Source organism: Balaenoptera ricei, chromosome 6 (genome assembly GCF_028023285.1).
Source record: "Balaenoptera ricei isolate mBalRic1 chromosome 6, mBalRic1.hap2, whole genome shotgun sequence".
NCBI classification, from domain to species: Eukaryota; Metazoa; Chordata; class Mammalia; order Artiodactyla; family Balaenopteridae; genus Balaenoptera; species Balaenoptera ricei.
The window spans coordinates 26,050,970-26,195,148 of record NC_082644.1 but is presented as its reverse complement, the minus strand read 5'-3'; the positions used below and the strand labels follow the sequence as shown (position 1 = coordinate 26,195,148).

At 39.8% G+C, this 144,179-nt stretch overlaps 1 protein-coding gene across 5 annotated transcripts; it reads right to left on the bottom strand.

The window, feature by feature from the left end:
• Nucleotides 1–55,077: 55,077 nt before the first annotated feature.
• Nucleotides 55,078–141,058, bottom strand: PTPDC1 (protein tyrosine phosphatase domain containing 1). 5 transcript variants are annotated; one of them, XM_059926288.1, is made up of 11 exons: nt 141,042–141,058; nt 140,747–140,845; nt 103,167–103,254; nt 70,243–70,414; nt 68,076–68,156; nt 67,723–67,841; nt 66,654–66,791; nt 63,675–64,933; nt 60,532–60,717; nt 57,961–58,071; nt 55,078–55,413 (listed from the first exon to the last, which is right to left on the bottom strand). In XM_059926288.1, the coding sequence occupies exons 3-11, from the start codon at nt 103,246–103,248 to the stop codon at nt 55,297–55,299; spliced, it is 2,265 nt and encodes a 754-aa protein (XP_059782271.1). In that variant the 5' UTR covers nt 103,249–103,254; nt 140,747–140,845; nt 141,042–141,058; the 3' UTR covers nt 55,078–55,296. The 5 variants fall into 5 exon arrangements, with proteins under 5 accessions (XP_059782271.1, XP_059782270.1, XP_059782269.1 ...); XM_059926287.1 differs by lacking the exon at nt 141,042–141,058 and having other exon boundaries at nt 140,747–140,885; XM_059926286.1 differs by lacking the exons at nt 140,747–140,845; nt 141,042–141,058 and adding an exon at nt 106,140–106,192.
• Nucleotides 141,059–144,179: the final 3,121 nt, after the last annotated feature.

The following is a 144,179-nucleotide window of genomic DNA, read 5'->3' as shown; positions in this document are numbered from 1 at the left end:
ACTAAATTTGTTATCCTACCAAATACTGCACTAAGCCTGAGACTCACATTAAGTTTTAAATAGCTAAGTACTAGGTATGTTTTCCAAAAGGACCATTTCCTTTCATCCACTCTTAGACATACAGCAGGTACGTAAGACGTTCTGGATCAGATGAAATTATCTAAATTTTGAAATTTTTTAAAAAGTTAACTAATGTCAAGTCGACTCCCAGTATTCCTTTGTAGATTTCCCAATGCAAAATATTAATTTGGGGCCAACTTCCCTACAAGTGCATTCTATCCTACTTCCCTGTATTCGTAAGAGAAGTAAATTCTGCTACAAACCCTATAATGCACACAAATACTTACGGTGAGGCAGGGTATTCCACTTGGGTGACTTGTTCTGCTTAATGGTCCTTCTATAAACACCATTACTTCTCAATCCGCCCATCCTATTCTGCCTTCTGATCTTTCATTATACTGATATGTTCCCAGGTTGAAAAGCCACTGTATAATCTACACATCCCCCAAAGCCACGAAAAGGTGGGCTCCTGTCATTAAATCCATATTCCCCAGTTTACAATAATTGACCATACCCTTAGTTTACAATGTACAAGAAAAATGTTCCCTTCTATGTATTAAGCAATCATATAATTGACCAAATAAAAACTGGGGGGAAGGGAAGAAACTGCCAAGTGAACAAATAGCATAACTTCATGATAATGAATACTAACACAAAGCAAAAAAGGATGACTACTTAACAGAACAAAAAGCTCCTAAATCATACGCATCATTACAGTTATTTTAAAACAGATCATCTCAAATCTCTTAACACATTCCTAGAGAAGCAAAAGTAACAATTAAAGTGTAGTTGTCAGCTGCCTCAGAATACTTAAGTCTTAGACCTAGAAAGAGCCTAAGAAATCACCTGATGCAATTTCCTCACATTTGAGATGAGGCTATAGAAAAAGGGGGAATTTTTGGCTGATAATCTGAAACAGCAAATACTTAGCTAGACAAAGCTAATTTTTGAAAAGCAGCTAAGCAACCCATAATGACTACTATCCATTTGGTAGTCATTAGCCACATGTCACTACTGACTACTGGAAATGGGACTAGCCCCAAATGAGATGTGCTGTAACTGTAAAATACACTCTAGATTTCAAAGACTTAGTATAAATAAAAAAAAAAGTAGTGGCTCTCATTTTATCTTAAGTGATTGTGCAATGCTTAGAATACCCATACAGTCAAAGAGCATGCAGTGACCAGGCCTCCTTTACTCCAGTCCTGAGGTCACATGAGGGCAATGCTGACAACTCATTACTGGGGATCCAGATTCTTCTATTCTCATCTAGACATGGAAAAATCATTGGCAGTTAATATTCTAGGATGGAGAAGAGTCTTTACTGTCTAAATAAAAGCTTCTCAGACTATTAAAAATATTAAGTGATTAAACTGCATGCTGGTCACTGATGGCAAATTTACTTCCCCAACTCCTGAAAACAAGTGAGGGAACATGTTCCACCAAATATAAATAAGCTGGGCTACTTTTAATACTCCTTGGAGAAGACCAGTGCTATAAATGAGAAAAATACCTATTAAAAGGATTGTTCTTCAAACTTTTTTGACACCCTCAGAAAAGGTATTTTTGAAGGAATAAACATGGATATAGCTGAATCAACAGTTTCATGTAACAAACTAATATTTTCTATTTTTTTTAAATTCTGATCACCACCCACTAAAGTGATTTCATGACCCAATAAGCCAGGACCTACAATTTGAAACACTGGTCTAGAAATCTTAATAATGAGCAATTCCCACTATTAACAAAGCTACCATTATATTAGCTATCGAAAGAAAAGGTACACAAATACCTAGTGTGCTGTACTCTAAACCAAGAAATTCTAGTTAATGCTAACTATTCTCAAAAAGTTCACAAGTTTCAAAACAATACTTTAACAGCTGTACATTAAATCAAACACCCCCCAAAAACCCAAAGTAACTTACAAAACTTTACTGCCTTTACTACATATACTCCCTGAATATACTGTAAACGAATCAGACTGCCATACAGCAGATAAACTTGGATAAAAACAATTATTCTACTTTCTCAACTACGTTTAAATTTAGAATTTAACATTAAATTTTCTTAAACTATTGCATGATTTTCAGGCCAACAGATATAAACAAGGACTGCTAAGTGAGGTTTTAACTAGCAACTAAGTGCCAAGAAAGCAATAATTATCAGCAAAGTTAAAAAAAAAAACTCATCCCGTCTTCTGATTTACTTCAAGAATTTAACACTCATTATCCCCAATGCCTTTTTCCCATCTGCCAAGCCTCTCAAATGCGAGAAGTCTATTTTAAAAAGCCGGAGAGTTGAAAACTGAGAAACACACACCCTCACCTCTGACACAGAAGGCAGGGGGCCAGGCCCTACTGTAAAAGTTGGAAAGACCGAAGGCTATTGCTAGCCAAGGACATAAAGGTTACGCGTTCCTCACACCGGAGTCCTCCGGGAACGTGTATCAGCCAGCCTGCTTCCAGGGTGGGCAACCCCGAGTATGGGCTGGGGCCGCTGGCGGTGGCCCAGGTCGCCATGCACGTGCCCGTCCCCCGGGATCCCACTTCCTCCTGCCCGCCCCCTCCCCTGCCAAGGACGGCCGCCGGGGTGGACCCGGCCGCACAACTGCTGCGGGACCCGAGGCTGCACTCGGCCGGCGGATTAGGGTAAGAGATCCAGCCCAAGGCCTGCCCGCCCGCGAGGCCTGGCCCTCCCCCGCACTTCCTACCTTCCCAGCCCCCAAGGCCAAGGTCTCCCAGGCCCACAAACCTGATAGCGGAAGTGACGTCAGGGGGACCTGGCGGCGTCCACAACCAGTCACGCCACCGCGGGAGGCGACGCCGGCCAATGGGCATAGCGCGGGGGCGGGATTTCCCCGCCCAAGTTTGATTGAAGTGGGGGGAAGGGCGGGGTGAAGAATGTGAAGAATGACCCCTCCCCCCAGTCCGTGAGGCGCTGGGCGGGAAGCGGAGGGGGTTGGGGCCGGCCGCGCCACGCGGCGCCCATCCCCCGCCCGCGCTGCCGCCTCTCGCGACCTCTGCTCGCAACCCGCCCGCCCGGCTCACTCCGGCCCCCAGGCTTCCACCAACCTGCCGGCAGCGCTCCCCTTCTCCCAGCGCCTCCGGGGGTCCGAGAGAAGGAAAATGGCGGCGGGCCCGCGCTCGCCGTCCCGCCTCTGTACCCACCTCAGGCCCGCGGAGGAGGCCGCCGCCCACCGCCGCCGCCGCCCTCCGTGGAGATGGCCCAGCCCTCGCACCCGCCGCCACCCGAGAGCCGCACACGAGGACCCGGATGGCGCGGGCTGGCGGGCCGCGGCGGCTTGAGGGAAGGCAGCGCGGGCGCCGGGAGGCCGACGCAGGGGCGGGCTCGAGAGCAGCGCGCGAACTCATTGGCGGGGCCGTTTGACTGACTTTTGCATCTCCCTTTTGCCTCGGCCGAGCCGGGCTGGCCGGGACCCCACTGGAGGGCGGCAGCTGGGCCCGCCCCGCGCTGGGCGGCCTGCGGAGGAGGGGCGGGTGGGGCCCGCCCACCTTGCCTGCTCCCTGTTTCTTATTGGACGACTGGAAGAGTGGCGGTGCGGAGTCCTGACCTGTGCTCGTGATGGACCGGCGCCGTCACGTGGCCGCCGAAATCGTGCCTGGTTGCTGTGCGCCGCGCTCTGGTTTTGGGAGCGCGTACCTTTTGCCCCATAAAGCACGGTCCCATCAGCCGCCCCCTGAGGTCTTAGTCCCGCCCGCTTTGCCTCAGTTTACCCAGCTGTAGGTGAGGGAGTAGTGTCAGCCGGCTGCCCCAGGTTTTGAAGATACTTGTCTTTTCAAAGCAATCCGTAATTTTTCTACTTTAATATTAACCTAAAACATCGTTCCTCCATGCTTATTATGACTTTACCAAACTAGGACCCGGGAAAGCACTGGTTGGGTACCCTTTCAGGTCTCCTTATGGATGGGAGCCCCACCATCTGGGCCTCACTGTTTCTCATAACTCGCTGTTACTTTGTGCACAAGATTTTAAAAACAAACAGAAAAAGACAAAACAAAAAACGCTTTCTCATGGATAATAGAACTGTTTTTAACAGCACTTACAGTTTACTTGGTGCGTTTACATTTATGATCTCAGGTGGCACTATCCTAGCAGTCGTATTAGTACATGCAATCAATGCCAAAGGAGTTAATTGGAGAGTTTATTTTGTGGGCTAAAGTGAACAAGAAACTAGAGGAGGGAAAACTTAAGCTTGGGCTTGAAAGATTAGCATGATTTAGGACTTCTGGAAGGAAGATGTAGTTAGAAAGGAGAGCGCAGGCCCACTGGGCTGTCTGGAGTTGTGCTGTAGAGGAGTGGGATTCTCAACCATCTCTGTCCACAGTACCTCGCACAGTAGAAGGTGGTAGTCTGGGAATGTAAAAAATTCTGTTAAATGGAACCAGTACAATGATGTAGGCCGAGGTGGGAGGAAAGTGCAGCAAGGAGACCAGTTAGAATGTTGTTCAGTATTTGAGTTGAGATGTGCTATGGGCTTCTGCTACACAACAGAGCCCCCATAGCACTATGAACTTTTCTGACATTTTCTTCACATATTCACCTGAAAGTTCTTAGTAAGTTTGAAAAAGTATATATGAAATATATTACCCTCTACTTTCCAATTCGTGCTTCATATTCTACCCTTGAAAGCCAACCAAACAACCCTGAAGTCTATAAAGAAAAAGATTAATAGATTTGACCGAATAAGTGAAAACCCAATTTAAAAAAAAAACTTTAAAGTTAAAAGACAAATGACAAATTGGAAAAACAACTTTGTAAAATACACAACAAAAAAAACGTTAGCTGGAATGTCTAGTGGTCAAGAGCAAGGACCTGAAACCAGGCTGCTCAGTTTGAACCCCAGTTCTACCTCTTCCCAACTACACAGCTACACATCCCACAAATCGCTTATTCTCTCTGTGCCTCAGGTTCTCATCTGTAAAATGGGGATGATAACAGCATGTACCTTATAGAATTGTTGTAAGGATGAAATGAGTAAATATTGCAAGTTCTTAGAACAGTGCTTGGTAATAAAAGCACTTATATAAGTGTTTGCTAATATGTTATCCTTAGTATATAAAGTGGATTTTTTTTTCAAATCAATAGTTAAAAAGTGAATGACCCCTTTAAAAAAAAAAAAGTGAATGGCCCATTAAAATATAAACGAAAGATATAAACTGTCAATTCACAAAAGAAATAAAAATGGCCAATAGATGCGAAAAGGTGTTCGCCCTCATTAGCAATCAAATAAATAAAAATCACAGCAATCTCCCAGGTCATCATAGGTCATCACTTAAACATGCCATGAAAAACTATGATGGTGATGTAGACCTAAATTTATCAATATAGGAAGATTATCAGGGTTATACTGTTAAGAGAGAAATAAAGTTACAAAATAACGTGTATGACATGACCCCATAAATCTTAAACAATGGTTTGCTCTGGAATTACTCATGACCTTTATTGTCTTTACACACTTCTTAGCAGTAAGTGTGTATTGCTTTCATAACCAGGAAAAAAAAAAGTGTAAAAGTTATCCAGAGACGGTTAGCTGTTCCCTAGTATCCATTGTCTCCTTTTTCTGTAGTAAACAGAAACCAGGTTTTTAGGTGAAAGCAGAAGTAGAGTGCCCTAGGATGTAACCATGTGACTAAGTGCTGGCTGTTGAGATGTGAGCAGGAGCATGGGCGAGCTTTCTGGGTTCTGCCCTCCAAGGGAGGGGCTTGCTCTTTCTCTCCCCCTTTATGATATCCAGCTTCCTGGGTGGAATGGAGTGTAGGGGAAAACCACATGGAGAGAATCCTGGTCCCCTGCTGGCAACATAGGGTGCTCTCCAGTGAAGCCTGAACTTGAAAGAGATGTGACTTATTTAAGCCCCTAAAATTTGGGGAAACTTCCATAGGAAGCTAGCTTGACCAAGTGGGCATGCTCATGCAGTGTGCTCTCATTCTGCGAGTGGATTCTTAGGAGATGCAGGGCACATATTGTGGAAAGAACACACAGCTTTTGGAATAGGGCAAACATGGGTGAAAGTCCCAGCTCCTGTGTCCCAGGGGGACACCCTTGGACAGAGACAACGTGCTCAATTAAATCATAGTAGGGTGTGGTTTGGAACTGCTGAGTAATAAACAGAACCTGGTTGTCTTTACAATCATTATTTGAAAAGGTGGCAAGAGCTGCATTTGAATCCTCACTCGGGACCAAGAGGACGACCTTGCTGGCAATGCAGACCAGCCCACAGTAATCCTTAGGTTCAAGTTCGAGCTTGTCCCCATACTTCAATCCACCCCCAGCCTGGCCTCAACCTCCCTTTCCACTCCCCATGCTTGTGGGAGTTCAGTGCCTGCCACTGTTCAGGCCACCTGGAATGCTCATCCCCATCTTCGCTTGGCCAGTTCTGGTCATTCAGATAGCACTTAAACCTGGCCTGCTCAGACAGACCACCCAGTCTAACTCCCCACCATCACTATTTCACCACTCTATTTTTATAACACCTTCAGCATTTTGGCACTCTCTGAACCCACCTTGCTTGTTTTCTTGTTCTCCCTCCAAGAGAGCAAGAACCTGTCTGAATAGTCACAGCTGTGTCCCCATCTTCTAGAACAGTGCCCTGTGCACATAGTAGGTGCTCTAATATCTCTTGAAGTGTAGAATTAAAAGCAAAGAGAATAGGGCAGTTCACAGTGGAGGCTGAGCTCAGAGGATAAGAACTCCTGCAGCAGGAGTCCGGGTAGTGAGGGCCTCGACCAGCAGACAGCGTGAAAAGCAGAGGGAGCACAGCCGGCTGGGCCAGGAAGAGGAGGAGGTTCAGAGACCTGAGAAGACCCACAGACTTCCTGGGCTGGGGTTCCCGAAGTAGCCAAGCCCCAAAGGACCAGAGGTCCAATGTCCCTGAGGCCTTGCCGTGTCAGATCCCACTCCTCGTCCACACCTCTCTGCAGGCAGCCCCAGGACAGAACCCGCCCTCCACCTTTGTTTACCTGCAACAAAAACTACCCAAGTAAAGCAAGCACACTCCTGCGAACTCCCTCTGACCCCGCCCTCCATCACTGCCCCTCCCCAGGTGAGACTGGGGCTCTTTGTGCAGCTGCTCCCTCTGGCCCCTCACTCAGCACGCTGGGTCCAGATAATCAATTTGCCTTTTAGTTTCCCTGCTTTACACAGCAGACACCCTTATCTTTAATCTTTCCCTTAATCCTGGGGCCCTGCCTCAGTGCACCCAGGTTTTAGCTCGGAGCATGAGGAGCGCGTTGATCTTGGAGGTTGATGTCTGGCCAGTGCCTCCCCAGATCTCACCCACTCTGAGTGCCCGTGAGTCCAGGGGCCTCCTGCTTTCCTGTGTAAGTGCCAGGAAGTGCTGCTGCCTAAGGAGTCACAGCAGAAGGAGGGAGGCCCCAGGTTTGGCAAACACCCCAGCACCCCTGGGGTGAAGTGGGCTGTTATTACATTGTCCACCTCGGCCAGAGCTTGCAAACTGGTGATGGCCTGGGGGTCACATCTGGTTCACAGAAGTGCTTTGTGATGCCCATGCAATGTTTTAAATCTATTTTTAATTAGCTGACAGCATTCAAAAGAATCAAGATATTTAACATTAAAAAGTCTGGATTTCTTGCTTTTCTTAAAAAAACTGGAACACTCAGCTTACATTCCAACAGGACAATGTTTTCTTTATGCCCAGCATGAGCTCTGCTATTTGTCACAGCCCCCACCTTCCCCCCACCTCTCGCCTTCTTCAATTTTATTACAAGCCTGGCTCCTGTGGTCATCTGTGTTTGTGTCCTCACTGCCTCTGCTCTGGGGCACTGTTCCTGCCCCACTTGGACCATGGGATTTTGGTCTAGGCCAAGCAGAGTCCTTTCCTTGAGGATGTCTTAAACAGGCACTGGGAGAAGAGAACCCCTTAGCCCAGCCCTCAAGCTGTGATGACAGGGGAGAAGGGGGTCATTCCACAGGAAAGAAGCAAAGCAAGCATTGAGAAGCAGAGACAAAGGTGGGGGGGTGGGGGCGGCGGGCTCCTGACAGCAACTGAGTCTAGGTCCTATCATCCCTGAGGCTACTCCACGCTTTCCCCAGTGCGCAGTCACGACTAACAGTGAGGCAGAAGGAAGGAGAATGGGCTTGAGAATGATACATTTCTGCCCGCTGCGATTTTGGACAAATTGCTGATACCCTTCTCAGTTTCTTCATCTGTATAACGGGGACTCTACAGCCTACCTCCTAAGGTGGAGTGAGTTCCAACAATGTCATTTATGTGAAGCATTAAGGGCAATGTTTGTGCATAACAGGTGCTACTAAGGATTCCATAAACAGTGAATTTTATGGTAGATGTTTACTAAAAACTGGTCGGCTAGAATTGAGTGAGCTCCTTCCTGAAGAATGGTAGCAGTGTTCTTTAAGGAGATATATCTAGATCAGTACCGCCTACAGAGACTCTGGGGTAGGTTGGAAGAAGCTAGGCCTCCACCAGGAGGAGTTTGATTTGCATTACGATCCACCCTCTCAATGACTGTGTCATCTTGGGCTCTTTACTTAAATTCTCTGACCCTGAGGTTCCTCCTGTAAAGTGGAGGTGATAACTCTCATCTCTTTCAGTTATTCTGAGAATGGAATTAACTCATTAACATAACAATGCCTAGTAGTGTTTGTATCCTAAGCACTCAACAAATTGTAGTTATTGTGATGGGAAAGGAACAAAAGCCACAGTCCAGAGCTAGCCAAAGGTTTCATTTCTGCGGAATCATTGCTATTGCGCTTTCTACTATCTGAGGCTCAACTGAGCTAAAAGTGCACCGTTAAGTCATCAGAGCACAAAGCTGTCTGTTCGGTTGTGCCAAGAGCTCACTTCCTGCACCACCCACCCTGACAGCCAAGCCAGCGGCCCCCAGGATTCAAAGCCTCCTACGTGAGCTTCAAGCTTTTAAAGCAGGTTTCCATTAAAAAAATAAAGAAAAAGCTTTGGATGATCAATTAGCAACACAAGACCCCAAATTAAGAGAAACCACCATATAGAATCTTTTTTTTTTTTTCAAGAAGCAAAATCTAGCAACCTTCGAGTTACAGCCAAAATGATAAAAGTTGCTGACATTTTGAGACCAAAATACTACGTTATACGGTTGATTCCCTAGACCCAACCTCACTTCCCTGTGCCAAGGACATGCTAGTGGAAGAAGGAGAGGAAGAATGAGATGGGTTCCCAGGAAGCTTTGCCTCTTCATTTGGTTTTGGCACTGAGCCCGACGCTGCCTTGCACAAAATATCCTCAAGCACTTGTTGGGACAGACGGCCCTGAGTGGCACAGCCTGCCTGCCAGGCCTCTCGGAGCCCAGCTGCGTTGGCCAGCACTTGGTCAGTCTCAGGGGGGACAAAGGCAGTGATGTCTATTCCTCTAATGAGTTCTTCAAAATAGCGCCTGATGGAAATAGTGTCCTTGATGGGGATCTGGGGGGACATGCTGCCCTCCATGAGTCTCACCATCTCCCTCTTGAGCCTTTTATGCTCGTGGAGAAACTGTACTGTGTTGGCATGATGCTGCAGGAGCATCTTCATCTGCTGGTAAAGCTGTCGGGGGGCTTCAAGTTCCCGGGCAACCAGCTGTAACTTCTCCAACTTGGAGGAGTGCTCGCTCTCCAGCTGCCTTTTCAAGGTGGCAATCCGGCATTTGATGGCCCTGAGCAGGCTGTCTCCAATGGTGGCGATCATGGCCAGCGTGTCCGCGGCACTGGTGGAGAGTTCCCGGATGAGCTTCTTCGTGTCCTGTGGAGGCAGCGTGAACATTTCTTAGGAAAGACCCCCAGAGTCCAGGCCTGGGCACCTGGTTCATGGCGTTGCCTCCTCTCCTCCCTGAACCAGGAACTCCTTAGGGGTGGCGGGCACTTCTGGCTGCCTGTCCAGTACCAACTTTTCAACTCTTTCCTACCAAAGAACCCTGATTCTTCCAGCCAGCAACGTGTGGGCAGCTAAAAATACTTACTCACTTCCTGCTTCCCTTGCAGTTAAGGGGTGACCAGGTGTGCAACAGAAGCAGAAGTCTGCGTTGTTGGGTGCAGCTTCTGGGAAAGTTGCCTGAAAGTGGGCAGATGCCTCTGAGACAAGGCTTGACCCTTCCCCTTTCTCCTGATGGGACCCGGGGTCGATGCCCACATGGAGCAGGCTCCTCGTGACCTTGCGCTGACAAGAGCACACACTGCAGGGCTGAGAGAAGAGGGCGCAGCATCATGGGGTCACCAAGCTGGTGGCCTCGACTCCCTACCTGTGGGCATTTCATTAAGTAAAAAGAAAACAGAACCCCTCAGTTTTTAAAGAGCCATTGCTCATGAGTTTCTATTACAATCAAATATAGACCCTTACTGAAAGAATACCCAAATGGAAGGAGTTACCTGAATAATTTTTAGGGGAATGAAATCACAAACCCACCCATTGTGATATTGTTAGAATAAGTCAAGATCTCTCACTCTGGACTCTCCATGACCTACAGTGCCCTTTCCCTGTCTGGCAGGCCTGTCCTCCAGCTCATCCTGTCAACTTCAGCTCTGCATCACCTTTGTGATCAGGTCTTCCCTCAGGGGAGGCACAAAGTGTAGGGGAAAGCACTCAGATGGTGAGGTCAGGCCAACCCTAGGTGTAACTTTGGCTCTTACAGCTGAATAGTTCTGTATCTTAGATCCCGTATCTTGTGAAAAGGGGATCATGGGTGCTGAAGAGAACTAAATGAGATGATGGATATATAGTGCCTAGCACCAGACCAGCACGCAGTAGGCACTTAACAAATTGATCTTCCATAGAATGGAGAGGTTCTTCCATTCTATATGCTTCTACAGGTCTCATATATGTCACCATGGTTCACAATAGCACAATACAAAAACATTCTAACATTACGAGCGGACTTTGAAATAATGTGACTCTCCGCCAGCTGAAGATTCATCATGAATCACCATTTCCAAAACCATGTTTTTAAATTGCCAATTTAGCTGGTAAATAGATTTGCCTGCCATCCTTCATCATCATGAGTTGCCTGCCTAGTATGTGTTTAGGTGTGTTGTTTGACCCATTAGACTAGTCTCAAGGGCAACAAAAACAGACGTAATAAATATACAATGGAATCTCATGGTACTGACAAGTGCTCTGAGGAAAGATAAGGAAAATAGAGCAGGATCAGGGGTAGGGCAGAGGGCTGAGGGAGGAGGTGGTTCTCGACTTTGGGTGGTTGGGAAGACATCTTGGAGATGTCCGAACTCTGGATGATGGTCAAGCAATGGTCATATCTGAGGGAAAGATTTTTCCAGGCAGAAGGGCCATGGGGACAAAGCTTGAGATGGAAACAAGGATGTCTGAGGAGCAGTCAGGAGCCTGGCTTAGAGTGGGATCAAGCAGGGCGGAGAGGCAGGTGGGGCCTGGCAATGGATTTATTCACAGTATAATGCACCCCTCACCAGCTGGGGATTTTGAACAAAAGAATGCATGATCTAAAATATTGAAGGATGATTCTGGCTACTAGGGGGGACAGAGTGGGCACAAGGAGCCCATGTGAGAACCACTAGAGAGTCCAGGCCAGTGGTGATGAGAGTGGGCAGGAGAGATGGGAGAGGTAGGTGAATTGGATTGTAAGTGTGGGCCTGGAGCTCAGGACAGACGTCTGGGTTGGAGAAAAAACTCTGGGAGAGGTGGGAAAACATTGAGCAGGAGTTAGTGGCAGAACTTGGGGCAGCCAGGAAAGGCTGGGGTCCCAGAGGTCAAGTGGCCATTTTAATTTACTCCAATCAAGAAAGTGTTACTGGCCATGGAAACAAATGTTTTCTGAGATGTTAGCTCAGGCAAGAGAGAAAGAAATGAATAAAGAGCAGGCCAATGATCTCATTTGTATCCTTCACCCACTTGGGTCTTTTAAAATTTTAAATATTTCTTTGTATTTCCTTTGAGTTTTGAACATTAGTTTGGTTGTTCTTTAGCTTCCAAGAAACTTTATACTTCCATAACATACAGGGAATATTAAAATGCTACAAACTGTGGATTGTTTTATACTTGTAAAATGATCTATTTTCTGATAGATAAATGTAAAATTATGTATTTTCTGATAAGTATTTTAGGCTTTATTTAGAGAACAGAGCCACAAATACTAAACAAATAAATTAATAACAGATTTCAACACCTTATTCATTAGGTTGAATGAGTCATTTGAATTTTTGTCTTTATAAAAAGGAATAGGTGATGCAGTAAAATTATTTTTTGTAAAGGGACAGCAAGTCCCACAAAGTTCACAAAAGAACAAGTTTGCTTAACTCTGAATATCATTTAAAATACACTTGGATTCTCCAATCCATGGTGAGGTGGCTTTCTCAAGTGAATATAGGAGTGAGATCAGGAGGGTGTCCTGTAGCAGAGCCTTCCCACTCGGCATCTACCATGGGGGTATCTCACAAAACTATTTGTGTTCGTTCTTCACCACCATTGAACTTCAGCGTAACTCAATCCTTTCCCTTTGACAGAACCTAGATACTAATGACTGACAAATCTACTGGTCAAACCAAAGCATTTGTGAGCAGCAGGGGCATAAATTCATTGCACAGAGCCTCTGTCCTGCTCACCGTTTGACACCTGGTGTCTAGCACCCAAATGGCACCCGAAAGAATGAATGAATGAGAAAAGTGTATGCTTTCTTTACTGATAATGCCATATGCATACTAGCTTTCAATAAACCCAATTTTTCAAAATATCTTTAAGTTCTTAAAACAGCTTTATTGAACATAATTGACATGGGAAAAGTATACAATTTGATAACTTTCAAGATAGTGAACTTATCCATCACCCCCAAAAGTTTCCTTGTGTTCCTTTTTAATTTCCTCCCTCACGACCATCCTTGACCTCCCCTACCCAAGCAATCACTGACCTTCTTTCTGTAAATGTATATTAGTTTGCATTTTTCTAGAATCTTATATAAATGGAATCATACTCTTTTTGAGGGAGAGGGTTTGGCTTCTTTAACACAGCAATTTTCAGATTCATTCATGGATTATTGTATGTATCAATGTGTTCATCCTTTCATCTGGACATTTGGGTTGTTTCCAGTTGTTGTCTATTACAACTGTAGCTGCTATGAACATTTGTGTACAAGTTTTTGTATGCATATATATTTTCTTTTCTCTTGGGATTTGAAACCTAGGTGGAGTGAATGGATCATTTATTTAACTTTTAAAAAAATTACTAAACTGTTCTCCAAACGGTTTGTACCATTTACATTCCCAGCAGCAGTGTATGAGAGTTCCAGTTCCTCCACATCCTCACCAACACTTGATATGGTCTAGCATTTCTAATATGTGTGTAGTGGTATCTCATTGTGGTTTTCATTTGCATTTCCCTAATGACTAGTGGTGCTGAGAATCCTTTCATGTGCTGTTTGCCATCTGTATAGCTCATCTGTGAAGAGTCTGTGCAAATACTTTGCCTATTTTTATTGAGTTGTTTTCTTATTGTTGAGTTTTGAGAATTCTTTATTCTTTATCTTTTATCAGATATGTATTTACAAAGATTCTTTTTCTCCTATGTTTTCTTCTACAGATTGTATAGTTTTAGGTGTTATATATAGGTCTACTATCTATATAGGGTTAATTTTTGCACATGTTGTGAGGGATGGATGCAGTTTTCTTTCCTTTTCTTTTCCTTCCTTCCTTTCTGCCTTTTGTTGTTGTTGTTGCTGCATATGGATTTTCAATTGTTCCAGCACCATTTGTTGAAGAGGCTATTCTTTCTCCACTGCATTGCCTTTGCAGCTTTGTCAAAAGTCAGGTATCTATGTGTATGGGTTTATTTCTGTTCCATTGTTTTATTTGTCTATCTTTATGCCAATGCCATGCTCCTTTGATTAACAAAGATTTAGAACAATTCTTGAATTCAGGTAGTGTTAACTTTGTTTTCAAACCCTAACCTTAACCCTTCCCTTTCCACATGAGCTTTAGGATCACCTAGTCAATTAAAAAAAAAAAAAAAAAGCCTGCTGGGATGTTAATTGTGATTGCAATAAATCTGTAGAAATACTTGGGGAGAACTGACATCTCAACCACGATGAGTCTTCCCATGCATGAATAGTATATATTTCTCCATTTATTTAGATCCTCTTAATTTCTCTCAGCAACATTTAATAGTTGTCCAGGTACAGATATCGCACATCTCTGGTAAGATTTAGATATCCACAAAGCATTTTATATCTCTGATGCAATTGTAAGTGATATTTAAATTTTAAAAATTGTCAATGGTTTGTTGCTAATATTTAGGAAAAACAATTGATTTTTGTATATTGATCTCATATCTTTCAACAATGCTAAACTCATATGTTAGTTCTGGTAGCTTGTAAAGCTCATCAGAATTTTTATAGAGACAGTGATGTCATCTATGGATAAACACAGTTTTGGTCTTCCTTTCCTATCTGGATGCTTTTATATTAGTTTCTCTTGCCTAATTGCACTGGTTAGAACCTCCATAATCTGCTCTGTTAAATAGCAGTGATGAGAACGACATTTCTCGGTGTTCCTGATCTTGGAGGGAAAACATTCAGTGTTTCAGGATTAAGCATGATGTTGGTTGTAGGTTTTCATAGATGCCTTTTATTATGTTCTATTCTGTGGTATAATGGGAAATATATCGTCTTTGTCCCTGGCTCCTGGTATAGAGCTCCTAAAACTCTTGGAATTTTCTGAGTGATAGGAACAGCTCTTATAATTCACAATAAACCCCTTTCAAACATATCTGAGATTATGCTAGTTAGGTGACTCTTGGTGGGTCCCTAGATAGTTTCAGAATGGGGCCTAGTTGCCAGAAAGACTAAACCTTGATTAGAGGATTAGAAATTTCAGCCCCATCCTCAACCTCTGGGGAGAGGAGAGGGACTGGAGATTGAGTTCAATCGCCAATGGCTAATGATTTGATCAATCATGCCCTAAATAATGGAACCTCAATTTAAAAAAAAACCAACCAGCTAACCAAACAAACAAACAAAAAACCTTTAAAAAAGGTTCAGGGAACTTCCAGATTGGTAAACACGTTGATATGCTGGGAAGATGGGGCACCCAGAGATGTCATGGGAGCTACCCCTCTAACCACGCCCCAGCCCTTACCTTGTCCTGTGCATCTTTTCCATTTGACTATTCCTGAGTTGTATCCTTATAATAAAGAGATGGACATAATAAAGTGTTTTCCTGAGGTCTTTGGGTCATTCTAGTGAATTATCAAACCTGAGGAGGGGGTTTTAGGAACCCCCCAGTTTATAGCCAGTGAGTCAGAAGTACACGTGGCAACTTCAGACTTGTGACTGGTGTCTGAAGTGGGACAGCCCTTAACCTGCAGGGTCTGCACTAACTAGAGATAGTGTCAGAATTGAATTAAGTTTTTGGACACCCAGTGAGTGTCTGAGAACCAGAGAATCTAAGATATTACTAGACTGGTGAGTTTTATAAAATTGATGTTAAATTTTTTTCAAAATTATTTTCTCTGTCTATTGAGATCATATGATTTTTCATTTTTCTTCTGTTATTATAGTGAATTATATTGATTGTTTTTTGAATGTTAAACCAACGGTGTATTCTGGGAATAAGCCCCTTTTTGTTATGATGTATTAGTCTTTTCATATATTTTTGGATTTGATTTGCAAAATTTTAAAAAGATTCTTGTATCAATGTTCATAAGGGATATTGTAATTTTCTTTGCCTGGTTTTGGTTTCAGGGTAATCCTGGTCCTATAGAATGAGTTGGGACAAATTCCCATTTCTTCAATTTTCTGGAAGTTTGTGTATATTTGGTATTGCTTCCTTAAATGTTTGGTAAAATTCATCAATGAACCTATTCAGGCTTAGAGTTTTTACTGTAGAAAAGTTTTTAACTAGAAATTTAACTTCTTTAATAGAAAATGGCTATTCTTGTAACTTATTTCTTCTGGGAGAACTTTGATAGTTTGTGTCATTCACAATTTAATCTAAGTTGTCAAATTTAATGGCATACACTTTTTCACAATAGTCCCTTATTATCTGTTGGAGCCACTCCTCAGACACCGAAAGACTGATGATGACACCGCACAAACCAAGAGGTGATGAAAAGGGGCTATTACTCACATAATGAGGCTTTCTGGAGGAGAGCAGGGCAGCTTCCAACAAGGTCTGAAAATAGCTTGAGAGGGCAAGGAACACAGATTAGATTGGTTTGGAGTTTTTATGGTGGGTTATGAGGTGTTGAAGGTTCCCACAGCCAGGCTGGGCTTAACGTGGTTTAAACTCCTGCAGGTGCCAAAGAAGGGAGCACCTAGGCTTGCTTATCAGCTTTTCCGGATGTGGAACAGAAGGCAAGGAGGGAAAATGGAGACTTAAAAGCTGTGAGCAGTCAAACATCAAACACGGAGTCTGACTCTTTATTATATTATCTTTTAAATATCTATAGCATTTGTAGTGATGTTACCTCTGTCATTCCTGGTTTTGGTAAATTGTGTTCTCTCTCTCTCTCTCTCCTCTCACCACTCCCCTTTCTCCCTTTTCCCCTCTCTCCCTATCTCTCTCCCTCTCTCTTTCTGTCCTTGAGAAGTCTGGCTAGAAGTTTAATTCAAATGATCTTCTCAAAGAACAAGTTTTTAGTTTTATTGATTTTTCTCTATTGTTTTTTGTTTTCTATCTCATTATTTTCTGCTTTTGTCTTTATTATTTCCTTTATTCTGCTTACTTGGGTTACTTTGCTCTTATTTTTTGCACTTTCTTAAGGTGGAAGGTGAGGTCAGTAATTTCAAATCTTTATTCTTTTCTAATTAAAATTTCCCACTGAATGCTGCTTTAGTGGCACCCCGTAACTCTGATATGTTTTGTTTTCATTTTCATCCAGTGCAAAATACCTTCTAATTTCCCTTTTTGTTTCTTTTTGATCTATGAGGTATTTAGAATATGCTTTTTAGTTTCCAAATAATTGGAGAGTTTCCAAAAATATTTATGTTATTGATTTCTAATTTAATTCCACTGTGGTCAGAACCCATACTTTGTATGATTTGAATCCTTTTTTTTAAAACTTATTTATTTTTCTGGCCACGCTGTATGGCTTGAAGGATCTTACTTCCTCAACCAGGGCTTGAATCCATGTGCCCTGCAATGGAAGCACGGAGTCCTAACCACTGGACAGCCAGGGAAGTCCCTGAATCCTTTTAAATTTATTGAGTCTTGTTTTATGGTCTAGCTTGGTGAGCTGTGTGCACTTGAGAATGTGTTCTGCTGTCGTTGGGTGGAATGTTCCATAAATGTCAGTCAGGTCTGATTAATAATGTTCAAGACTACTATTTATTGCTGAATTCCTGCCTACTTGTTCTATCAATTATTGAGAGAATGGTATTGAAAATTACAGATTTGTCTATTTCTCCTGGTAGTTCTATCAGTTTTTGCTTTATATGTTTTGAAGCCTCCTTATTAGATGCATAAACATTTCAGACTGTTATTATTCTCTTGATTAACTGATCCCTTTATCAAAATGAAATGAACTTCTTTCCCCTTGGTAATACTATTGGAGTGAAATCTTCTTTGCCTGATGTTAATAGAGCCACTCTAGCTTCTTTTGATTCATGTAAGCATGACATGTCTCTTTCCATTCTTTTACTTTTAACCTATTTGTGTCTTTATACTTAAAGTGCATTTATCATAGGCAGCATAGAGTTGGGTCTTGATTTTGTTTCATTCTGACAAAAGCCTTCTTAATTGGAGTGTTTAGACCATTTTCATTTAATGTGATTGATTATTGATATGACTGGATTTGAGTTTTATCATCTTGCTATTTATTTATATTTGCCCAATCTATTTTTTGTTCCCTTCCTCCTCTTTTTCTGCCTTCTTTAAGATTGTGTATCTTTTATAATCACATTTTATCTCTGTTGCTAGCTTATTAACTACAATTCTTTATTATTTTAGTGGTTGTTTGAGGGCTTATAGCACACATCTTTAACTTATCACAGTCTAACTTCAAGTAATGTTATGCCACTTCACATATAGTATAAAACCCTTATAATAGGGGCTTCCCTGGTGGCACAGTGGTTAAGAATCCACCTGCCAGTGCAGGGGACACGGGTTCGAGCCCTGCTCCAGATAGATCCCACATGCTGCGGAGCAACCAATCCCGTGCGCCACAACTACTGAGCCTGTGCTCTAGAGCCCACAAACCACAACTACTGAAGCCTGAGCGCCTAGAGCCCGTGCTCTACAACATGAGAAGCCACCGCAATGAGAAGCCCGCGCACTGCACTGAAGAGTGGCCCCCGCTTGCCGCAACTAGACAAAGCCCACAAACAGCAACAAAGACCCAATGCAGCCAAAAATAAATAAATAAAATAAATAAATTTTTTTTAAAAACCCTTATAATAGTGTACTTCTATTTTGCCTCTCATAGGCTTCATGGTATTCTTGTCATGTATTTTACTTTTATATGTTGCAAACCTCACAATATATTATTATTTTAAAAACAGTGAGTTATCTTTTGAAAGATTTAAATAATATGAAAACAATCTTACATAGTTACGTTTTTCATTGCCATTTCTGGTGCTCTTTATTCTTTTGTGTAGATCCAGATTTTCCTTCTGCCTGAAGGACTTCCTTTAACATTTCTTATAGTGTGAGTCTGCTGGTTATGAATTCTTTCAGCTTTGTATGTCTGAAACAGTTTTTATTTTGCCTTCATTTTTGAAGATATTTTCACTAGATATAGAATTCTAGGTTGACTGCTTTTAAATTCATTTTTTTAAAAATAAATTTATTTATTTATTTATTTATTTTTGGCTGTGTTGGGTCTTCGTTTCTGTGCGAGGGCTTTCTCTAGTTGCAGTGAGCGGGGGCCACTTTTCATCGCAGTGCATGGACCTCTCACTATCGCGGCCTCTCTTGTTGCGGAGCGCAGGCTCAGTAGTTGGGGCTCACGGGCCCAGTTGCTCCACGGCATGTGGGATCTTCCCAGACCAGGGCTCGAACCCGTGTCCCCTGCATTGGCAGGCATATTCTCAACCACTGCGCCACCAGGGAAGCCCTTAAATTCATATTTTAAAGATTTTTCTCCACTGTCTCCCTGGATGTTTTGTTTCCAGCAAGAAGTCAGATGTCATCTTTATTTTTGTTCTTCTGTATGTAACATGCCTTTTTTTCCCCTCTGGCTGCTTAATATATTCTCTTTATCACTGGTTTCAGCAATTTGACTATTATGTGCTTTGGTATAGTTTTAGTCATATTTATTGTGCTTGGTGTTTGTCAAATTTCTTGGATGTGGGTTTATAATATTCATCAAGTTTGGATAATTTTTGGCCATTATTTTTAAAATACTTTTCCTGCCCCTTCCTCACTCTGTCATTTCCTTCAGGGACTCCAATTACCCATATATTGGGACACTTGAAGTTGTTCCACAGCTAACTAATTCTTTTTGTTTGTTTTTTTTTTTTGGCCATGCCACATGGCTTGCATGATCTTAGTTCCCTGACCAGGAATTGAACCTGGCCTTGGCAGTGAAAACACTGAGTCCTAACCACTGGACTGCCAGGGAATTCCCCACAGCTAACTAATTCTGTTTTTAAAAAATTCTCATTCCTCTCTGTGTTTCATTTTGAGTAGTTTCTTTTCCTTTTTTTAAATAAATTTATTTCTTTTAGGCTGCACTGGGTCTGCATTGCTGTGCATGGGCTTTCTCTAGTTGCGGCGAACAGGGGCTACTCTTCGTTGTGGTGTGCAGGCTTCTCATTGTGGTGGCTTCTCTTGTTGTGGAGCACAGGCTCTAGGCACGCGGGCTTCGGTAGTTGTGGTGCACGGGCTTAGTTGCTCTGCGGCATGTGGGATCTTCCCTGACCAGGGCTCGAACCTGTGTCCCCTGCATTGGCAGGCGGATTCTCAACCACTGCACCACCAGGGAAACCCTTGAGTAGTTTCTATTGCTATGTCTTCAAGTTCACAAAGCTTTTCTTCTCAGTGTCTAACCTGCTGTTAATCCCTCCAGTATATTTTTTATGACGTTGTAGTTTTCATCTCTAGAAATTCAATTTGAATCTTTTTTTATATCTTCCATGTCTGTAACTTTTTGAAATATGGAATACAATTGTGTTAATTTTTAATATATATTTGTCTGCTAATTCTAATGTCTGTCTCAGTTCTGGTTTGATTTTGATTGATTTATTATTGTTTTCATCATGGGTCATATTTTCCTGCGTCTTTGCCTGCCTGGTAATCTTTGGATGCCAGACATTGTGAATCTTACCTTGTTTGATGTTGGATTTTTTTTATTCCTGTGAATCTTAATATTTGTTTTGAAGTACTGTTAAGTTACTTGGAAAGAATGATCTTTTAGTGCTTGCTTTCATTATTTGTTGGGTGAGTCTGGAGCAGTGCCCAGTCTGGGACTAAGACTTCTTGAGTTCTCATCCCAGTGTCTCATGATTTATGAGATTTTCCAGTCTCATTCGTGGGAACAGGCATTGTTCTGATCCTGGATGAGCTCCAGGCACTGTTCCCTCAGTCCTTTCCTATGGCTCCTTCCCTGGCCTGAGGTAACGTCCTCACAGACAAGTGCTGACCTATTCAAGTCTGTTGAATACTCACAAGGGACTCTTAACCCAGATCTCTGGATTCTCTCTCTGTGCAGTCCTGTCTTCTCTAGACTCTGTCATGTGCACTTGAAATGCCTTGACCTCCCCAGAATCTCAGCTCCATCTCCCAAACACAAGAAATCCGCCAGGCTTTGCTTGGGTTCCCTCTTTCTGCCCCTCAGACTTGAAACTCTCTCAAGGCAATAAGCTGGGGCAATTGTAGAGCTAACCTTGTTTATATCTTGTCTCTCAGAGATTAGTATCTTTTATTGCCTGAGGTCCAGTGTCTTGAAAACAGTTGTTTCATATATTTTTGTTTTATTTTTCCAGAAGGGAGGGTAAATTCAGACTTTGTTACTCTACCTTGGACAAATAAGGAAATAATAAATGAAATTTTAACAAATATTTGGTATTTAGAAGAAGATCTACAAAAGTCAGTTGTGGTAGACACAGATATTCTGCCCAGATCCCCCTTTCCAGAGAGGACTTGCTGCCTGCCAAGGTATGACCAGCCACCAGCTGTCAGATCCTTCTGGGTTGCTGTGCCCTTCCCACAGCAGCCCACATTTGGTGGCTGAGCAAGAGGACCTATAATAGCCTGGCCATTTCAGCCCAACTTGGGGTACACTGATGGGCAAATCTGGCTCCAGATTCCTCACTGGATCAGGAACTGCTTGTCAGGCCTGTGGTGTAGTTTGTCTTCCCTTCTGTTTCATCTATTTCTTCCTCCTTCCTCTTACAGATGTCAATCTTGGATATCTTTTACCCCAAACTCTGTCTCAGCTTCTGCTTCCAGAGAACACAACCTGTGATACCAACTGTTAGGCGGCTAGTGTGGCCCAGAGATCAGTCCCTACGGGCCTCTGCCCTGGCCATTCTGCAGATGTTCCTTCTCTACAAGAGCTGAAATCTTACCACTAGAACTAGAATTTGTTTCTGAAAGACTATCTAGTCTTGTGTGTGTGTGTGTGTGTGTGTGTGTGTTGGTGACTTAAAACATTTTGTTCTCTTGAAAAATGTATCCAGAGATTAATTCCTAAAACCTATATTTTGGGGGGAAAAAGTCATGAAATAAGGAAAATAAGCCATAGAAGCTAGTATACATCTTACTTAGTCATCTTAAAAGAGGGTAAAATAGCCATTAAATTATCATCTTGGAGGCCCTTAAAGCAATCAGAATTCAACCATTTCTCAAGGTGCGCATTTCAAAACTTGACACACATTTCAGAACACACTTAAGGAGAGTCAGTCTCTAGAGAATTTCCCCTTCATATTTAAACACCCCCTTTGTCAGCCTAGTGCCCTCAAGAGAACAGCAACTGTTTGAACTGAAACCAAACATTGCCCTGCTGTTTACTTGGAGAAAGGACACGAGCCATATGAGCCATACCTGCACTGCCTGTGCTGCGCTCTCAGATTTCTGCAGTACCAGCTGAATATCCTTAGCAAAGCTCACTTTCCTCTCTGCATAGGCATCAGAAATCTTGGCTACTGGGTGAGACTTGTGGTCCCCAAAGAGCTTGCATAGTCCACATATTGGTTCTTCATCACTTAGGCACATCTGATTGACAAAAGAAAAGTCAATGATACTTATTTCCCTTCTTGTTCCAGCCCTACACACTCAGGACCTGCCATACTTCAGGCTGGTGACATTCTGAATGTATTCTTAAGCAGGTATCAAGAGTCAGTTACACAGGAGGCCCTGGCACCTGGAGGAGAGAGATGAGGGTAGTACTAGGATGCTTGAATTGTAATTTAGTAAGCACATACCGCATCTGGTATTACATGGACTCCTCACAATGACCTTTTGACTTGGATAGTATTGCGTACATTTTATACCTGAGAAAGCTGAGAAGGCTCCAAGTTGTTAAGTGACTTGTCCAAGGACACACTACAAGGAAGGGATAGCACTGGGATTAGAAGACGAGGGCTTTCTGGGAATTCCCTGGCAGTCTAGTGGTTAGGACTCAGCACTTTCACTGCTGGACCCCGGACTTGATCCCTGGTCAGGGAACTAAGATCTTGCAAGCCACGCGGCACACCCCCCCAAAAAGATGAGGGCTTTCTGACTCCAGGAGCAAAGCCTTTTCCACCTGGCCAAGCCACTGCCTTGTGAGGATTAAATACCATGATGCATGTAACATGCTGCCCAGCATGCGGGATCTTAGTTCCATGACCAGGGATAGAACTCGTGCCCCCTGCAGTCGAAGCGTGGAGTCCTAACCACTGGACCGCCAGTGAATTCCCCAAACTGGGCCTATTTTAGATGAAAGGGATTGAGGAGGACCCTCACTGCCTTGCTGACCCCTCTGCCTCTTCACTCGGCTAAAGGGAGCCTTGGAATGAAAACTCTTTCTTGGAATTTTGGAAGGGGAGGTAACTACTGAGGATGAGACAGAACCATTGAGAATTTGTGATAAGTGGAACAGATTTTTAAAGCCAGAGTCCAACAGGAATACCAAATCACATCTTTTCTCTTGAGTCCTCTTAGTGGCTTGAGCTAGCCTGCCCCAAGCATGCCACTTATGTCCTTGCAGGAGGAGGGGCGGGTAGAAGGAACAGAGCAGAGTCTGGTGGAGCTCGGAGCAGCCCAGTAGATTGGCTGAGGGTGAAGACTTGCAGAGAAACCCTACCCTGTGAGGACAGACCATTGATATTCTGCACTGAAGTGCTGGGGGCCCCTGGAGCTACGAAGCCCTCTTTTGGAGCCACACCTATGCTTTAGGATTTGGCTGCAGATCTTCAAGCTAGAGCCAGTTTATGAAGACTTGGGGATACTTTTGACCTTCTCTAAGGAAATCACCGATTTAGTTCATCCCTGACCATTACCAAAGTAACCTAAACCTGGTGGCTGGTGCTACACAGTCTGTGAAACATGGAAACTCTGCCTCCTCCTGCACCTCCAGGTTTGTTGGGAGAATCAAATGGGCTCAAGGTTGTGAAAGGGCTTTGTCAACAGTGAAGAATGAAAGCTGAAGTGGTGTTATCTCTGATTCATATCTGAGTTATATCTGACATGGGGATCATCCTAAAGTCAGTACCAAAGGGGAAGATTACATGTGTCAAATTACCCGTGAAAATCCCTTAGCTAGGGAATATGGAATTAGAGTACAGTACACATGGTTTTGTATAAATCACACTGTAGATGTGTGTATAAATGTACAATGTGTACAGCATAATGCAGAGTACAATAAAGAGTTCATATGATGTATTGTATGAAAAACTCATGCTGAAGATTAAACATCGGAATCATACTCAGCTCTCCAAATAGACATGTGTAACCAACAGGAGGAATGGCAGAATCACTGGTCCCATCTTACCCCACCCTCTCTCTCTGGGGTAATCAAAGGTAGCTAAATTCTCATAAATCTGAATATAATGCAACTTATTTGTAACTATTTGAGCCTATCTGTGGTCCCTTAAATCTTGCCATGGTTTGTATGGCTGAACACCACACACCCCCCCAAAACCTGCACTCCAGAACTAAGAATGAAGAATGAAGTCAGCGTTGGTATGTGCATTTATTTGGAAAGTAATCCTCTACTATACTCCTGAGCAAATATTCAATTTCAACCATAAGGTTACCGAGTAATCTGGCAGATTGGGTAGCTAAGCAAGAATAAAATAAAACTAAAAGTGTAATTGAATACCAGATTCACGCTTTCTCCATGCTTTTCACACGTCTGAGCAAGCTGATTTTGCTCCTTGGTGTGAAGCATCTCAAGTTCTTCCTTAAACTTCTCCAGTATGTTTTCAGCCAGGATGTTCCTCTGCAATCCATTTGTTCCCCTTCCCCTCAAATAAATGACCTAAAACACAGAGCTGGCATGAGCTTGTGGCAAATTCCCATCATCAACTGTGACATCATCATGGGGAAGGATGAGACACCTCCCTTCCTGCACGTAAACAGCAGTGAGCGGCAAGAGAGAACAGGCCACTGGCCTGAGTGAGCGTTGACCAGTCTTTCAGAAGGAAATGACTGTGAAGACTCCTCACCCCTGCAGAATAACTCTTCCTGCTCCAAAACCCTCTCACCTGGGCTAGTATGTGCACCATCTGCAGAGACAGTCGCCACAAACTCCATCAGATGAAAGAGGAACCTGCCTTCTTTCACCCCGTGAGTCTTGGTTAGTACCTGCTCTGTCTCCTGGAGAAGCCCAGCCCAGTGGGAAGACAGACCCTCACAGAGGACTGTGTGGTTAGGTGTGCAGGGGAGCACAAAAAAGGAAGGACTAAGTCTCCCTGGGGTGATGGAGGAGAGCAGGACTGGAGTCTCAAGAAGATGCCTAAATTAGACATTGAAGACCAAAGTGTATTAAACATGTATTTTATTTACTGTGTTCTGATGTTCTGGCCCCTGGGGCCTGGGATGGCCCCTCCCATTGGCTAGCCAATTCTTAGAGACAGTAAAGGATTCACCCGGGAGCATACCTTTCACATGCAAACCAATAAATCTGGGGTCCACACCCAACCACCTCCTTTATATTTGCTATTCCCCTATCCACCTGCCCTAATCATCCAGGGCTGGGTACTAGACATCTAGGGGCAGCCCTACCTATCCCAGAGGCCACTGAAATTATTCAAACTGTCCAATCCTAAGCCTTCTCACCCTACTTCACCCATTCCTTCCTGCAGAAACCACAACAAAGGTCTTTCTTGTCCACATTTCCCCCATCTCCCTGTTTCCTGACCCACCCTGATTTCCACATGTGGCCACCTGTGATGTGGCATGGCCCCCCTTGGGATCTATGAGTTACAAACTATTTTTCAATGGCAGTCATCCCCTGATCTGTTGGTCTCATCATACCTGAATAATTATAAAACCTACATTTAAAAACACAAGGAAAAAAGACAAGGCCATATGCTACCCTGAGTTAACATAGCAGTCCACCCATCTGGCAACAACCTTAAATTCCATTTGCTTAATAAACTTTTACTAAGCACCTACCATGCTGGGAATGTGATAGTGAACAGGACAGACACACCTGGCCCTACCCTCAGGGGTTCATATGCTAGAGAGGGGAATAGATGCCAAACAACCAATATGCTAGCTCCGTCCACTGATTTCCAACCAGGCAATTTAAATCCTTCTGGGACCCAGTTGTCTTTTCTGCAAAATCCAAGCTCAACAAAAGCTGCCAGCACACTTCCTGTGCTCTTTGCAATTCTCTCAGAGTGTGAGGGTCTCGTGTCTGCACCTGGAAGGGGGGCAGCTGGAGAGCAGCCTCACCCACAGAGTGGGTAGTCAGAGGGTTCTGCTGTCTCTAGTCGCTGGGACAAGAAGCAGACGTTTAAGTGTGTTACTTAAAAATCACACTCTAGACACTAAAGGTAGTGATGAAGCCCCCTGGGGGTAGGGGAGGAGCTGTGGTCTAAATACTCAGCCATCAGAGTAAATGAATGCCAGTAGTGGCCACAACTGATGGTAAAGAAACAAGCTGAATTAGCACAGTATTTTGAGGTATGAAGGTAACCATGGGAAGAACTATCTAGAAAAAGTTAGAAGAGGCTGCTTCTGGGGAGTGGGACTGGGGTGGGCAGATAGTGTGGCTTTTCATTATAAACTCTTTTCTAGGGTTTGCCCTCTTAACCTTGTCTGTGTGTTATTTTGATATGATTTTTAAATAAATGCACAAATAAGTGAAAATTCCAGGTTGAAAAATGAAAAGCGTAAATAAATCTAAGCATTTGCTGCTTTTGAACTGCTGTCCCCCAACCCTACACACACACACACACACACACTGCCTCCTCATTGGCACCCCTGCCTCCATATTCAGTTGGTTACCACTGGAGAGCCAGCACCTGTCTCTCCAATCGGCCCACCCTCTGTCCCTACTGACAGAGATTCCTACATAATTTCCCTCTTCCTGAAATCTATTTGTTTTATATTTTCTTCCTTGCTCCCTCCCTCCCTCCCTTCTTCCCTTCCTTCCTTCCTTCCTTCCTTTCTTCCTTTCTTGCTTCCTTCCTTCCACAAATACCCAAAGGACCTGGAGAAACACCAATCACAGTTCTTATGTCCCAGGTGGGGAGAGAGACTCTACACAAGTCATTGTACAAAAAGTTTTCATGAGCGTACGTAATGTAGACAATGGTGCACTTTCAACGCCAATGCTGTATGACCCTTTCCAGGTTAGACATTTCTCCTGGCCCCCATTGCTTACAGGACAGAATGCAAAGCCTTTTGCATGACTTGTAATGGCCTCAATATGTCCCAACCTGCCCTCCTGGTGGATGCCCTAAGTGCCCTGACATCTCCCACAATCCCACACTGAAGCCTTCTTATCTACTAACCAGCTCTAAGCATCTCGGCTGCAGGCCCCTTTCTTGGCCCTTGGCATCTGCTATCCTCTCTTTGTCTGCCCTGCTCTGTAGACTCTCCCCAGCTGTCACCTCCTCTGCAGCCTTTTGTGTCTCCACTGTGGGACCTCTCACTGTACACAGGGCCGCTGGCTCCTGCAAGGATGCTCTTCACTCATCTCTGCGTCCCTGGGGTCCTGGCACAGTGACAAGGCCTCTGGCAGGTGCTGATAAATGTCCCCCTACCCCAGCACATACTGAGTAAGTGAAAACTGGCATATTTTATCTCTTGGTGGTTCTGTTAGAACCTTCTCTCTAACATTAAACCACAATGCATGTCTTCCTGTAGCTCCTGCCCTGGGTCCCACCATGTCTTCTAAGCCTGCTCCCCACCCACCCCCTGATAACCCACCAGAGATGTGAGTTCTGGCCAGCCAGTCTTCATTTTGCAGGCCAAATATCCCTAGTTCTGTTATGGAATGGATCCAAGAAGTGATGACCAGAAAGAAATCTGCTATCTCAGTAGCAGAAGGGCCCCAAACCTCTCTTACTTTCCTACACACTGGGCAGCAGAACTGTCCGCTGCCGTGGGTACAGTTCTGGCCCACCAAGATCAGCTCCAGGCACTGTTTGCAGAAGTTGTGGGAGCAGGAGAGGAGCAGCACCGGGGGTGAAAACAGCTCCATGCACACGGGACAGGACAGCACTGCGCCCAGCGCCTCCATGGCATCTGCAGCCGCCTGCCTCTCCCCGCCCCCACCAGGCTTCTAGAACAGGTGCGGAATACAGCCATGTGAGACAAGTCACAATAGACACCGCCAGGCTTTCCTCAGAGGATGGAAGAAGCAAGGGAAGCTCCACAGACCCCTGGGGCACCAGGACGTGTTTGTGTGGAGGTGGCAAACCATGCCTGCCGGCCAAATCCAGCCCACAGCTTTTTTTTGTACAACTTACAAGCCACAAATGTTTTTTTCACATTTTAAGGTGTTGCAAAAAACAAAGAACAAACAAATCAAAAAAAAGCAAGAATATATAATAGAGGCCACATTAGACCTACAACATCTAAATCATTTACTTTTTCCTTACTGAAAGGGTTGGCTGACCCTGTCTAATTTAGAGGATAAATATAACTGGAATCCAGTCTACCTAATATGCACACTCAACCTCAGGAGTCGGTGGGATTGAGTGAGGAGCAGGAGGCCTGTCTCCAGCCCACAGTCTACGAGCTGGGTGATCATAGGCCAGTGACTGCTATCCTCTCTCCTATTCCTTCTTCCACAATATGTTGAACTGGGTCATCTCTAATCCCTACCAGCTCTGTAACTCTGCGCATCTAGTCTCTGGCTTTCCTAACCTCCACCCCCTCTCACAAAGGGGACAATTGTACAGGTCTTACCTGGCCCATGGGTTCTTCAGAAGATGAACCAGTCTTAAAAAGAAGCATTGATTTGGCACCAGGCTGGGCCAGGCAGTTGTCACATTATCTGTCATTTAATCTCCACAACTGGAAGAGGCTCAAGTCATTAGCTTTCACCTGCATCAGGGAATCTGAAGCCTGGAGAAGTAGAATAACCTGCCCAAGCCTTCAGTTCATGAGGGTGGCAGAGCTGGTAATGCACCCGTACTCTTCCTTTGCTTCTGATGGGCTGTTGCCTCACAAATGAGGTCCTCCTGCAGATGTGAAGGTTCCCGGTGAAATGTAGTTTCCTTACACTCTTAGATGTGCTTATGAGACCGTGGAGAGCAGGGAGAAAGGAGTGAAAACCCACCTCATGTGCTCTCAGCATCCATTAGACAAACACAGATTGAGTATTGAACATGTTTAAGACACATGATGGGTCATGTGGGGGCTTAAGATGCTCATTATTCATGACAGTGACAGCCACTCTGCAGGCTCATTAGGACTGGTGCTCAGCATATACCATCCTGTCTACTTACCACGTCACTCCTGTGTAAGCGGCTCTAATTCACGAACAGACAAGGCAAATCCCTGCTCTCAGAGAGCTGTCAGTCCAAAGGAGACGGAAGGTACAGAAGGAGAGGTGTGGATGCCCTGGCTGGCCCACCAGCCTTTCCTTCTCTGGCTGTCTTCAGGACAGTGGCCAGAAATACCAACTCTGTCCCATCAAAAGGTCTGACATTGGGCGGCGGTCATGTCAGAGGCTTTTGGCCAATGTGACTTGTATTGAAGTCTGCCGAGAGGATTTGGGGGAAAATTTCTTGCTTCCCTGATGAAAGAGATTGATGCGGATTTCAGCACACTTCCCTTCATCTTCCTGCCTTGTATGAAGATGTAGAACTTGGAGTTGTAGCAGCTACTTTGCAACCATGAGGATCACAGATATGGAGCCCAACATCAGTGAACAGCTGCAATGATGCCAGTACTCACCTTCCTCCAGTTCACTGTATGTGAGTAAACAAAGCCACCATGAACTGGATTTGCAATCCTAACTGATAAAACAAGGCAGGAAGTATTAAGACATGGAGATAAGCTGGAAGCATTTTGAGAATTATTCACAGCAGAAAGGATTGTAGACAATGTAGCAGCGCTATTGCTTACTCTATAGAGCCATCGCCTTCTGTCTTCCTAACAGCTCCCAGCTACACTCAAGACTCCAAAGTGCTTCATCCTGAGATGTGCCCTGACTGAAACGAGACCCTAACAGCAATGTCAACCCCCTGGCCGGTCACCCAGACATTTAGAGCTAGCTTGGCTACGTGGCCCACTTCTCTCCAATGAGAAATTAGGGGGATTTTGCTAGAAGGTTACTGGGAAACTTTTCTACCATAATAAAAGGGGAAATCTCCCACTCCTTTTTTCCTGGCCTTGTGTACAGTTGTGTGAAGACGTGATGGCTACAGCAGCCATCTATGATCAAGAGGGAAATCCCTGAAGATCAGCAGAGACGCTGACCCAGACTATTGATACCGACATCAGTGAGCTCCTGAAAGAACCCTGGGACCACCTGGCTCCAGACTTCTTGTAAGTAAAGAGTAGACATCCTTGTTGCTTAAGCCCTGTCAGCTGGGCATGCTATAGATCTTTCTTGGCTTGTGCACAGGCTCTCTGGAGGACTGGGCATTTGGTTCTGCATGTCCAAGCCTCCCTAAGGCCGCATGGTCAGTCAAGACTGCGAGCAGCAGGCTGGGCAGGTAAGCGCTGGCCTCTGGCCACTCCCCCAGCCCCTCCCTGTTTTGGGGACTTCCAGCACCAAGCAGGCTTTTGTTCATTAAGCCATTGCTTTTTTTTTTTTTTCATTTTTTTATTGTGTTAAAATATACGTAACATAAAATTTACTTTTTTAACCATTTTTAAGTGCACAATTCAGTGGCATTAAATACATTCAAATTGTTGAGCCACCATTTAAAAAAAAAAAAAAAACCAAATTGTTGAGCGACCATCACTACCATCCATCTCCAGACCTTTTTCATCTTGCAAAATGAAAACTGTCCCTGTTAAATAACTACCCCCTTCTCTCTTCCCCAAGCCCTTGGCACCCTCCTTCGCCACTCAAACTGACAGAGAGGAGGTGTGGAGGTCACAGGAGGGTGGCTGGACCCGGGCAGGACAGCCTCCAGGGCCAAGTTCTCTCTGGTGGTGCCACAGGAGCTGGAGAGGGTGGGCATAGCGGAGTGAACCCTCCTCCCACCCAGGCAGGACTGGGGTGGGAAGAACCCAGAAAGAGTTTGGAGCAGCCAGAGGGGCCAGGGGAGACAGAGCGCCAAGGAGAGAGGGTGTGTCCATGTTGCCTCTGAGCAGGTGGAGGAGGACCCGGAGCATCAGTCCTCACCTGTGGCTTCAGGAGAGCAGGGAGTGGAACCAGCGTGGAGGCCAGATGGTTGGATTCAGGACCTGGGAACCCGGGAGAGAGGAGTGGGAGCAGCAAACCCACGCACACCCTGTGCTTCTGCCAGGCACCCTGAGCTCCTCCCAGCGAACTCCAGACTGAATGAGGGTGGACACCTTTCTGCCTCTTTGTCTTCCCTCCCTGTCCCCACCGTGCTCCTGCTGAGAGTGGCGTTTTCCCGCTTTTCTGTTTTTTCTACTTGCCCCCTTTCTGGGGCAGAGTCTTCCCTGCCTGTGTCCCCCTCGGACACCAACTCTGTGCCAGGTGTCTGCTGGGTTGGGGGGGCCAGACTTCAATGAGAAACCACCCCCACCTTCCAGGACCCGGCAGTCAGGCAGAAGAGAGCACTCTCACATGGCCTGGGCCCTGGCAAGTTGCGCAGAGAAAGGCTCCCCTCCAGTGGGGCCCAGGAGGACGGATGTCACTGGCAAAGGGGTAAAAACAGAGCAGGAGGGCTCAGGGATGTGCGGGTCCTGAGACCTGCGTGGTGCAGATGCCAGTTTGGTGCCCATCAGGCAGACCCCAGAGAGACTGAGGGGGACAGATGTGATGAGATGCGTCTTTAGAAAGGCATGGGAAGTGTGGAGGGAGACCCAGAGACTGGAGGGGGGATGGAAACCAGGGAATGGATCTGAAAGACAATTACCCATGAATCTGTGGACAAAGTGAAAGCTCGGGCATGTAGGAGGGAGCAGGCAGAGGCAGAGGCAGAGTCGAGGAGAGAGTGGAGCCGGGTTCTCTGGAGGAAACAATAAAAAAGAGGTGCTTCTTATAAAGTTGCTCACCACCTGGCCCAGCCATCCCTCTCCTAGGCTTTTCACCAAGAGAAACCAAAACCGAGTTTTGGGGGGAGAACTTACCCACGCACGTGTATCGTCCCATCCTTTACTCACAGTTGGCAAAAGCTAGAACCAGCCCAAGTGTCCTTGGGTGAATGGATAAACATGCCGTGGTCCATCCATACGATGGAAACTTCCTCAACTCGAAAATGAGCAAACGACGGATAGAGCCAGCATTGGCAAATGGCAAATGCATTTTGTGAAGTGAGAAAAGCCAGACCCCAAAGGCTGCATATTGTATGACATTCTGGAAATGTAAAACCAGAGGGACAGAAAGCAGATGAGTGGGTGCAGGGCCGGGGATGAGGGCTGCCAAGGGATACCAGGGGGCTTTCTGCGTGGATGGAGCAGTCCTATATCTGTACTGCAGTGGTGATTATGTAACTGTGTGTTTGTCAAAACTCACAACATGAAAAACAGAGGACTTGACTGTATATTAATTATATCTAATGTACCTGAATTTAAAATAAGCAGCCACTGGGGTGACAGGCTTCTTGAGGGAGGTGGCTGAGACAGGGTGGCTGATGCTGCTGTGACGGGCTGAGGAGGGGCTGGAACGTGGGTTCAGGCACTGGGGGAGGATTTGGGAAGGGGCTTCTCCAGACAAGCCTGGTCCTTGGAGCTGGGGGAAGGACAGATCCTGGAGGTCCCTGTTTCTTCCTCGTCATCCCATCAGTGTTCTGTGCCAGAGACAGCCTCAGCAAAGATGAATGACCCCCCACCCCATCAGACAGCCCCCCATGGGTGCACTGGAGAGGATCATAGTTCTTTTTTCACTTTCTCCTAAGAGTTACGAGAGCTCCTACACAAGCCATCTCCTCAGCCAGACTCAGACAAAGGGACAGAGAAAAGTGATTTCCTTGGGTCAAGAGTGGATCCCAAATTAGAAGACAGGTCTCTGAACTCCTGGAGCCCTGTTTATCAGGATGTTTATGGGAGCAGACAGCATACACAGCCCTCTACCCACTCACCTCGGAGTGGGTGCTCACCCTCTGGCTGCTTGGGAGGGGTCAGCCTCCAGGACACAGTTCTATATTTTAAGGAGAAAATATGTATGTGTTCCAGCCTTGCTGAAGGCACCTAGGCTGCAAGCCCACTGTAGCAGCTGGGAGGGGGAGTAGAGGACCCAGGCCTGAGGGCAATATTCAACATCTCAGCTCCAAATGACCCCTGAACCTCGGCACAATCTTGGGGACCAGAAAGACCTAGATCAGATATTTCACCAGCCCTGGGGGAAAATGGGGGTTTGTAGTCAACACTGAGTTGATCTAAAGAAAGTAAAGAAATGTGGATTTAAAAGAGTGGAAGAGGAGGGAGCTCTTTGAAATGTATCACCAAAACAATCCCCAGCTTTATTTCTCCCCCAACCCTCTCCTACAGTCCAGGGACAGAATGATTTGGTCTCAGAACAAAAGACAAGAAGCATTTCCATGTACTGGGTCTTCGTCCAGAATTCTCATCCCCCTATTTTCCGTAGGCCACGTGCAAGTGTCCCCCGGGCCTGGGAGCCTCTCCTTCTTCCCAAAGGAACTGGGCTCCAGGGCCTGTCCTGCCTGGGCTCCCTGGGCTCCCTGGGCTCCCAGGACCACCTGCCTCCTTAGAGGGGAGCCAGCTGTGCATCCTGTGTTCCTAAGGAGGGATGGGGGACCTGAAGGTGCTTGAGTGAGGACTGAATGAATGACGCCAGAGAGAAAGAACTTAGATGGTCCCATATTTAATTCAACTTTCTACTCCATGGCTCAGACACAGTACTTTCTGAAGGACCATTTCTCATTTGCCTGAAGGTTTATTTTACACATGGGGTTTCTTCATGGCTCACAGTCCCTGGGCTGCAGCCAGGAGGCTGTGTCTATCAGAATTCCTGGGGTAATGATTTCTGGGCACACCATCAGCACCATCATGGGAGGCAACAGGCTGAACCTTTTCTGAAGCTCTTTAATTAAATTGAGCTTTCTATGCCTCAATTTAATTAGTCTGTGGACACTGTGGTGGTCAAAATTTTTAATTGTTGAAAAAAATAACTATGTGGCTATAACGGCGAAATCTCCTCTGAATCCTTTAAATACAAAAAGCAGGAAGACAAACATCTGGTAACAGAGGTTGTGTTCCGAGGGTGGTGGCCAAAAAAATTCATGCATTAGTCAGAGTCTAGAAAAATATTGAGGAAGGAACGTAAGACATCTGTTAAAAAGCAGATTTTTCCAAACTCAGTTCTTCAGAAATTCTCAGGAAAAAACATTTAAAATAAGAAATAAATTTCAATTCATTTAAAGATATTTTAGATTGTAAAATCAAAGTTCCCACTGTAAAAATATTACAACTCATAGAGGTTCTCTGAAGATTCAGAGTCAACAAACATCAGAACCCACTTGGTGCCAGCCATTTCTTTTTAACTTTAAAAAATAACACAGTTAGTATGTGGGCCTGTTTGTGTTATAAAAATTCAAATAATGCAGTTAAAGCTCCAGTCCCCCTCGAAAGTAACCACCCATTTCAATCCCCTTCCTGAGAAAACCACTGTGACCATTTAACATTCCTCCTTCCAAAATGTTTTCTTTCCTCATTTACAAATTTTTATTTTTTTATTTTAACAAGTTTATTGAGGTACAATTGACATACAATATTTAAAGTGTACAATTTGATATGTTCTGACATGAAACCAATACCACAATCAATACAGTGACCATAACCATCTCCCCCAAAGTTGCCTTGTGCTCCTTTGTGATTCCTCCCTTCTCTCCATCCCCCACCCCAAGGCAACCACAGATTTGCTTCCTGTCACTACAGATTACTTTGCATTTTTACAGAGTTTTATACAAAGGGAATTGTACAATGTGCACTTTGGTGGGGGGGGGGGCTGACTTCTTCCACTCAGCACAATTAGGCTGAGAGTCATTCCTGTTGTTGTATGTCTCAATAGTCCATTCCTTTTTATTGCCGCATGGTATTCCATGTGTGCATATACCACGATGTAGTTATCCATTTACCCACTCATGGACATTTGTGCTCTTTCCAGTTTGGGGCTATTCCAAATACAGCTGATATGAGTACTTGTGTACAAGTCTTTGTAGGGACATGCACATGTAGGGGCATTTACTCTTGGGTAAATGCCGGGAAGTGGAATGGGTGGATCACAAACTGGGTGCATGTTTAACTGTGTTTTCGAAAGTGTGTACCGTTTTATATCCCCACTAGCAGTGCACGAGAGTTCCCGTTTCTTTGCATCCTCACCAACACTTGGTATGGTGGGTCTTTTTCATTTTAACCATTTTGAAAGGTGTGAAGTGATATCTCGTTGTGGTTTTCATTTGCATTTCTCTGACTAATAATGCTTAGCATCTTTTCTTGTGCTTATTTGCCAACTCTATATCTTTGGTGGTGTATTCAAATCTTTTGCACTTTTAAAAGTTTGGGCTGATTTTTCTTTTGTCATATTGTTGAGTTTTGAGAGGTTTTATATAGTCTGGATTCAAGCCCTTTATCAGGTATATGCTTTGCAAAATTCCCTCCTAGTCTATGGCTTGTCTTCTCATTTTCTTAACAGTGTCTTTTGAAGAGCAGAAGTTTTTTGGTTTTTTAAAAAATTTATGTATTTTATTTATTTTTGGCTGCATTGGGTCTTCGTTGCTGCACGCGGGCGTTCTCTAGTTGCAGTGAGCAGGGGCTACTCTTTGTAGCGGTGCGTGGGCTTCTCATTGTGGTGGCTTCTCTTGTTGCGGAGCACGGGCTCTAGGCACATGGGCTTCAGTAGTTGCAGTATGCGGGCTCAGTAGTTGTGGCGTGCAGGCTCTAGGGCGCAGGCTCAGTAGTTGTGGCACACAGGCTTAGTTGCTTCCGCAGCATGTGGGATCTTCCCCGACCAGGGCTCGAACCCATGTCCCCTGCATTGACACGTGGATTCTTAACCACAGCACCACCAGGGAAGTCCAAGAGCAGAAGTTTTAAATTTTGATGTAATCCTTTTTTATCAACATGTTCTTTTATGGATTGTACTTTGGAAACAGCACGTGAAACACTGACCAGTTTAAACTGGTTTTGCTTCCTTAAAACAAGTTGATTAATCAAACCTGGAGCTATTTTACAGAGACAGCACTGCGCATATGCAAGACGGGAACCCATGTCTCCTGAATGACCCCAGGACCAAGAATCTTCAGTCTACAAAACTCAAATAATAGAAATGTTGCCACTGGAGCCCTTTGTAAAGTGAGAAGTCCTTCAGTAAGGAAAATCCAGCTTCCAGCAGCTGATTACCATATGTGGACTGATCTAAGACTCGCCAATCAGCTTATTCCCCTCACCCCTTAAATTTCACCTTGAACTCTGGAGGGGGAGACAGATTTGAGCCCTGCCTCCTGTCTCCTTACCTGCTGACCTTGCAATAAAGCTCTTTCTTTTTCTCAAAAGCCTGTACCATTGTACTGGTTTCTATGCAGGTCGGGCAGTCAGCCCTTGCTCGGTAACACTTTTTGTGTCATATCTAACAAATCTCTGGCTAACCTAAGGTCACATGTACTTTCTCCTAGAAATTTTATAGTTTTAGATTTTACATTTAAAAGTTGATTTTTGTAGATGATGCAAGGTGTGGATCCAAGTACTTTTTTTTTTTCATACAAATATCCAAATTGTCCCAGCACAATTTGTGGGCAGACTATCCTTTCTCCATTGCATTGCCTTTCCACCTTTGTAAAAAAGCAGGTGTTCATGTACGTGTGGGTCTATTTCTGTACTCTTTTTCTGTTCCATTGATCTATTTGTAAAAAATACCACTGTTTTGATTAGCGTAGCTTTATAATAATCTTGAAATCAGATAGCGTTAGCCTGCCAATTTAGTTCTTTTTCAAAGTTGTTTTGTCTGTTGGAGGTCCTTTGCCTTTCCATATAAATTTTGGTTTTGGCCGTGCTGCATGGCATGCGGGATCTTAGTTCCCTGACCAGGCATTGAACCCATGCCCCCTGCAGTAGAAGCACCTAGTCCTAACCACTGGAGTGCCAGGGAGTTCCCCTAAATTTTAGAATCATTTGTCAATTTCTACAAGAAGAGCCTACTTGGATTTTGGGTAGGATTGTGTAGAATCTGGAGGGAAATGACATTTTAACAATATTGAGTCCTTTGACTCATGGACAGGTGTAACTTGTCTTAATTGGGTGTAAGTTTCTCTTGGCAATATTTTGTAGTTTTCAGTGTATAGGTGTAGTGAGCTGAATCATTGCCCTTCCATCCCATTCCTCAAGATATGTCCACATCCTAATCTCCAGAACCTGAGAGTGTGACTTTATTTAGAAAAAAGTTCTTTGTAGATGTAGGTAAGGGTCTTGAGATGAGGAGGTTATCCTGGATTATCTAGATGGGCCCTAAGTTTAATGACAGGTGTCCTTATAAGAGACATGTAGAAGACAGAGAGAGAGGAGGAGAAGGCAACGTGAAGATGGAGTGATATGGCTACAAGCCAAGACACACCAAGGGATGCCTGAAGCCAGCAGAAGCTGAAAGAGGCAGGAAGGATCCTCCCCTAGTGCTTTTGGAAGGAGCACAGCTCTGCTGACACCTTGATTTCAGGCTCCTGGCCTCCAGAACAGGGAGAGAACAAATTTCTGTTGTTGTAAGCCACCAAGTTTGTGATAATTCATTTTGGCAGCCTTAAGAAACTAATACAACAGTTTGTTCACATCTTCTGTCAGATTTATACCTTAGTATTTCTTCTTTTTTGATGCTATGGCATTGTTTTCCAATTTCAGTTTCAGGTTGTTCATTGCTAATACATAGAAATGGAATTGATTTTTATATATTGATATTGTACCCTCTCACTTATTAGTTCTCACAACTTTTTCTGCAGATTCCATCAGATTTTCTATATAGATGATCATGTCTAAGGATAAAAACCATTTTACTTTTATACATGCACCTCAATGTTCATTGTAGCACTATTTACAATAGCCAGGACATGGAAGCAACCTAGATGTCCATCAGCAGAAGAATGGATAAGGAAGATGTGGTACAGATTGGTTCACGATGGTGGAATAGAAGGACGTGCTCTCACTCCCTCTTGTGAGAGCACCAGAATCACAACTAACTGCTAAACAATCATCGACAGGAAGACACTGGAACTCACCAAAAAAGATACCCCACATCCAAAGACAAAGGAGAAGCCACAGTGAGATGGTAGGAGGGGCGCAATCACAAGAAAATCAAATCCCATAACTGCTGGGTGGGTGACTCACAAACTGGGGAACACTTATACCACAGAAGTCCACCCACTGAAGTGAAGGTTCTGAGCCCCACGTCAGACTTCCCAACCTGGGGTCTGGCAATGGGAGGAGGAATTCCTAGAGAATCAGACTTTGAAGGTTGGTGGGATTTGATTGCAGGACTTCGACAGGACTGGGGGAAACAGAGACTCCACTCTTGGAGTGCACACACAAAATAGTGTGAGCATCAGGACACAGGGGAAGGAGTAGTGACCCCACAGGAGACTGAACCAGACCTACCTGCTGGTGTTGGAGGGTCTCCTGCAGAGGCAGGGGGTGGCTGTGTCTCACCGTGAGGACAAGGACACTGACAGCAGAAGTTCTGGGAAGTACTCCTTGGCGAGAGCCCTCCCAGAGTCTGCCATTAGCCCCACCAAAGAACCCAGGTAGGCTCCAGTATTGGGTCACCTCAGACCAAACAACCAACAGGGAGGGAATCCAGCCCCACCCATCAGCAGACAAGCAGATTAAAGTTTTACTGAGCTCTGCCCACCAGAGCAACAGCCAGCTCTACCCACCACCAGTCCCTTCCATCAGGAAACTTGCACAAGCCTCTTAGACAGCCTCATGCACCAGAGGGCAGAAAGCAGAAGCAAGAACTACAATGCTGCAGCCTGTGGAACAAAAACCACATTCACAGAAAGATAGAAAAGATGAAAAGACAGAGGGCTATGTACCAGATGAAAGAACAAGAAAAAACCCCAGAAAAACAACTAAATGAAGTGGAGATAAGCAAACTTCCAGAAAAAGAATTCAGAATAACGATAGTGAAGATGATCAAGGACCTCGGAAAAAGAATGGAGGCAAAGATCAAGAAGATGCAAGAAATGTTTAACAAAGACCTAGAAGAACTAAAGAACAAACAGAGAGGAACAGTACAATAACTGAAATGAAAAATACACTAGAAGGAATCAATAGCAGAATAACTGAGGCAGAAGAACGAATAAGTGACCTGGAAGACAGAATGGTGGAATTCACGGCTGCAGAACAGAATAAAGAAAAAAGAATGAAAAGAAATGAAGACAGCCTAAGAGACCTCTGGGACAACATTAAATGCAACAAAATTCACATTATAGGGGTCCCAGAAGGAGAAGAAAGAGAGAAAGGACCCAAGTAAATATTTGAAGAGATTATAGTTTAAAACTTCCCTAACATGGGAAAGGAAATAGCCACCCAAATCCAGGAAGTGCAGAGAGTCCCATAAAGGATAAACCCAAGGAAAACACGTCGAGACACAGTAATCAAATTGGCAAAAATTAAAATCAAAGAAAAACTACTGAAAGCAGCAAGGGAAAAATGACAAATAACATACAAGGGAACTCCCATAAGGTTAACAGCTGATTTCTCAGCAGAAACTCTACAAGCCACAAGGGAGTGGCATGACATATTTAAAGGGATGAAAGGGAAGAACCTACAACCAAGATTACTCTACCAGGCAAGGATCTCATTCAGATTCGATGGAGACAGCGAAAGTTTTACAGACAAGCAAAAGCTAAGAGAATTCAGCACCACCAAACCAGCTCTACAACAAATGCTAAAGGAACTTCTTTAAGTGGGAAACACAAGAGAAGAAAAGGACCTACTAAAACAAACCCACAACAATTAAGAAAATGGTCATAGGAACATACATATCGATAATTACCTTAAACGTGAATGGATTAAATGCTCCAACCAAAAGACACAGGCTCGCTAAATGGATACAAAAACAAGACCCATATATATGCTGTCTACAAGAGACCCACTTCAGACCTAGGGACACATACAGACTAAAAGTGAGGGGATGGAAAAAGATATTCCATGCAAATGGAAATCAAAAGAAAGCTGGAGTAGCAATACTCATATCAGATAAAGTAGACTTTAAAATAAAGCATGTTACAAGAGACAAGGAAGGACTCTCCATGATGATCAAGGGGTCAATCCAAGAGAAGATATAACAATTATAAAGATATATGCACCCAACATAGGAGCACTTCAACACATAAGGCAACTACTAACAGCTATAAAAGAGGAAATTGGCAGTAACACAATAATAGTGGGGGACTTTAACACCTCACTTACACCAACAGACAGATCATCAAAAAAGAAAATTAGTAAGGAAACACAAGCTTTAAATGACACAATACACCAGATAGATTTAATTGATATTTATAGGACATTCCATCCAAAAACAGCAGAATACACATTCTTCTCAAGTGCTCATGGAACATTCTCCAGGATAGATCACATCTTGGGTCACAAATCAAGCCTCACTAAATTTAAGAAAATTGAAATCATATCAAGCATCTTTTCTGACCACAACACTATGAGATTAGAAATCAATTACAGGGAAAAAAACGTTAAAAACACAAACACATGGAGGCTAAACACTACGTTACTAAATAACCAAGAGATCACTGAAGAAATCAAAGAGGAAATCACAAAGTACCTACAGACAAATGACAATGAAAACATGATGATCCAAAACCTATGGGATGCAGCAAAAGCAGTTCTAAAAGGGAAGTTTATAGCAATACAAGCCTACCTCAAGAAACAAGAAAAATCTTAAATAAACAACCTAACCTTACACCTAAAGAAACTAGAGAAAGAAGAACAAACAAAACCCAAAGTTAGTAGAAGGAAAGAAATCATAAAGATCAGAGCAGAAATAAATGAAAAAGAAACAAAGAAAACAATAGTGAAGGTCAATAAAACTTAAAGCTAGTTCTTTGAGAAGATAAACAAAATTGATAAACCATTAGCCAGACTCATCAAGAAAAAGAAGGAGAGGACTCAAATCAATAAAATTAGAAATGAAAAAGGAGAAGTTACAACAGACACTGCAGAAATACAAAGCATCCTAAGAGACGACTACAAGCAACTCTATGCCAATAAAATGGACAACCTGGAAGAAATGGACAAATTCTTAGAAAGGTATAACCTTCCAAGACTGAACCAGGAAGAAAGAGAAAATATGAACAGACCAATCACAAGTCATGGATTGAAACTGTGATTAAAAATCTTCCAACAAACAAAAGCCAAGGACCAGAGGCTTCACAAGTGAATTCTATCAAACATTTAGAGAAGAGCTAACACCCAACCTTCTCAAACTCTTCCAAAAAATTGTGGGGACGGAACACTCCCAAACTCATTCTATGAGGCCACCATCACCCTGATACCAAAACCAGACAAAGATACTAAAAAAAAAGAAAAGTACAGACCAATATCACTGATGAATATAGATGCAAAAATCCCCCCGAAAATGCTAGCAAACAGAATCCAACAGCACATTAAAAGGATCATACTCATTGATCAAGTGGGATTTATCCCAGGGATGCAAGGATTCTTCAATATATGCAAATCAATCAATGTGATACACCATATTAATAAATTGAAGAATAAAAACCATATGATCATCTCAATAGATGCAGAAAAAGCTTTTGACAAAATTCAACACCCATTTATGATAAAAACTCTCCAAAAAGTGGGCAGGGAGGGAACCTACCTCAACATAATAAAGGCCATATACAACAAACCCACATCAAACATCATTCTCAATGGTGAAAAACTGAAAGCATTTCCTCTAAGATCAGGACCAAGACAAGGATGTCCACTCTCACCACTATTATTCAACAGAGTTTTGAAAGTCCTAGCCATGGCAATCAGAGAAGAAAAAGAAATAAAAGGAATACAAATTGGAAAAGAAGAAGTAAAACTATCACTGTTTGCAGATGACATGATACTCTACATAGAGAATCCTAAAGATGCTACCAGAAAACTACTAGAGCTAATCAATGAATTTGGTAAAGTAGCAGGATACAAAATTAATGCACAGAAATCTCTTGCATTCCTATACACTAATGATGAAAAATCTGAAAGAGAAATTAAGAAATCGCTCCCATTTACCATTGCAACAAAAAGAATAAAATACCTAGGAATAAAACTACCTAGGGAGACAAAAGACCTGTATGCAGAAAACTATAAGACACTGATGAAATAAATTAAAGATGATACAAACAGATGGAGAGATATACCACGTTCTTGCATTGGAAGAATCATTATTGTGAAAATGACTCTACTACCCAAAGCAATCTACAGATTCAATGCAATCCCTATCAAATTACCAATGGCATTTTTTACAGAACTAGAACAAAAAATTTCACAATTTGTGTGGCAACACAAAAGACCCTGAATAGCCAAAGCAGTTTTGAGGGAAAAAAACAGAGCTGGAGGAGTCAGACTCCCTGACTTCAGACTTTACTACAAAGCTACAGTAATCAAGACAATATCGTACTGGCACAAAAACAGAAATAGAGATCAATGCAACAGGATAGAAGGCCCAGAGATAAACCCACACACGTATGGTCAACTAATCTATGACAAAGGAGGCAAGGATATACAATGGAGAAAAGACAGTCTCTTCAAGAAGTGGTGCTGGGAAAACTGGACAGCCACATGTAAAAGAATGAAATTAGAACACTCCCTAACACCATACACAAAAATAAACTCAAAATGGATTAGAGACCTAAATGTAAGACTGGACACTATAAAACTCTTAGAGGAAAACATAGGAAGAACACTCTGACATAAGTCACAGCAAGGTCTTTTTTGATCCACCTCCTAGAGTAATCAAAATAAAAACAAAAAGAAACAAATGGGACCTAATGAAACTTAAAAGCTTTTGCCAAGCAAAGGAAACCACAAACAAGATGAAAAGACAACCCTCAGAATGAGAGAAAATATTTACAAACAAATCGACGGACAAAGCATTAATCTCCAAAATATATAAACAGCTCATGCAGCTCAATATTAAAGAAACAAACAATCCAATTCAAAAATGGGCAGAAAACCTAAATAGACATTTCTCCAAAGAAGACATACAGATGGCCAAGAGGCACATGAAAAGCTGCTCAACATCACTAATCATTAGAGAAACACAAATCAAAACTACAATGAGATATCACCTCACACCAGTTAGAATGGGCATCATCAGAAAACCTACAAACAACAAATGCTGGAGAGGGTGTGGAGAAAAGGGAACCCTCTTGCACTGTTGGTGGGAGTGTAAATTGATACAGCCACTATGGAGAACAATATGGAGGTGTCTTAAAAAACTAAAAATAGAATTACCATATGACCCAGCAATCCCACTACTGGGCATATACCCAGAGAAAACCATAATTTAAAAAGACACATGCACCCCAATGTTCATTGAAGCACTATTTACAATAACCAGGTCATGGAAGCAACCTAAATGCCCATTGACAGATGAATGGATAAGGAAAATATGGTACATATATACAATGAAATATTACTCAGCCATAAAAAGGAACAAAATTGGGTCATTTGTAGAGACGTGGATGGATCTAGAGACTGTTATACAGAGTGAAGTAAGTCAGAAAGAGAAAAACAAATATCGTATATTAACGCATATATGTGGAACCTAGAAAAATGGTACAGATGAACTGGTTTGCAGGGCAGAAATAGAGACACAGATGTAGAGAACCAATGTATGGACACCAAGGGGGGAAAGTGGCCAGGGGTGGTGGTGGTGGCGTGATGAATTCGGAGATTGGGATTGCCATATATACACTAACATGTATAAAATGGATAACTAATATGAACCTGCTGTATAAAAAAATAAAATAAAATTCAAGAAAAACCCAGAGGATATGGTACATATATACAATGGAATATTACTCAGCCATAAAATGGAACAAAATTGTGCAATTTGCAGAGATTTGGATGGACCTAGAGACTGTCATACAGAGTGAATAAGTCAGAAAGAGAAAAACAAATATTGTATAATATTCACTTACATGTGGAATCTAGAAAAATGATACAGATGAACTTATTTGCAAAGCAGAAATAGAGACACAGACGTAGAGAACGGACATATGGATACCAGGGAAGGAAGGGAGAGGGGATGAATTGCGAGATTGGGATTGACATATATACACTACTATGTATAAAATAGATAACTAAGGAGAACCTACTGTATAGCACAGGGAACTCTACTCAGTGCTCTGTGGTGAACTAAATGGGAAGGAAATCCAAAAAAGAGGGGACATATGTATATGTATAGCTGACTCACTTTGCTGTACAGCAGAAACTAACACAACATTGTAAAGCAACTATACTCCAATAAAAATTAATAAAAAATTTGTTTTTACTTTTTACTCTCGATGCCTTTTATTTCTTTTCTTGTCTGACTGTACTAACTAGAACCTCCAGTACAATGTTGAATAGGACTGGTAAGAGCAGCCCTCTCTGATTTGTTCCTAATCTTATGGGGACAGCACTGAGACTTTCATCCTTATACATGCTGTAGGCTTTTTGTAGATGCCCTTCAGCAGGTTGAGGAAGTTCCTTTCTATTATTTGATGAGAATTTTTATCAGAAATGGATGTTGGATTTTGTCAAATGCTTTTTCTGTGTCTCTTGAAGATGATGATCTGTTTTTTTCTTTTCTGTTTGTTTATATGGTAATTTCCTCATGTATGAAATGATCAGTACTCAGCTGAGCACCCAAGGGGGCCCTCTGCAGATCTCTGGGCTCCTGCCTGTGCAGCTCTCTCCTGGGTGGCACTCTGTCCAGCAGCTCTAGCCATCTGGTCTCTCCTGACTCTCATCTCCATTTCCTCCAGTAGGAAACTGTCAGGCTGTTCTCAGTCTCCTTTTCTCTGCCACAGTCTGGAAACTTTCTCAGGGCAGTAAGTTGTGGCAATATTGCGGCTCACAACATTTGTTTCCCATCTCCCAAAGATCACTGTCTTTTGTTGTCTGAGGTCCAGTTTCTTAAATATTGTAATTGTTGTTGTTGTTGGTGGTGGTGCTGGTGTGTGTGTGTGTGTGTGTGTATTCTTGTTTCAGGAGTGAGGTAAATACGGTCTCTGTTTTTCCGTCTTGGCTAGCAGGGGAGGTCATATACAGAAATTTATGTAAGTTGAAAAATAATACATTGTACATATTGCTTTTCTTTTTTAAACTTTGCATCATGGAAAATTTCAAAGGTATACAAAAACAGAGAAAATGAATCCCTATATACCCAACAACCAGCTTTAACAATGATTAATTTATGACCAATCTTGTTTCATCTGTAACTCTGCCCTGATCTTAGGAGACCCTTTCTCCCATTAGGTAATTTTGAAACAAATTACAGACATTGCATCATTTTATTTGTAAGTACTTCAGCTTATATCTTTAAAATACGACTTTTTAAAAAAGGAAATGACAATTCCATTATATCATCAACTATATAGATGTTGTTGTCATTGCTGTTTTATAATAGTTTGTTCATATCAGGATCCTGCCCAGGTCTATACGTTGCATTTGGCAGATAGGTCTTTTTAAACCTACAGATTCCCTCCCTTGTGATTTATTTACTGAAGAAATCTGGTCATTTGTCCTATATAGTTTCCCAGAGAATGGAGATTCTGGTTGCATCCCCAAGTTGTCTTTAACAACTGATAAACTTAGATGTGATTCCATTTCTAGTTTTTGGCAAATATTTCACAAGTTATTGTGTATAGTAGCATCATGAATTCATAATCTGATTGTCCCTCTTTGTAGTGTTCTACTAGCCTCCTGTGCATATATACAATGAAATATTACTAGCCTCCTGTGCATATATACAATGAAATACAATATATACAATATATTGCCAAATACGATATATACAATATATTGCCAAATATACTACCATAGTATAATCATACACCTCATATTAGTCTGCTGAGGCTGCCATGACAAAATTCCATAGACTGGGTGAGTTAAACAACAGAAATTTATTTTCTCACAGTTCTAGAGGCTGTAAATCTGAGATTAAGGTCTGGCAGGTTGGTTCCTGGTGAGGACTCACTTCCTGGTTTGTAGACAGCCAACTTCTCCCTGTGTCCCCACAGGGCAGAGAGAAAACTCTGGTGTCTCTTCCTCTTCTTATAAGGGTACCAGCCCTCTCATATTAGGGTCCCACCTTTATGGCCTCATTTAACCTATATCATCTCCTCACAGGCCCTATGTCCAAATAGACACAGTGGGAATTAAGGTTTCAATATATGAGTTTTGGGGAGACACAAAGATTTAGTCCATAATACACCTTAAGATTGTCTTTTTAAAACAATAAACTTTTTTTTTCATAAATTTATTTATTTTTGGCTGCATTGAGTCTTTGTTGCTGCGCGCGGGCTTTCTCTAGTTGCAGCGAGCAGGGGCTACTCTTCGTTGTGGTGCATGGGCTTCTCATTGTGGTGGCTTCTCTTGTTGCGGAGCATGGGCTCTAGGCGCACAGGCTTCAGTAGTTGTGGCACCCGGCCTCAGTAGTTGTGATGCACGGGCTTAGTTGCTCTGCGGCATGTGGGATCTCCCCAGACCAGGGCTCAAACGCGTGTCTCCTGCATTGGCAGGTGGATTCTTAAACACTGCGCCACCAGGGAAGCCCCTAAAACAATAAACTTTTAAAGATAGTTTTGCTTAACACAAAAATTTCAAAGAAAGAGTAGAATTCTTGTATATTCCTGACTCAATTTCCCTACTGTTAACATTCTATATCACCATGGTATGTTTGTCACAAGTAAGAAACCAACATTGGTACATTGCTCTTAACTAAACTCGACACTTCACTTGGATTTCACCAATTTTCTCCCAATGTCCTTTTTCTGTTCCAGAATTCAATCTTGGATATCACAGTTAGTCATCATGTCTCCTTAGCCTCCCCTGGGCTGTGAGAGTTTCTCAGCTTTTCCTGGTCCTTGATTAACTTGATAGTTTTGAGGAGGACTTCCCAGGTTTTTTGATGAATGTCCCACAGTTTGGATTTGCCTGATGTTTTCCTCATGGTTAGACTGGACTTATGGGTTTTGGGGAGGATGACCACAGATGTAAAGTGCCTTTCTCCCCATGTCATGCCATGGAAAAATGCTATCAACATGACTTACCACTGATGATATTGACCTTGATTCCCAGGCCAGGACCTGTTTCCCAGTTTTCTCCACTGTAAACTGATACACCTTCCTGTCCCCTTCCATATTATACTTTCTGGAAGCAACTTACTAAGTGCATCCCACATTTTAGTGGGGAAGAGAAGAGTATCTACCTAAATTAATCTGGAATTCTTCAGAGATTTGTCTCATCTCCTCCACTTATCTATTGCTCACTTACTTATATAATTATGGACTCACAGATATTTTATACTTTTTGTATGGCTCATGCATTGTACAAAAACAAGTGGTGGGTTGGATTCGGCCTGATCCCAAGTCTAGGAGACTCCTTAGGAAAGACTCATGTGAATAATATTCTCTGAGTTATTTTATGTTCATACAAATGTGTGGCCTTTATATATAACGGTTGCATTGCTTGGAAACAAAATCCTTTTTTCCATTTCTTCAAAAAAAAAAAGGGGGGGGGGCTGTTGGAATTGCATTGAATCTGTAAATAGCTTAGGTAATAGCTTGACATTTTAACAAGATACTCATGTATCATTTATCTTCTGGCATGGTGTTGTTTTTGAAAAGTCTGACGTCAGTCTGATTTTACTTCCCTTTTAAATGACTTGGTCTTTTTGTCTGATTGTCCAAAGAGGCTTTTCTTTTTCCTTTAAAATCCAATAATTTTACTAGAATATGTGTCATTGTTGGCCAGTCTGGGTCAATTTTCCCATGTAATGATAAATGGAGTGAACTTTTAGTATATCCTTTTAAGTCTTCTTTTACTGAACAATTTTTTTGGTATTACAGTTTATAATTTGTTTTTTCCATTATTTTGGCTTTCTTTTTTTGAAATTCCTATTATACTTATGTTGAATCTTCTTTGACTGTCTTCTGTATCTATCACTTTTCTCAAATCTTTTTAATCTTACTTTGTAAATTTGTTTTCCTCCTTCCCACCTTTGTTTCTCTTGGATTTACTTGCTCTTGTGTTCCATCTAGTTTAATTTTCAGTTTCTCAAAGTTTTCCTTTTTATTTCTAATTCTTTCTTGAGTTCATCTGTTTTTTCAGGACTTCTTTTTATCCAATCATCTCATTTCTGAGTTTTTCATATTCTAATTTTTTGCTATTCTATCATAGCTTCTATAATCTTAATTTTTAAAGCTCATTTAAATATTAGGTAAGTATTTGCAAGCGTATTTTTCTGGCATCCTTTCTTTATTCATAGGGATGTTATTCTGCACCTAATCCATTAATCTTTTTTGTTCTTTTAATAATTTTATATGGGATTGTTGCTCATGCTATGTGAGATGGGGCAGAACGGCTTCCCTACCTTCATGGTTTCAGGGCTTCTTTCTCTGTGGTTTTTGAAAAGTGATGAGAAAAAACAACAACAACAACTCATACTTTCTGTTCCTCTCCCAACTTTTAAAAAGATCTTCTTTTCCTTTGCCCTCATTTCTCCCTCCTTGTCAAATTGAATTCTACTTCCAGCAGCATCTCCTTAGTGGGAGGCTTTCTTGGAAAGGAGATTTGGGTTGTTAATTTTGAGTTGATAGAGGTCATACACTGTCAGGGCTACCTGTGGGGGACTTGAGACTCTTTCAGGGTGTCTTCAAGCTTCAAACTTTTTCATTATAGCATTAAGATGTTAGGGCTTCCCTGGTGGCGCAGTGGTTGAGAGTCTGCCTGCCAATGCAGGGAACACGGGTTCGAGCCCTGGTCTGGGAAGATCCCACATGCCGCGGAGCAACTAAGCCCGTGAGCCGCAACTACTGAGCCTGCGTGTCTGGAGCCTGTGCTCCGCAACAAGAGAGGCCGCGATAGTGAGAGGCCCGCGCACCGCGATGAAGAGTGGCCCCCACTTGCCGCAACTAGAGAAAGCTCCCACACAGAAATGAAGACCCAACACAGCCATAAATAAACAAATTAAAAAAAAAAAAAGATATTACATGCATTTCTCACTTTCATGAATGTAGAGTGGAGTTTTCCAGTGATTACAAGATGTGTGATAGTATAACAAAATGAATGCAGAGGCAGATATGAGAGTCCAGTTGTCTTCTCTTTTTAGACCTTAAAGAGATTTTCAAAAATTAAAAACAATGCCACTCATTTAAAAATATAGTTATTTTTCACAAAGACATTTATGTTAAGAAGTACAGAACAGGTTTTTGTTCTTTTAAATGAATTATTTTAGAAATTTGTCAATTACTAATATATATAAATATCAATAAATACAATACAAATAAGCAAAACCTCTTTGAGGAACTTAATGATTCTTAGGAGAGCAAAGGGGTCCTGAGATAAACCAGTCAGAACTGCTGCAGAGGAGCCAGTGTTTGTTGTGTGCATTTGTGTATGCAGAATCCACTGTCATATGCATGTATGTGTGTATCAGTGACGCTACAGTTTTGCTTTCTGTCACGTAGTCTCTCAGTTGCTGAGAGTGGGATGCTTAAGTCCCAACCCTAATTGTGGCTTTGTCTATTTCTCCTTTCAGCTCTATCAGGTTTTGCTTCATGTAACTGGATGCTCTGATGGTTGGTGTGTACGTATTCAGGATTGTGTGTCCCTGGTGGGTTGATCCTTTTATCATTGTGTAATGTTTCTGTAATTTTCTTTGCTCTAAAGTCTACTTTATCAGATACTAATATAACCATTCTGCTTTTTAAAAAATAATGTATGCTATAACCTATCTATAACATTGTATTTTAATGTTTCTGGCAGACAGGACTTATTAATCATTTTTTATCCACTTGGCCAATCTGTCTTTTAATTGGTGCATTTAGACCATCTGAATTTAGGTAATTGTTAGAACTTAAGTCAGTCATTTTATTGTTTGCTTGCTTTGTGTTCCTCATTCTTGTTTCTTTTCTTTCCTGTTGTAGTTATTTGAACATTAAAAAAAAGTCCATCTTGATTATAGTTTGTGAGAGTATCACTTTGCATAGTTTTCCTAGTGCTTACTGTAGGTATTACATACGTAACTTGGCACCGTCTACTGGCACGGATATTTTACTACTTTGAATGAAGTGGAGAAATATTACTTCCATTATGCCCCTATACACTCCACTCTCTTGTTTTTAAATATAATTGCCCTAGGTATTTTTTCTATATACACTGACATCAGGGATCTCCCCTCCTTTCCTCTACCCCCTTCCCTTTCTTTTACCCACATTTGTTGAATCCCTTCTATGCACCCAGTGTTACACTAGGAGTAGCAGTTCCATGGATGAAAAGAAAGAATATCAACAAATCCAGCATCCTATGTTTAAGTCCTGTGAGAGACAGAGATGCATGTGAACACACACTTGAGAGAAGAGGAAACACAAATGTCCCCAAACATGTAATAACATATTGGAACACTATCTCCATCAACTAGATCTGGCAAAAATCAAGCACTCATCAGACAGTACTAAGTGTTGACAAGGATGCAGAGCAATGGGAACTCTCATTCATGGCCGCTGGGAGTGTAAACAGGTACAAACATTTTTAGAAATGCTTTCTTATTGCATAGGAAACTGGACATGTGCATACCTTAAAACCCATAAATTCCACTCTGAGCTACACAGGTTAGAGAAACTTGCATGTGTGCACTCATGTGTTTACACTAATGTACAAGTATAAACCACCAAGTGTCTATCACAAGTCAAAGGGATAAATGGTGGTATATCCACATAATGAAATACCACTCAGCAGATAACACATAGATCACACATCAACACGCATAAATATGAGGAGCATGTTGAGCAAAAAAAAGCAAGTCACAGGAGAATGCATACTGCATTCTTCAGTTTACATGAAGTTTATAAACCAAGCAATGTGTTATTTGAAGTAAAACTATAAACACACACAAGGTACACTGTAAGCACTGAGGAGGAGCAGAGATTTTGCTTCCTCCTGTATCAGTCAGCTCAGGCTGCTGTAACAAAATACTACAGATGGGTGGATTAAACAACAGACATTTATTTTCCCACAATTCTGGAGGCTGGAAGTCCAAGATGAAAGTATCAGCAGCGTGGGTTCCCCGGTGACCTCTCCTTGGCTTGCAGATGGCCATATACTCTGTGTCCTCATATCTTCCCTTTGTGCATGTCTGTGTCCTGATCTTTTCTTCTAAGGACAGCAGTCAGATTGGATTAGGGCCCACACATACGGGGCCTCCTTTTAACTTAATCACCCCTTAAAAGGCCCTATCTCCAAACACAGTCACATTCTGAGGTACTGGGGATTAGGACTTCAACATATGAATTTTAGGACATAATTCAACCTATAACACCTCCCCACCTCCTTGGTCGTCAGGTAGTTGAATTTAATTACACTTAACAAAGAGTTAGTTAGAACATATTCTGTTTGAAGGGATCAGAACCGACTTTTGAAGGACATTCAGAATTAACTGAATAATAAGTGTTGAGAATTAGTCTTCCAGCATTGTATAGAAAGAGTGCAAGTGTGGACTGAAGGGGGTAGCGAGGTGGCATACAATGCAGAACTCAGGGTGCTGATGGAAGGAGAAGATAGCATGGACAAGTGACGTGGCAGATATAGACATGCACTAGACTTGGCTCCTGATGGCGGGATGAATGACGGAATGATTTCCTGGGCGTCCCCAGCATCAGCAGAGTGCAAGCACAGAGTAGCACAAATCAACTGCTGAACGAATAGGAGTTTCATATTAGTCTCTTCCAATTGTATTGGAACTCTAATGTGAGCATACAGGATATTCTTAGAAAATAATTGATCATCTAAACTTTGCTAAAATAATTCAGAAAATGTCACCTACCAGTCCCAGGTACATTAAATTTAGTATTAGGTTGAACCATATGAAATGGCCCATATTTGATAATTTTTGACTTGCAGAAATGGCCATTCAATATGGTTCAACCTGATTCAACGTCTGAGTAGTCTTGTTCTATTTTTAAGAGGAGAAAGAAAATGATAAAGCAATTCACTAAATCAAAACCAAGGAGTATTTGAAGACTGTAATCAAATGGTCATGTAAGTAGGAAAGTATTCTAAAAACATAACTTCTCTCCCAAAGAGGCAATCTTAAAACATGTTTTCATTTGCCTCCCAGAGGCAATCTTAAAACTTCTTTTCATTCTTAAAACATCTTTTCATCAAAAAAGCCAGGAGGCAGGAGCGTAACAGCCTTCTATTGTGATATAAATTGCAGTGGATGTATGAAACTTATTTTGAGTGCAAAAGGTTTTATGATATTAAAGTCTTATTGGGACATTATTTTTAGTGACTGGATATTTTAGTTGATGGCTTAGAACGAAGGTTTGCCACAGCTCCACTATTGAATGGCTCCATTGTGATTACTTATAAATCAGTTTTATTGTCAGCGTTGGGCTAATCAGAGATCAGCTCATGCTTAAAAGCATAACTAAAAAATAATGCACCACTGTGTAACAGGATTTGTTGAATTTTTCTCCTGCCATTTTATCTGTAAATAATTTTCAACACCTAACAATGAAAAGGGCTCCTTTGGTAAGGTGCTAATCTTGGGCCACATTCATAAAAATAAAAAGCACCAAAGGGAATGTGGTTCTTGGTTCACTTGCACTGAAAATATATCAATGCTTATTAATTTTGAACAACAACAAAGATCCTATGAGTAAGCTATCACTTTTAAACAATCACCCAAATTATTTGGGGGCCTTCAGATATCAAGAACTTGGGGCATGCATTGTCTACAACATAGCATCTCTGGAAATTTGTTTAGACCTCTAGAGAACAGCCAGAAATAGCACCCAAGCATATGAGTAAGTGTCCTCCACTTAAGAGAAAATAGAGAAACTTTCTCTCTATTGAAGTATGATATATAGTTATTTTCATGGAATCCAGAGTGACGAAAGCACATACTCTTTCTCAGATAGAACTGGGAAGCTGGCTGAAGCTATGAGAAAGTAGATCAGCATAGCATTTCTGAGTTATGCAAACAGATGAAGCAATCTCTAAAACAGCAGCACTTCATCTCAAAGAGCATCAGCAAATTCTCTGAAATAGGAAAAAACCAAAAAGTGTGATATGCTAGAGATCATATATATGTATATATATGCATGTGTGTGTATGCATATATATATATATTTATATATATATAAAACAGTAACAGCGTGAGCTCAGTCTTTTTCAGAGGACAAAAAATGTGGGATATTTTCACTGAAGTTATGGATAATATGATGTTCTATAATGCCATCGTGGAGTCGAGTGCTGAAAGGGCCTCAAGAGGGAGGTGAGCATGGTTCAAAGTCAGTCAGAGGGGAATTCTTTCATCAGCCAAGTATGAAAAATACTTCTCTCTTGGTCTTGTAAGAGAAGTAAGCAAGACAATGCATGTGCTCAGCCATGGTAGTTAAGTTCTGAATGTGTACGCTTTTGGCCCTTTCCACTCTGCTGACCTAAATTTTGCAGCCCTGTAACTTCTTCCAGAAGGTAGATTTCTATCCTCCGGGCTACAAAGAACTCCCCACCAGTTCAAACACAGGAAGGCAGGAATCTTGCCGACCTTGAGATTTTCCTCACACATTCCTCTTAGAACCCTCCTATCTGCGGTCTCCACCCCTTGGTCATTCTGCACCGACAGGATGGGGACTGACTAAGAGCCTGGCTAGCTGACTATTCAGCCTGCAACTCAGGCTGCCCATCAGGATACTCTAATCACAAAGCCACATCTTTATCATCAGGATCTCAAGAGCACCAAGCTAAAGAACTACAAGACGAAGGTTATGGGTTTTTTTCCCCACTTTTATTCAAATTAATACAAAAACTGTATACAGTCTGATTAATTTCTCCCACCATCTCTCTTTTTCAGGCTGGTGCACTTAGATTTTAGACATGCACTGCTGCAGTCACATCATGGCTGTGCAGGATCCATCCTCTAATTTGAAACGATCATTTCAGACACACAAGCCAAAAGCCACTTGCCAAATAAGCCATGGTGGTGCCTGCCCACGTGAGACTGACTGAGATGAGGATAAACATCTTTTTAGGTAAAAAACATATTTTTATAATGTACCTTTGGATAAATGTAATTGTTTTCTCCCCTTCTTTCCCAGATCAGGCACTTGAAAATAAGAAATTTCAGGAATGGGCAACCCAGTCCATTAAAATTCACTGGATTTGATTTCCTAAAAAATTCAAACAGTGTGGCATTTGGCATTTGCCACTAGAGTTAGTAAGACCAATAATGACTAAAATATTTTTGATGTGCTAGAGCTTGATTCAGAAATGCCCAAGTTGGAGAAATTTCATTTGTTGTAAATTAGCCTTACTTCCCCTGAAATTCTGTCTTTAAGATTAAGTAGTAGCTTTAGTTAGAAATTGGTTTAATATCACTTTTATTGGGAAAAACTACTATCTGTTCTGTGGCTTGGCCTCTCGTGCCCCACATATTCATTTAAATAATATTTAATGGCTTCCATTGCTGATAGTTTGGTTTATAAGGAACTAAAATAGTTTGAGCAATTACTTCCTCTTATCCAAATGAATGCAACCTACATTGAGTCAAATTCAGTTTAAAAGTCTTAATTCTCATAGAAGTAAAGCAGCCAAAGATAGGGCCCTGAGGCAACTGGGTTTATGGAACGATAGATTTAGGAGGTGTGGGCTGGTGCTCGTGCTATCACAACATCGGCATGAACAGAACTGCCTCTGGGGAGAGGCAATGGCTAGGGTGCCCGCCCCTGTAAGACAGTTCTTTCTGCTGGAGTCCTGCAGCTTCCCATACTGCCTGTCACTGATCTCACTTTCTCTGTAAAGATGCTGCTCAGCTCAGCAACAGCCCAGGGGAGTGGGAGTAAGGTTTGATGTGTTGAGAACTGCTCCTTCCGCCTGTGACAGCAGAGGTCAGTGAGGTTGTCTGGAAGCCTGACAAAGAGCAAGTCTATTTCCTACAGTAATAAGTCCCAAACACTGCACTGTCAATCTTTTAACGTAAAACTAAATCACTCTGAAAAATAATACATTTGAGACCCTTTGCCACATTTATAAAAAGAAAAAACAAATTCAAACAAATATTAAAAAATCCTTTAAAAATGTGTCAATTGCCTTCTTATTAACAAATATAAAACAGTTTAAGACACTTGGTGACTTCCTTAGGTCATGTATTGGGGAATAGACACACAGTGAAGTTTTACTACTAAAATTATCTATTTGGTAAAAACTCTAGGAAGAGTTCCATCAATAAGATAATTGTTTTGGAAAGAAGAGCTACAACTTTTTCCAAAATGTCAAAAAGAATAAGGATGTAAACACCGCATTCTTAAAAAATTAATACAACAATATTAATCCAGTTAAATAAATAAAAGAAGTGGCACCAACTTTATGGCAATTTTTCAACACAAAAATGTAACTCAAGGATATTTTAAAATAAATAATTGCTCCAAACAGGAACAAGCATTCTTAGCACAAACCAAGAGCATCTGAAATAAAGTGCTATGAGACGAAGCAGTTCCACATTTCAGCTTGTTCAGCTATGAGCAGAAATGCCATCTAGATCTTCAGGTCTGAAATATTCACGAGGGGAAAGTCAGCCTCACTAAACACCAGGCTTAGGGCCATCTTTTGTCATTTTTCTTTTTTCTTCCAGTGTGTTCTTAAATATTTTCTTCAGGGTGCTGTAAACTATTGGTCCATTTTCAGAATCAAAATTAACCTGGTAACAAAGAAAATTTATATTCAGGATACTATAACAAGAATTTTAACCAGTCTTTATTTTGGGAGAAAAGAAAGGGCGTGGAGAAAAAAACAAAGACTTATAAACAAAATTATACACAATTAAAAAGCACACACAATGCATTTCACACACTAGTTTTAATTAAAATACTATATTAGAACTACCAATCATGACAATACCAAATTTATGAATGAAAACTAAAAAAATTAAATCTAGTGCCTGGATATGTACTGTACTCATGAAGCAAGTCAATAGTGAGTGTGATGGGGGTTTTGAATGCAGAGACTAATCATGGATGGTATAAGGGAAAGGTCTCCTTATTAAAACAATGCACACCAGCTTAACTGTTGGACTGAGGTGACCTGAATGGGGGCCTAGCTTTCCACCTGTCAGCAATTGTAGCCTCAGGTCATACTTAACCTTCCTGTAAAATAAAGACCACAACATCCATCTCCTTAGTACTAAATATGAGGCTCTAACACATGCTTGGCACATATAAATACCTCCATAAAGTTAATTTCCTTTCCCATTGGTGGGAAGGCACCACATATACATATTTGGATTGTTTACCCAAGTTCACCGTATTGCAGGGTTAGGAGTGATGTTAGGACAGAGAACCAGAGCAATCACCACACCTCCACCCCACTCCCATCGCCAAAGAAATGTGTGACTCCTTAGGAAAGGATCAGGATCACTTGGCCAGTGATCCCTTCCCTCCTGGAGAGAGAGAGCAAAGCCTGTTCCCTTATGAAGGGCTGGGAAGGGTCTGAGATTTCACCCTGATAACACACCTTATAGATGCTAGCAGAAGACATGAGATTGCTGGGTCAGAGACAAACAACTTTATGACTGAAGGCAGCACACGCTCCGTAATCACATGGGTTCCCTTGCCCTCCAAGCCCCCTGGGGATGATGCAGAGGGGCACAGGTTGAGTCTGCATCACAGCTGAGGAACTCCATGCTTAGGCAATCCCCCATGTTTGATGAGGGAGCTGTGGCAAGCCTGCTAAGCTTTGGCCTGAAGGAAACATGATCTTTGTTACACAGGAAGCAGATGCTACACAGATTTCCTTGAAGAGCTAGCCTGGAATAGAAGCTATCAGGGCCTTTGCTCCTAAGATTGTGCACAAGGGGAGAGACCCAAGAACGGTATTCTAACATTTTTACAGACAGATTTGGAACAACTGGTATATTTAACTTTTCATTAGTATCCCCCTAAAAGGTCAACAGAAGTTGTAAAGAATTCCTACCACTTTCAGAGAGTCCAGTATTCAGGATTATTTTCAGTTAAATTCAGAAATGTAACTTTATCTTAATCATTATTTTGTCTGTCCTATCTGCAAAAACTTATTAACATTAACAACAGTTTGAACTGTATACTTTGTTAAACACCAAATCACAACCATCCCCACACAGCAGTGGCCTCTGGGTCTATGAAAACATAAACAGAGATGTAAAGGATCACATGACTTTGGTTTTGAGGCGCTGACTCTGGAAACAGTCATGAAGAGACTGAGAGGATGCAAAGTGGTTAGTGCTGTAAAGCATCAGATGAGGAAAAAAGAAACCTGCAAGAAGGACATCACTTTAGAAAGAGTGGATGGGGAAAGAGATTGGCGAATGAGTACAAATAATAAGTGCTATTATCATTAATGTTTGCCACAGATGCTGTCATTGAAAAACTGGGTTCTTTGTTTAATGACATTTTTGTATCACATATGAGAGATACCAAACAAATTGGTTTAAGAAGTGAGGGGAACATTTTCTTTCTTTCAATATTTATTTATTTATTTGGCTGCACCGGGTCTTAGTTGTGGCATGCAGGGTCTTTTGTTGTGGCAAGCGGGCTCCAGAGTGTGCGGGGTCAGTAGTTGTGGCGCGTGGGCTTAGTTGCCCTGTGGCATGTGGGATCTTAGTTCCCTGACCAGGGATCGAGCCCGCGTCCCCTGCATTGGAAGGCAGGTTCTTAATCACTGGACCACCAGGGAAGTCCCAAGGGAACCTTTCCTCTTGGTATGAAATCTGGTGTGTTTTTTCAGCCAGGAAAGACTGCTGCAGGCCAAAAGGATGTGCATGGAAAGGAAACATTTTTTTACTTTTTGCTTAGGATTTGCCAACCAGACACGGTACCGAACTGCTAACGTTGGATGTTAAATTCTCAGTAGATGGTTTCTTGTTCAGACCCAAGGTAGAACTGGCTCAACAAGAAAAGATTCTCTGAGTTCTACTAGGCACATGATTTAAAAATATCTTCTCAACACTCAATTGTTTCTCTCTACACAAAACTTCTTTGTTCCAAAGTTTTCCTTCAAAAACTCCACAGTTCAGCCTTTTATATCATTGTTAGGAAACTGATATTTTTTAGCCAAAAGTTTGCAACTATTTTCAAGAAATGTCAAACACATTTCCATTAAAGGGAAACATGGCCAAAAGGTTTATTTTAGAGAAGGCTGGTGACCCTCGGATTCTGATTTACAAAGATTATACTGACTGTGGTCTGTAGGGGGAAAGAGGAGCGCCACCCACCTTAGTGAAGGCTTTAATGGCACGTGCAAGAACGGCTTCCTCCACGTTGGCAGGAATCACCTGCAGGCTCACTATGCAATGCAACACGCAAAGAATCGTCTGTTGCTGGCCCTGTGTTTGCAGAAATCAAAATCAAACAAGTTAGGGGTGGGATAGGGAGGGTGGGAGGGAGACGCAAGAGGGAGGGGATATATATATACATATAGCTGATTCACTCTGTTATATAGCAGAAACTAACACAACATTGTAAAGCAATTATACTGCAATAAAGATGTTAAAAAAAAAATGCCTCATGAAATAAACTCAAAACAACTGCTTAGCCAAGAACTGGTTTGTGACCAAGTAATCATTATCTCAAATACTAAACTATCTACCAAGGGCTCTACCAGTGTTTACGGTTATGTGTTAACTTGAAAAGCTTTCAGTAGGTAATATCAAAGCTGGTTAGTTATTACACAAAGTAGAGTTGAATCTGAAGATAAGTGCAATTTAAAATCAAATGCCTTCCATGCAGTGAACTGAGGACGATCCATTCTTGTTGTTTCTACACATAATCATTTCAGTATGGCTGGTAGATGCTGACACGTCACAGCAATACGTGGACTAGATGGCTGGGTACTCAGTACCTTCATCATGTCTTGCCAGTTGCAGACAATACTGAGTGGGGAGGGACAGAAGAAGAAAGACAGCCACAGCCCTCCAGGAGCATGCCATAACATAAGGGGGAAGGTCCCTGAAGAATGTGTCCCCAACTTGACTCCTGAGGGCTGCTTACTTTGGAGAAACAAAGGAGAAACTCCATCACTGGAGCAGTTCGCATTCAATACACGTTGCCCCCTGAGAGCCACTAATTTCACTTCTGGAAATCTACTCTAAGGACATGATCTGAAATGCAGAAAAACCTGTAAGCACAAATTATCATTACAGTGATGCCTATAAAAGTAAAAAAACTCTAAATAATGTAAATGCCCTGCATGTGAGGGTTGGAGTGAATGATGAGGAAACAGCACAATGTGACAGAAAGTACATGACCTTTGTGCCGGAGTTTGTATCCTGCTCTGACACATGCTGCACACTGTGGGCAGACTGCTTCACATTCCCTTTTCTGAAAAGTGGGGCCTCTACCTCTCTGAGTTATGGAGATGAACAAAGGTGAAAATAGAAATTATGACCTAGCAAGGGCCTGGCCCATTGCCACCCAATGAAAGTTAACTGCCTTCCTTATCCGCCCTCCTGTTTCATCTCGAAAATTTAAATGCTCAGAAAATAGCCTAAGAAAAGGACTACAGATACAGGAAAAACCTTATCTTTAAAGATGTGCATCACACAACTGTGAGCAAGTGCCTGTGTGTATCTCTGTGTGTCTATATGAAGTAGTAATAGTAGTAGTAGAAGATTTGGAAGCAATGAAGTGTTTACACCACAGCATAGTAGGTTACTCAAGGCTGATTATAACATTGTTTCCTAAAACAAAACAAAGCCTATTTATAAATGAAAATTTAATATCTCTTCAGGGTTAAAAATATTAAATTGTATAAAAGAATCTACAATGAAAAGTCTCCCTTGCTTCCTAGATCCACTGTCTCCTACTACTATTCTCTAAAGCAGGGGTCCCCAACCCCCAGGCCACAGACCAGTAACAGTCCATGGCCTGTTATGAACCAGGCCGCAGAGCAGGAGGTGAGCAGCGGGCGAGTGAGCGAAGCTTCATCTGTATTTACAGCTGTTCCCCATCACTGGCATTACTGCCTGAGCTCTGCCTCCTGTCAGCATTATGGTGAGTTGTATAATTATTTCATTATATATTACAATATAAAAATAGTAGAAATAAAGTGCACAATAAATGTAACGTGCTTGAATTATCCTGAAACCATCCTCCCCCCAACCCACTCCATGGAAAAACTGTCTTCCATGAAACCACTCCCTGGTGCCAAAAAGGTTGGGGACTGCTGTTCTAAAGGCAACCACCATTATCAGTTTCTTATTTTTCCTTCTATATTTTATACATACACAAAATATGTACATAAATGTATATATGTGACACACACCCTTTTTAAAGAAATACAAATGAGTGCATATTCCAACCTACCTCAGTTATTCACATTATATGCTCACAGTAAATAAGTAGAAACAAGTACTTGAAAATGAAAAAGTGGTTAGTTATAACATATCCCCATGTTAGAGCATTACCTACCCATTAAAGTTAACATTAATGAAAAACTTAAACATGGAAAAATACCTATGTTATAATTTTGAGCAAAAATGAAGTATAAAGTTGTATGTGAAATAATTTTTACCAAGTTAACATATGCATCAGTAAGATTGAAAGAAAAGACTTGAAAATGTTTAAAGTAGTTCTCCTGGGGTTATGGGTATTTTCCTTTTTTATTTTTGTATCTTCTAAATGTTTATACTGGGGATGCATTTCTTCTCTTACCTTGGAAAAATTTAAACTAGACCCCGATAAGGGATTCTGTGTGAATTCTCTTTTTTATAACGGGTTTTTTCAGTCTGTAAAACTTGTATTGAGGGCCTTAGTTAACTTCACCAACTGTTCAACAGCTACTTTACCTTCTCTAATAAAAACAGTGCTTCTGCGGCATCCGCAGATCTGTCAACCAACATGTCCACGTCCTCTTTGGTTATCACAGGCTCCTTCAGCTGCTCCACCCAAGACCACATCAAACTGCACAGGATGAAAGGATCCCTTTCGCCACATATTCTTTCCCAAGCTCCATCTCGGGAATTTAGTTCTTTCTAAAAAGGAAGGAAGAAAGAAAGAGAAAAAGAAGGGAGAGAGGAGAGGAGAGGACAGACAGGAAAGGAGGGAGAGGAAGAGAAAGAGAGAGACAAAGTGAGGGAGAGAGGAGGAGAGGGAGGCAGGCACGGTTTGACATCTGATGATCCTTAGGCTGTCCAGGAGAGTAAACTCTTAGGCTCTGGGGTGCAGATCGGGACCCCTCCCAGTGACCCCACTTCCAGGCAGTACCTTGGGCTAAGACATGCAATTTCTCTAAGTCTCAGTTTCCCTTTGTAAAGTTCATCTCCACCCCACAGGTGGACTGACTAACTGAGAGGGCTGTTAAAGCTCTTGGTACAAAGAAAGGCTTAATTAACCTGAGTTCTCCACTTTGTTTAGAGACCACAGAAACAGTTCAAGAAGAGGGAACCTTCCTTTTCAGGCTCCTTGGAACAAAACAAATATTTACTGCAAGGAAGTAGAATGGTAGATGAAAAAGTGTAAATGAAAAAGTGTAAAGTGTAAAAGTGCCAAAAAGTTAGTAAATGTGGTATACATATTTCTTTCAAATTCCTTTTTAGAATCCTATGTAGAATTTAACAAACAAGCCCTGTATTCTGAAATTTGATAGGGTAAAATAACTAGGAAGTCTTGCCAATACTCCAAATGTCTGGGGATAATTTAAGATTTTAAAACTTTACCTCACAGAGATCAGGGGAAAAGTGAGATAAGAATCTTAATTTCTGATAGGGTTCAGATTTATTTTTAATAAATAAAATACGTGTTTGCAATAGTAATAAGCAGAATAATTGCCACCATTCATTCATTCACCCATCCAATATTCATAGAATACTTATAGTATGACAGGAACGATGACACAAGACTTATCTCTGATTCTTACAGCAACCCAGCAAGGAGGTCCCTTTTACAGATAAATGTACTGGGGGGCTCAGGAAAGATGAAGTAACTTGCCCAGGAGCCCAAAGTGCGAGAGCGCATTCCCAACCCAGATCTGCTCTATCCCAGTCTGTGATGTTTTTCTCATGCTACCAGGGTCCTCCAGCACTGGGTTTCTCTTTATTATGTCATAAATAAGCCAAAACTTTTAGTTGTGGATAGTCCTTCATATCCCCATAGATCATGTATATAGCAGAGTAGCTTTTACTCAATTTTTATGTTGGGCAGGAACAACATGACTCAAAGACCCTCTTAGTAAAACAACCATTACATCATTGTTGTTTTCTGAAATCTTCCAGCAGGGTTAGGAAAAACATCAGGGATGATGGAAAGTATTAAACACATGAACTGTATCCAGGCCCTGCTGCCTTTGGACCACATCACCGCAAGCACATCACTTGACCTCTGTGACCCTTAGTTTCCTGACTTGTGATACTTAATTCATAAGGACTGAAAGATTAACAAAGAATCTGTAAAAAATATCATCTGTCTCACAGGGTTACTGTGAAAATCACATGAAATAATAGATGTGAAAGGGCCTAATAAGGGCACAGGCAGCATTATGCTACTCAAATCATGTTCATTTTACTTTTTCCAGAATTCAACTGATTTGTTTTATTACTGAAAGACCCACAATAAAATCTAGAAAGGAAGAAAAAGGCAAACCTGTCCAAATGATAGGGTAGTATCCACCTCTAGGAAATGCTTTCGTTTATATTATGTGTTCAAACAGTCTGGCCCATGTGGGGCTGACCCACGAGGGGGTGGTGAGCTGTCAAGCCTGAACCCGGAGGTCCTGCCGCTAGCTACTGTGGCTCACAGCGACGCAGAGGAGACCTGCTTCACTGAGTGGAAGGCTTGCTCAGTTTGGAGTAGGAAATAAAGAAAATACTTCATGTTGGAAGAAAGCAATACATCTAACTATTCATTAAGCAAAACACTACAGTTCTGATGAAGAAATCGTGTGTGGAAGAGCTCTCCTCCTGTCACACAGTTGCAAGTGAGGGCGAGGCTCCACGCCTCCTCTACCCGCCTCTGCATCTGGAAGGTCTGGCCTCCTGAAAAGTGTACACACCTTGTTTGATTAACGGTAGCATATGGAAAAGTAGCTACACAAATAATTCATGGTAGGTTATGGGCTAACGAGCCAAAATTTCACTGAGCCAGGCCTCCCCAGGTCAGCCCCACATTTGGGCAGTTTACCTGTTTCTGATGACTAGGTTTATAAGGCCTGCCTTTCCTCTAGACTAGCTGCTTATTTTGGGCAGAGAGCAAGGTTAATTTAAGACTGTCTTCCTAGTGAAAGTACGACACAAAAAGGCGTTAAAATTTAAAATTTCACATTCTAATTTAAGTAAAGGCTAAGAAATAGACCCCAAGAACCCAATCTCAGATAAAACCAGTGGCACAAAGGTACGCTGTGGCCACTCCCAGTTGCCTTCCGGAATCCAGCACCTGCCTTACTGGGGTGGATTGGGAAGTCTGCAGGAGGGAATGCTGAGCAGACAGCATCCATCACTCGTCCTTCTGGCTTTACTTGATACTTGGGTTAATGAGCTTTGGAAAAGAATTGTCTCTATTTCATTTGTATCTCTGTCACTGGTTCTCAAAGTGTGGTTCTCTGCTAGGTCTCAGGTTAGAGATACTTCGGGTCAGTTCCTACAGCTGTCTGCTGTGGTCTGTTCATCTGTCCATCAGTCCTGCAAGCCCAGTGAGAAAGATGGAAACTATCGACATCAATCAGTATCATTGCCTTGCTCAGTCAAGCACCCTGCTGAGTGCTAAGCACTAAGTGCTTTCTTTCACAGAGATTGAAATGAACCTACAGAACAGCCCTGTGTCTGTTGTTTCTATGACAGCAAGCTGGTATCATAGCTGAGTAACTTGAAGTTCAAAAGTTACGTATTATACAAACATGTCTTCAAATTCCTGTAACAAATGAATCTGGGAAAATGTATTGTTTTTTCTCTGACACAAATATTTCCTGCTCATATATAATTAAATGAAATACAAGTACCTGCCACATTTCTACCTTCTTTTTCACTTCCTCCTTTTCTGCAATCTCATTTAAATTTGCCAGGGCTTTGGCTGCCAGTATTCTCCTTGCTTCAACACTCAAGTCAGACTGTAAAGCCGTGTATGGACCAACTTCAGACAGATATTTGCTATCCCGGGTTTCATGTCCAACCAAGAACTGTGCTTTGGGACTGGACGCACAGTCCACAGGGCGGCGGCAAGTCTCACTGTCCTCCGCAACGGAGCTTGGGCCACAACCACCATGAGTTTCACACTCACAGTGGGACACTTGCTGGTAAGAACAGTTTAGTTCCTTAGGGATATTTGCAAAGTTTGGTGTAACTGGTTCCCCAGGGTTGTATGAACCTGAAATACCTGAAGAGAAGGTTCTACTTCGCTGTACTTCCTTTGGAATGTTCGTCCTATGGAAAATTGATGACCTGTCATCTTTGAGTCCTTCCAGGCCTCCAAATTTAGCATGATTCCAGAAAGAAAATGTATTGCGGACCAGCGTTTCCTTATTTAAATCTAGCTGTGGAGACTGTGGGGAGTAACAATGGCTTATGTGCTTCTGCTGCCTGGGGTTATGGCAAAGCACGGCCTGGGCAGGCACTGTCCACGGAGTCCTCCCTTGCTCCAGAAGTGACTCGGCTCTCTTTAAGTCCGAGTCACTGTAGCTGAGCTGCCTTTTCAGACGAGTCAGGGGCTGAAGGCACTCAACATTCCGCCTCTTCCAAAGAGGGTCAAACTCTTGCTCACTGGAAAGAATCACATCCTGATTCTCAAAATCTGCCACCACTGCATTGGGGGTGAAAGAGTCCGATGTATCACTGTCATGTCTCAGTAACTCTTTATCCAGCTGCATTGTGACCATCTCAGAAACAGTCTTTTCAATTTCAGCAGAGAGGCCAGGTACTTCTGCCACTTCTTCCGTCACTACTGGCCTGTTCTCAGCTAAGTCCAGCAACAATTTGCACACGAGATGGATAATTTTGGGTACATGTTTCAGAAGTCGTGCCTCATAGCCATGAAGCAGATGCCGCTGACGAATGAGATACTGTGCTAAGGTGACAGCATGTGCCTTGGGGTCACAGCAAGAGAATATATTGCGAAGAGGAATCAGAAACTGAGTAAATTCCCTTACACATAGTAGCTGTCCTCGGGTTTGTATGGAATTAGGTCGCTTTGCCCGAACAAATATAATTGCTTGGTCAGCAGTCATTCTTGTTGCAAAAACTAAGTAACATGCTATTAAAACACCTAAACAGTGAAGAAGAGAATATTGATATGAGAAAAGCTTATATTTTTATTTATACTCTTTGGTGATTTAAAATTTGAATACGTGTTAGGAAACCACATAAATACAGAAACATTTTAAGGACAATGATAACTTTTTGTACAGGTGTTCATCTATTTACTAAGTCTATATGGCAACCCTCCCCTTGACTGAGAACCCTTGGTCACCTCTGTACTCCAGGGCAAGCACCAAGAACTGCCACAGTGAAGGTGAGTAGGTGTGGAGTGAGGGGGGATGACTGAGTGTGGAGGGTGATGACTGAATAAACTGATGACCTGGCCCATTTACCGTCATTAATGCCCAACTCCAACATGGAAGAAAGCCAATCCTGCTTTCCACTCTGAACAGCTCTTAAAAATTTCTATCCAATCAGTCTGTACACTCTGCTTGGAACTTCCCACCCCTGCCATCTTTGACATCAACTGGTGGCACATTCCAGACTGGCATTTTTCCTACTTGGGTATTTTTATCTTTGGCAATTATTCACATTCACAATCTATTTTTTTCTTCTGATAATTCTTATTTAAGACTAAACTAATGCCTAAACTAATATATATTTTCCTCTAGACCATAACTATTTTTCTATAAGCACTTAATATTAAGGAAAATAGCCTTAACAGTATAAACATTATGTATTCTTGTTAATTAATACTAAATTAAAATGAATAATAAAAAGGCGATAATCAATTAACTCAAATATAATAGTTAATTAACATCAAGTAAAAGGCAAATCAAAAGACATCTGTGTTAATCACTAAGTTTGTGAATCTCGCTACACGTGAAAATCAGAACCTCTGAAAAAATGCATGTTTTCCTAGTATACGGCAAGGTCCAACCTATCTTTCTCACTAGGACATGTCAGTTCTTTGGGGTAAGTATGAAATATCTGCAGAGCTGTCATGTGGAATCCCTAGAACAGTGAGATTTTGGCTCAACCGTGAGAGCTGACAATCTGGGACAGAAATGCGTCTCTACCCTAAAGATGCTCCCCAGCAGGTGGAAGATCCAGTGGCAGGTATATGGGTACACTGTGGACAGAGTGGAGCTCAGGTGTCTGGCTAGATTATATGACAATGAAGATTCCAACCCTTTTTGTGCCCCAATATCAGTGTTGCACTGATATTCTGCAGCATTTTCAAGTAAAAACATTGATTTTTATATAGAATTCTAGGTACAGGTAAGACTCTCCTTTACAAACAAAATCCTTACAGCCATGGATTTTAAATCATGGCCCTGCCACTTACTTGATGTAGCAAATTAACCTCCTTCAAAACTTACATTGTTGCTAAAGACTTAAAAAGATAGTAGGTGAAACAATGCTTGCTATTTTCATTATTATTTTGGTTAAGGAAAATACATTTTAAAAAGACACTGCATATTAAAAACAAAGTGTTGATTTTTTTCCTTTAAAGAAGAAAATCAGAAAGATCATTTAGCTAGCTATGGAAATCCACTTATTCATTACTCAATATGATGAGGTTTTAGCACTAAATCATTCAAAAATACTCTCATGAATATATGGTCACTGAAGCTATCTAAGATATTTCAAGTATCTTTTAGTGACTTGTTCCATTTGACTCCAAAACTTCGATAGGAATCTGAAAACTATCCTCTAGAATTAGGAAATATTCCTTATATGTTTAAATATGTAGAAGGACAATAAAACCGCCTCCTAGAGTTTACCTGTTCGACCAAGCCCTGCATGACAATGGATAGCTACTTTTCCTTCTTGTAAGGCAAATGCCATCACCTTCACCATATCTAAGATGGTGGTAAGGGATGCTACACCATAATCCTTCCATCCAAAATTGTAGAAATAAACTGGACAATGAGAAAGAGAACAAGAAGAAAATCAACATACAGGAAAAATACTTGTAAAGACATTTGAAAAAAGTGAGTGAATTCATGAAAAGTAAAGCTGTAAGGCATGCAGATCTCACTGGATGAGTAGACCTAAAATAATAGGCTTTTTACATTTCCAGTAAACTTACTGTTAACATTTCTTAAAAAGCACATTCTATATTACTTAACACATTTCCTGCTGAAACTCAGTCAGAAAGAATTAAGGAAAAGCAGGATTGCAAATTAAAGTCAATGATCTATGCCAAAATTACTCAACCGTGGAGGGAAAGCATGCAACCTTGTTTAAGCATGGAAACATGTCTAACTGATAAATGCCATAAGGTAGTACATATAGATTTTCTAACTAGTGGGATAAAAAAGCTAACATAAACTTCTTAAAAACAAGTTGTAGATCGTCACATACAGAATCCCTGCATCCTACCCAGGGGCAGAGCTATGCAGTAGGTAAAAGCATGAGTGAGTCCTGGGTTCCAATCCTGCTGCCATGTTTAAGCTGTGTGATCTTGGGCAAGTCAGAACTTCCTCAGCCTGTGTGACCTCATGTGTGAAGCAGAACAACTATATTATGTGACTGCTTTAAGGATTAAATGAGATGACAGGTCTGGATACTGTTTATATTAATTATACAGGCATTACTTCTACAAGGTCTCCTCTCAAGATCCCTCTCACAGGAAAAAAGAAATCTTATACTTTCAACAGCAATACCACAGAAGAATGATCGCATTATTTAAAGTCAAAGTTAGCTCATCTTCACTTTTTAGAAGCCCTACTACACTACTATGCAGTAACTGTTTATTTCCATCACCTTTTTAACCTAAGAGCTGAATAGACAAAAAGTCTCTGAGTTCTGTCCTTGGTAACTCATGGAGAGGAGGATGGAAGGACTTACTGCCAGCCTCCATGAAAGCTTCAGGAAGGTATGTGAAGCCACTTTCTTGTTCCAGCGGGTTCCCACAGCTGGCATGCTCACCAGGACGCTGCAGGTTGATGATACTTTTTATGCCATGGCTTAAAGGAAAAAGAAAAAAAAATTAGTCATATTGGGAGGTAGTGTTAAAAAATTAACCATTTTTGGCATTAATAAACATTATTAACTACTTTCAAAACCATAATTGTCTTATTTGAAATAAGTTCTTCACACTCCTGTTGGTAAAATGAAAGCACCCCTCCATTTGAGGTCAAAAGCAATAGGAGAGAAAACACAAGCTGGCTTATTAAAGTGTGTAAACACGCAACGTTTACCTTTGGAACTGCTCGATGATGCAGTACTTCTCGAGGAGCTCAGTGGACGGGCGTGCCATGGCCAGGATATTATCAGTGACCCTACAGATGGGAGGAGGGACTGGTGATATGCACAAAACTGAGAAAGAAAGATTTCAAGCCCTTACTTTTTCTATGATTTCAACAATGCTATAAGGTAAGAATCTCCTTATACAAATCCGGCTTCAATTCTGTATTATGATTAGGGCTCTAAGAAACCCTAGCTTCTTAAATCCCTGGAAAAATTTCCAGGACATAAAGTATTTATGGACTCCAGCAAAGTACTTTCAAGGACTTTCATGAGATTCTAGTGGACATGACGGAATGATGGAGAAACCTCAGCTGGCAGCAAAGGACATCCTGGATTAGTTATCCAAAGGTTACTGACTAAATGAGGAGGGCCAGCTGGGAGGCATTTTTAGTTACATAGCTATCTGTACCTCAGTTACTTAATGTATTGAGTGGGGATAATGCCTGCCTCACAAGGTTGGTATGAGAATTCAATATGATGTGAATGTAAAGACTTTAGCACAAATCCTAGCATGTGGTTATGAATAAATGCTGAGTTACTGTAATTTTGCAAAAAATATGGCTTTGGAGTCAGTTGGACCTGGTTTCAAATGCTGGCTTTTCTACTTTCTAGCTGTGTAGTAAATTAATTAGTCTCTGGACTTCAAGTCCTTCACCAATAAAATGACATTAATGATGCCTACTAAAGAGCTTTATGAAGATAATAATTTGAGAGTGTTCAGCACCATGCCTGGCTTGTAACCAAATGGATGTTTACTGAGTGTACAAATGGATAGAGACCCAGTAAATGGCTATCACTCTCACTAGGGCTCTGGCTTCACACTGTTCTGATTGCATTTCTCACCAGTGACCTGGTGAAAGATACATAAGGTAGACTATTGCAAGTTGTGGGTCACAAGAACCTGAGAGGAGTAACAGAGACATTAGATGAGCAGGTCAGGATTCAGAAAGATACTATCCCTCATGCCTGGGGCAATGTCTAAAACTTAACAGGGACCCCCAAAGGTTTGGGACCCCCCCAAATTTAATAGCACTTAGTGTAGGACTGAGAGAGATGTAACATGAAAGCAGCAGAGGCGAAAAAAGTTCAGATAGTTTAGTCAACAATAAACCAAAAATATGAATGTGACCTTAAGCTGCATTATTAGAAATTTACTTGTCTGACCACACCTCAGAAATAGTGTTTGCTTTTTCACAACATTCTTCAAGAAATATAGTGATAAACTAGAACATGATTTCTGGAGAACAACAGTGACACTGGACCCCAGACTATAGTACTACACACGTACTCAGCAAACCCAATATGAAAAAGTACAGGGTTGCAAGTTAGTAAGCTGGTTGACAAATATCTAATTTGTAAATGAATTCTTGCTCGATAAAATGATTCACAAGCACAGTTCTTTGAATAGTGAATTCCTCTTAGTGCATTCCAAATGTGATTTGGTTTTGAATATCAGAATTTTTTAGAGACATCACTACATCAAAAAAGGTATACTCGACAGTTTACTATTAATAATAAAAGCAGTATGATTCAATAATGAATGAATTACACTTACATACCATAAACAAAGTAAGCATCTTATATTGTCTACTGAACTGACAACTCATACCACCTTCTACTGAGGCAGACTGGAAGTGTATGTATTTGTATGAAAATGTATTCTTTTACACAGAATACAGGAACAAAATAAAAACGAGGCTAAAGCTTACCTGTATGAAACTGAAAAACTACCTATGTACCTCATAATTTCTCAAATTTATCGTTGAACATTTTAATTATTTTTAGCAATTTCTGAAATTTAAGAGCTATCTAGTTACCATTTCTTTAAGATACTTTACATACAGCATTCCATCCAATTAAAAAAAACCCTATAGGGTTGGTTTCATTATTTCCATTCTACAGATGATGAAACTGTGCTTCCGACTGCCTGTGTGAGTAGACCAAGATCACACAGCTTGTCAAGTGGCAAAGCCAGGGATGGAGGTGAGGTCCTCTGACTTCAAAACCCCACATTCCTTCTTCTACAGCTCACTGCCTCCTGGCCATCTCCTACACGTCCATTCCCTTTTCCCACTTAGCAGTAGGTGGGAGCTACCAAAGACAGACAGAATCACTTACCAGGATGAGTAGACCCCCTTAATAGCTTGCTCCTGTTCACTCCAGCGGGCTGCATTTTCATACTTGCAAGCTTTGCCACCACATGCCATGGAACAGGCCATATGTCCAGGAATGACATGCCGTAAACGCTCTCCAACTTTTGTATACTTTGGTGTTGGACGCCCTGAATTTCCTAGAACAGTCAAAGGGACGATTCAAAATCCTACTCTCTGAACAGAATAGTAACTTGAGAAACAGCTTCCATTTTCTCTCAGGATTGTAAATGACAAGCTGGTGCTAAATCCCCTTCATTTTGTCAGGAATAAAACTGTTTCCCTTTCGTATAAGTACACTATCCTTTACTACAGAAAAGGCTTTTGCACACAATAATCTCCACATGTCATACTGGTAATGAAAAGGAAGAAACTGTAAAAGCAGATCTTCTACAAGGGAATGAGTTTTGTGCAAAAACTAGATTTTTAATGAAAAAACATAAAACATTCAATCATTTTTATCTCCTATTACATGTCTACTGAATCTCTTAGCATAACAGACAATAAAAAGTATAATGCAGAATTAATTGTCAAAATTTTAAAAAGTATCAACACAGCATAACCTCTTCACAGTTCTTATATTTAAACTCAAAGCTGTGGCAATCAATAAGAAGAAAAGGAGCTTTACTTTTTCTCTCGGGGCAAGTTGGGTTTCTCTCAGCACAGCTGACAGAGGACATGGCCACCATCACCTGGAGAGAGGATGAGGAGAGCATCTTGGCAGTGGAGCTGCGCCGCCCCTGCTGCAGTCGCAGGATGGGGTCGGAGGCAGAGTGTCGTCGGCCCTGGAAAAAGGAGCTGAGGAATGGCACAGCAGAGAGCCTCCGGGGTGGATCCTGCATGGCGCTGGGCTTCCAGGAGGGAAGAGCTGGAGGCGAGATGTCAGCGCCAGCCTGCTCCATGATGAAGTTACACGGAGACATGAGCATCACTCTGCGTGATCTAACCGCTATTCACGATAGGCTGACTTGTTTCCATAGTGACAAACAAAGAAACTACTGATTCCCACTCAGATCTGTACAAGCAAAACCCCATATGAATGGATTGTTTTGAACAGATTGTTCAAATATAAGGAAGAATAACATGTATTTTAAATAGATTATACCTAAAATGTGACTTTTCTATTGTTTCTCAAACACATTTAAAAGATCTGACTGCTCAAAGAATTACATCTAAAATACTGTAATGAATTTAGAAAAACGTCTTTCTGATGTAAACACACACATATTAAAATATTTAAATTTTGTTATTCCTTTCATATCTATTCTTTGAACATTTTGAAAAATATTCTCTTTCTATGGCTCTCTGGAACAGGGCAGATAAAAAGTTAATTGTAACGAAGTGAGAGAGTGGCATGGACATATATACACTACCAGATGTAAAACAGATAGCTAGTGGGACGCAGCACAGGGAGATCAGCTCGGTGCTTTGTGACCACCTAGAGGGGTGGGATAAGGAGGGTGGGAGGGAGACGCAAGAGGGAGGGGATATGGGGATATATGTATATGTATAGCTGATCCACTTTGTTAAACAGCAGAAACTAACAACGTTGTAAAGCAATTATACTCCAATAAAGATGTTAAAAAAAAAAGTTAATTGTAATAAAGTGGGATATACTAGATACCTCTAACACTATTAAAACACCATTTAATTTTTCAAAATAAAAAAACCCTATTTTTTTTATAGAACTATTAAAGAAATGCTTGGATAGAACAAATAAAGATATCTGTAGGGCTGATATATTAATCAAAAGACATTTATATTCATATTCTTATTTTCAGAATGTGAAAACCCAATTCTTGGTTATTGGATAGTAATAGTAGTCGTAACTATAGCCCTCAAAAACTCAAAGACACAATTCTGTGCCTTTTGTTGCCGACTATGGGGAAAGGAAAAGCTTCAGTAATGTCTTGGCAGAGGCATAGGAAGAAAATTCACTAAGTATCACATTTTTTAAAGGAACTGGATGAGGGGGAGGTTGCAACTTGAGGATCAAGATATAAAGAACACAGAAACTATAACAACCACCAACTGTCTGCCTCCTCTCTTGTTAATGTCAAGCTGCACACCCTAACCCCACCCCCGTGTCTCTCTCCCTCTGTCTCTCCAAATGGTATTTCAGCCATGTGCAGGTGGAAACAGTCTACTGTCATAGATAGGGTTCTTCTTTGTTTTGTTCTGTTTTATTTTAACAATAATGCTTTAAAGCATGCTCCTTTTAAAACACACCCCCCATCTCCCCAACTGGATGTGCTTTGTCAAATAAGACAGAGTAGCTCAATTTGGTGCCCAAATTCCTACGAGTATAGCATCCTGCCCCTGTTATTTTGCATACAACAATGGAAAATAATTCCTTTTAACATACCTAATCCAGAAGGCACAGCTTCCACACAGTTTTACAGGAAAGGAAAGAGTAGAGGATGCGGTGTGGAAGGCAAGTTGGAACCTGATGGCAAGAGACCCTAAATGCTCAAACTAAGGGGTCTGAGTCTGCTATCTGGGGAACAGGGAGTCTGACTCAAGTTTCTTAGAGTTAACATTCCCTGCAAAGATAGGGCCGGGAGCCAAGGACTGGGGGCCTGCTGGGACTGTGACTGTGTGAACGGAGCTAAGCATGGCAACAAGACAGTACAGGGGCAGACACTGCGCTGGGTGCTGAGACTTCAAGCCTAAGTGAGCAGCAGCAAGATACTGAAGCAGGTAAATATGGGAGTCCGTGAGAAGAAGGTGTGAGAGAAAATCCGGTAGGCAAGTTCCATCCGAGATGAAAGGCATGTGAGGCAGCAACTAGGAGGTCTCAACCAGTGAGTAGGAAATGCCTGATCTGTGCAGCTCTAAGGACATCCACAGAGGAGAGTCCAAGTAACTCTGTTCTCAACAGTTCTGAAAATGAGAATGAATTTGATGAGGATAGGACTTGTCTGGACCAAGCTAAGGAACGAAAGGTTTATGTATTAAAATACAATGTCTTACAGAGGTGTGAAACAAGAAATGTGAGTATATGTAACTAAACTGACCCACAAAATGAATAAAATAACTATTTTCAAAAAGAATACAAAAAGAGACCAATTTGGTACAAGTTCTGATATCTTTTATTCCATGAATTAGAAGATAATCTCTATAAAGTCATGGCATGATTGTTTTTCGGCAACATTCTGTGAACAAAAGTGTGGTTATGTGGAGATGTGGATTTCTGAGGTTGGCACAATAGCCTAAAAATCAATTAAAAAATTTAAATTGGGATGAGTTATAGATTTCTAATGATGAATTGTTCAGGCTTTTAGAAATAACATTTTAAAATTTATTTAAATTACCAATAGGGAAAAAAGCGAAGCCTTACCTTTAGATAGAAGGAGGAACAAGACTATTTTAATTTCTATTTCATGTTTTATATAAGATGGAAGTATTTTAGAGTAAGAATAATTTTATGAAGGGCCATACTTTCAACAGAAACTAAAAGGTAAAGAACTGAGTTATTTGTAATGAGGTGGATGGACCTAGAGTCTGCCATACAGAGTGAAGTAAGTCAGAAGGAGAAAAACAAATACCGCATGCTAACACATATATATGGAATCTAAAAAAAAAAAAAAAAAAAAAAAAAATGGTTCTGAAGAACCTAGGGGCAGGACAGGAACAAAGACGCAGACATAGAGAATGGACTTGAGGACATGGGGAGGGGGAAGGGTAAGCTGGGACGAAGTGAAAGAGTGGCATAGACTTATAAACACCATCCAAATGTAAAATAGATAGCTAGTGGGAAGCAGCCGCATAGCACAGGGAGATCAGCTCCGTGCTTTGTGACCACCTAGAGGGGTGTGGGATAGGGAGGGTGGGAGGGAGACGCAAGAGGGAGGAGATATGGGGATATATGTATACGTATAGCTGATTCACTTTCTTATAAAGCAGAAACTAACACAACATTGTAAAGCAATTATACTCCAATAAAGATGTTTAAAAAAAAAAAAAGGTAAAGAAACTTTTTTTCTGGCAACCACAGAGAAAGTCTATAGAACCTCATTATTATAAGCTACATTCACCTCTCTGCTCTCCTTCCCTCCTTCCTCCATAGTTATAACTTGAGGCCACAAGAAACAACACTACTGTTGTTTCTCCACTTACCTGCTAACAGGATCTATATTTTCCTTCTCTGACAAAGTGTTTTTCTAAATACATAAGAAAAAAAATATCAGTTTTCTAGATTCCATGAATATAAAATAATAGGGGACCCTACCTCATTACTATTTTTACCCTTTTTCTTCCAAATATGCTGTCTCTAAAAAAAAAAAAAAAAATCAGGCTCCAAGAAAAAGTAGGAAAACAATACAAAAGATAATCCCCATGACCAATCCTATACTCCCCCCTAAGATGCTGTAATCATCAATGCATAAAAGACCCCTCTCAAAGCATAAAGAATATGGGTGCTGCACTCTAAACACAACAATACCTTTGTGGCCAATGGCCTGTTTGTAGGTGGGCAATCAGACCTTCCCAAATTCAGAATAATATTTAAGGAACCAAATGAGATACTGGTCACTGCAAATGTGAAATTAAGCACAGTAAACAACAAAGAAACCTACCTAAAGTTACTTATGAGCCCTTGGTCTTTTCCTCTTTAATTTCTACATGTGGGTGGTTAAAGCACCAAAGAGTCTAAAGAGATGTGAAGCCTCAAGAACTGGTAATTCCGTTTTATACTCAAGAAAGGACTAATAACTTCCTATTTAAACAAACTCATGCAACAATAGGCCCAAGAATGCAGTGGGAGATGGAGGTCCATCTAGGCTCAGTCCTAAGTCAATACAGGAGTCATTTCCAGGAACTGGAAATGGACTAGAATGCTGACTTTACAGCTTCTTGTTTTCCACTTTTTGTGACAGGAGGCTCACTTCTCACAAGGCAACTAACTATGCAACTGTTTGACAGCTCAAGATGTTTTCTAATGTTGAGTCAAAATCCATTTCTCTGTAAACATTGGTCCTGGTTCTTCCCTCTAAAAATTAAAAACAAAGCATCTCTTTGACTTGCAAGGTTTTCAAATATCTGAAGACAGAACTTCTCTAAGTCTTCCCCTACTGGGGTCAAATCTTCTTAATTTTTCAAACATTCCTAGTATATGTCATTGTTTCCAGATCCTTCACTATAATTCCCCTTCTTCAGAGAGCCCTCCCTCTCCCATTTACAGCTAAACTTCTAAAAAAAGGTGACTTCATTTGCATTTTCCATTTGTCACCTTCTCATCCTCAATCTATTCATCTCTGGTCTCTGTCTCCAGCATCCACTGAAAACTGATCTTGCTAAGGTCTCTGATGCCTTTTTATAGTTTTTATCTTATTTTGACTGCTTAGCACATTTAACACAGTTGAACAATTTAGTTTCTTTTCTTTTTAATTAACATCTTTAGTGGAGTATAATTGCTTTACGATGGTGTGTTAGCTTCTGCTTTATAACAAAGTGAATCAGTTATACATATACATATATCCCCATATCACCTCCCTCTTGAGTCTCCCTCTCTCACACCCTTGCTATCCCACCCCTCTAGGTGGTCACAAAGCACCGAGCTGATCTCCCTGTGCTATGTGGCTGCTTTCCACTAGCTATTTTACGTTTGGTAGTGTATATATGTCCATGCCACTTTCTCAATTTGTCCCAGCTTACCCTTCCCCCTCCCCATATCCTCAAGCCCATTCTCTAGTAGGTCTGCGTCCTTATTCCCGTCTTGCCCCTAGGTTCTTCATGACGATTTTTCTTTTTTTTTAGATTCCATAAATATGTGTTAGCATAAGGTATTTGTTTTTCTCTTTCTTACTTCACTCTGTATGACAGACTCTAGGTCCATCCACCTCACTACAAATAACTCCATTTCATTTCTTTTTATGTCGGAGTAATATTCCATTGTATATATGTGCCACATCTTCTTTATCCATTCATCTGTTGATGGACACTTAGATGGCTTCCATGTCCTGGCTATTGTAAATAGAGCTGCAATGAACATTGTGGTACATGTATCTTTTTGAATTATGGATTTCTCAGGGTATATGCCTATTAGTGGGATTGCTGGGTCGTATGGTAGCTCTATTTTTAGTTTTTTAAGGAACCTCCATACTGTTATCCATAGTGGTTGTTATCAATTTATATTCCCACCAACAGTGCAAGAGGGTTCCCTTTTCTTCACACCCTCTCCAGCATTTATTGTTTGTAGATTTTTTGATGATGGCCATTCTGACTGGTGTGAGATAATATCTCACTGTAGTTTTGATTTGCATTTCTCTAATGATTAATGATGTTGAGCATTCTTTCATGTGTTTGTTGGCAATCTGTGTATCTTTTTTGGAGAAATGTCTATTTAGGTCTTCTGCCCATTTTTGGATTGGGTTGTTTGTTATTTTGATATTGAGCTGCATGAGCTGCTTGTAAATTTTGGAGATTAATCCTTTGTCAGGTGCTTCATTTGCAAATATTTTCTCCTATTCTGAGGGCTGTCTTTTCGTTGTTTATGGTTTCCTTTGCTGTGCAAAAGCTTTTAAGTTTCTTAGGTCCCATTTGTTTATGTTTCTTTTTATTTCCATTTCTCTAGGAGGTGGATCAAAAAGGTTCTTGCTGTGATTTACGTCACGGAGTGTTCTGGCTATATTTTCCTCTAAGAGTTTAATAGTGTCTGGCCTTACATTTAGGTCTTTAATCCATTTTGAGTTTATTTTTGTGTATGGTGTTAGGGAGTGTTCTAATTTCATTCTTTTACATGTACCTGTCCAGTTTTCCCAGCACCACTTATTGAAGAGGCTGTCTTTTCTCCACTGTATATTCTTGCCTCCTTTATCAAAGAAAAGGTGACCGTATGTGCGGGGGTTTATCTCTGGGCTTTCTATCCTGTTCCATTGATCTATATTTCTGTTTTTGTGCCAATACCATACTGTCTTGATTACTGTAGCTTTGTAGTAAAATTTGAAGTCAGGGAGCCTGATTCCTCCAGCTCTGTTTTTCTTTCTCAAGATTGTTTTGGCTATTCGAGGTCTTTTGTGTTTCCATACAAATTGTGAAATTTTTTGTTCTAGTTCTCTGAAAAATGCCAGTGGTAGTTTGATAGGGATTGCATTGAATCTGTAGATTGCTTTGGGTAGTGGAGGCATTTTCACAATGTTGATTCTTCCAATCCAAGAACATGGTATATCTCTCCATCTATTTGTATCATCTTTAATTTCTTTCATCAGTGTCTTATAATTTTCTGCATACAGGTCTTTTGTCTCCTTAGGTAGGTTTATTCCTAGATATTATATTCTTTTTGTTGCAATGGTAAATGGGAGTGTTTTCTTAATTTCACTTTCAGATTTTTCATCATTAGTGTACAGGAATCCAAGAGATTTCTGTGCATTAATTTTGTATCCTGCTACTTTACCAAATTCATTGATTAGCCCTAGTAGTTTTCTGGTAGCATCTTTAGGATTCTCTACGTAGAGTATCATGTCATCTGCAAACAGTGACAGCTTTATTTCTTCTTTTCCAATTTGGATTCCTTTTATTTCTTTTTCTTCTCTGATTGCTGTGGCTAAAACTTCCAAAACTATGTGGAATAATAGTGGTGAGAGTGGGCAACCTTGTCTTGTTCCTGATCTCAGTGGAAATGGTTTCAGTTTTTCACCATTGAGGATGATGTTGGCTGTGGGTTTGTCATATATGGCCTTTATTATGTTGAGGTAAGTTCCCTCTATGCCTACTTTATGGAGGGTTTTTATCATAAATCGGTGTTGAATTTTGTCAAAAGCTTCCTCTGCATCTCTTGAGACGATCATATGGTTTTTCTCCTTCAATTTGTTAATATGGTGTATCACACTGATTGATTTACGTATATTGAAGAATCCTTGCATTCCTGGGATAAACCCCACTTGATCATGGTGGATGATTCTTTTAATGTGCTGTTGGATTCTGTATGCTAGTATTTTGTTGAGGATTTTTGCATCTATGTTCATCAGTGATATTGGCCTGTAGTTTTCTTTCTTTGTGACATCTTTGTCTGGTTTTGGTATCAAGGTGATGGTGGCCTCATAGAATGAGTCTGGGAGTGTTCCTCCCTCTGCTATATTTTGGAAGCATTTGAGAAGGATAGGTGTTAGCTCTTCTCTAAATGTTTGATAAAATTCGCCTGTGAAGCCATCTGGTCCTGGGCTTTTGTTTGTTGGAAGATTTTTAATCACAGTTTCAATTTCAGTGCTTGTGACTGGTCCGTTCATAATTTCTATTTCTTCCTGGTTCAGTCTCAGAAGGTTGTGCATTTCTAAGAATTTGTCCATTTCTTCCAGGTTGTCCATTTTGTTGGCATAGAGTTGCTTGTAGTCATCTCTCATGATCCTTTGTATTTCTGCAGTGTCAGTTGTTACTTCTCCTTTTTCATTTCTAATTCTATTGACTTGAGTCTTCTCCCTTTTTTTCCTGATGAGTCTGGCTAATGGTTTATCAATTTTTTTATTATATTATATTATATTATTTATTTATTTATTTATTTATTAATTATTTTTGGCTGTGTGGGGTCTTCGTTTCTGTGTGAGGGCTTTCTCCAGTTGCGGCGAGTGGGGGACACTCTTCATCGCGGTGCGCGGGCCTCTCATTATCGCGGCCTCTCTTGTTGCGGAGCACAGGCTCCAGACGCTCAGGCTCAGTAGTTGTGGCTCACGGGCCCAGCTGCTCCGCGGCATGTGGGATCTTCCCAGACCAGGGCTCGAACCCGTGTCCCCTGCATTGGCAGGCAGATTCTCTGCCACTGCGCCACCAGGGAAGCCCTGGTTTATCAATTTTGTTTATCTTCTCAAAGAACCAGCTTTTAGTTTTATTGATCTTTGCTATCGTTTCCTTCATTTCTTTTTCATTTATTTCTGATCTGATCTTTATGATTTCCTTCCTTATGCTAACTTTGGGGTTTTTTTGTTCTTCTTTCTCTAATTGCTTTACGTGGAAGGTTAGGTTGTTTATTTGAGATGTTTCTTCTTTCTTAAGGTAGGATTGTATTGCTATAAACTTCCCTCTTAGAACTTTTGCTGCATCCCATATGTTTTGGGTCGTCATGTTTACATTGTCATTTGTTTCTGGGTATTTTTTGATTTCCTCTTTGATTTCCTCAGTGATCTCTTGGTTATTAAGTAGTGTATTGCTTAGCCTCCATGTGTTTGTATTTTTTACAAATTTTTTCCTGTAATTCATATCTACTCTCATAGCGTTGTGGTCAGAAAAGATACTTGATATGATTTCAATTTTCTTAAATTTACCAAGGCTTGATTTGTGACCCAAGATATGATCTATCCTGGAGAATGTTCCATGAACACTTGAGAAGAAAGTGTATTCTGTTGTTTTTGGATGGAATGTCCTATAAATATCAATTAAGTCCATCTTGTTTAATGTATCATTTAAAGCTTGTGTTTCCTTATTTATTTTCATTTTGGATGATCTGTCCACTGGTGAAAGTGGGGTGTTGAAGTCCCCTACTATGATTGTGTTTCTGTCGATTTCCCCTTTTATGGCTGTTAGTATTTGCCTTATGTATTGAGGTGCTCCTATGTTGGGTGCATAAATATTTACAATTGTTATATCTTCCTTCTTGGATTGATCCCTTGATCATTATGTAGTTTCCTTCTTTGTCTCTTGTAATAGTCTTTATTTTAAAGTCTATTTTGTCTGATATGAGAATTGCTACTCCAGCTTTCTTTTGATTTCCATTTGCATGGAATATCTTTTTCCATCCCCTCACTTTCAGTCTGTATGTGTCCGTAGGTCTGAAGTGGGTCTCTTGTAGACAGTATATATATGGGTTTTGTTGTTGTATCCATTCAGCCAGTCTATGTCTTTTAGTTAGAGCATTTAATCCATTTACATATAAGGTAATTATCAATATGTATGTTCCTATTACCATTTTCTTAATTGTTTTGGGTTTGTTATTGTAGGTCTTTTCCTTCTCTTGTGTTTCCTGCCTAGAGAAGTTCCTTTAGCATTTGTTGTAAAGCTGGTTTGGTGGTGCTGAATTCTTTTAGCTTTTGCTTGTTTGTAAAGGTTTTAATTTCTCTGTCAAATCTGAATGAGATCCTTGCTGTGTAGAGGAATCTTGGTTGTAGTCTTTTCCCCTTCATCACTTTAAATATGTCCTGCCACTCTCTTCTGGCTTGCAGAGTTTCTGCTGAAAGATCAGCTGTTAACCTTATGGGGTTTCCCTTGTATGTTATTTGTTGTTTTTCCCTTGCTGCTTTTAATATTTTTTCTTTGTATTTAATTTTCGATAGTTTGATTAATATGTGTCTTTGCATGTTTCTCCTTGGATTTATCCTGTATGGGACTCTCTGTGCTTCCTGGACTTGATTAAGTATTTCCTTTCCCATATTAGGAAAGTTTTCAACTATAATCTCTTCAAATATTTTCTCAGTCCCTTTCTTTTTCTCTTCTTCTTCTGGGACCCCTATAATTCGCATGTTGGTGGGAATTATAGGGGTTTAATGTTGTCCCAGAGGTCTCTGAGACTGTACTCAATTGCTTTCTCTTTTTTTTCTTCATTCTGCTCTGCAGTAGTTATTTCCACTATTTTATCTTCCAGGTCAGTTGTCCATTCTTCTGCCACAGTTATTCTGCTATTGATCCCTTCTAGAGAATTTTTAATTTATTGTGTTGTTCATCATTGTTTGTTTGCTCTTTAGTTCTTCTAGGTCCTTGTTAAACGTTTCTTGTATTTTCACTATTCTATTTCCAAGATTTTGGATTATCTTTACTATCATTATTCTGAATTCGTTTTCAGGTAGACTGCCTATTTTGTCTTCATTTGTTCGGTCTGGTGGGTTTTTACCTTGGTCCTTCATCTGCTGTGTGTTTCTCTGTCTTCTCATTTTGCTTAACTTACTGTGCTTGGGGGTCTCCTTTTCGCAGGCTGCAGGTTCGTAGTTCCCATTGTTGTTGGTGTCTGCCCCCAGTGGCTAAGGTTCCTTCAGTGGGTTGTGTAGGCTTCCTGCTGGAGGGGACTAGTGCCTATGCTCTGGTGGATGAGGCTAGATATTTTCTTTCTGGTGGGCAGGTCCACACCTGGTGGTGTGTTTTGGGGTGTCTGTGGCCTTATTATGATTTTAGGCAGCCTCTCTGTTAATGGGTGGGCTTATGTTTCTGTCTTGCTAGTTGTTTGGCATAGGGTGTCCAGCACTGGAGCTTCCTGGTCATTGAGTGGAGCTGGGTCTTCGCGTTGAGATGGAGATCTCTGGGAGATTTTCACTGTTTGATATTACGTGGAGCTGGGAGGTCTCCTGTGGAGCAATGTACTGAACTTGGCTCTCCCACCTCTGAGGCACAGCCCTGACACCTGGCTGGATCACCAAGAGCCTGTCATCCACACAGCTCAGAATAAGAGGGAGAAAAAAAAGAAAGAAAGAAAGAAGAAGATAAAATAAAATACAATAAAAAGTTATTAAAAGAAAAAAGAAAAAATAATTAAAAAAAATTTTAATAAAAAAAAAAGAAACAAAGAAGAGAGCAACCAAATCAAAAAACAAATCCACCAATGATAACAAGCGCTAAAAACTATACCAAAAAAAAAAAAAAAAAAAAGGACAGACAGAACCCTAGGACAAATGGTAACAGCAAAGCTATACAGACAATATCACACACAGAAGCATACACATACACACTCACAAAAAGAGAAAAAGGGAAAATATATATATATGTCGTTGCTCCCAAAGTCCACCTCCTCAATTTGGGATGATTCATTGTCTATTCAGGTATTACACAGATGCAGGGTACATCAAGTTGATCGTGGAGATTTAATCCACTGCTCCTGAGGCTGCTGGGAGAGATTTCCCTTTCTCTTCTTTGTTTGCACAGCTCCTGGGGGTCAGCTTTGGATTTGGTCCCACCTCTGCGTGTAGGTTGCCTGAGGGCGTCTGTTCTTCACTCAGACAGGATGGGGTTAAAGGAGCAGCTGATTCGGGGGCTGTGGCTCACTCAGGCCACAGGGAGGGAGGCTTACAGAGTTTGGGGCGAGCCTGCGGCAGCAGAGGTCGCAATGACGTTGTACCAGCGTGAGGCGCACCGTGTGTTCTCCCGGGGAAGTTGTCCCTGGATCACGGGACCCTGGCAGTGGCAGGCTGCACAGGCTCCTGGGAGGGCAAGTGTGGAGAGTGACCTGTGCTTGCACACAGGCTTCTTGGTGGCTGCAGCAGCAGCCTTAGCATCTCATGCCCATCTCTGGGGTCCGTGCTGATAGTCGTGGCTCACGCCCATCTCTGGAGCTCCTTTAAGTGGTGCTCTTAATCCCCTCTCCTCGCACACCAGGAAACAAAGAGGGAAGAAAAAGTCTCTTGCCTCTTCGGTAGCTCCAAACTTTTTCCTGGACTCCCTCCCGACTAGCTGTGGCGCACTAGCACCCTTCAGGCTGTGTTCACGCAGCCAACCCCAGTCCTCTCCCTGGGATCTGACCTCCGAAGAACGAGCCTCAGCTCCCAGCCTCCACCTGTCCTGGCAGGTGAGCAGACAAGCCTCTCGGGCTGGTGAGCACTGGCTAGCACCGATCCTCTGTGTGGGAATCTCTCCGCTTTGCCCTCTGCACCCCTGTTGCTGCGCTCTCCTCCGTGGCTCCGAAGCTTCCCCCCTCTGCCACCCGCAGTCTCCGCCTATGGAGGGGATTCCTAGTATGTGGAAATCTTTCCTCCTTCACAGCTCCCTCCCACTGGCACAGGTCCCATCCTTATTCTTTTGTCTCTTTTTTATCTTTTGCCCTACCCAGGTACATGGGGAGTTTCTTGCCTTTTGGGAGGTCTGAGGTCTTCTGCCAGCGTTCAGTAGGTGTTCTCTAAGGGTTGTTCCACATGTAGATGTATTTCTGATGCATCTGTGGGCGGGGAAGATGATCTCCATGTCTTACTCTTCTGCCATCTTGAAGCTCCCTCCACCAAAAATTTAGTTTTAATTTTTAAAAAATTTTGGAGAGGATTTTATTTTTTTGGAGCAATATCAAACTTACAGAAAAGTTATAACACCAAGACTATTGTTTCTTGAACCATTTGAGAATAAGCTGCAGACATACTGCCCCATTACTCTAAATAACTTAGTATATATTTCCCATAAACAAAGACATTCTCTAAAATTCCCCCAAATCAGAAAATTATGATTGATACATTATTAGTTGCCCACTATTCCTCAGACCTCTCTCAAGCTTCACTGATTATCTCCATGTTCCTTATGGTAAAATCATACTACACAATGTTCAGAATCACACACTGTATTTTAGTTGTCCCCTCATTTATTTCGCTTTAGAACAAGTTCCTCAGTCTTTCCTTGATATTGTTGCCTTTGACTTTTGAAGAGTATAGGCCAGTTATTTTGTACAACATCTCTCAATTTGGGTGTGTCCGCTTCCTCATAATTAGATCCAATAAGTCCTGGTGTTTATTGGTAAAGAATAATATTTAGAAACCAAGTCCAGATGCTAGGTGTGCTCATTACTGTTAACAGTGTTGTTGCTAGCAGGCCCTCTCAGGGGACAGAACTAAAGAATATGTGCACTATATACATGTATACACACACACATCACACATTTAAATTAATATTTACATATGCACGCATATATGTTGAAAACTTATTCAAGTTCACCCTGACATGACCAGTTCCAATCCAACAGCACAGGTTTCCTCCTAATATCCCCCTTTCCATAATTATAACTCTCTTCTCTGATGGTGAGAACCCTGCTATTATCCTTTACTTATCTGACTAGTCCCCCTCTATGTGACCAATCTCCCCTCACTGCTGCTGGCCCCCCTTACCTAAGTGGATGCCTCCCTTCCTCCAACTGAACTCTAAGATCCTGAGCTAGGCTGCTGTTGCCACCCACATGTGTGGATGTCTCCTCACTCTGCTTGTGTTCTGATACACTATGAGGGGTCACGCTGCCATGTGGAGCCCTCCTAACCTCATTTGAACTCTGACACCTAGAGTATTCTAATACCCAGGAATCAGGTCAGCCTCCCACATGATATCATCCTGCTCAGGAATCATGACTGCCAGGCTGCCCCCCTATACGGATCTGCCTCACCCTACTTGGCTTCCAGTGCTGCAGCCTTACTCACCCTCTGGTGTGGATGCCTACTTTTTATGATCCCGTCCAGTGGCTTTTGGACTGTTCAATTCAGGAAGGGAAGGAAAAAGAAGAGGAAGAGAAAGCTCCTTCCTTTTTTCCCTTGTTACAGGTGGCAAAATACACATAACATAAAATTTACCATTTTAACCATTTTTAAGTGTACAGTGCAGTAGCATTATGTACATTCAGATTGTTGTGCAACCATCACCACCAACCACCTCCAGAATTTTTTCATTTTCCCAAACTGAAACTGTATACCCCTTAAACACTAAGTCCCCATTTCTCTCTTGCCCTAGTTCCTGGCAACCACCATTGTGCTTTCTGTCTCTAAGAACTTCACATTCTAGGTACCTCATGTAAGTGGAACCAAATAATTATTTTTGTCTTTTTGTGACTGGCTTATTTCACATAGCTTAATGTCTTCAAAGTTCATCCATGTTGTAGCATGTGCAGAATTTCCTTCCTTTCTAAGGCTGAATAATATCCCTTTGTATGTACATGCTATATTTTATCCATTAATCTATTCATAGACGTTCAGGTTGTTTCCCACTTTTGGTTAGTGTGAATGCTGCTATAAATATGGGTGTACAAATATCTGCTCAAGTCCCTGATTTCAATTCTTTTGGTACATACCCAGAAGTGAAATTGCTGGATCATATGGTAATTCTATTTTTAAGTTTTTGAGGAACTACCATACTGTTTTCAATAGTGGCTGTACCATTTACACTACCAGTAATACAGTAATATACTAGAGTTCCAATTTCTCAACATCCTTGACAACAATCATTTCTGTGTTTTTGATAATAACCATCCTAATGGACATGCACTTGTATCTCACTGTGGGTTTTTTTTTTTTTTTTTTAATTTATGGCTGTGTTGGGTCTTCGTTTCTGTGCGAGGGCTTTCTCTAGTTGCAGCGAGCGGGGGCAACTCTTCATCGCAGTGTGCGGGCCTCTCACTGTCACGGTCTCTCTTGTTGCGGAGCACAGGCTCCAGACGTGCAGGCTCAGTAGTTGTGGCTCACGGGCCTAGTTGCTCCGTGGCATGTGGGATCTTCCCAGCCCAGGGCTCTGGGAAGTTATTGGACATCTGTGTATCTTTTCGTGAGAATAGTCTATTCAAGTCCTTTGTCTGTTTTTGAATAGGGTTGTTTGTTTGTGGTTGTTGAGTTTTAGGAGTTCTGTATAATTCTGGATATTAGTCCCTTATTAGATACATGATTTGCAAATAGTTCACCCATTCTGTAGGATGACTCTTCATTCTGTTGATAGTGTCTTTTGATGAACAAATTTTTAAGTTTTGATGAAGTCCAATTTATCTATGTTTTTCTTCTGTCACCTGTGCTTTGGTGTCATAATCAAGAAATCATCATGAAATCCAATGTTATGAAGATTTTCCCCTTATTTTGTTCTAAGAGTTTTATACCTTGAGTTCTTACGTTTAGGTCTTTGATTTTTTAAAAATTGAAGTACAGCTGATTTACAATTTTGTGTTAATTTCAGATGTATAGCAAATTGATTCAATTTTATATATACTTATATATGTTAATATATAACTATATATTCAAATTTGTATGTTAACATATATATATATTTTCTTTTTCAGATTAGGTTATTACAAGATATTTGTAATAGGTTATTACAAGATATTACAGTTCCCTGTGCTATACAGTAGGTCCTTGTTGTTTATCTATTTTATATATAGTAGTATGTATTTGTTAAGCCCAAACTCCTAATTCATAACTTCCCACTTTCCCCTTTGGTACACAAACAAGTTGATTTTCTATGTGATTCTGTTTCTGTTTTGTAAATTGTAATTGTTTATTTGTATCATTTTTTTAGATTCCACATATAAGTGGTATCATGTGATATTTGTCTTTCACTGTCTGACTTCACTTAGCATGATAATCTCTAGGTCCATTCATTGCTGCAAATGGCAATATTTCATTCGTTTGTACGGTTGAGTAATATTCCACTGTGTGTGTATGTATACACACACACCACATCTTCTTTACCTATTCATCTGTGAATGGACACTTAGGTTGCTTCCATGTTTTGGCTATTGTAAAGAGTGCTGTAATGAACACTGGGGTGCATGTATTTTTTTGAATTAGAGTTTCATCTTTTCCTGATATATGCCAAGGAGTGGGATTGCTGGATCATGTGGGAACTCTATTTTTAGTTTTTTAAGGAATCTCCATACTGTTTTCCACAGTGGCTGCACCAATTTACAATCCCACCAACAGTGTAGGAGGGTCTCCTTTTCTCCACACCCTCTCCAGCAATTTATTATTTGTGGATTTTTTGATGGTGGCCATTCTGACAGGTATGGGGTGGTACCTCATTGTAGTTTTGATTTGCATCTCTCTAATAATTAGCGATGTTGAGCATCTTTTCATGTGCCTGTTGGCCATCTGTATATCTTCTTTGCAGAAATGTCTATTTAGGTCTTCTGCTCATTTTTTTTTGATTGGGTTGTTTGTTTTTTTTCATATTGAGCTGTATTTAAGTCCTTAAACCATTTATTTTTGTGCATGGTGTGAAGCAGTGTTCTAATTTCATTGATTTACATGCGGCTGCCCAGCTTTCCTGACACCACTTGCTGAACAGACTGTCTTTTCTCCGTTGTATATTTTTGCCTCCTTTGTCAAAGATTAATTGACTGTAGGTGTGTGGGTTTATTTCTGGGCTCTCTCTTCTGTTCCATTGATCCATATGTCTGATTTCGTGCCAATACCCTGCTGTTTTGATTACTGTAGCTTTGTAATATTGTCTGAAGTCTGGGAGGGTTATGCCTCCAGCTTTGTTCCTTTTCCTCAGGATTGCTTTGGCAATTCTAAGCCTTTTATGATTCCATATAAATTTTAGGCTTATTTGTTTTAGTTCTGAAAAAATGTCATGGGTAATCTGATAGGGATTGCAGTAAATCAGTAGATGTTTTGGGTAGTATGGACATTTTAACAATATTAATTCTTCCAATCCAAGAGCATGGGATATCTTTCCATTTTGTTGAATCATCTTCAATCTCCTTTATCAATGTTTTATAGTTCTCAGCATATAAGTCTTTCACCTCCTTAGTCAGGTTTATTCCTAGGTTACATGGTGATCTTTCCTGCAGTTTTGGTTGTATGAGATCTTCTGCCAGCATTCAGTAGGTATTCAGTGAGAATTATTCCAAATATGGATGTATTTTTGATATATTTGTGGGAAGAGGTAAGCTCCACGTCCTTCTACTCCACCATCTTGATCTCTCTCAGGTTCTTGATTTTGAGTTAATTTTGGTATATGGCATAAGGTAAGGGTTCAACACCATTCTTTTCCATGTGCATACAGTTTTCCCAACACCAATTGATGAAAAGATTATCTTTTCCCCACTGAATAGTCTTGGCACCCTTGTCAAAAATCATTGACCACATTTGCAAGGTTTTTTCCTCCTGGGATCTCTTTTCTGTTCCATTCATTTATATGTCTTTGTTTATGCCAGTACCACACTGTTTTGATTACTGTATCTTTGTAGTAAGTTTTGAAATCAGGAAGCAAGTCCTCAAACTTTGTTCTTCTTTTTCAAGATTATTTTGGCTATTTGGGGGTCCTTTAAGATTCCATGTGAATTTTAGGGTGAGTTTTTCTATTTCTGCAAAAAACATCATTGGGATTTTGACAGGGATTGCATTGAATCTGTAGATCCTGTTGCGTTGTACTGACATCTTAACAATTCTTCCAATCCATGAACACAAGATGTCTTTCCATTTATTTAGATCTTTAATTTCTTTCAGCAATGTTTTGTAGTTTTCAAAGATGTAACTATTGGTGGAAACTGAGTAAAAGGTAAATGAGATATTTTTGCACTATTTCTTACAATTGCACACTAGTATACAATTATCTCAATATTTTAATTAAAAATGTATATATAATCAAAGAAAAAACAGTCACAAGGCAGGCCTAAGTGAGGGTCATTTAGCAGAGGTCAGGGCCAACACAGGGAAGACAACTAACAGTGTATGGTATGTGACCTGGCAGGGCGTGGGCTCCGTGTGGAAAAAAGAGCTAAAATGGATGATGGCTGGGCAGGGCTGGGAGGGCAGGGCTGAAAAGGAGGGCTGAATAAATAAGGAAACATATTGGGGATAATAAGAGCCAGGTTTCTCATTCTTAGAGAAGGAAATTATAAACAAAAAAATGGGAAAAGCTAGAATGACGGCAAAGTGTTGGATTATAATAGAAAGTACCAATATGAAGTCATGGTTTTCAATATGTATAGACAGAAACAAAAATAAATATATATGTACAAGTGGACAGACAGATATATATATGTCTATATATATGCATATATATTAACATATATTTTCTAGCTTTGTCCCCTAGGGAGCTAGGGAACTGTAACATTTCAGTGGTAGTTAGCACATCCAGTAGTGAGTACATCTTGGTTTCTAAATACCATTCCCCACTAAAAGGGCTCCTTGGAGAAAAGGCTGATTTCAGGGCTAGGATAGGGAAAGTGCAACATGAGACTGGAAGATCTTGCTGTGCCAGAAAGCAAGGAATGCTGGAGTGGTGGGGACTTGTCAAAATGATACAGCTAAGGGCCAAAGATTAAAGTATCATATTTGAGGATCAAACAAATGATGGTAAAAGATGATATTCCACTGAACAAAACAGGAATCTACACTGAAATAAATAACTGAGCAAATAAATGGAAAGGGAAAGCTCTTTCCTCGCAGTAGAATGCCAACTAAAATGCCTAAGGAATGATGGAATTAGAAAACCTCCATTTAGTTATCTATCATAGTAATAATTAAAAGCTGAAACTACTGGGTAAAAGCTGGATGAGGACCAGGATATATATATAAGGTCTCAAAGCATCTCTCCATAAAATATTAATTATGAAGGGAGAAAGAATAATGTATAATAGGTAAATCTTGGCAGATACCACTTTACTGACATGATCAAACTTAACATTTCCAGTTTTATGGCAAAATGATATCTTGCGTCACTTGACAGGATGTATAAGAAGTAGAGTCACTTCTGTGATGTTTCTGCCAAAAATGCATAACCTCAATCTTATGATGAAACAGTAGGTAAACCCATATTGAGAAACATACTGCAAAATAAGTGGGCCGTAATGTTCACAAAGGTCAAGAAAGGACTAACTGTGATCATTGAAAGAAACTGAAAAAACATGACAAGTATTCTTTTGTTATTAAAAGATATTATTGACACAGTTGATAAAACTTGAATGGGGGTCTCCGGTTGAAAATACATAGAAATTGTTTTTTGCTTTTCTGTAAGTTAGGAAATTATTTCAAAAATAAAAGAACTAATATTACAAAAAGAGGGACAGTCAGACAACATGGGAATCCTGATGGAAGAATAAGCACAGTCAATGAAATATCGTGCCAATAAAAAAACCTGACTAGACTCTACCACCGTCTATGAATCCAATTTATAGGAAATACTATGAGGGTATAATCAGCAAAATACGGATTGTGACAAAATCTACAAGGTAAAATTTCTGGTTTCTTCAACAAATAAAGTGTAAGGAAAAAGAGACAGGGGGAGACCCAAATTTAAAAGAGATGTAAGATACATATCAACCATGTATGATATATGAAATCATATATATTGTCGGATCTCAATTCAAACAAAGATACATCCATCTATGAGACAAGTAGAAATCTGAGCAATGTTTAGATACCTAAGCAATTATTGTTAATTTTTTTAAGTTACTGCAATGATGATATATGATTAACGAATGAAATGAAGTAATATGGAAGTAGAGAAAATGAGTGGAGGAAGTGAGTGAGCTGAAATTGTTAAAGTTGGGTGATGGTACCTATATAGGGGATGTTACTTCCATGGCAGGGGGGTGGTACCCACATGGGAATCTTTATTGTATTTTGTATACTTCTGTGAATGTTTGAAATTTCCCGAAATAAGTTTTTCCCCCTCAAAAGTAGTAGAACCAAGATTTAAATTGAGGTCTAATTCCAAAGCTAATTCTTCCTGAGTTTTCTATTTTCCTTAGTATTTTATTTATATATCCCCTAATTAAAATTTTCCATGACCCATTAGTCAACGTTTAAAACATATACTAACCTCATCCCAATGTTAACCTAAATGAAGATGCACTTTAAGAAAGTTAAATATAAAGTAAGTTTTTTTTATTTTTCCAGATTTTTTTCCTAATTAAAAATTAGCTACACTTATACAATGAGGAAAATTTTATTTAAAAAAATGTTTTTGGAAAGGTGAAAATCAGCTTACCTAGTGGATTACAATAGGGGTTACAACCTTCCTGGGGGCATTTGGAAATGTATATGGTTTTTTTCATTGTCATTGTAATCTAGGGACATTACTAGATGAGGGGGGCAGGGATATTAAATGTCTTCAATGCTCAGGGTTCTCCTGTACAGTGAACAGTTGCTCCGCCTCAAAAGCCAACAGAATCCCAGGTGAGAAACACCAACTAAGAGGTAACATTCCAACAGAAGAAAGGATAGAGAAACAGGCTCATCTGATTCTTACATTCGTTAGGCTGGAACCATACTTAGGGGAAAAAAAACCCCATTATTCTACAAGAGAAGCAGCAAATAGACACCATTATTGCATTTGTTTTAGACAGCACTGCTTTCTAAAACCAGGTAAATGAAAATGTATTGTAAGTCTGGCACATAGAAGCTGTCCACAGATGGTAATTATCAGAAGTATTAGTCCCTCTAGAGTCCCTCTAGAGTCAGACACAGCACAGACAGATGAAGGAGGATCCACAAGGATCTGGAATTTAGACAAGGTCACAAGTACAAAACATTGGTTTTCCTGATGAAAGAGAGCACCCCCTGGTGGAGTGGTTAGTTTCCAATAAGAGGCATAAACAACTTTGTGAACCAATTATTCCCAGCAAGCATTTAACTCCAATACCTTTAGACCTTTACTCCTTTACTTTTCCTTATATTATCTAATCCATACTTAGAGGGGAAAAAACCCTATAGAGGAGCACTAAAGTGAACTTGGGCAAAATCCAGAGTAGGCAATAAGGAAATCATGCAAAGGGTACTGCCAAGAAAAATTCTTCAACATGTCTCTTGGCTAACTGCTGGTGGTAGCAGCAAGACTAGTGGTGCCAATGTGGCAGGAAATCAGGGTGTACTTCCAGCTTAGAACTTTCAACAGTAAGAAACAGTGAGGGTGAGTGTGGCAGTAAGAGTCCAAGTCACAGCACCCTTCCTTTCCTGGGACACCTTGTAAAAATCAGAACTGTAGGACCATGACAAAGGAGAGAAAAAAAAAAGAGGAGGAGGGCTAGCGTGCTTCTGAATGTGCTTTATAAGTGACACTTGAGAATAACAAAAGAAGAAAAAAATGAAAGGTCGAATTGCAAGTAGGCATTTGACGAGAGGAACAACCGGATAACTTAAGTCTAAGAGGATAATGAAGGAGACAAACATTGTTTTCAATATTCCTTCTAAAAGGCTAAGGAGAGAGTGGCCAAGATGGTGGAGTAGAAAGACTCTGAGGCCACCTCCTCTCATGAACACACCAAAATCACAACTATATGCAGAAAAAACATGGATGAAAAAGATTGGAATCTACCAGAAAAGATCTCCTACAACTAAGGACCAAGAAGGAAACAAGAGATGGGTAGGACAGGTGGACTCAATGATATAATCAAATCCCATACTCTCCACAAACTGGAGAATAATTATATTGCAGAGTGAGTGACAGTTCTGAGTCCCACATCAGGCTCCCTAGCCCTGGAAGACAAGCCTCCAGAGCATTTGGTTTTGAACACCAGTGGGGCTTAATTTCAGGAGCCCCATAGAACTGGGGAAACAGAGACTTTACTCCTAAAGGACACACACAAAATCACACACACCAGGACCCAGGGCAAAAGCAGTAATTTGACAGGAGTCTGGGCCAGACCTACCTGCTTGTCATGGCGAGTCTCTCGGAGAGGTGGGGGCAGCTGTGGCTCACTCTGGGGACATAAACAATGGTGGCAGCCACATTTGGGAACATTCTGCTGGATGAAAACTGCTGCTGGCAGCTGTCATCTTGGCTGACTAGCGCTAAGACCTGGCCTTACCCAACAGCCTGTAGGCACTAGAGCTGTGCTGCCTCCAGCCAAGCAACTAACTAGGCAGGGACACAGCCCCACCCATCAGTACACAGGCTGCCCAAAGACTTCCTGAGACCACAGCCACCTCTAAGACATGCCCCTAGACATGGCCCTACCCACCAGAGGGCCAGGACCCAGCTCCACCCACCAGTGGGCAGGCACCAGGCCTTCTCCCCAGGAAGCCTGCACTAGCCTCTAGAACAGCCTCACCCACCAGAGGGGGCAGACATCAGACGGAAGAAAATGACGATCCTGCAGCCTGTGGATCCAGGCTGCCCACAGCAGGCCAAACCCTACCCTGGGACCAGCTGGGTCCTGGCCCTGTCCACTAGCAGGCCAACGCAACCTTCAGGACACCCCAGACCCCATACTCAACTGTGTCAGGAACCACTCCCCACCCCTGCCACCAACTATCTGAAACAAGCTCTGGGATCCCTGCACCCTGCAGCCAGACTCCAACAATTGGCTCTGCCTACCAGTAGGCCAGCACTAACCCCAGGACCTGGCTTCACCAACCAGTGGGTGGGAAACAGCCCTGGAGTCTTCAGGAACCTGACTCTGCCCACCAGTGAGCCAGCACTAGCCCTGGGGCTCCCTAGGATTCTGGAGCCAGCCACCTTGTGACCAGGCCTCACTAAACAGCAGACAGCAGCATCTGCACAATGCAGGGCCTGGCAACGAAATGGGCCAGGGGTCAACCAAGCCTAAATGACCGTCCACATAGTCAGCCCCCATAACAGAAGAACCCACACATTCCCCTTAGGGGGAACCTCTAGAGCGTATAGCTTGGATGATGAGAGAGGAGTGCACTGCTGGAACACATAGGACATCTCCTACAGAAGGCCACTTCTCCAAGGTCAAGAAACATAACTAACCTACCACATACATAAAAAAAATAAATAACAACTTAGACAAAGTGAAGTAGCAAAGGAACATATTCCAGAAGAAGGAATAAGATAAAACCCCAGAAAAAAACTAAGTAAAGTGGAGATAGGCAATCTACCCAAGAAAGAGTTCAGAGTAACAATCCTAAAGATGATGAAAGAACTCGGGAGAAGAATGGATGCACACAGCGAGAAGTTAGAAGTTTTTAAACAAAGTCTTAAAAAATATAAAGAACGACCAATCAGAGATGAAGAATACAATAATTGAAATGAAAAGTACACCAGAAGGACTCAATAGCAAACTAAAAGATAAAGAGAAATGGATCAGCGAGCTAGAAGACAGAGTGGTGGAAATCACAGATTCTGAACAGAAAAAAAGAAAAGAAATGAGGACAGTTTAAGAGACCTCTGGGATAATATCAAGTGCACTCATTTTGGCATTATAGAGGTCCCTGAAGTAGAAGAGAGAGAGAAAAGGCCTGAGAAGATATCTGTAGACACAACAGCTGAAAACTTCCCTAACCTGGAAAAGGAAACAGTCACCCAAGTCCAGGAAGCATAGAGTCCCATGTAGGATTAACCCAAAGAGAAACACACCAAGACACATGGTAATCAAAATGACAAAAGTTAAAGACAGAATATTAAAAGAAGCAAGGAAAAAGCAACAAATTACATACAAGAGAACTCTCACAAGGCTATCAGCTGGTTTTTTAGCAGAAATTCTGCAGGCCAAAAGGGAGTGACAACTTGTTGATGTGGTATATCACACTGATTGATTTGTGGATATTGAAAAATCCTTGCATCCCTGGGTTAAATCCCACTTGATCATGGTGTATTATCCTTTTAATGTACTGTTGGATTCGGATTGCCACTATTTTGTTGAGGACTTTTGTGTCTATGTTCATCAGTGATATTGGCCTGTAATTTTCTTTTTTTTGTGGTATCTTTGTCTGGTTTTGGTATCAGTGTGATGGTGGCCTCACAGAAAGAGTTTGGGAGTCTTCCTTCCTCTGCAATTTTTTGGAACAGTTTCAGAAGGACAGGTGTTAGCTCTTCTCTAAATGTTTGATAGAATTCACCTGTGAAGCCATCTGGTCCTGGACTTTTACTTGTTGGGAGTTTTTTTTCGATTTCAGTGCTTGTGATTGGTCTGTTCATATTTTCTATTTCTTCCTGGTTCAGCCTTGGGAGATTGTACCTTTCTAAGAATTTGTCCATTTCTTCCAGATTGTCCATTTTATTGGCATATCGTTGCTTATACTAGTCTCTTATGATCCTTTATATTTCTGTGGTGTCAGTTGTAACTTCTCCTTTTCCACTTCTACTTTTATTGATTTGAGTCCTCTCCCTTTATTTCTTGATGATTCTGACTAAAGGTTTATCAATTTTGTTTATCTTTTCAAAGAACAAGCTTTTAGTTTCACTGTTCTTTGCTACTGTTTTCTCCATCTCTATTTCATTTATTTCTGCTCTGATCTTTATGATTTCTTTCCTTCTACTAACTTTGGGATTTGTTTGTTCTTCTTTCCCTAGTTGCTTTAGGTGTAAGGTTAGGTTGTTTACTTGAGATTTCTCTTGTTTCCTGAGGTAAGACTCTATTGCTTTAAACTTCCCTCTTAAAACTTCTTTTGCTGCATCCCATAGGTTTTGGATTGTTGTGCTTTTGTGTTCATTTGTCGGTGCGTATTTTTTGATTTCCTCTTTGATTTCTTCAGTGATCCATTGGTTGTTTAGTAGCATGTTGTTTAGCCTCCACATGTTTGTGTTTTTTAGTTTTTTTTCCATGTCGTTTACTTCTAATCTCATAGCATTGTAGATGGAAAAGATGTTTGATATGATTTCATTTTTCTTAAAAATTGAAGAATAAAAACTATATGATCATCTCAATAGATGCAGAAAAAGCTTTTGACAAAATTCAACACCCATTTATGATAAAAACTCTCCAGAAAGTGGGCATAGAGGGAACGTACCTCAACATAATAAAGGCCATATACGACAAACCTACAGTTAACATCTTACTCAAAGGTGAAAAGCTGAAAGCATTTCATCTAAGATCAGGAACAAGACAAGGATGTCCACTCTCGCCACTTTTATTCAACATAGATTTGGAAGTCCTAGCTGTGGCAATCAGAGAAGAAAAAGAAATAAAAGGACTCTAAATTGGAAAAGAAGACGTTAAACTGTCACTGTTTGCAGATTACATGTTACTATACATAGAAAATCCTAAAGATGCTACCAGACAACTACTAGAGCTGATTAATGAATTTGGTAAAGTTGCAGGATACAAAATTAATACACAGAAACCTGTTGCATTGCTATACACTAGCAATGAAAAATCAGAAAGAGAAATTCAAGAAACAATCCCCTTCCCAAAAAAGAAACAATCCCATTTACCATCTCATCAAAAAGAACAAAATACCTAGGAATAAACTTACCTAAGGAGACAAAAAAACCTGTACTCCGAAAACTATGAAATGCTGATGAAAGAAATCGAAGATGACACAAACAGATGGAAAGATATACCATGTTCTTGGATTGGAAGAATGAGTATTGTCAAAATGACTACATTACCCAGGGAAATCTACAGATTCAATGCAATCCCTATCAAATTACCAATGGCAATTTCCACTGAACTAGAACAAAAAAATCTTAAAATTTGTATGGAGACACAAAAGACAATGAATAGCCAAAGCAATCTTGAGAAAGAAAAACGGAGCTGGAGGAATCAGGCTTCCTGACTTCAGACTACTACAAAGCGATAGTCATCAAAACAGTATGGTATTGGTACAAAAATAGAAATATAGATCAATGGAACAGGATAGAAAGCCCAGAAGTAAACCCACGCACCTATGGTCAATTAATCTATGAAAAAGGAGGCAAGACTATACAATGGAAGAAAGACAGTCTCTTCAATAAGTGGTGCTGGGAAAACTAGATAGCTACATGGAAAAAAATGGAATTAGAACATTCTTTCATATCATACACAAAAAATAGGCTCAAAATGGATTAAAGACCTAAATGTGAGACCAGACACTATAAAACTCTTAGTGGAAAACATTGGCAGAACACTCTTGGACATAAATTGCAGCAATATCTTTTTCGATCTGTCTCCCAGAGTAATGAAAATAAAAACAAAAATAAACAAAGGAGACCTAATGAAACTCATCAAAAGCTTTTGCACAGCAAAGGAAACCATAAACAAAACGAAAAGACAACCCACAGAATGGCAGAAAATATTTGCAAATTATGTGACTGATGAGGGATTAGTCTCCAAAATTTACAAACAGCTCCTGTGGCTTAATATCATCAAAATGAACAACCCAGAAGACCTATATACACATTTCTCCAAAGACATACAGCTAGCCAAGAGGCACATGAAAAGATGTTCAACATTGCTAATTATTAGAGAAATACAAATCAAAACTACATTGAGATATCACCTTACACAAGTCAGAATGGCTATTATCAAAAAATCCACAAACAATAAATGCTGGAGAGGGTGTGGAGAGAAGGGAACCCTCTTACACTGTTGGTGGGAATGTAAATTGGTACAGTCACTATGGAGAACAGGAGGAAAGTTCCTTTAAAAACTAAAAATAGAGTTACCATATGATCCTGCAATCCCATTCCTGGGCATATATCCAGAGAAAAACGTGGTCCAAAAGGATACATGCACCTCAATGTTCATTGCAGCACTGTTTACAATAGCCAAGACATGGCAGCAACCTAAATGTCCATCGACAGAGGAATGGATAAAGAAGATGTGGTACATATATACAATGGAATATTACTCAGCCATTAAAAATAATGAAATAATGCCATTTGCAGCAACAAGGATGGACCTAGAGATTGTCTAGGTCCTAGAGACACTGAGTGAAGTAAACCAGAGAAAGTGAAATATTGAATGATACCACTTATATGCAGAATCTTAAAAAAAATGATACAAATGAACTTATTTACAAAACAGAAAGAGACTCACAGACTTAAAGAACAAACTTATGGTTACCGGGGGAATGGTGGGGCGAAGGGATAGTTAGGCAGTTTGGGATTGACATGTACACACTGCTGTATTTAAAATGGATAACCAACAAGGACCTACTGTATAGCACAGGAATGCTGCTCAATATTCTGTAATAACCTAAATGGGAAAAGAATTTGAAAAAGAATAGATACATGTATATGTATAAATGAATCACTTTGCTGTACACCTGAAACTAACAACATTGTTAATCAACTATACTCCAATATAAAATAAAAAGTTAAAAAAACTAAGATAAAAAACAAAAGGGAGTGGCAAGATATATTTAATGGGATGAAAGGGAAAAACCTACAACCAAGAATACTCTACCCAGTAAAGCTCTTGGTTCAGATTTGATGGAGAAATCAAAAGCTTTACAGACAAGCAAAAGCTAAAAGGAGTTCAGCACCACCAAACCAGCTTCACAACAAATGTTAAAGGAACTTCTCCAGGCAAAAAAGAAAAATCCACAACCAGAAACAAGAAAATTACAAAATGAAAAAGCTCATAGGTAAAGGCAATCATACAGTAAAGGTAGGAAATAATCCACACACAAAGCTAGTAGAGGGGTTAAAAGACAAAAGTAGTAAAATCATCTATATCCACAATAAGCAGTTAAATGATACACAAAACGATTAGATGTAAAATATGACATCAAAAACAGTAATTGTACAATACTGTAAATCAACCATACTTCAATAAAAAAGGAAAAACCAATAATCGTGAGAAGAGTACAAATGCAGGGTTTTTAAAGTGCATTTGAAATTAAGATATCAAAAACTTAAAACAATCATGTATATATATAGACTGCTATATGAAAACCTCATGGTAACCACAAACCAAAAATCTATAATAAGTATACATTCAAAAGAGAAAAAGGAATACAACATAACACTAAAGACATTCATCAAATCACAAGAGAAGAAAACAAAGGAAGAAAGGGAATAAAAGACCCATAAAAGCAAATCCAAAATAATCAACAAAATGGCAATAAGAACATACACATCGACAATTACCTTAAATGTAAACTGACTAAATGCTCCAACCAAAAGACACAGTGGCTGAATGGATACAAAAGCAAGACTCGTGTATATGGTGCCTACAAGAGCCTTGCTTCAGATCTAGAGACACATACAGACTGAAAGTCAGGGGATAGAAAAAGGTATTCCAGGAAAATGTAAATCAAAAGAAAGCCAGAGTAGCAATACTTATATCAGACAAAATAGACTTTATTTTATTTTTTTAAAATTGTTTTATTATTCTTATTGATTGATTGATTTATATTTCTTGGCCGAGCCATGCAGCATGTGGGATCTTAGTTCTCCGACAGGGATCGAACCCACACTCCCTGCACTGGAAGAACGGAGTCTTAACCACTGGACTACCAGGGAAGTCCAGACAAAATAGACTTTAAAATAAAGACTGTTACAACAGACAACGAAGAACACTACACAATGATCAAGGGATCAATCCAAGAAGAAGATATACAGACTGCAAATATATATGCACCCAATATAGGAGGCACCTAAATACATAAAGCAAATATGAACAGACATAAAGGAAGAAATTTACAGTAACACAGTAGCAGTACGGGACTTTAAAACCCCACTTACATCAATGGAGAGATTATACATACAGAAAATTAATAAGGAAACACTGCCCTTAAATGACGCATTAGACCAGATGGATTTTATTGATATATATATATAAAGCATTCCACCTGAAAGCAGCAGAATACACATTCTTTTTAAGTGCACATGGAATATTTCTCCAGGATAGATCACATGCTAGGCCACAAAACAAGCCTCAGTAAATTTAAGAAAATTGAAATCATATCAAGCATCTTTTAAAAAAATAATAAATTTATTTATTTATTTATTTATTCATTCATTCATTCCTGGCTGCACTGGGTCCTCGTTGCTGCGCGTGGGCTCCATCTAGTTGCAGCGAGAGGGGGCCACCCCTCGCCACGGTGCACGGGCCTCTCACTGTGGTGGCCTCTCCCACCGTGGAGCACAGGCTCCAGGCACACAGTCCTCAGCAGTTGCAGCACATGGGCTCAGCAGCTGTGGCTCAAGGGCTGAAGAGCACAGGCTTAGCAGCTGTAGCGCACGGGCCCAGCCGCTCTGCGGCATGTGAGATCCTCCCGGACCAGGGCTCAAACGTGCATCTCACGCACTGGCAGGCAGACTCCCAACCACTGTACCACCAGGGAAGCCCTCAAGAATCTTTTTTGACCACAGTACTATGAGACTTGAAATCAACCAGAAAGAAACTGCAAAAAACACAAACACATGGAGGTTAAACAATACGCTACTAAACAAGTAATGGATCACAGAAGAAGTCAAAGAGGAAATTAAAAGAAAACCTGGAGACAAATGAAAACAAAACACGACAATCCAAAACCTATGGGATGCAGCAAAAAGTTCTAAGAGGGAAGTTTACACTAATACAAGCTTACCTCCGGAAACAAGAAAATCTCAAATAAACAACCTAACCTTACACCTCAAGGAACTAGAGAAAGAAGAACAAACAAAACCTGACGTTAGTAGAAGGAAAGAAATCATAAAGATCAGAGCAGAAATAAACAAAATAGAGATGACAAAAACAATAGCAAAGATCAGTGAAACTAAAAGCTTGTTCTTTGAAAAGATAAACAAAATTGATAAACCTTTAGCCAGACTCATCAAGAAAAGAGGGACAGGACTCAAACCAATAAAAGTAGAAATGAAAAAGGAGAAGTTATAACTGACACCACAGAAATACAAAGGATCATAAGAGACTACTACAAGCAACTCTATGCCAATAAAATGGACAACCTGGAAGAAATGGACTAATTCTTAGAAAGGTACAAACTCCCAAGTCTGAACCAGGAAGAAATAAAAACTATGAACAGACCAATTACCAGTAATGAAAGTGAATCAGTAATTTAAAAAAAACTCCCCAACAAGTAAAAGTCCAGGACCAGATGGCTTCACAGGTGAATTCTATCAAACATTTAGAGAAGAGTTAACACCTATCCTCCTCAAACTATTCCAAAAATTTGCAGAGGAAGGAATACTTCCAACTCATTCTATGAGGCCAGCATCCCCCCAATACCAAGATCAGACAAAGAAAATTATAGGCCAGTATCACTGATGAACATAGATGTAAAAATCCTCAACAAAATACCAAAATCCAAACCAAATCCAACAATATATTAGAAGGATCATATACCATGAACAAATGGGATTTACTCCAGGAATGCAAGGATTTTTCAATATCTGCAAATCAATCAATATGATATACCACATTAACAAACTGAAGAATAAAAACCATGTAATCATCTCAACAGATGCAGAAAAAGCTTTTGATAAAATCAAACATCCAGTTATGATAAAAACTCTCCAGAAAGTGGGAGTAGATGGAACACACCTCATCTTAATAAAGGCCATATATGACAAACCCACAGCTAACATCATACTCAATGGTGAAAAGCTGAAAGCATTTCCTCTAAGATTAGGAATAAGACAAGGATATCCACTCTCGCCACTTTAATTCAACATAGTTTTCGAAGTCCTAGCCACAGCAATCAGACAAGAAAAAGAAATAAAAAGAATCTAAATTGGAAAGGAAGAAGTAAAACTGTTAATGTTTGCAGATGACATGATACTACACATAGAAAATCCTAAGGATGTCACCAGAAAACGACTAGAGCTGATTAATGAATTCGGTAAAGTTGAAGGATACAAACTTGATACACAGAAATCTGTTCATTTCCATACACTAACAATGAACTATCAGAAGGAGAAATAAGGAAACAATCCCATTTACCATTGCATCAAAAAGAATAACATACGTAGGAATAAACTTACCTAAGGAAACAAAAGACCTGTACTCAGAAAACTGTAAGACACTGATGAAAGAAATTGAAGATGACATAAACAGATGGAAAGATATATCATGTTCTTGCATTGGAAGAATCAAGTGTTAAAATGACCATACTGACCAAGGCTATCTACAAATTCAATGGAATCGTTATCAAAATACCAATGTCATTTTTCACAGAACTAGAATAAATAATTAAAAAATTTGTATGGAAACACAAAAGACCCCAAATAGCCAAAACAATCTCAAAAAATTGAGAAAGAAGAACAGAGCTGGAGGAATCATGCTCCCTGACTTCAGACTATACTACAAAGCTACAGTGATCAAAACAGTATGGTAGTGGCACAAAAACACACATAGATCAATAGGGATAGAGAGCCTAGTATAAACTCAAGCAGTTATGGTCACTTAATCTATGACAAAGGAGGCAAGAATATACAATGGGGAAAAGACAGTCTCTTCAATAAGTGATGCTGGGAAAACTGGACAGCTACATGTAAAAGAATGAAATTAGAACATTCTGTAACATCATATACAAAAATAAACTCAAAATGAATTAAAGACCTAAATGTAAGACCGGTACTATACAACTCCTAGAGGAAAACACAGGCAGAACACTCTGACATAAATTGTAGCAACATTTTTTTGGATCCGTCTCCTAAAGCAAAGGAAATAAAAGCAAAAATGAACAAATGAGACCTAATTAAATCTAAAAGCTTTTGCACAGCAAAGGAAACCATCGACAAAATGAAAAGACAACCTACTGAATGGGAGAAGATAGTTGCAAATGATATGACCAACAAGCGATTAATATCCAACATATATTGATATAAACAGGTCATACAACTGAACATCAAAAAAAAAAAACCTGATTAAAAAATGGGCAGAACTGAATAGACATTTTTCCAAAGAGGAAATACAGATGGCCAACAGGTACATGAAAAGATGCTCAACATAGCTAATCAACAGGGAAATGCAAATTAGAACCACAATGAGATATCACCTCACACCTGTCAGAATGGCTATCATTAAAAAGAACACAAATGACAAATGTTGGCAAGGATGTGGAGAAAAGGGAACCTTTGTACATTGTTGGTGGGAATGTAAATTGGTGTGGCCACTGTGGAAAACAGTATAGAGTTTTCTCAAAAAACTAAAAATAGAACTACCATATAGAACTTCCACTCTTGGGTATATATCCAAAAGAAAGAAAAGCATTAACTCGAAAAGATACATGCACTCCAATGTTCACAGCAGCGTTATTTACAATTGCCAAGATATGGAAGCAACCTAAGTGTCCATCAACAAATGAACGGATAAGGAAGATGTGGCGTATATATACACAGTGGAATTTATTCAGCCATAAAAAAGAACAAAATCTTGCCATTTGCAGTAACATGGATGGACTTGGAGGGCACTATGCTAAGTGAATAAGTCAGAGAAAGACAAGTACTGTATGATATCACTTGTATGTGGAATATAAAAAATACAACAAACTAGTGAATATAACATAAAAGATTCACAGATATCGAGAACAAACTAATGGTTACCAGTGGTGGGGGGAGCAATACAGGAGTAGGGGACTGGGAGGTACAAACTACTGGGTGTAAGATAAGCTCAAGGATATATTGTACAACACAGGGAATATAGTCAACATTTTGTAAGAACTGTAAATGCAAGGGAACCTTCAAAAATTGTATAAAAAATTAAGGAATAAAAAAGGCTAAGGTCATTACTCAGGATTTTGAAAAGGAATTTTAACAGGTGAAAACAGTAAGGCAGAAATAAACAAAAGGCTGTAAGTAGTACCTGCAACTTGAGATTCCAATATGAAGAATCAGCCTTTTCTTTCACGTGTATTCATATAACTTTATTAAACTCTAGTTTACACAAAGACAAAAAGCATATTAAAGAACTATTACCTTTCATGTTTGCAGCATACCCACTGTTATTCACCAAAGGAGAATATGGTTGTTCATTTTGAGGCAAGACTCCCGCAGCCATGGTAGTCTGTTGGGGGGGAAAAAGATTACTTTTTGAAGGTTCGCCTATAGAAGATTCATATGCTAATCACCTATAATGTGCTAGACTTCTACTGTCTAATACAGCAGTCATTAGCTAAGGGGTTACTGAGCACTTGAAATGTGGCTAGTACAGATTTGTAAATATAAAATACAAGATTTTGGAGACTTGTACAAAAAAAGAATGTAAAATATCTAATTTTTTACATTTATTTGGCATTGAAATATTTTTGATACATTGGGTTAAATACATTATTAAAATTATTTTTCTGATTCTTTTTATTGTTACTGGAGAATCTAAATTTGAATATGTGGCTCACACGATATTCTACTGTACAGTGCTGTGCTAGACAGTAAGGACATTACAGAGAAAAATAAGACATACTCTTCCTATACATCTATAGACTGTTGGGAAGATAAGATGTAGACACAAATAATGCTAATATGTGCTAAGTGTCACAAGGCAGTCTGGACAAGCAAGAGGGCTGTCCAATTTGAGGGCAGGTGCAAGGCTTGAAGAAGGAATTTGTACTTGAACTGGGCTCAAGGAGTAACATTTATTGTGGACATGACGGTATACTAGGCAATTAAACAGAAGCCCTCATTCTTTACTAATTAAATGAGAGTTTACTGAGTTTATGACTTTACAGTTAACAGTCTTCATCTAGCTCATGCTAAGTTATATGGCTAAGTGATCACTGTGCTGCTATGGTTTCTCCACTGAGGAAAGTTAAGTAAATCTTTTTATGTGTCAAAAAGCAAAAACTGCCACCTTTCTGAAGCCCCTATTATGTGTTGGATTGTGAAATAAGAAAAACACTTATTGATCTTTGTTCCCTGGTTCCTGACACAGGGCAACTAGACCGTCGTAAATTCCTAAGTGATAGGAGCCCTAGGAGCCTCTTTTGTTCCAGTTCTAATAAGGCAACTTTAACTCTAGGTGGGCTACTGGATGGCTCCTGGATGGTGCTGGTCACCAGAAAGACCAAGCCATGATTAGAAGCTTGGAATGTTCTAGAAGGGGAGAGTTGACTGTGACACAACAGAAAGTCACACACAACATTAAAGTTTTTTCCTAAATAATGATTTTAATATTTTTCTTTGAAAAAGCACGTTTATTGTTTGGGCATCAATGACTGGGGGGGGTCAAACTATAATTTTTATATGGTTATGTATTTTTAAAAAATGCTCTAAAAATCTGTTGAAATTTTTTGCACCAATAAATTAACAGTGGTAATTAATACAGCCTTAATATTTTTCCTTAGAGCATTTATTTTTGTGAAAAAAATCACTTCACAAATTTCAGGGGTCCTCCAAGAATTTCAAATTCACTAAAATTTTATTTCTAAAATCAACTTTTATATGCTCAATAGGTATAAAATTTTTAATCTAAAGTCCTACTCAATGAAACTGTCTCCCTTCAAAAGAAATACAAGAATTAACATCATAGAGGTGTTCTAACATGAAAGAAAAAAGAAATTCCTGCAATATTTGTATACAAATCTGGTATCATACTAATTAATACAAAATTTTATAATGGGCATAACATTTCAAATGAATGTTACATAAAGACAAGAAGTCAATGGACTAATGGAACAAGTTGTTCCAGGAAACTCATTAGCAAAAACTTAATTTGAAAGAATATCCATTATGATTAGATTTACAGTAAACATTTTTACCATATTACTTCCAAAAATTTGGATTTTTAAAACATGTTTTGACCAAAAAACAATTTACCACCATTTTAGAACCATGGAATTTTAGAGCAGTCAGGGGAGTTCTAGCCCAGGCTGTTTTGTAGATGAGGAGTTATAAAGCATGTCCCAGGTGATCCAGCATGTGGTAACAAGGTAGAACCAGTCGTCACTTTTTCTGTGAAGGCTTCCCTGATGCCACCCTAAGCTCTTCAGCTGTAATGTAATGAAATGCGACTACTGGACTGGTTCCCCTGCACACCACGGGGTCTCCAGAGGAGAAGCCATGATTTGCTCATCTCTGTCTCTAGAAAAGGGGAGAGTCTGGTGTAAGGAACACATTCACTGCACATCTGTTGAGCTGAAATGGGCATACTAGACTGAGTTTCATGCATCTATTCATGTCTTATTTATGCCTGTATCCCCAAGACCTAGAGCTCATTGAAAACGTGGCTTTTCATGTTGTGGTTAAGACTCCACGCTTCCAGTGCAGGGGGCGCGGGTTCGATCCCTGGTCGGGGAATTAAGATCCCACATGCTGTGCCACACGGCCAAAATAACAAACAAAAACAAAAAAAAAACAGAAAAACCCCATGGCTTAAAGAGTGTTGAATTAATTTTACTCTTTTGGGTAGTAAAGAGTACAAATATGATTGTGGACTGTCTTAAAAAACTTTCTTTTTAACTAGCCCCTCAGAAACTCAAAGTTGTAAGGAACCTCAGAAGTCCTCTATTAGAATCCTAACCCACAAGAGCATTCTCTCCACAATGTCTTTGAACAGTAACACTGATGTTATCACACAGCTCTGGTAGTTAGAAAGCTCTTTATAACGTGGCCATTCTGTAATTTCTGCCCATTGGTCAGAAATATTTCTGCCCTTTGAGACTACACAGAATAAATAAACCCTTTCTTCCTCATATCAAAAGCTGGCTGGTGATCATGTTCCCCTTACTCCCAAATTACATCTTCCCAGACTAACCACCAGCAGTTCCTCCCCTCACCGTTTTTCATATGTAACGGTTCTAGACCTCACAGACCTGGATGCCCTTTTCTATTTACACTCTATAGTTATTCATATCCTAGTACTCAGAGCTGAGATGTATCCCTCAGGTGGGGTGTGATCATCAAAAATTAGAGCAAAAACAATCAGCTCCTCTGTCTGCAGTGTATGTGGCTTACCATCATATTTCAGCAGTCTCAAGCAGTTTTCAGCAGTCTCAAGACACATCAGGATACAATGGTTAAAAAAAAAAAAGGCTAAAAAATGATCTGTAATACATTACGAGGTTAAAAAATGGACATTCAGTACAGACAATTAAACATATATAAAATTTAAAGTGAAATAAATGGTACAGAAGGAGAAGTAAAGTCTCCATTCCTATTTCCCAGCCCAAGCTTTACTCCCCAGAGGTAAACAATGTAAACATAGGCTTTAGTTCTTCTGGGGGGTAGTGACTATATGTACACCTCTGGTTATTATTTTATCATCTTTAAAATGAGTCACCAGATTATTGAATTCCTGGTATAAAAGATGAGGAAATTGGCTCATTTACTCTACCAACCTCCCACCATGCCAAACCTTTGCCCATTTAATACATCATTATATTTTTAATTCTTCTGATTATCTTTGTAATTTTAAATAACATCCTTTAACCATCTCTTTCTTCTATCAAGTTTAAACAGTATCTTGACTCCTTACCTTGTAAAATAAGAAAAGTAGTTTATCTGTATTATTCCATTTCACCTTTCCCCTCCACTTCCAAGTTCTGCTAACTATATCATTTCTTTTTTTAAAAGATTTTTAATTTTTAAGCTTTAGCTATATCTGTAATTAAGTTTCCCATGCTTTGTCTATAGGCTTATTCCAATATGTAAGATGAAATACAATATAATTATTGTGAGTGTATTAGATATTATATATATATATCTGTATACACATATGTATAATCCATACATATTTACCTTAAAAAAATTTTTTACCAAGTTTTATGCTTGGACTCATATAAAAAGAAGTGCAATCTTGTATCACAAAACCTGTGCTGCTCAAAGTAAAACATTCCAAGCATCAGTGTCAAGTGGATTATCTTTTATTTCATTAGCTGCTTAAAACAAGGGCAGATTTTGTTCTGCTGTAAATTTAGACAATGTATTTCTTATATAGACTTCCCCCTGGTTTTTAATTGCCTTTTTCTTGCTGACAAAAGAAACAAATATTTATCATATCCCTAAGATCTTTCAAATTCTTAATCATATTATCATAATCATATTATCTACTTGCTTTTTAAAAATATTTTTTCCAAGCCCTTTGGGTTCCTAATTCTAATGTGGATGAAAAGCTTCCTAGGCCCACTAAACAGTTATCAACCTAGGATTTCTTTTAATTGCATCCCTGAGTTGAGGCCACTGTTCCTCAGATTCTGCTTTGGCTTTGCTCTATCCTCAAGTAATTTTTTCATGAAAGGTGAATGGACGATGAACTTTCTAAGTCCTCTCATTCTGAAAATATTTATTTTATCCTCGTACTCAGCTGATAATTTGGCTACTTACAGAATTCTAGGTTGAAAGCCATGCTATGTCATCATGTCTACTGTGTTTTAACAAACAACATTGCTGATGAGAAGTCTGGATGTCAATCAGTGTATTAGAAACAGGCCCTTTTCATTAACCTTGATTATTAGTTCCTTTCAATATGCAGATTGAGTCTCCTTCAGAAGCTAAAATCGTCTGTGTACCAAGTACCATGATTTATATTAAGTGCTTTACTTTACAAAATCCATGTCATTCTTACAGAATCACTCTATGCAGTATATACTATTATTAGCTCCATTTTCTCAGGTGGGAAACCTTGCCTGAGATTACACATTTTCACTGGTAGAGCTGGGACATGAATACAGCCTGCACGCTTCTAATACCAATCCACTGTGCCCTACAGAAAGCTCTGACCAATTTACACAATTTATTAAAAGACAAGTCTTTTCTCTCGTCCTTATCAATGCCAGCCATTTTAAACCTTTTTAACAGAATCATCTCATTATTGTTTTACTTTGCATTTCTTAAGTGAGGCAAAGTAGTTTTTCAGAAGCTTTTTTAAAAAAGTGAATTTCTTGTAAATAAACTGCCTACTTCAGAATTTAGCCCTTTTCCTACTGGGACATTTGCCCCTTTCTTACAGACTTGCAAGATGTCTTTCTATATTAATATCAACTCTTCATCATATATGCGGCACACCTTTTTATTTTTTATTTATTTATTTTTGATGTGGACCATTTTTAAAGTCTTCATTGAATTTGTTACAATACAGCTTCTGCTTTATGTTTTGGTTTTTTGGCCCCAAGGCATGTGGGATCTCAGCTCCCTGACCAGGGAATGAACCTGCACCCCCTGCATTGGAAGGCCAAGTCTTAACCACTGGACCGCCAGGGAAGTCCCTGTACATCTTTTTAAAAATAGTTTACCATGTCTTAAATATGTTGTGTGTTTTGCCTAGCAGTCTTACTCTGTCTTGTAGTCCAACCTGTAAGATTTTTCCTTTGATTTTTCTGGCCTCAGTGACACAATACAAAAAGCTTTCTCCAATATAAGATGTAAATCCCAATTTAATGTCTCCCATTTGGGGGTGATAAATGCTGTCCCTTTTTTGCAGGTTAACAGTACTATTGCTAAAACGTAAGTTAATCTACAAAATTAAAGACAGTCCATCTTCAAAGAATATCATAGGTATCCTAATATGACTTTGTAAGTCATCTTTAAAAGTAGTAAAATAAAAAATTCTCCTTATTTGTAAATTATCTACAATTGTAAAGCTTAAATACTATATTTTACCAAACAACACGACATGCTTTATATGAAAAAGTAATTCTTCTAACCTAGGAAAAACAGTGGAAGAATGGGAAATTTTCTTTAAAGGTGTTAGTAACCCAAGAGTTACTATACATGCGTACAGTTAAATTACCAATTTTCAAAGATCTGAAATATATAATAAACATTAGTTTGAGAAACAGAATATTTCAAGACCATTCAAAATCTAACAGTTAAAACAGAAAATCAGCTCTATTTGTATCTGTAGGGCCATCAAAAGCATCCAGTGCAGATTCCTTTTCATTCTTCTTGCAGTTGCTGATCACTTGCCTTCATCTAAACTCTAGTAGCCTCAGTTCCACTGCTTTATAAATTAAACAGCTTTCCTGTTTTCCTGAACAACCCGTCAAACTTTCATCCTCTTTTACTTAATCCTTCTTTCTCCTCAAGGTAATCCTCATTACTTATTCAATAGGTCTCAAGTGCTGACTTTTTTTCCTTTCTCATTAGACTAGTTATTTGAAATCAGTATGGCAGCTCCAGAGCTGCCTTTATTTTAGGCTAATTCAGCCCATTGCTTAAGGCCACATCTTTCTAAGGCTTCCACCTGCTTCTCTGGGTATTATGAGGCCTTTCTTCTCTGGCTGGTGGGAACACGAACTATTTCCAGCCGCCTGAGTGCCCTGAAAACTGTTCTGTCTACTCCTTCCTGTATCTTTCCCTAGTCTTGGGTAATTTGCACAGATCAGTACTCAGCCAAATACTTTAGGATAGCAAAGACTTGAGGGCCCTCTGCACGTTTCTGAAGGCTCTCTTCATGCTGCTCCCTTCTCTCCAGTACGCTACGCTGCAAATTCTAGGCACCCTGGCTCTCTACACATCTCTGAGAAGGCTCTGTTTAGGTACTCCCTGCACTGCAGCCTACAGATTGCTTCCAGGGAGGCAGCTGGTGCAACCTTAGGCTCACCACATTTCTCTTCTCTCAGATATCACAATTCCAAGCTGCCTGCTTTCCAATGTCCAAAACCCATTTTTTATATATTTTGCCTGGTTTTATAGTTATTTTAGGCAGGAGGGTGATTCTGGTCTCTGTTATTTCATCTTGGTTGGAAGCAGAAATCTCCGTTGGCCCTCTTCATACACCTCAAATTCAGGGGAATTCTGCAAGAGTGCTCATTGTGCATTGACTCTGCATAAAAACATTAATTTACTGTTCAATTATATACAGCTCAACTAGGTTAGTTAAACTATATGGTACAGTCAAAAGTTCTCTGTTTAAATCTTGACTCAGTTCATTGCCTGCTGTATGAACCATTTTGAGCTTCAATTTTATCTTCTGTAAAATGAGGATTATTATATCTACTTTCTTAGGATGCTGTGAAGATGAGAAGTTGTGTGTGTGTGTGTGTTTCTAGCACAATGTCTGGTATATAAGTATTCAATAAATGCGTGTTTATTTTCATTTGCAAACCAATATCTGTAATCTTTTTGTTTCTTTCCCTTCTGTCTATATTCACTTCATTTTCCTGTGATTTTTTATAAGAATCTGTAAAGGATCCCCTTCATTATCTGTAAAACAGTCCTGCCAGTAATTAGTAATGGTTGAGCTTTTCAAGAAGATTTATAAAAACATTATCTCCATTCACAACTGAATTTATTTCATGTGCCTGGTTGTAGATTCAGGAGAAAAAGGGTTTGAATAGTAATCCTATCATTTCACTGCACCATCATATATTACTTAACTTCATTTTCTGCTCCTTATGACATATTTTGCTCACTCTATCCTAGAATTTGCTTTTATCCCAAAAGTCCCTCAAAATGACTCAACTGTTAGGATTAATCACACGCTCACTAATTAGTACCTAATACTTAAAAATTAGAACAGCATGGACTATGACTCATATTGTTAAGAATCATCACAAAGTAAGAGTTCAATACAAAGTATGTTCTACTTCATAAAAAAGTCATTTCACACCAGAGACTGGGTTCTGAGGTGGACTGAGGAGTTCTTAGGTCACTACTTTCCCTTCCATCTTCCAGATACACAGTGATCTGCCAAAATCTACACGTGTATTTTTGGGAGAGAATTTGTGGGGATTACATCAAGAAGTGCCTGGGAAGTTAGAAGTGTGGTATAATCCTTCCTAGATTCTCAAAGCACTACCACTCCAACTTGCATCAGAATCACCTTGGGTGCCTGTGGAAAATGCAAATTCCTTAGCCCACCCTCAAAATGTCTGAGTTGCTAAGTTTGGTGTAACAATTTGTATTATCAACTTACACACCAGCTCATTCTGGTAAGAGGCCTTCTGCCCACACTTAAAGAAGTACAGTCAATATGATTAAAGTCTACACAGCAACCATGACAGAAGAATTTGAGGCTGAAAAACTTAAGTTTGTATGGGGAAAAACAGAGATGGAAGCCCAAGTCTATAAGTGAACCCATGAAACCTATATAAATATTTTTATGTTCATGAATAATAACTAAAACACATAAGCTTACTCGATGTCAGGCACTGTTCCAAATGCTTTATATATCCTAATTTATATAATACCCATGACAACACTATTAGGTGAATACTACCATTATTCCCATTTAAAAAAATAGCTTTATTTATTTATTTTTTAAACATCTTTATTGGAGTATAATTGCTTTACAATGGTGTGTTAGTTTCTGCTTTATAACAAAGAAATAGCTTTATAGCAAAACTGAGTAGAAGGTACAGAGATTTCCCATAAACCCCCACCCTACCTCGCACATGCACAGCCTTTTTCCCGTTATCAACAACCCCCACCAAAGTGGTACATCTGTTACAATAGATGAACCTACATTGACACATCACAATCACCCAGAGTCCACAGTTTACCTTAGGGTTCACTCTTGGTATACTGGACACTGTGGAACTGGACAAATGCATGACATGTATCCACCATTATAGTATCATACAGAATATTTTCACTACCCTAAAAATCCTCTATGCTCCACTTAGTTATGCTCCTTACCCCACCCTAGCAACCATTGATCTTTTTACTGTCTCCGTATTTTGGCTTTTCCAGAATGTATTGATAATACAGTTGGAATCATACATTATGTAGCCTTTTCAGATTGGGTACTTTCACTTAGTAATATGCAAGTAAGGTTCTCCATGCCTTTTCATGGCTTGATAGCTCATTTCATTTTAGTGCTGAATAATATTCCATTCTCTAGATGTAACACAGTTTATTCACTAACCTACTGAAGAACTTGGTTGCTTCCAAGTTTTGGTAATTATGAATAGAGTGGCTATAAACATCTGTGCACAGGTTTTTGTGTGAACATAGGTTTTACAGCTCCTTTGGGTAAACACCAAGGAGCATGACTGCTGGATCATATGGTAAGAACATGTTTAGTTTGTACATTATTTCTATTTTACAGATTAGGAAACTAAGGCAAAGAGAAATCAAATAATTCGCCTGAAGTCACATCTATTATTTGAATTGGGATTTGAGCTGGGATTTGAATTTACACAGTCTAGCTCCAGAGTTAGTGCTCTTAACCACTACACATACAGCTTCTCAACAATTAAGAAAGACCTCACACTAAATAAAAGGAACGTCACTGTTAGTCAGCTACACTATTCATTGTAACTTGGCTACGCTGGATTCTGCACCATTTATAATTTCTTCACTTTCAAGAAACTCTTCAGATCTCCATTCCACAGCAAAATTTTCAAATTTATTTTGCTCTGTGCAGGCAATCTGCTGATTCTTCATTCCAAATCTTCATTCACTGCTGTACCAAAGACAAATATCAAGAACACAGCCTCTTTTAGGTTTAACACATTTTAGGTTCCTCCCTCCCAACAGAAAAAGAAATGCAGCTGGTCTGAACATAACGTTATAAAATCTAAACATATTTTCAATAGAGTTGTTGGCACTTACTAGCTCTGTGATCTTAAGCACACCTACTAACATCTCTGAGACTCACTATCTGCTCTGCAGTAGTTATAAAGATTACCTGAGAGCCAGTACACAGATCTAATTCCATGCCTGATCCATAATTCAGTCTGTTCTCAAGACAGCAGCCAGAGTGATCTTGTTAACTTCATGTCACCCTTCTCTTCAAAACCCTTCTAGTTACCCTATTTACAATTTAAACCAGCTCCCCTTCCCTGTTCCACTTTTCTCTCCAGGACTTATGAAGAAAATACATCTAGAAAATTACATAATTTACTTATTTATCCTGTTTATCATCTGCCTTTCTCTACCCAATGAAGACATAGATTTTGTCTGCTTTGTCAGAAGCCCAGAAAAGGGCCTGTCACGTAGTAGGTGCTCAAAGATTTGTTGAACAAATACATGAATATACGTTCAATAAAAAGTAGCTGCCACCACACCACCATCATTTAATCTCTTTGAACCTCAGCTTTTTAATCTGTAAAGGAGGCACAATAATAGTGCTTTACTTATCTCAAGATTATCGCTAAGAGCCTATCAATTACATGACAGTACTACTAAGCAAATGCAAGGAATGGCATTCTCCCTATCTTAGCTTTCCTGATCACAGTTATATCTCCAACTTCTCACCTATTTTCAACCTGACAAATTTGTATTTCTTCTAATTCCCTGAGGGGTGTAGCTGTTTTTCTTCAGCCAAATACACATGATGACAATAAATTCAACCCTCAGCCCAAATTTTCTCTCCTTTAGGATGCCTTCCCTAATACCAATTACACATTTTATTCACATCCCCTCATCATGAAGGGCTGACTGAAGATTTATCTAGTGGCTCGGATGCTATAAAACATAGCTTCCTAATACCACAGTAGTATTTTGTTCTTAAAAGAATTAAAGCACTCCTTATGACTCTTTATGTAGTAAAACAAAACAAAACCAGGTTACTTTTAAGCTGTAAGTCCTCACCTCCGAATCTGCAACCTCAAAAACACAAAACAAAAAACCCAAAAAACAACAAAAACCACCCCCAAACCCCCAGAACTATATAAAATCCCCTTTCTCCTCAAATCACTTCCGGAGGGCAGGCAGGCAACATTTAAAAAACACCTTTTCTTTTTTTTCCAAATCCCTCCAGCCTTTCTAACTATGTAAGTCCTCAGGGAAAGAACTTAGGACTGCTTTGAATATACGATATGTCTGGCAGTTTGCTATGAACTTCACTGGCTTCTGTGATCTCACACCTTAAATACACCTTAGGCAGGGTCCCTGTCTCTCAGGAGACTCATCACAGATCAGGGAAAAACAATACTACAGTAGGATTCTCACCATTTCATCATTTAAAGAAATATGCTGCTTGTTTCAGATTCTTCAGAAAACACATGATGATAAAGCAGATAGGTAAGATATTAACAATAGGTGAAGCTGGTTTTCACAAGCAAGGTTTCCATACTCCCTAGCCTTTTCCCACAAACAACCACATCTGGCTGGTTATTCCTACAGGGTTGAACCAACCTCACGTGAACATCACCACCACAGATACTTCTAAACTCATAAGGAGGTCAACAATTCCTAATTCAACACTCATCAGAATCACTTGGAGGGCTTTCTTAAAAACCCAGACTGTTAGGCCTCACCCCCAGAATTTCCACTTAGTAGGTCTGAGGGGCTGAGAATCTGCATTTTTAACTAGTTTCCAGGGATGCTGATGCTTTGAGAACTACTGCATTAGGTAAGCAATCTGCATTTACCTAACAGCACATATTCTATAGGTTATTGTCAAAGAGTGTCTCCTGGGTTCTGTTAAAACCTGTCACACAAGCAAACCTTTTTTTCTGAGCCAATCTTTGCAATGTCTTGAAATACATTAAGAAGTCCTACATCATCAACCAGATCAAGAAAAAGCCTCATGTTCCTGGGTGAGACCTGGGCACTAACGTTCCTACCAAAATTCTATTTTAAACCAAACACATCACCTGGAATCAGGGCACTGCTATGCAAGTGGTTATCAGCAAGAAGTAAGACTCTCCACATCAACCACTTTTTAGTCAAGCATCACACACCGCATCATTATGGAGACCATAATTAGGATTCCTAACCAACAGATGTTTAGAATCTGAATATTCCTTTTAGTAAGTATATAAGTATTGCGGACATATAATTACATTCACCTTTAAATACACATATTGTGATACTGTTTAGAATTTTTAAAATAAATTGCAGCTAGTTCAACATGAAAAGCTTAAAATACTGGATGAAGCAGAGTTTACTATTCACTTTACTATCCCCATTTATTTACAGATTGGGAAGGATAACAAGATTTTACACCTCTTAAATTCCTGAACTACTTCTCAAAGAAAAAGCCATCTTGTGAAACATATTTCAAATACTTGGGTGACAAGCTTGGATGACTTAAAACATAGGCAAGTGTGTAGCTCCTGGGACACCACAGGCTTAGATTAGACCTTCTATAGCAAGATACAGAGAATATCTGGTTTAAGTAGTAGATTGAACACATACACTAGCTTTCCCTTCCTCCTAAGACCCTGGTGAGAAGAAATTTTAAAAAGAATAAGCTCACAGAGCAAGAAGCAAGAGTCTTCAATGGATTTTGGAAGAAAGAAAGCAGATGAAAGTAAAGAGGCAACTAAAACTGAGTGGAGGAAGTTGTAGCCTAAAATACGACCATGAAGAGGGTAACAAGAGATGGTTATGTCTCATCAGAAAAGATGGAAGACAGTGAGATGACCACCTTCAAAGTGCTGAAAGAAATACATGGTCAACCAAGAATTTTATAACCAGCTAAATTCTCCTTGAAAAAATGAAGGAGAAATTAAGACACCTCCAGATTTAAAAACAACAATCCAAAACCATAAAACAGATATGAGAGAATTTGTTGCTAGCAGACCTGCCCTATGAGAAATACTAAAGGAAATCCTTCAGGCTGAAATGAAAGACATTATAGGGTAAGTTGAATCCACACAAAGAAACAAAAAGCACCAAAAAAAGTTAACTAAATGGGTATTATGAGAATAAATATAACTCTTCAAACATAACTCTTTTCTTGACCAGTTTTAAGACACTTGCATAAAGCAATAATTATAAAAATAGATTGATAAGCATATAGTGTATATAAAAGTATAATTTGATGACAGTAATAGTACAAAAGAGGAAGGAAATGCAGATATACTGGAGAAAAGGTTTTGTATACTTCAATTAAACTAGTATTAATCTGAACGAGACTGTTTTAAGAGCTAATTGTAATCCTAAGGTGAGTGCTAAGAAAATAACTGAAAATAAACAGAAAAGAAAACAAAAAGGAAATTGGAAAGGCATAATCAAAAATATCTAACACAACAGAAGGCAAGAATCAAGGAATAAAGGAATGCAAAAGCCGCAAGACATATAAAAACAAGAAAAAGGCAGGTGTAAATTCTAATTTATCAGTAATTACACTAAGTGTAAATGGATTACATACCCCAATCAAAAGTCAGAGATTGGCAGAATGGATTTAGAAAATGAGCCACCTAAAAATATATATAAGACCTACATGAGGAAAACTAGAAAACACTAATGAACAAAATCAAAGAAGACCTAAGTAAATGGAAAAATAGTCCATGTTCATGGACAGGAAGATGCAATATTTCAAGATGTCAGTTCTTCCCAACTTGATCTATAGATTCAATGCAATCTCAGCCAAAAAAATTCCAACAAGTTATTTTACGGACATCAACAAACTGATTCTAAAGTTTATATGGAAAGGCAAAAGACGTAGAATAGCCAACACAATACTGAATGAGAAGAACAAAGCTGGAGTACTGACACTACCTGACTTCAAGACTTACTATAAAGCTACAGTAATCAAGACAATGTGGTACTGGCCAAAAGAACAGATCAATGGACCAAACAGAGAACTCAGAAATAGACCCACATAAATAAAGTCAACTGATCTTTGACAAAGGAGCAAAGCTATACAGTCTCTTCAACAAATGGTGCTGGAACAACAGGACGTCCATAAGAAAAAAACATTAATCTAGACATAGACCTTAGACTCATCACAAAAATTAACTCAAAATCAATGATAGGCCAAAATGTAAAACACAAAACTATAAAACTTCTATAAAATCATATAGGAGAAAACCTTGGGAACAGTGATGCCTTTTGAGATACAACACCAAAGACAAAATCCATAAAAGAAATGACTAATAAGCTGGACTTAATTAAGATTAAAAACTTCTGCTCTGCGAAAGACAAAGTCAAGAGAAAGAGAAGACAAACCACAGACTGGGAAAAAACATTTGCACAAGAGACATCTGGTAATGGACTGTTATTCAAAACATACAAACAACTCTTTTTTTTTTTTTTAAGAATTTGCATTTCTTTTTTTTTTTTAAATATATATATTTATTTACTTATTTATGGCTGTGTTGGGTCTTTGTTTCTGTGTGAGGGCTTTCTCTAGTTGTGGCGAGTGGGGGCCACTCTTCATCGCTGTGCGCGGGCCTCTCACTGTCACAGCCTCTCTTGTTGCGGAGCACAGGCTCCAGATGCGCAGGCTCAGTAGTTGTGGCTCATGGGCCCAGTTGCTCGGCGGCATGTGGGATCTTCCCAGACCAGGGGTCGAACCCGTGTCCCCTGCATTGGCAGGCGGATTCTCAACCACTGCACCACCAGGGAAGCCCCAAACAACTCTTAAAATTCAACAATAAGAGAACAAACAACCTGAGTAAAAACCAGGCCAAAGACCTTAACAGAGACCTCACCAAAGAAAATACATGACAAATAATCATATGAAAAGGAGCTCCACATCATATGTCATCAGAGAAATGCAAATTAATACAACAATGAGATACCATTACACACCTATTAGAATGGCTAAAACCTGGAACACTGATAACACCAAATGCTGGTGAGACTGTGGAGCAATAGGAACTCTTGTACATTACTAGTGGAAATGTGAAATGGTACAGCCACTTTGAAAGAGTTTGGCGGTTTCTTACAAAACTAAACATACTCTTACTATATAATCCAGCAATTATGCTCCTTGGTATTTTCCCAAAGGAGTTGAAAACTATGTCCACACAAAAACCTGCACACAAATGTTTATAACAGATTTATAATACTTGGAAGCATCAAGATGCCCTTCAATAAGTGAATGAATAAACAAGTTGCAGTACATCCAGATAATGGATTATTCAGCACTAAAAAGAAATGAGCTGTCAAACTATGAAAAGACATGAAGGAATCTTAAATATATTATCAGTAAGTGAAAGAAGTCAATCTGAAAACGCTACATACTATATGATTCCAACTATATGACATTCTGGAAAAAGCAAAACTACGAAGACAAAAAGATCAGTGTTTGCTGGGGATGGGGGAGGCAAAGAGATAAGGAGGGATGAATAGACAGAGCAAGAGGATTTTTAGGGCAGTGAAAATACTCTGTATGATGTTCTAACGATGACTATGTCATTATACATTTGTCCAAATCCATAAAATGTACATCAAGAATGAACCCTAAGGGAAACTATGGCTGACTATGATGTATCAATGTAGGTTCACTGATTATAATAAATGTACCATTCTGGTGAGTGATGTTGATAATGAGAGATGCATCTGTTGGGGCAGGGGATATATGGGAAATCTCTGTACCTTCCTCTCTCTGTACCTTCACAATTTTGTTGTGAACTTAAAACTGATCTAAAAAAATTAGTCTTAAAAACATGGACCCAAAAAACATAAAACAAAAAGGCATAAATTGGATTCCATTCAAAAAAATAAATCCAACTATATGTTATCTACAAAAGACAAGTTAGATTCAATGGCACAAACAGGCTGAAAAATAAAAGATAGAAAAATATAGACATTGCAAGCAATAACCAAAATAGAACCGAGACGGCTATACTAATATCACACAAAATTCTGTAAGGCAAAAATTGTTCCTAGAGACAAAAGAAAGATATTTTACAATGATAAGAGGATTGATTCATCAGTAAGATATAGTGACTATAAGTATGCTTGCACTTAAAAAGAGAGCCCCAAAATACATGAAGTAAAACTGAAAACCTGAAGGGAGAAATAAACAATTCAACAAAAATAGTTGGGGACTTCAATACCTCTCTTATAAGAATGGGTTGAAAGCAAGGCAGAAGATCAACAAAAAAGAGCTAATTTATTGAAGAATACCATAAACTACCTTGTCGTAGCAGATATCTACAGAATACTCTAGATCGGAAAAGAACAGAATACACATTCTTCTCAAATGCACATGAAACATTCTCCATGACAGACCATGTGCTAGGTGACAAAACAAACCTCAATAAACTAAAAAAGAATTAAATCATGCAAAGTATGTTCTTTGACCACAATGAAATTAAATTTGAAATCAATAACAAAAGAAAATGTGGGAAAATGACAACTATATAAAAGTTAAGCATCATATGCTTAAATAACCAATGGGTCAAAGAGGAAAACACAATGAAAAACATAAAGTACTTTGGGATGAATGAAAAAAAACAAAAAAAAAATCAAGCCTTATGATACACAGCTATGCTGATACATAGCAGTGCTAAAGAGAAATTTATAGTTGCAAACACTATATTAGAAAGAGAAAGAATTCAACTCAATAACCTTCCACCTTAAGTAACTGGAAAAAAGAAGAGCAAGATGAACCCAAAGCAAGCAGAAGGTAGGAAATGCAAAAGATTAGAATGGAAAAAAAAGATAGAGAAAAGTCATGCAGAAAAATCAACAAACCCAAAAGTTGGTTCTTTAAAAAATCAACAAAATTGACAGACTTTTAGCTGGACTTCCCCCTGCAACCACAAAAAAGAGAAGACTCAAATTATAATAATAAAGAGGGAACATTATAACCAGAAATAAAAAGGATTATAAGAGAATACTATGAAGAAAAGTATGCCAACAAATAGGTAAGAAAGATTTAAAAAGTTCCTAGAAAGACACAAACTACCAAGAATACCTTTGAGAAGAAACAGAAAATCAGGAGAGTGATGTCAGCAGCACGGTGAAATGAGACAACTCAACTAGGGCCCCTCTACTCAACACAACAGGATGCTGAAGAATACCACGCACCTGTACACCAAAAGGTGGGTGGACTGTAACACACAGAGGCACAACTGAGGGAACAATAGAGACAGTGCCTGCAATCCTAGCGCTCCAGCCACAACAGCTAGGCCCACAGCCCCAGAAAACCAGGTAGCAGCAGAGGAGGTGGTATACGTGACTCTGACCTCCCAGCAGGAGTGGCGCCCATGGCCATTGGTAACTGGGCAGCAGCAGTACTAGGGCCCAGGACCCCATCCCCCAAGTCACTGAGGCACCCACAACTCTGGCCTACTGCCCACAGTGGTGGAGCCTGCGAACCTTACAATACCAGACACAAGCAGAGGTGCCTGCATGACCCCAACTCTCCATCCCCACCCTTGGTGGTGAAGCCTGTGATTCAGGGAATTCTGGACGCAGCAGAAGAGCCCATCATCCCTGTGCCCCAGGAGGCGATGCCACTGACCCTGAAGGCACAAGAAGCGATAATGAGGGTATGGGGCAATACCTCTGACACAAGCAGAGAGTGGAAAGTGCCAACTCTTAAATATAACCAGTGGCAGCTCAGCTAAGATAAAGAAAAACTTGTGCTATAGTGCCACCTACTGGAAAACAAAAAAAATCCTCTAATTTCTTACTTGTTGAGTTATTAGAATCCAGTGGAAAAGTATTTGCTACTTCAAATGCACCAGCAGAGGAACAACTCATCAGGCATCCTAAAGAACCACAGTAACACTGTATCACAAAAAGAAAATGACAATTCCCCAAAAACCAACCTTAAAATTGTGGAGTATTATGATCTAATAGAGAATTCAAAATAGCTGTCATGAAGAAATTCCACAAGCTACAAGAAAACTCAGAAAGGCTCAAGTTCAATTAGCTCAGGAATAAAATTAATGAACAGAAAGAACACTTTACCAAAGAGACTGAAACTCTAAAAAAGGACCAAACTCTGGAGCTGAAGAACTCAACACATGAAATAAAGAATGTACTAGAAAGCACTGGAAATACAGCAAACCAGATACCACAAAAATACAAAGAATTATAAGAGAATCTTATGAACAGCTATGTAGCAACAAATTGGACAACCTAGAAGAAACAGACAAATTCTTAGAATAACATAACCTTCCAAAACTGAATCATAAAGACAGAGATTGAAACAGTAATATAAAAACCTCCCCCAAAACAAAAGTCCAGGACCAGAGAGCTTCACAGGTGAATTCTATCAAACATTCAAAGAAGATTTAATATCTATCCTTATCAAAGTCTTCAGAAAAATGAAGAAGAAGGAATGCTTTCTAACTCATTTCATAAAGCCAATGTCACTCTGATACCAAAACCAAATGAAGACAACACACAAAAAAGAAAATTACAGCCAATATCTCTGATAAACACAGATGCAAAAATCCTCAACTAAATATTGGCAAACTAAATACAACAATATATTCAAAGGATCACACACCATGATCAAGTGGGATTTATTCCAGGGAGGCAAGGATGGTTCAACATCCTCAAACCAATCACAATGATACATCACATTAACAAAATGAAGCATAAAAACATAAGATCATCTGAATACATGCGGAAAAAGCATTTGACAAGATTCTAACACCCATTTGTGATAAAAACTCAATAAAGTGAGTATAGAACATACCTCAACATAATAAAGGCCATATATGACAAAAGCACAGCTAACATCACCCTCATTGGTGAAAAACTGAAAACTATCTCATTAAAACTAGGAATAAGGACTTCTCCAGTGGCGCAGTGGTTAAGAATCCGCCTGCCAATGCAGGGGACACGGGTTCGATCCCTGGTCCGGGAAGATCCCACATGCCACAGAGCAACTATACCCGTGCACCACAACTACTGAGCCAGCTCTAGAGCCTGTTAGCCACAACTACTGAGCCCACGCACCACAACTACTGAGACTGCGCACCCTAAAGCCCACGCACCGCAACTACTGAGCCCACGTGCCACAACTACTGAGCCTGCGCGCCACCAACTACTGAAGCCCACGCACTCTAGGGACAGTGTGCCACAACTACTGAGCCTGTGTGCTGCAACTACTGAAGCCCGTGTGCCTAGAGCCTGTGCTCTGCAACAAGAGAAGCCACCGCAATGAGAAGCCTACACACTTGCAACAAAGAGTAGCCTCTGCTCGCCACAAATAGAGAAAGCCCATGCGCAGCAATGAAGATCTAATGCAGCCAAAAACAAATAAAAATTTTAAAAATTTTAAAAATTAAAATAAAAAAATAAAATTAGGAATAAGACAAAGATGCCCACTCTTGCCACTCTTATTCAACATAGCATTGGAAGTCCTAGGTAGAGCAATTAGATAAGAAAAAGAAATAAAAAACTGTTACTATTTGTGGATGGTATGATTATATATGTTAAAAACCCTAAAGACACCACCACAAAACTATTAGAAGTAATAAACACAGCAATGTTGCAGAATACAAAATCAACATACACAAATTTGTGCTGTTTTTAACACACTAACACTGAGCTAACAGAAAGAGAAATTAAGAAAATAGCCCCACTTACAATCACAACAAAAAGAATAAAATATCTAGGAATAAATTTAACCAAGGAGGTGAAAGATCTGTACATTGAAAACTATAACACACTGTTGAAAGATACTGAAGAAGAGATAAATAAATGGAAATATACTCTGTGCTCACAGATTGGAAGAATTAACATTGCTCAAATGTCCTAAAGCAATCTCAAGTTTGAAGTAATCCCTATCAAAAATTCCAAGGACATTTTTCACAGAAACATAACAAAAACTTCTAAGATTTATATGGAACCACAAAAGATCCCTGAATAGCCAAAATAATCCTGATGGAAAAAAAAAACAAACAAAGCTGGAGGTATCACACACCCCGATTTCAAATATTACAAAGCCATAGTAACAAAACAGCATGGTATTGGCAGAAAAAGTTACATAGATCTATGGAACAGAACTGAGAGCAAGAAATAAACCCACACATATATGGACAACTAATGTATGACAAAGGAGCAAAGAAAATACAATGGAGAAAGCCTAGTCTTTTCAATAAATGGTGATGGGAAACCTGGACAATCACATGCAAAAAAAGAAAAATGAAACTAGACCATTATCTCACATCATACACAAAAATCAACTCAAAGTAGATTAAAGACTTGAATGTAAGATTTGAAACCATAAAACTCCTGGAAGAAAACATAGGTTGTATGCTCTTTGACACTGATCTTATTATCTTTCTAGATAATGTCTCCTCAGGCAAGAGAAACTAAAGCAAAAATTAACAGGACTCCATCAAACTAAAAAGCTTCTGCACAGCAAAGGAAAATGTCAACAGAACAAAAAGACAACCTACTGAATGGGAGAAGATATCTGTAAATCATATATCCAATAAGGGACTGATATCCAAAATATATAAAGAATTCATACAACTTGACAACAAAAAAACCAAATGACCTTATTTAAAAGTGGGCAAAGGAGCTTCCAAAAGAAGACATACAGAATGCCAACAGGCACTTGAAAAGACATTAACAGCACTACTTATTAGAGTAATGCAAATCAAAACCACAATGAGATACTAACTCATGCTTGTTAAAATTAACACGCTATTATCAAAAAGGCAAGAAATAACAAGTTTTAGCAAGAATGTGGAGAAAAGGGAACGCTCATACACTATTGGTGGGAATGTAAATTGGTGTAGCCACTAGGGAATACAGTATGGAGATTCCTCAAAAAATTAATAGAACTACGATAAGATCCAGCTATCCCTCTTTTGGGTATTTATCCAAAGAATACAAAAACACTTGCTCCAAAAGATACACGGACCCCTGTGATCATTGTGGCATTATGTACAATAGCCATGATATGAATACAACCTAATTGCCCATCTTGTGATGAACGGAGAAAGAAGGTGTAGACAGACAAATAGATGTATATATACTAGAATACACACTACTCAGCCATAAAAAAAGAAAGAAATCTTGCCATTTCTTTCAACATGGATGGACCTTGAGAGTATTATCCTAAGTGAAATATGTCAGATGAATAAAGACAAATATCATATAATTTCACTCATGTGGAATATAAAAAAATTTTAAGAAGTTGAATAAACTAAACCAAACATAGATATAGTGAGCGTAGTGGTTACCAGAGAGGAAGGTGTGTTGTGGCAGGGGGGTGAAATGGGTAAAGGGGATCAACTATGTGGTGACAGATGGAAACTAAATTTTTGGTGAGCTGTAATGTATAGAGAAGCAGAAGTATATTATTGCACACATGAAGCTTATATAATGCTATAAGCCAATGTTACCTCAATAAAAAAGTAATTAAAACAAAGAAAAAATAGAAAATCTGAATAGACCTATATCAAGTAAAGAAACTTATTATTCCAAAAACTTGCCACAAAAAAAGCACCAAGTCTAGATGGTTTTACTGGTGAGTTCTACCAAACATTAAAGAATTAACACCAATCCTTTACAAGCTCCTCAAAAAATAGAAGAGGAGGAACATGTCACAATTCATTCTATGAGTACAGAATTACACTGATACTAAAATGAGAAAAACATCACAAGAAAATTATAGACCAGTATCTCTTATGAATATGGAGGAAAAAAATCCTCAAAATATATTAGCAACAAACCAAATCCAACAACATACAGAAAAGTATATACACCATGATAAAATGGAATTTATCTCAGGAACATGAGGTTGGTGTAACATTCAAAATCAACAAAATACCTCATATCAGTGGAATAAAAGACAAAAACGACATGATCATCTCAACAGACACAAAAAGCATTTGACAAAAACCAACATCCTCTCAAGATAAAAACACTCAATAAACTAGCATTACAAGGGAATTTCCTCATACTGACAAAGGGCACCTATGAAAAACCCACAACTAACATCATAAGTAACGGTGGAATACAAACGGCTTTCCCCTAAGATCCAGAACCAGACAGACATACACTCTTATCACTTCTGTTCAACACTGTAATGGGGGTTCCAGTCAGACCAATAATGCAAGAAAAAGAAATAAAAGTCTTCCATATTGCAAAGGAAGAAATAAAAGAATTTCAATCTGCAGATAATGTGATGTTTAGAAGAGTTTAAGGAATCCACTAAAAAAAAAAAACTATTAGAACTAATAAACAAGTTCAGCAAGTTGTCAGGATACAAGATTGATATACAAAAACAACTGTATTTCTGTAAGTTTAAACTAAATATAAATTCTACTTCTATAAGGTCTCTAAGAAAAAGATGCTCTTTTTCAAGTTGAGGCAGTTCCCCTCTATTCCTAACTTTCTGAGAGTTTTTAATAAGTCAGTGTTGAATTGTGTCAAATGCTTTTTCTGCACTGACTGATATAATTGTGTGACTTTTGTCCCTTTAACCTGTTAATATGGTCAGTTATACTGATTTTCAAATACTGAAGCAGCCTTGCATCCTCTTTCAGCAGTGCTTTAGGCAGCTCACAAGTTTTTGATATGTTGAAATTTCATTCAGTTCAACGTATTTCCCCCACTGAGAAAAGCATGTCCACTCTTACCACTTTTACACAATACAGTATGGAGGCAAAATTATGTTTATTCAGAGATGACACATCAACTATGTAATCTGATGCAATCCACAAAAAACCTACTAGAAATAAGCCAACTTAACAAGGTTACATGATTAACATACAAAAATTAATCATATTTTTATATAAATCATAAATAATAAAATTAAAATTAGAAAGCACATTTATAATAGCATCAAAAAGAATGAAATATTTAAGGCTACATCTAACAAAAGATGTGAAAAGGTTGTATACTGAAAACTGTAAAACACTACTGAGAAAAAATAAAGAGGACCTTAAAAAGGGGCAAGATCTACTGTGTCAGTAGTTCAGAAGATTAAGATATCAGTTCTCCCCATAATGACCTATAGATCCATCACAATCTCAACCAAAATTTCATGAGGTTTTTTTGCAGAAATTGACAAGCCAATTAAACAACTTATGGAAATACAGTAGCCAAAACAACTTGAACAAGAAAAGTTTTCAGTCTAATACTTCCAACAGCAATAAAAACAGTGAGGTAGTAGCATAAAGCCAGATAAATGGAGCAATGCAACAAGAAGAAAGAAAGTCCAGAAATATACCCACACCTACTGGACAACCGATTTTTGACAAAGATATAAAGGCAGTGAAGTAGAAAAAAGTATGCTCTTTTCAACAAAGTGTGCTGAAACAACTGAATATCCCTATGCAAAAAACAGGAACCTCTAATGACCTCTCATACCACAAACAAAAATTGACTCAAAATTGATAATATGCCCAAATTTGAGAACTGATAGCATAAACTTTATAAACATGAAGCAAAAACCGATAAAACTGAAAGGAGAAGTAGACAAATTGCCTACAGTTAGCCCTCTATACCCACAGGTTCCCTATTCATGGATTCAACCAACCATGGATGGAAAATATTTGGAAAAAAAAATTCCAGAAAGCTCCAAAAAGCAAAACTTGAATTTGCTACATACCTGTAACTACTTACATAGACTTCAGTTTGTATTTACAACCATTTACATAGCATTTACAATGTATTAGGTATTGTAAGTAATCTAAAGATGTTTTAAAGTATATGGGAGGATATGCATAGGTTATATGCAGACACAACACCACTTTATATAAGGGACTTGAGCATCCATGGATTTTGGAATCTGGGGGCGGGGGGGGGGGGGCGGATACTGGAACCAATCCACTGTGGATAAGTGGGATGACTGTATTTACAACTGGAGGCTTCAACACCCTTTTCCAAGTAATTGATAGAACAGGTAGGCAGAAAATCAGTAAGAATATAGACGACCTGAACAGCACTATCAATCAACTTGATACAACTGATATTTATAGAACATTCCATCTAACAACAGGAGCACACACAGAACATTCATCAACATTCTGGTACATAAAACATAATTTAACAAATACAACAGAAACCTTACAAAGTACGTTCTCAAAGCATACCAAAATAAAACTAGAAATCAGTAATAGAAGATAGCTAGACAATTCAAAATATTTGGAAATCAATTTTTTATATATTTTTGGCTGTGTTGGGTCTTCGTTGCTGCACACGGGCTTTCTCTAGTAACAGGCGAGCAGGGGCTACTATTCATTGAGGTGCCTGGGCTTCTCATTGCAGTGGCTTCTCTTGTTGCAGAGCACTGGGCTCTAGAGCGCAGGCTCAGTAGTTGTGGCACATGGGCTTAGCTGTTCCGCAGCATGTGGGATCTTCCTGGACCAGGGCTCGAACCCATGTCCCCCGCATTGGCAGGCAGATTCTTAACGACTGCGCCACCAGGGAAGCCCCAAATATTTGGAAATTAAACAACATACTTCTAAATTATATATGGGCTAAGAAGTCTCAAGATAAATTTGAAAATATTTTAAACAAAATAAAAATGAAAATACAATTTAACTTGCACAGCATGAATATATTTAATATCATTTAACCACTTAAAATGGTTAAGATGGTAAATTTTATGTTATGTATATTTTACTACAATTAAAAATAACTTTTAAAAATACATCAAAATTTATGGGATGCAGTTAACATAGTGCTTAGAGACAAATGTTTAGTATTATATATTTTAGAAAAGAAGAAAGTTCTAAAATCAATAACCTAAGCTTTCAACTTAGGAAACTAGATAAAGAAAAATGAATTAAACCTAAAGTAAAAGGAATGAGATGATAAACCTCTAATCAAAGTAACCAAAAAAAAAAGAGGAGACTACAAATTAACAATATCAGGAATAAAACAGGTATCATCACTACTAAAACCAAAGACATGAAAAGATAATAACGGAATACTACAAACAAGTCTGTGCCCATAAATTTTATAATCTGGATAAAATGAACCAGTCCTTGAAGGGCACAAACTACTGAAACTTACTTAAGGAAATATAGATAATATAAATAGCCCTATATCTAAAAAAGAAATTAAGTTAGTAGAAAACCTTCACCCCCCCACACACACAAAAAGAACACAAGGCTTAGATGGTTTCACTGGTGAATTTTACTACGTATTTAAGGAAGAAATAATAACACATTTACAGTCTCTTCCAGAAAACATGGGAGAGCACTTCCCTACTCATTTTATAAGGCCAGCATTAACCTATTCCAAAACTAAAATATACAGTTGACCCATGAACAGTGTTGGGGTTAGGGATGTTGGCCCCCCACGCAGTTGAAAATCCGCTTGTATAACTTTACAATCAGCCCTTGGTATCCACAGTTCCACATCTGCAGAGTCAGCCAACCAGGGTTCGTTCAGTACTGTAGTATGTATTTATTGAAAAAAATCTGTGTATAAGTGGATCCACACAGTTCAAACCCCGGTTGTTCAAGGATCAACGGTATTACAAAAAAGAAAACTATAAAGGAGTATCTTTCATGAATTTAGATGTAAATATTTTAGTCAACTGAATCCAGCAATATATAAAAAGGGTAATACATCATGATCACATGGGTGTTCATACCAAAATCGCAAGGTTGGTTTAACATATGTAAATTAATCAATGTAATTCATCATTTTAATACATTGAACAAGAAAAATCATGTGATCATATTAATACATGAGCAGAAACAGTTCAACATCCATTCATGATAAAAACTCTCAAAAAACTAAGAATAGAAGGGAACTTCACTAACCTAATAAAGATTATTTTTTAAAAATCACAGCTAACATTATCCTCAATAGCAAGATGTTAAGTTTTCCCCCTAAGATCAGGAACAAGGCAAGGATGTCCTTTCTCACCACTTCTAATTCAACCTCATACTAAAAGTCCTAGCTAGTGTATTCAAATAAAGAAATGAAAGGTATACAGACTAGAAAGGAAGAAATATGCAAAACTGCTTTAATCACAGACAACATAACTATCTATGCAGAAAACCCCAAAGTATCTACCAAATAACTCCTGTACATAATGAATGAGTTTAGCAAGGTCAAAAGGTACATAGTCAATACACAAAAGTCAACTGCTTTTCTATATACCAGCAACGAATACTCAGAATTTGAATTTTTAAAAATAATACATTTATAATAACATCCCCCAAAATGAAGTCCTTAGGTGTAAATCTAACAAAATATGTACAGGATTTGAGCATAGAAAACTAGAAATCACTGATGAAAGAAAGAAAATCTAAATAAATAGAGGAGATATTTTGTGTTCTTGCCCTGGAAGACTCAACACAGTAAAGATGTCAATTCTCTGTGGCCTAATGAAATCCCTACTGAAATTCCAGCCAGGTTTTTTATAGACATACATAAGCATATTCTAAAATTTTATGAAAAGGTAAAGGTACTAGAATAACTAATTCAATTCTGGGAAAGAAGAACAAAAGTTGAAGGATTTATATTACCCAATTTCAAGACTCACTGTTACAATAATAAACACAGGGTAAGAATAGACACATCAATCAATGGAATAGAATAGAGAGTATGGAAACAGACCTACAAAAATACTGTCAATTTTTTGACAAAGGTGCAAAAGCAATTCAATGGATAAAGAACAGTCTTTTCAACAAATGATGCTACACATTGGAAGTCCATATGCAACAAATTGAACCTCACATCTTACACAAAAATTAACTTGAAACGGATCACAGACCTAAATGTAAAAAGCAGAAACTATAAAATTTCTAGAAGAAAATGTAGGGGAACATCTGCATGACTTTGGGTTTGGCGATGAGTTTTTAAGTACAATACCAAAAGCAAAATTCATAAAAGAAAAAATTTTAAGTTGGACTTAATTAAAATCAAAACCCTTTGCTTTGTGAAAGACACTGTTAGGAAAATGAAAAGACATACTGGGGGCTTCCCTGGTGGCACAGTGGTTAAGAATCCACCTGCCAATGAAGGGGACATGGGTTCAAGCCCTTGTCCAGGAAGGTCCCACATGCCATGGAGCAACTAAGCCCATGTGCCAGAACTACTGAGCCTGTGCTCTAGAGCCCACGAGCCACAACTACTGAGCCTGTGAGCCACAACTACTGAGTCCATGAGCCACAACTACTGAAGCCCACACGCCTAGAGCCCATGCTCCGCAACGAGAAGCCACCACAATAAGAAGCCCGCACACCACAACGAAGAGTAGCCCACACTCGCCACTACTAGAGAAAGCCTGCGCGCAGAAACAAAGACCCAACATAGCCAAAAATAATAAATAAATAAGAAAGAAAGAAAGAAGAAGAAAGGAAGGAAGGAAGGAAGAAAAGAAAAAAGGGAAGGAAGGAAGGAAGGGAGGGAGGGAGGGAGGGAGGGAGGAAGGAAGGGAGGAAAGACATACCGGGAGAATATATCTGCAAATCGCATACTGACAAAGGACATGTTTCCAGCATATACAAAGAAACTTTTAAGGCTGAATAAGAAAACAACCCAATTTTTTTTAATGGGCAAAATGAGAGAGGGAAATGGTGAGGAGAGAGGGCAAGAGTGAGAGTGAGAGCAAGACTGACAAGAAGGATAGGTTTCAGGATAGAATATGATTACCATTCCCAAGAAGCCTACTGCTTTTTTTCTGTTTATATATTGTTAAATTATAAAATTATAGATATCCATATAGTGTATTTTTATTTAAGAAAAAAACCAAAAGGCCATCAGTGTGTATAAAAGTGTGGTTACTGTAGTATTTTTCTTGTAGACAAGAAACTGGTATTAATTTGAATACTTCTGAGTAAGAAATGGTTGAGCAAATTATAGCATATATTTCTTATGGAATAAAAACCAGCTGGAACAAGTTAGATTTAAATGTACTGACCTGGAACACTGACTATAATACAGTGATAATACAGTGATAAGTGATAAAAAATAAAAGCAAGTTGCAGAGTAATAATTTTAGTCTAGTTAGGTTTATATGTAAAAAATTTCAAAATTATAGAAAAAATGCATTTGTGTTACTAGAAGCGCAGGGGAAAAACCTGCAGCATATGTGTCAATTTGTTAACACCAGTTATTTTAAAAGATTTAGGTTTGGAGCAAAAAGGGAGCATTTATCCTATTTTATTTCCTTTATACACTTCTGTATTGTCTGAACTTTGCTTTGAAATTAAAAATTAAACCTTGATATTCTATTTTTTAGTTTCTACTGAAATAAAAAAAAAAATGGGCAAAAGATCTATTCGTAGTTACCAATTGCCAATACCTGGAAACAACCAAGATGTTACAGTCATGCTACGAACACCATTCTGTGATCAAACAGAAAGAGCCATTAATCTACGCAACAACATGGATAAATCATGGATAAATCCTAAATGCATTATGCCAAGTGAAAGAATCCAGTCTGAGAAGCCTACATCTTGTATGACTTCATTTATATGACTTTCTAGAAAAGATAGAAAACAGATCAGTTTTTTTAAGTGGTCTGGAAAGGGCAGAGGAGTGGCTAGGTAAAGCACAATTTTTTAGGGCCATTAAACTATTTTGTCTAGCACTACAGTGATGGGTACATGATGTTATCCACTTGTCAAAACCCACGGAACTTTATAGCACAAGGAATCAACTTTAATGTAATATTTTAAAATGAAAATTTAAAAAAACTCAACTAAGAAGGTGGACGGGGGGAATTCCAGCATAGAATGCAGACTATGACAAAAGAATTTAATTGTATTACAAACGTATGACATAACCCCACTGGAGGGGATGGGGAAAAACGGATCTAAGTATCTTTGGAAATGCCTGGAGACTGTAGGACAAAACAAAAGGAACTGTATATAAACACTATACTGTGGTTGGTAATGTTGTTTCTCAAGGAGGTACTGGTTAACAATTCTGATACTGCTGTACTTGTACACTGCGACTGATAAAATAAGTAAAAAGATGGGGAATGGTAGAAGCTAGATTGCTCACTGTTGGAATGGGAGTTTACAGATAAGTAAGGGGAAGAGGCTAAAATGAACCATGTAGTTCTGAACTAGAGTCTGAGACATCAGTGGGAACTCCTGTTTAGCTTAACTTAGGAACTGATGAGTAATAGTAGAAATAACACAGATGTGTATACATACACAGGTTAATATACATACATTTACTTTCTAACACTGACAGGGCCTAAAGGCAGTGACACCCCAGTTTCAATGATGAGCAGATTAGACCAATTCCTCATTTCTAATACCATTCTACAATAAAAGGATCTGGGGATCCTCGTTGAAATGGCTGATTTTATATAAAAAAGAATGAAATAATGCCATTTGCAGCAACATGGATGGACCTAGAGATTATCATATTAAGTGAAGTTAAGTCAGAAAGAGAAAGACAAATACCACATGATATCACTTACATGTGCAATCTAAAATATGACACAAATGAACTTATTTATGAAACAGAAACAGACTCACAGACATAGCAAACAGACTTGTGGTTGCCAAGGGGAAGGGGAGTGCAGGAGGGATGGATTGGGAGTTTGGGACTAGCAGATGCAAACTATTATATATAGAATGGATAAACAGCAAGGTCCTACTGTACAGCACAGGGAACTATATTCAGTATCTTGTAATAAATCATAATGGAAAAGAAAAAATAAACAACAACAAAAACAAACAAAAAGAAATGGCTGATTTTAGGGGTGGAGCAAGGAATATACAAGATGATCCTGGAGCATCCTACAGTGCCAGAAAGTAGGAAAGTGCTCAAAACACAAACTGCTGGGACTATGCCAAAGTTCTTTCAGCCAACTGAAAGAACTCCCAATGGCAAATGCTGGAACAATTTGAGCAACAAAATAAATAATACAGTTTTCAGTTATAACTGTCTGGTAAGAGAAAACTTTGACATCCTCAATAATAATAAAATTAGGCCATCTTTGATATTTTTCCAACTTTCAATCATGTAAAATTGTGTCTTTGTGCAAATATATTTTTTTCAAAGTCGGAAGACAGAACATACAAGGAACATAACTGAAAAAAGACAGATAAACTGGAATATGTTTAGAGGGGAAGAGGCCAGGATAGTTAGGGACTCACATGAACAACAGTCCAATTCAAGATAATAAATATTTGAGCTGCTACTAGATGCCAAGAACTATGAGAGTCATGGGGAATATAAGGATGAATAAAATAGGCCCTGACCTTTAAAAACATAATTGCCTGGTAGAAAGGATGAAAGCATATACCCAGGGAGTAATGAAGTGTGGAAAAGGAGTCAGGGTTGTTCACTATGACCTGAGGGATAGGCTTAGGAATGAAGGGTAGATACTGTACCAGGCTCCCTTGGTCTCAATGTCTGGCACAAAGTGAATGATTCCTATATGTTAAAATCTCTTCCCCAAATGCCCATACGACAAGATTCACTCTGCTGAAACCAATAAATTTCACCGCTTATGTGACAAAAGGATATTACTTCTAGTCTATATTGTCATAGTCACCTAGAAAAGTTAGTTTAAAAAAAGTATAAAATTTAAGTCCAAAATTTAATATAAAGAAAAATAGTTCAATTTTATTTCCATCTTCACCAATGTGAGGAATTTTGAAGTTTGATTTGTCTATCTATCTAGGAGGTTTACCACTGATCCAAGTAATAATCAATTAGACAACAAGACTTTGAAAGGCACAAGCTAAAAGCATAATTATTCTACAATCTTTTTATAGCAATTTAGACCATTAATGGCATTCACACTTTAAAAATCCACAAATAGGGGTTTCCCTGGTGGCGCAGTGGTTGAGAATCTGCCTGCTAATGCAGGGGACACGGGTTCGAGCCCTGGTCTGGGAAGATCCCACATGCCACGGAGCGACTGGGCCCGTGAGCCGCAATTGCTGAGCCTGCGCGTCTGGAGCCTGTGCTCCGCAACAAGAGAGGCCGCGATAGTGAGAGGCCCGCGCTCCGCGATGAAGAGTGGCCCCCGCTTGCCGCAACTAGAGAAAGCCCTCGCACAGAAACGAAGACCCAACACAGCCATAAGTAAAATAAATAAATAAAAAAAAAAAAAAAAAAAAAAATCCACAAAAAATTAGAACTGTGTTTTCCCTGTTTTGAAATATCTAATCATTTGCATAAGATAGAAGAGAAGAAAATTATCTAAATGAGAATACTTCTCCCATGTGCACCAGGAACCACACACAAATAGTCACAGAGAGAAGAAAACCTCCCCTGTGGTCCTGCTTATCATCTTTGTTTTCAATGAGCTTTTGCTCAAAGGAAAGAAAACACTGAACTAGAGTCAGTTGATTCTTTACAGCCTTTTACTGACAAAATTAGGCAGGCTAAATTAGATGCATGGTAGGACCTGTGCAAAACAGACTTATAGAATGGAGGAAATGTGGAGATTACAGGGGCTGAGAAAATGAACTCAGCTATGGGGAAGAAAGGAAGACATAGCAGTCCAATAATAGCATTCACCGGGACATGATAAAGTAAGCTTGTTCAGATAAGCTACCAATATAAAGTACAGAAACATAAGAAGTGTTCAAGAAATGACAGCAATGATGACAGTGAATATTAAAAAGCATCCATGTCAGGATGATCAACATCTGGGAAGAACCTAGCCTGCAGGAGAATTCAGATGGAGGAGCTGGGAAAGACAGGGGTTAGCATTAGCTGCAGTACATTATATCAGGGACATATTAAAATATTAAAAATTGATTTAAAGTGGTAAAACACTTCTATTAAGGAAGTCAAATACAAAAACTGTACACATACTTTGTAAAAATAAATAGGCAGAGAAAAAGGACTTGAAAGAAATTGACCAAAAGTGGGAGTGTGATTGTTTTTTTCCTTTACACATTTCTATATTTTCCATTATTACTTATATTATTTCTTATTTTGTTATCACTCATATTATTAAAACAAACTTAAAAAGTTAGTATGCTCACACTTTTCCCTAAAGACACAAGATGTGCCAGATATCTATAGATACGCAAGGGAAGTTGAAATCTGTTATGGTTTATAAAAAGGGTGGATAAAAGATTTCGACCTTAGAATAGGAATAAGCCCATCCATTCACAAAACAGGTTCAAAAAAGATAATGTATACATATTCAATTCAAATAGAGTTAAAGCACTCACAGGAGAGCTGTCATTTGATATGACCATTATGAATAGAATTCACTATAGATTAGGAAAGAGAAAGGCAAATTAGATTAGTAAACTAATGGAATATTAACAGTGGTGGGATGCTAAGTGTTTTTTTCTGTTTGGCCTATTGGTATTTTCTAAATTTTTAAATGTTCTACTTTTATAGAAATAAATTTGTCTTCAAAAGATTCTATAGTTGCACTGGTTACAATTATGTACACTTTTGGGTATTTACTTTCATGCTACAATTTAAAACCCAGTCCTACCATTGTTTGTAATATCCAATATAAACTTAATCTGTGGCTTGAGTCATTTATATATAATTTCTCATAGAGTATAAAGACATTGAGAATGAAGACAAAAATATTGTATATTTCAAAACAGGGATATTTAATAGTCAAATATATTTGCACATTAGAAACAATATAACAAAACTGCTAGAAAGTTTGAAGTAATACACAAAAGGCAAAATGGAATTTAAAAACTAGGCTATTTTCTTTGGAACACAAAAATTTTTAATTTGAATGTCTATTACTCAACCCTAAACATATTTTTATTCAGTTATCTCCCCTTCCCCTACAATTCTGAGCAAGAATTCCAGCATATGATTTTTATTTTCCCACATTACTCCAAACCCTCCCAACTCCACTCTTGATGGGAAGTTGAAATCTGTTATGGTTTATTAAAAGGGTGGATAAAAGATTTCGACCTTAGAATAGGAATAAGCCCAGCCATTCACAAAACAGGTTCTCTAGCAAATAAAGTAAAAAATAAAAATTCTGAAGGATTGGCTGAAAAGGTTTGAAAAGATGAGATCTTAAGCGTTAGTATGTAACTGACTAGATAAACCTTCCTTCAGAGACTCCCCCAACAGAACCCTCCTGGGGGTGGGAGAATGGGCAGTGGGGAGTAAGGGGGACAGAATTAAGGACGGAAAGGAGCAGAGAAGTGGATTTTGTTGGTAGATTGGGTTTCTGGATTTATCCTGCAGAATAATTTAATAAATAGATTCTAGTAGTCCCTATTCTAGCAATAAAACATCTGCTTACAAAGAATGGGAATCATGTGAATAAAAAAAGCATATTTATTTGCCATGTAATACTAGATTAAAAAATACAAGCTGTAGAATAGAATGCAGAGTATGATCTCATTTTTATCAAAGAAATATATAAATAAAATAGGTACATAGAGAAAGACCAGAAGAATATATATCAAAATATTAACAGGGTGTATTTTATTTTATTTTCTGATTATTAATATTTTCTAAGTTTGATACCGAATATATATTACCTTTATACCTTTATTTTCTTCCTAGAAAACATTATTTTTAAAAGTCAATATATATTATATGAAAACTTCTTGGGAAACAGTATTGTGAATAGAATAAAATAAAAACACAGTCACAGAGAGTAAGCATTGACGTATATACACTACCAAATGTAAAACAGATAGCTAGTGGGAAGCGACTGCATAGCACAGGGAGATCAGCTTGATGCTTTGTGACCACCTGAGGGGTGGGATAGGGAGGGTGGGAGGGAGGCTCAAGAGGGAGGGGATATGGGGATACATGTATACATATAGCTGATTCACTCTGTTGTACAGCAGAAACACAACATTGTAAAGCAATTATACTCAATAAAAATGTAAAAAAAAAAAATCCACAGTCACAACACTAAATTAAACTACTGGGCTATTTAATTCCTAGAACAGTTGATTTTTTTAAATGGAGAAAATATAAATTCTCTAGAACATTTTCCACCTAGAGCTGAATTAGCCTTTATAAAGCTATAAAAGTAACATAATCAAGATTGACTTTGCAAAGGCATGTTTCTAAATGAGAAAATGTTTCCATGAGTAGCTAAGATCACATGGCCCTTCTTAAACATACAGAAATTTGCCACTGAATCCATAATAACAGGTCCATTTAAACTACTATAATGTCTAGCACAGAGCAAGTATTCAAAAATTTTTGATGAAATAAAGTCCTCAGTTCATTTATATAGCCAGATAACCTTCCTTTTGAAGGGTAGAGTGCCACAAATTATTAGATCAAGTGTGCAGAAGAAACGGTGCTGCTTGAACTGTAGTGAACAGAAATGACTCAGGATCAAAAAGGCATGCCTTTGTTTCCCTCAAGTACTATTTGTGGGTTTTCTCCAAACCATTCTCCACCTGCAATGGTCAACTCCTTGTGCTATAAACACAGCAGCATCCAGACAGGAAAGTATGATCCAAAGACTGATACTTATTCACACCCAAGAGAAAGAACAAAGAGAGGAAGTATTCTTTCATAGCAGCTAGAATGAGGCTGGGTGATGGTCTTGTGGTAGAACCTGCTACTCAAAAAGTTATGGATTAAAATCATAAAGCTTTATTACCCAAGAGAACAAATGTTAGGTTTTAAACCAAGACAAAAAAAGCATGTCCAAATACTTAACTACATAGCCCAGAAAACATGATCAATAACAAACTGAGAAAATGCTAAAGCAGAATCCCTATTAATATTTTGAAGTTATTTTTTTCATGCAAGTGTATGTAGATAGGGAGTTTAAAATTTTCATCATTGTAACTAGCCACTTGCAAAATTCACAGTTTTTTAAAAAATCCAATTTGCTCAATTTACTGTGATCAGATTGATCACTGTTTGATTAACTAGAAAAATAAAGATATGTAACTTCTAAATTATATCTAAAATTACTGGACTTATATCTAAAGTTTCTTAGACACCTGTTTTATAATGGTCAGTCCATACTCACTGTGTGTGTTAAAATTCCCATGGGCTTAAGAATCAATAAATTTTACAGAAACCATAGAGGAAGATGTTTTTTGGACACAATTTTCTACCAAACTAGGTACCCATGTTAATTTCTATTAAAGGGAATAATTTCCAAGAAAAACATTATAACTTCTTTAAAGTCAATGTGAAGAACTATCAACATTGACGGTTCTATGGAACCAATGTAAATCACATCTCTTGCATCAATTGCAAAAAGTACAGTATTTCAGATCTCGGTAATCTTTAACTGTGATCATTTATTTTCCTTAAGTTCTCCATTTTCTGACACACAATCTACTTTCACAATCTTAACTGAGACTTTTTAGAGAATTTTCTAACCAATATCTGTTACAAATTAAACTCAGTGAGGAACACAGTTCCTTATCATGTTAACACTGAGACACTTTATAGTCTTATTGTCCTGGCATTTATCACAATCTGTAATTACCTTGTTTTATTCATTTATTGTCCTTTTCTTATATAATTTTTGTAAGATAAGGGACGTTGTTTGTCTTCTTCACTGGTACATCCCCTACATTTAGATGCCTGGCACTAATAAGTGTTCATAAATGTTTACCGAATTAACAAATGGATGATTTTGGTCATAGCAAAATGTGATAAAGAGCTAGATAGTCTATGCCCTTAGATTTCCCAAAGAAAAATTTAAAAGGTGGTTCACTATTATTTTTATGGATTTTTGTTTATGCCTCACACATAGAAGATCCTCAGAAAAAACCTCTGCATCTCTTTTGGAAATGAAAATGACCTCAAATATTATACAGCAGGATTGGAACTCACAAATTTGCTCTAAAAAGAGTGAAGGAGAAAGAGAACTAATAGTAGAAAAAGAGTTGTGCTTAGTACTCTGGTGGCTTTATAAATGCTGTCTCAGATAAAACCCTGGTGGCACTGTCCCCATCTTAAAGATGAGCAAAGTGAGAAAAAGAGAGGAAGTCAATGGCCCAAGGTTAAAGTGTTGGAATTGGGATTGGAACATGAAGTTTTCCTTAAACCAAAACCCACTTTATTTTCTCTATCCCATATTGCCTCCACAAGAGCCAGAAAACTAAAACCTTTTCAGCAACAAAGTGCATTAAATGATAGTTAATAATTGCAAAGGAATGTTTTGATTATTCAACTTACATTTTTTAGAACAGGAAATATATAAGCAAATTAAGTAATTAAACATATATTTTGGTGAGGTTGAAGTGATATGGCAAAGAACAGATAAAGTTACTGGAGAAGAAATATTTCAGTGTATACATTTTCATTCCCACTATACCATTTATTTTAGAACTAAAGAAAAACCTTCAGATTTTGAGGAATTTGGAAGAAGAATGAGACATGCTTTCAAGAGAACTGTGATTTAAGGTTTATCTTCAGCATAATTTTCTGATTTCCAATTGGAATTGTGAAGTTCAAGCCTATCTCTTGGAAGAACTTTCTAAATTTTGTGAACTTGCACAATCTATGATTGTTCAATGATTAACAAGAGGGAGATCATTAATTAACAGTAGAACAATAAAACGGAACATGAACATTGTTAGACTGGTAGCATTATGAGTGAATTGTGGCTTTTAAACTTTTTTTCATGGTGTTTTAAAGTTTCATATTAACTTTAAAAGAAATGCCTGAGCCTGGTTTTTCAGGAGGGTCAGAATAGCAGTGAAGGAAGCTCTACAAAAAAAGGAAGGAAGCAAGGGAGGGAGGAAGGAAGGGAGGAAGGAAGGGAAAGAAGGAAGGGAGGGAGGGTGGGAGGGAAGGAAGGAAGGGAGAGAGGGAGGGAGGTAAGGAAGGAAGGGAGGGAGGAGGAAAGAAAGGAAGAAAGAAAGGAAGGGAAAGAAGGAAGGAAGGAAGGAAGGAAGGAAAGAAGGGGGGGAGGAAGGGAGAGAAAGAAAGAAAAGCAAAATTGTCAGCACTTTCTCAAACAGAGCTGTGCAAGGTGCTATCTCATAAACTTTGGCTTCTCCCAACAAAGGACTTCCTCCTAAAGCTTGGCTGGTCACCTATCTGGAAGAGGAGATGGAATCTCTGCTCTGGAAGGAGAATTTTGAATCCCTAGGGTACAATCCCATGAGGACATGGGGACTGGGGACTGGGTCGGAAATTAGAACAACTACTAGAGTAGTTGTTCTCCAAATGGCCCCTGGATCACCAAAATGGAATCACCTAGTAAAGCTGTTAAAATGCAGATTCCCGGTCCCAGTCCCAGATACTGAATTCACATTTCTGGAGTAGGGGGTGCTGGGAATCTTCATTTTTAAAAAGTCACGAAGTAGAATTCTTGGTTGGGACATAATTGGACCACAGGCTGAGAGGCAACGTGATGAGTAGGTGGGTTTGGAGCCATAGAGACTTGGGTTTAAATCCCAGTTCTTCCATTTAATAGCTCTGACTGCAGCACATCACCCAAACCCTTTGACCCTCAATTTTCTCATTATAGAAAGTGGAATGACAGTTTGTTTTGGAGACCAAGTAAAATTATGTGTGTGTACGTGTATGGTGTCACAAAACTTTTCTAATAGTTACATGACCTCTCAGGTTCTTCCAACTCTCAGTCTATAAATGCTAGTTTGTTTTAATCCTTTAATATATACAACTATCACAGGAACGTCTGTTTACCTCTTCCCTTAAAGCAGTGTTTCTCACCTTTTTCTCATTTCCCCACTCTCTCCCCCAGGAGCCTTTCTAGGCATTTTCTCTTCTAATCCCCCAGCCCCTATTAACATTTTAACGCCACATGTACATCTGCTTATATTCTGTGGCCCTTTGCAAAGCCACAAGCCATTGTATTTTCTAAGACCTTTCTGACCCCCAGGTATATGAGCACTATTACCCATGTTGAGAATGCCTATCCCAGAGAGACGTGACTTGGTCAAGGTCACACCACAAATTAGGAAGAGAATCTGGTCTACATAGGTCACAAACTGATGGTCTGGAATCGGCCCGTCAACTTGTTTGGTTCCCCCCGTGTTTACTTATTTACTTTTAATTAGTTACTAACATTTAAAAATCAGGAGCTTCTACAGGAGAATGGCGACATTCAGCTTCTCGAGAACCAGGTCGGGTCCTGGGTGGGGGCTGAGGGCGGCCCCTCGCGCCCCGGCCCTGCAGCCCCGAGACGCAGACCAGTCCCCCTCACTGAGGTGCCCTCCAGCACTCACCACGTGCTGATCCAGACGTTTAAGACGGTGTTGGAGTCGCAGGCGCAGCTACGTTAGCTGCAAGTCGCGCACCTCTTCCCCGGCTTCTCATCCAGAGTCCTAGCAGCGGCGGGCGGGTCAGCTTCGCAGCTTCCCCCGCCGGCCCCGCCCCACTCGCTCCCCTCCCGCCGGCCCCAGCCTCAACCGAACCCAACAGGCCGCGCTTCGCCGGGGTGTCCCAGAGGCCCCGCCGCCCACCGCAGCAGGATAAGCAACACTACCGCCCCTCACGGCCTTGCTCTACCAGGCCTACCACCTCGCAGACCGCTCACCACCGCTGGGCGCTCGGGTCTGAGGCAACTCTGCCTCTGTGGTCCCCGGTCCGCCCCCGCCTCCTCGTACCGCACCAATCGCCGCCGCGCGCTGCTGCACGTGACGCGCGCTGGCGAATGGCAACTCGACACAGCCCATGACGCGAGTGGAAGCTCCGGGCGCTTTGAAAGCGGGCGGCGGGCTGAGGTGGCGGCGTGGCTCTAGCTGGCTGCAGGGCCGCGAGAGGGGGCCTGATAACGTGGGTGGACTCGGGCTCGGTTCTGCACGGCTGCGGGTAGCCGAAGTCCGGCTCTGACTCCCGCTGCTCTCCCTGGAGGACACCGGAGTTCGGTGGGAGAAGGAAGGGAAAGGAGTACGGACGAGGGCTGACAGAGTATGGGGCTTGGCTAGCCTCTCCGCCCTGGACCTGGTGTCTATTTCTCGCCTTTTCTCCCTCTATTATCATCCTGGTCCAGCCCCACCCTTACTGGCCACCTGGCCTCCAGTTAGTCCCAGGATGTTCCCAAGGACACTGCAAGGGATGGGAATACTGGGATTAGAGCAAAGCCCAGCAGTCAATCTCACACTAGCTGTTAACAGATGGACTGACGGGTTCACCTGCATCCCCAAATTCCAACATCTTAAACACATATGACTTTTTTCCCCTCTCTCAGAAAATGTTAAGTAGGTACCCCAGGGATCCAAACTCTGCTCTATACTTACTGCTTGGCTTCTATCCCCAAATTTGGGCCAAAATTGTTGTTGGAGCTCCAGACATCACGTCTTTTATTTTATTTTACTTTATTTTGTTTTAAACTGTAGTCATTGTATTCTTCACCACTACTCTTTGCAGAAAAAGAAAAAAAAAAGCCAGTTTCATTTAAGAAAGTCATAGATGAAACAGTAACAATTATTAACTATATTAAAGCTTGACACTTGAAATATACATATCTTTAACATTCTATGATGATTGTCTGAAAAGGCATTTGGTCTATTAGGTTGAATGATATGACATTGCCATTTGTTCTAATCAAATACTGTTTGAGTTGTGAGCTTGTAATAGAGCAGGGCAACGTGCAGCCATTAGCACTCGGCCAGTTGCTGGGCGCCGTTATTGGGCAACCCATTACCAGGCAATGGTTACTGCAAGACCACTAACTCGGGAAGGTTAGAGCAGCAGCTAGAGGTCCTGCTCAGCCAATGGTCGGCCGAGTGGTGGTAGTTAGGCGGAGACTGGGGTAAGAGGCAGATACCGGCCTTCTCCCCAGGGCCCTCCAGCTCACTTGGCCTCGGGTGAGCTGGGGGGCCCAGGGAACAGGCTGGGGGCTGTGTCCTGCAGGACTCTAGAGCCCTCACCAAGGCCGCCCACTGGCTGCACCCAGGCCTTAAGGCAGCGGTGAACCTCTTCCCCATCCCCGCCTCTATGGCCCCTTCTGCAACCTCTGCATCTGCAGTCTGTCTGGGTCGCAGTCTGCGGGACCTGGCCCCCGCCATTTGAGCGACCTAAGGGCCAGTTGGGTCCTGGGCGCCAGGCTTCCTCAGCGATGACAGCTGGGTAGGGTCTGGGGACCTGGCCCTGAGGGAGCTGCCTCTTCAGCCAGGCCTGGGCACTGGTGGGAGGACCCAGACTGGACGCTGGACAAACGCTCTGGGGCAGGGTAACCGGCCCCTGCAGGCACCCCCTCCTCCTAGCCAGGACCTGGACCTCGGAGGGTGAAAGTTTTGCCTAGGGACCTTGCCCTTTTCTTGTCAGAACAGATACTAACATTTGTTTGGTGGAGATTTACAGAAACGTAGTTACCTGACCATGACCTGACCTCAAGAACAAAGGATCTGACACCAAGAAGTTTGCAACAACTAATCATGTCCCTCCCCCACCTTTCCTGTAAAAGGGCTTTGCTAAAAACTTTCGGGGAGTTTGGGGCTTTTAAGGCGTGAGCCACCCATTTCCTTGCATGGCCTTGCAATAAACCTTTCTCTGTTCCAAACTGTGACGTTTTGGTATTGTTTGGCCTCACTGTGCATCAGACAAACGGGAAAAAGACAAGAGAACAGACAGTTTGAACACATCATGATGCTATGGGTGGTATGGGAACACTTGAGAAGGGCATCCAACCTGGAGCGGAGGCGAGGAAGAAAAAGGGAGTTGTCAGAGAAGAATTTCTAAAGAACGGATACCTAAAAAAATAAAAATACAAAATAAAGAGCTAATGACTGAACAGGGTCTTGAAAATTGAACTGGAGACCACCAGCTAAGTGTAGGGAATGGTAGTACAAAAGTATGCAGATGGCAAAGAGTGTGAGTTATATGTGACTACTGGGTATGAAGAGAGAGGGGATAGGAGAGCATACTGAAGAGTTAGGCAGTGCCTTATTATGATGGATCATGTATGCATGCCAAGGAGTTTGTATCCTATGGCCACTAGCATCCATTCCCTCCTTGCTTTGGGGGAGTTACATTCTTAATTTAGACACCCTCTGCTTCCCCAGCCAATGGATGGGCAGTTGACTTAAGCAAAGCCAATCAGATCATCTACCAAGAGTGAGAGGGAAAGTTGTGGGATGGGGAGTTGAGTGTTTACACATCCCCACTAGAGAGGGGGTGAGGAGGTTGCTCTTGGATCCATGAAAAGATTCCAAGATTGGATGGAGAGCACAACTGATCATAGAGGTTATATGTATGATATTTTCTTTAGCAAACCCAATAACCTAGAGTCTCATTACTTCATTTTCACATCTCACAACTGGATATAAATACTGTATGTTATATTTCCAAATGAATCAACAGACAAAAGATTAATCTCCAAAATATACAAACAGCTCATGGAGCTCAATATCAAAATAACAAATAAAGCAATTAAAAAATGGGCAGAAGACCTAAATAGACATTTCACCAAAGAAGACATACAGATGGGCAAGAGGCATATGAAAAGATGCTCAACATCACTAATTATTAGAGAAATGCAAATCAAAGCTACAATGAGGTATAACCACACACCAGTCAGAATGGCCATCATCAAAAAATCTACAAACAATAAATGCTGGAGAGGGTGTGGAGAAAAAGGAAACCCCTTGCATTGTTGGTGGGAATGTAAATTGATACAGCCACTATGGAGAACAGTATGGAGGTTCCTTAAAAAAC

Bases quoted from the DNA above. Each gene is read 5' to 3' on its own strand.
- PTPDC1 (XM_059926291.1), bottom strand. From the start codon at position 71,176: ATGGAGCAGGCTGGCGCTGACATCTCGCCTCCAGCTCTTCCCTCCTGG. The intron at 68,157-70,242 runs GTAAGTGATTCT...TCCCATCTGTAG, and splicing joins AAGGGGGTCTACTCATCCTG to GGTCACTGATAATATCCTGG. The intron at 67,842-68,075 runs GTAAACGTTGCG...TTTTCCTTTAAG, and splicing joins ATCATCGAGCAGTTCCAAAG to CCATGGCATAAAAAGTATCA.